The 133,614-nt window shown below is 36.7% G+C and overlaps 1 protein-coding gene across 2 annotated transcripts; it reads left to right on the top strand.

Annotated features, from left to right (window-relative positions):
* The first annotated feature begins 22,820 nt into the window (after positions 1–22,820).
* arhgef39 (Rho guanine nucleotide exchange factor (GEF) 39) lies at positions 22,821–123,421 on the top strand. 2 transcript variants are annotated; one of them, XM_067390970.1, is made up of 14 exons: positions 22,821–22,921; positions 29,876–29,912; positions 42,759–42,814; positions 81,439–81,631; positions 82,446–82,540; positions 90,447–90,567; positions 93,485–93,603; positions 108,071–108,141; positions 111,574–111,702; positions 114,799–115,028; positions 118,700–118,788; positions 121,978–122,101; positions 122,408–122,529; positions 122,761–123,421. In XM_067390970.1, the coding sequence occupies exons 4-14, from the start codon at positions 81,482–81,484 to the stop codon at positions 122,798–122,800; spliced, it is 1,290 nt and encodes a 429-aa protein (XP_067247071.1). In that variant the 5' UTR covers positions 22,821–22,921; positions 29,876–29,912; positions 42,759–42,814; positions 81,439–81,481; the 3' UTR covers positions 122,801–123,421. The 2 variants fall into 2 exon arrangements, with proteins under 2 accessions (XP_067247071.1, XP_067247070.1); XM_067390969.1 differs by lacking the exons at positions 22,821–22,921; positions 29,876–29,912; positions 42,759–42,814 and adding an exon at positions 76,854–76,925.
* Positions 123,422–133,614: the final 10,193 nt, after the last annotated feature.

Below are 133,614 nucleotides of genomic sequence, written 5' to 3'. Positions count from 1 at the left end.
TTGAATAAATGGTATCTCGTTTGTGTCCAATGGAATCTGAGAACAAATTTCAGTGGGGCAAGAGACATGGCCATGCACCTTGACTCTGAATTAACTGGCATTCGCTGGTTATACAGAACATACATGCTTAATACTATAACATCTAGTTCTCACTCAAACGGTTTAACCTTTATATTTTAAGCTTACACTGCCATTCACAGACACATGCACACATGCATGCAGACACACATAAAATTACATTGGATATCCCATCCAATCAGATTAGTTTCTATCAGTGGGAACATCCTGCTCAGCATCCTCTGGAAGACTGCAAGTTCGATCAGTCCTAGGGTCAAAAGTCAACAGGGTAAACCATCCTGTGTGGTTGCCTATGAATACAATGCATTTCGTTGGTTTGTGCCTCATCTACCAATAATTCGCTGCTCACAGATAAGGATAAAAGTGTTAATCTACTGTATAATCATAATCCCTCTAGGAGGCCTGCAGGGAAATATAAGCCCTAGTTACAATAAGAGAACCGCTGACACCCGAATTCTTTTATCATCTCATTTCAAAGTTGTGGAAACTTAACTTTACGTCAAACAAAGAGCGAGCATGAGTCAGATTCAAGCTTCATAATAGAAGCGCGTTGCTACCTATGAAAACAGACCTAGCTTTGATGGTTCACCAAGGCCCTTGTGCATTATCATTCATATTAAACTATAACCCAGTGGCACTTATTTTCCTGACACAATCTCGCTGGTCAATCAATAATGCATCTCAGAGTTGCATATGCTTCATCCTGCACATAATATTGCGGGCAATCTTACAGCGCAGTCGTTGGTGGAGATAGAATTACCGGGCGCTAATCAGATGCTAAAGAGCGAGCGGCGTCTGTTCGAGTGCATGGAAGATGGCTTAATATTAGAAGGAACATTAATGGAAGAGGAAAGGTAAGCAAATATCTGGCGAGATACCTGCTATCAAGCAGTTAAACAATTTCCGAAAGCCTGCATGTCAATAATGCGACTGCCCTCAGCAGTTAGGAAAGTTCTGCTTTATTGCCGATTTACATAGAAATTGCCTTATTTTAGACTCGATAGGCTTTTTTTTAATGCATTATCTGCGACTCTGTCTTATCTCTAAGATGGCGAGGTTCTGATTACAATTATACACAATCAGGGCTGGAGAGCGACTGTGAAGCGTACTGAACTTGTCATAGGGTTCAGTTCTATTAAGAGTTCTGCATCTATGATGGTTCTAATTAAAATGCAAGGTGATATTGGTGAAAAAATCAGAGCAGCAAAGTGCATTGAGTGCAAAAATAGTGATGTATAAAGAAAGCTCGACCACATTGCTGTAGAAACGATTATTGATAAGAATGATTTTTTTTTTTTTTTTAGTGTTAAAGTGTTTGCACACAGTCCATAAGAGTAATTATTATTTCAGGAGAACAAATATCACCCCTTGGGCTCCAATTATTTTCATGCATTGTCTCCCTTAGCTTCTGACTAGGTCTGGTTGTTTTGCCTTTGTTCTTTATTTATTTTTTATCCATCTTTTGTATTTTTGTTCTTCTTTTTCTTGGAGGGTTTGCGCTGTACAACTTTAACCCTTTGTGTTGTTGCCTTTTTGCGAATGTAATCGTTTTTCCAGCATGCTGTGAATTCCTATCCACTTATTAATGTTTGATAAGCTGTCTAATCTCATAAAAGAGTGACAAATACCCGAACATATTGAATCACCAAGGGTCGCAACCGTGGATCCCAAATGCACATGATGCCGAACAACATCTGAGCAGCTATCAGCATATTAAACAAGCAGAGTAGTCCTTGGTTTCACACTAGATATGATCCAGTGAATTCTATAGTCAGCTCCTTTTGATGCAGTTTATATTTTATATTTATGCTGTATCTAATATACTGACATACCAAGAAATGTTATATATATGTGTGTGTTATATATTTATATATATATATATATATATATATATATAATATATATATACACACAACAGTTCTTTCTGGTTCTCGAATCTGACTGCCTGAGAATCCACCATATTTTTATAAATACTACTGTTATGTCATGAAATGTAGTTTAAAGAGTTTTTTAGGTGAGAATGCAGTTGTTTAGACCTCAAATATATATAAACACAGCACCTATTTTACTATTTGTTTTGCCGCTTTTGCAAATGCGAGCTCTAGGCTGGCAGCGCCCCCCCCAGTGCTCATGAACCCGCAAAGAACAGCTTCATCTCGGCCAGTCCTTCAGGTATTTTGGCACTGGCTCTTATGTAGATAGTGGTTATAATATAATTGTCTTTTATGATGGCTATTGTTGTTCATTTAAAGTGTTGTTCAATAAATATTATTTTATTTAAAGAAAATGCTGTATTTGGTATTGAGAAATGGTCCGTTAATAGTATCAGTGAAAGTTACATTATTACGCAATTAGATTGCGGCAAAGACTGTCTTTGTATGTAAATGAACAATGTTTACTCATTCTCTGTGTTACCTGGGCCAAGATATTCACGTTTATTTGTCAGAAAAAAAACTTTTGTGAAAACTACAGATTATACTTCTGCATTTTTGTATCCCCACCCTCGGACAATCAGATCAACAGAGGGTTATTAACAAAACAGTTACTGTAAGGGTAGGTTTATCACTGAAAATTATATCATATCGTGTCTATTCTTTATACAGCATAAAGGTAAAAATGGAACTATGGCAACAGCTTTTTTACCTTTACTCGATGGCGTTTTGCTTCGGGTGAGCTTTAAGAAAAGCTCAAGGCCGTTGCCATTAAAGTTAGATCTCATTGTAAGTGTCAACTTTAAAGGCCCACTGAAGTGGCTTGGAACTCGCAGCATTATTCAATGTGTTGACGTAATTTCAACTGAAACAGGAAGACGGGGCGATATATCGAACAGCCCCGCCCTTTTATTAAAATATCCAATAGCGTTTTGTTTATATCACAGCTCGGCCAAAGCTGTTAAACTCAGTAAAACCTCTGTTTCCTTTTAATATTTAACAGTTTATCCTCCTAATCTCCTCTATATCACTTTAAAATATAGCATTCTGTGCAGAATTTAAATGGGTCTGGTACCTTTCGTGGTCCGAGCCGACTCGCAGACATGATCTGCTCTGTGCTCTCGTGTCCCTGGGCCAGAGCAGACTGTGCTCGCACTGCGACGGTTCATGTTATACTAACGTGAAAACGGACTTCATTTGCGTCAACGGAACATATATTCACACTGTCTGAATCGTTCCCTGTTTTCAATATAGTGCACTTATGTGCCATTCACCATGTAGAAACTAGTAAATGTGTGAACAAACGACCGATTTCAGCCGCAGCTTCAGTGTCTGTTGATAGTGTAGGAGGGGGCGGGACTTCAGATTCTAGAGAGCATTTGATTGGACAGAAGATTTGATGAGAAGCTGAAGTGCGATGTGATGTCATGAAAAGCCGCGATCCATTTTAGCGGAAGTGAGAGACTGTATGTTTTGAATGCTTGTATCTCCTAAATGCGAATTTTGTCATTGTTTTGGAACACACCAGCTTATTCATAACATGAAGGCTAACATATTCATGCTAAAAAAGTTAAATTTTGATTTCATGGGGACTTTAAGAGAAGCGCAGATCTTCCATCTTCATATTCCTTCGTGTTGTCACTCGTGGACCAACCTGTGGCAGATCCGCCATCGTACAGGCATTTGCTATGCAAAAATCATCATTGTCAAAGGCAACTTAAAGTTTACACCAACTAATTGGCAGCAACATAAAAGGGGAATTGAAAAATGACAGAAGACACCCTGCTTCCAACCCCCCTTTTGAAATTTGTCAAAATGTTTTCTCTTATAACGGGAAAACAAAGCATTCGCTCGTTAACGATGAAAGAGTTGCCTAAGTCCCCTGTTGATTGACGATCACTGAGATGTATGACACCTCTCAACTTGTCATGGAGGAGTTATTTGTACTCGGCTGCGATCCGTTCTGTGAGGAGAGACCAGATGTCCCGTCTTAATTAGGCCTGCAGTGATGTTTTTAATGACTTCTACCCCATTACGGGCAGAGCGAGCGCTAGTGAGAACGAGAGAGGAGTTTCAAATCTTCCTCCCTGTCACTCTCGTCTGAATGCGTGTGAGCTCCAGCAAATGTGCTGCTTTTTGTTGGATTGCGGTGTGTGATTTGAGAGATGCTAAACCCCTCTGAAGAGCCGGGGAGGAACTTTGGGGGTTTGGAGGGAGAGGAGTCAATGGAGAACAAATGCAACTTTTCCGCCTAATCTCCTCTCTGAATTGTTTTTGTATTGCATGCTTCATTTATATCTATGAGGGCGCACATTGTGTAATATATTTAATTAATGGTGTCTGTTATGGGAAACTAGGCCAGACTAGTTGATGGGAGATGTCTAGTGCACAAAGAATGATATAAAACACTCATACAGAACTTAGTTATGCACTCCCGAAAGGTTTATGCACTATTCTACTGTTTTATTGCACCTCAGATCTCTAATTCTGATTCCCCTCTAGACGACCACGAAGAAAAGGAATCATCTCGTACCCAGATTTGCCGTTCACACTTGGAGATTCATGACAGTCTGCCGGTACATGGAGTATTAGAGCTCTCACTTACAATGCACAGATCAAATAGGAATTTGGCCTATATTAAATTATATCCTTTCCTCTGATATGTCAGTGCGGTACATTTGGAGAACGGCGTAGAAGACTGTTCGGCGGGCTGACGGTGGCATTACCTGTGTGCGAATCACCTCAAGGTAGAATCAAAAGTAAGTTTCTGAATAAATGTAATTGCTTTGCCATAATGAGGGTATAAAATGTTATTAATATTTTAGAACAAGTCCTATTTTTCATTTCTGAAAACCACTACGGGGCTCCTTTTCAAAGGGTTTCAGTCAAAACCCAATGGGAGATTCAATTGACTTTAATCTTGCATTCGTTTGAAAATTTGAGCCCATTAGTTAACTTTGCCTTTTCTGCACAGTTTTCATTGCATTTCAATGAAGCCGCTTTCCTGTGGTGTTAAAATACTAATAGTTGCTTCAAATAGTAAATGAGGAAAGGATATAGAGAGCGAGAGAAAGTGGGGAAGAGAAGAGTTGATGGCCTAAAATATTTATATAAAACATCTGTGTTTTTATGGAGGTTGGAATAAAAAAAGATCCAATACACAGCTACAGGGTACAGGAATCAAATATTTATATGCTTTAGTGAATAATTTGGGGATTGAGATGCAACTATTAAGCATTCTGCACTGAGCGCAGTACTCTGACAACATATCAATTGTGGCCAGGTGCACCAGCTAATTGGTGAAATGCATTGTGGTCGCTGGCAAGGGGAAGTCAGGGGACCGGCCGTAATCAAATAAAGGGAAGGCCTGAATAATTCTTTTTGAAGTGCTATGGACCTCATGAGCACAACGCGACTCTAATTGCAGACGCTCGGCACGTACCCACCCGCTGAATTTGTGAAGACCCCCCTACACCTGCTCAACCCACCTGGGACCAACAATATGAAGTAACCATATTTTAAACCAGTTCATTTTGACTAGCTTCAACTAATTTTGATTCACTAGTGACCAGCCCTCCAAAGAACAATCTCAAAGAGTGCCAGTGCTTCATAGCATCTCCACCACGTCAACCATCTTCTCACCACCATTCCTTATAAATCACATAGGATGATTAAAAAGCATGGAAAATAAGCCTTATGAAATGCTAATGCATAAAAAGCACTTTTCAACATTTATTTGACATCCCTACCTTGAGGCTGACCACCAGCCCCCCTTAATGGTCAGCATTTTCAATCCTGGCTGCTCAGCTTTGAATAAATAAATTGTGTCATTATGCTTTTCATCGTCTGATAAACAGCTCTTTTTCGCACTCAGAATCTCCATTAAAGAAAAGTAGGTCAAGAGCAGAGGCTTTAAACGGCAAGCCAATACACTTCTCCTCTCCTTACTTCTCTCCTAAAAAAAACCTGCAGACTAGCAAGCCACTCCAGTGGTTTATCTCAGTCCTAACTCAGCACTTGCACCAGTTAAATACAAGTGCACATCAAAGGATGCATCCTGATCAGGTTATTTTAGGTAAAGTTGTGGTATTGTTGGTTGCAATGCAGCACATGCAATCCAGGGCATTAGGTAAGGCAGCTGCTATTTACACTAAGTGAAACTAGAATATTTTCTTAACGATAGATGCTATTTACACTAAGTGGCAATAGCAATATATTCTATTTACACTAAGTGACAATAGCAATATATTCTATTTACACTAAGTGACAATAGCAATATATTCTATTTACACTAAGTGACAATAGCAATATATTCTATTTACACTAAGTGACAATAGCAGTATATTCTATTTACACTAAGTGACAATAGCAGTATATTCTATTTACACTAAGTGGCAATAGCAATATATTCTATTTACACTAAGTGACAATAGCAATATATTCTATTTACACTAAGTGACAATAGCAGTATATTCTATTTACACTAAGTGACAATAGCAATATATTCTATTTACACTAAGTGACAATAGCAATATATTCTATTTACACTAAGTGACAATAGCAATATATTCTATTTACACTAAGTGACAATAGCAGTATATTCTATTTACACTAAGTGACAATAGCAATATATTCTATTTACACTAAGTGACAATAGCAATATATTCTATTTACACTAAGTGACAATAGCAGTATATTCTATTTACACTAAGTGACAATAGCAATATATTCTATTTACACTAAGTGACAATAGCAATATATTCTATTTACACTAAGTGACAATAGCAATATATTCTATTTACACTAAGTGACAATAGCAATATATTCTATTTACACTAAGTGACAATAGCAATATATTCTATTTACACTAAGTGACAATAGCAATATATTCTATTTACACTAAGTGACAATAGCAATATATTCTATTTACACTAAGTGACAATAGCAATATATTCTATTTACACTAAGTGACAATAGCAGTATATTCTATTTACACTAAGTGACAATAGCAATATATTCTATTTACACTAAGTGACAATAGCAGTATATTCTATTTACACTAAGTGACAATAGCAGTATATTCTATTTACACTTAGTGACAATAGCAGTATATTCTATTTACACTAAGTGACAATAGCAGTATATTCTATTTACACTAAGTGACAATAGCAGTATATTCTATTTACACTAAGTGACAATAGCAGTATATTCTATTTACACTAAGTGACAATAGCAGTATATTCTATTTACACTAAGTGACAATAGCAGTATATTCTATTTACACTAAGTGACAATAGCAATATATTCTATTTACACTAAGTGACAATAGCAGTATATTCTATTTACACTAAGTGACAATAGCAATATATTCTATTTACACTAAGTGACAATAGCAGTATATTCTATTTACACTAAGTGACAACAGCAATATATTCTATTTACACTAAGTGACAATAGCAGTATATTCTATTTACACTAAGTGACAACAGCAATATATTCTATTTACACTAAGTGACAATAGCAATATATTCTATTTACACTAAGTGACAACAGCAGTATATTCTATTTACACTAAGTGACAATAGCAATATATTCTATTTACACTAAGTGACAATAGCAGTATATTCTATTTACACTAAGTGACAATAGCAGTATATTCTATTTACACTAAGTGACAATAGCAGTGTATTCTATTTACACTAAGTCACAATGATATGCTATTTACACTAGGTTGAAATAGCGATAGACTGTATTTACACCATGTAAAAGTAGATAAGAGTATAATAGTAATTAGATGCTATCTGTAATTTATATTTGCACCTCAGTATTTTTGTACGTTAACAGGATGCAATAATATCATAGAGTTTAATGATTATGCTTATTAAACTTATTAAATGGATACTGCCTTATTGGGAGAATAAAATCCCTCCCTACACCTTCCTCTAATCCCACCCAATAAACAATTTTAATATTATTAAACACTTGTTCGCTGTTTATTTCCACTTTTAGAACATTATTTTCATTTTTACTGAAAATAAATGCAAGTTTGGCAAAAGGCGGATTCAAACCCATGACGGTAACGTTAAAAGCCTGGTCTGCAAGCCTTACTCACTTCTGCTGCACCATTGAAGACATTGAGTTTAATATGTCTTGAGTGGCCCAACCAGACATTGGTGGGCGGAGCTAGTGTAAATAGCATTTGTTAACAAGGGACGCTATTTGCACTTAGCGTAAATAGACACTCCATATTAGGAAATGCTGTAAATTTAAAGGACAGTTATTTTGTGTTTTGACCCCTTTGGCTGTATAGAAATGCATGTAGTCTAATTATAATTCACTTCAAAATTCTCTGGAATAGTTGAATTTGATTGGTTGACTGTGTAATTCTGCAGTCAGGTTTTTTTTTGTTTGTTTGTTTGTTTTTGTGCTGTCAGATTTCTAACATAGTATGTCACTCCATGCTCTGTCTTCTCATATAAAAAATAAATATTTTGATTAATATTTCTTATTAAATATTACATAACTGGCCATGTAAAAAGCTGGTTTCTAAATAAAAATAAATTATTTTGGGACCCACAAAAAAAAAAAAAAAAAAACATTTTTAAGGATGCACTGATATACAATACATATTTTTCTATAATTATTTTTATTTTTATTTTTTTTATAAATATATTAGTTAAATACTACAAACTAAAATCAAGTGAATTTCAAGGTTATAGTTAACTAAAAACCTTTTTGTGAGTTTACATAAACTAACTGAAATAAAATAAAAATGAAATATAAAAAAAGTATATATGTATATATATATATATATATACATTTTTTTATATTTCATTTTAAGGACAGTTATTTTGTGTTTTGACCCCTTTGGTTCTATAGAAATACATGTAGTCTAATTATAATTAACAAAATTATAATTAATTTATATATATATATATATATATATATATATATATATATATATATATATATATATATATATATATATATATATATATATATATATATATATATATATATATATATATATATATATATATATATATAATATATGAGAGAGAGAGAGAGAGAGAGAGAGAGACAGTATAGCAATACTAAAATAACTGGTGAATTTAGGCATCACCATATTATACTGTATAATATTTTGTTTAATTTTCATATAAGATTTGCTAAAGATTATATTTAATAATATTAGTGTTTTAACAGATAAACATTTTATGTGAGCATTAGATGATGGCTCAATTCTATATTACATACACAATTAAGCATCCAGTATCGTACAATACCGTTAAATTAGGATATTTATATATAAAAAGGGGTTTATTTTTCTGTAACGACCATCTGAAAGTACATTCATTACTTAACCCTAAAGACCTGCTAAGACCATATTGATAAAACAATGAACATCACTTTAAATAAGAAATATCATCATGATTTCATGTGTGTTTACACAACCTCGTGCAAATCAGGGGAAAGCCAGTGTTCTCTGTCTGTCAGCACAGGGTGTATAATGGGGCATCAAAGCAGCCAAATCAACAAACAAATGCCTGTTTGCAGGATTGAGAGGATGAGACTGATAGGACAGGATACCCATCCTGCCCTGGTGAGTGTCTCAGACAGTCTGAGCTTAGGCCTGCCTTTGCCCATCTGTCGTGAACCCTGGCCAGCACATGAGGGGGGTGCACACCAGGACAGCAGCCGTCCAATCACGTGCCTATGAAGCGCCTTGTGTTGATCCTAATACTTTTCAAATGATGCTTCTTGTCTAGGACCGCCCTACTTCACCCAAATTGGAAGAAAGTCCTTCATTTTGTGTAATGAAGCAGTATATTCCAGAACCCTGAACTGATTTGGCTGGTAAACAACCTGTTAACCTTGCTTTGCAGCAGCATATGGCCTGTTTCTACGCAACAAGATGTTATAATCATCTTACATTACGAGAGTCCGGCATTATACACAGTATTTTCATCTCTCGTGAGCATCCTTGGGAGAACGGCAACATGTAAGGAATCCAATATCTCAAAAGTGAGAATGATAGGACATAAATTTCCTCCGGAAACCACTTTCAATGGGCGTAAACATAGAGAAAAGTGCTTTTTCCTCAGATCTAGCTTTATATGTGTTTAAATAACATCCCAGTTTGTTGTTCTGGTAGTATAGTAGTATTCATTGGCGTTAAGGCAGGCCTCAGGGAGAGGAAGATGAGGGTATGTTAGACCAGAGTTACTGCGTGGGGTCCATATCAAAACCCGGCCATCGCACCACTATCCCTGCCTGCATCCAATTTCAGCATGAACGCTTCCTGTTAAACCCCCATCAAACAGACACACGGCAGCACAAAGGAAAACCTCATCTCCACGGGAAACTAATCCGCCGGTGTGCGCTGTAAGCCTGTCAGGGGTTTTTTTTTTTTTTTTTTTTTTTTTTTATTGAAAGAAGTCATCACTCATTTTTGCCAAAGATTAAAAGTATGGCTAAATTGAGAAAATCCGCTTAGGAATTTTTCTGAATATAAATTTGGACTGGGAAGTGAGGAGGCTTCTTGGAGAGGTGCGGGACAGAAAAGGTGTGTAAGGTGAGATAAATTAGAACATGTAGACAACATATTTGTTTCCCTCCATACTCTCTATATATTTCTATCTGTGTTGTGTCGTTCTAAATCTCCCTTTAAATGCAGAACAAATAAAGGGGGTTAGTTTGTGGCATTTCTGCAGCTACTCGAAATCGCCCTTCCTGATTGGCAATTCGAGCATAAGAGACACGCATCTGAAATGAGTTCTCCGTCCCTTTAATTGCATCGCCACCGGCAACAAGGTGTTTTGGTGGGAGGGAATGGCAATTGCTTGCTGGCAGAAAGAGGGGGTCAATACCACTTTCACATCTACTGTGCAACATTCCCTGGGAATTTTATTTACCTCAAGGTCGGCAGTAACTTTGAAATAATTATAGGCATAATAAAAATATATATTTTTAATAATATTTTATTGTTATTTCTACTTAAAAGTGCCAATTTGAGCTTATGGTCATTGCTAAGATAAAAAAAATTGCAGAACCAATGTTATTTTATAGGCCTATGCTATTATAGGGTTATTTTATATTTTGAATTAGCATTTATTTATTTTCAGTTTAAATTTTAGTAATTTTATTTCAATGAACTGTTTTAGTTAACGATTCCTTTCATTTCATTCTGGCTTATAGGTATACTTTTATCCCATATCACATATAATGTGGAGAAAAATGGGTTAATTTAATAGGTTAATTTCCATACAGAGTGTAAACACGGTTAAAGTCCCTTCAAGGCAAGTCAGTTTACTTGGCGGCCATCTTGGAATTTTTCCCCAGGCCACGATTTTCTATGTATACAACAGGCATTCAAATAAAGATTACTGTATATCTAATTAAGTGATGAAAGAAAGATGTCTCAACTATTTGAGTTATCATAATTTAGCATTTTTAGCTTGACTTTTTTCAGGCTCAGCTAGTGTAAAAACAACACAGAACATGTCTATCAAAAAGGCTCTTTGAACTGAAAGTAGGACTTTGTACTGCCGCCATTCATTCCAACGTCTCTGTCTGCTCTTCCTTGTACCCACATACTGTATTTCTTTACATTTTAATTGTTAATAAAGTACGTTTTATGAGTATGCGTGTACAGTGTATGAATGCAATCGTACACTGTAAAAAAAATCCCAGTAAAATTTACTGTAAAAAAACGGCAGCTGTGGTTGCCAGAACTTTACCGTAAAAAATACAGTAGCAATGTAAAAAAAATCTATTAAATTTACGGTAAAATAATGTATTTCATTAACTGATATAATGTTAATTTACCAACCTAATGAAGTACTAATATCTGTTTTGTACCTTTATAATACACTGACAGTCACCAAACATAGTGGTGATAAGAGTCACATGATGAATCATAGTTCATCACAAGCAGCTTTTCCACAAGCTGAGAAGGACAACACTATCATATAGAAGGTGCACACAGTGTCATTCACACACACACTAAACACCATTATGGTAACATGCATGAAATTTTAAAAATGCTATAAACATTAATTTAACAACATTAGATGTAACATAAAACCCTAATGTACATAACTGATTAAAAAAAAAAAGAAAAACTAAGAAGAAACAGAGTTATTTCAGCGAAAATATATCAAATGTGAAGTGTCACGCAGGGAATTGTGGGAATGAATTTTACAATGAATTGTTATTTTTCACTTCCAAAAACTGTGAATTTAACGGTATTTTACCGTAAAATTACATTATATGTACCATTAGATCTATTACAGTTATTCACCGTATATAGTATGGAAACTTTCTGTAAACCAATTAACAGTTTTTCACCGCAGCATTTTTACAGTCTTTTACTGTTAAAATCACGGTCATTTTTTACAGTGTACATACTACATCTGCCATACTGTCATTGTCATGTGACTTTCCACGTCACTTGCCTTGCAGTTTGCTGCCATTATTGAAAAGTCACTTAATATTCAGAAATATTATGAAATTGACTGCACTGACACTATTGGATAAGAACAAAACTTGAACTGACTTAAGCTGAATAATGAGAATATTTTATTCTGTAGAGTTGCTTATAGGCCCTGTTTACATCTGGTATTAAGATGCGTTTTTGTCGATCGAATCACAAGTGGACAACGCTAAATACTGGTGTAAACGGAGTCTAAAATGTTTTCAGCTTGTCCACTTTGGACCACTTCCAGAGGTAGTCGAAAACACATTCACCAAATTGCTTTCGTGGTGTAGACGCTCATGTGGCGACAAAAGTCCGCCTACTGACCTAACATTATGGGAAGCGTGCTAGCCAGACGGGATTTAAACTTTGTCAGCTGAAGACCCAAGTTTGGTTTGAAGACAAAAAATATACCAAGCACAATGTTCTCTCACCATTCCTGATTTCAAACACACACTCATAGCGTTCGGCATGGTCTTGCGGCTATCAGAGCAGAAACAAAAGCTTATGCTCTCCATATTTTTTTCCGTCATCTCTGTGCGTGTTCATATGTAAATTGTGCAAGCTTATTTTGTCCATTAGATCGAAAGATCTGAAAAAATCCCATACATTTACCCACCTATAGACCCTGAGAAATCAGGACAGAAGTGGTTGAAAGTGGACAAAAGAGACGAGGATGTGTCTCCCTCGTCTACTTGTGGTCTGATCGACCAAAAAGCATGTAAACGTAGATGAACTGAATTGAACTAATCTCATAACTGATGAACTTTGAACTGCCTTCAGCTGAATAATGACACAATTGTCTTCTGTAGAGCTGCTTTAAAGGACAAAAAATGTCTCATATTTGATGAAGTTTGTATCAATAATAATTAATTTCCTTTATATTACTTTGAAGCTGTATTGTATAAAGCACTATATAAATGGAGACTTATCTTGCCTTGAACATGAAACCTGTTGAAAGACATTTCATTTTTGCAATTCTGCTCGGTGCCACTAATGATGTCGAATTTCAAAAGTGCAGCACCAGCACTCCATGATCTTGTATATAAACTTAAGAGAGGCAGAAAAGGTAGAAGGATATTGTAAAGAGAGAAGGCGAGCTTTATGTGTGCAGAAAGAGGAGCTAATCAGCGCAGAGCGCTCAGCCTATCACTCTCTCCTCTGCCATTGTTACTGGCCTCACTGGCCTGTACTGAGCTTCTTAGTTGGTAATTATGTCAGCTCCAGCCTAAATGATTTATTATTTATTTTGCCAGACTGCAGCCTGAGAGACAGCTGCCCCTGGAGTGGTCATTAATGTGCTATCTGGCCGGGCAGGGCGCGGCTCCTATGATCCTGACCCAATCTCAGATCCTAATCCAAGGAGGAAGGAGGCTGCAGGCCAGGATTTGGCGGCCAAGCTATCTCACTCTCTATAATTGATAGGTTTTAGGTGATTATACGCTTCACGTGATTAAGATCTATAACGATGTATTGATCGGACTGCACTGGGATTCGACCAGGGGGTGTGAGGCATCCACGACTACCCGCTCCACCCTCCTTCCCCCCAACCGATGGTTTGACATTTTGATATCTGACATTAGATAAAAGTGCACGAGTGTGTATCTGTACGTGTGTGTCTTTTCCTCCCCGTACGGCGAACCTGCAGATGAAAGGGACGAATGTTGTTTGAGTTTATGAGTACATACATATTTACAGTGTGCGCGCGCGGAAACATGCACATCTATCAATCCGGGGATCAGAAGAGGAGCTGGATTGGATTTTGAAGGTTAGGCTGAGAAGCCTGTGGGTGGGTGATTATTAATTATGATAGCTGTAGACTCAGATTTTATCCTGCAGTCGGAGACCTGTGGGACATCAGCTGAGCCGGGTTGGCTGACACTGAGACAATCAGGAACAGGATGATGTGGCACTTGATGGGAACGCAGTGGGGGAAAAAAAAAACGCCACTTTCATCTACGACATCGGGAATGATTTGTAGCGCTAATACTGTATGTAACAGCATAGAAATAAAAGTGGTGTATTTTGGAGCAGAAACTCAGGATATTGGCTACAAAAAATGTATTTGAAACTGTTGCTTTCTAAGCTACAAGCTAATAAAGTAGTTAAACTATAGCTGAGCTACACTTTAAAACACAAGTTAGCTATGCAAATAAATACATTGCAGCTATTTAACTTTCTGAAATGGTGACAGCATATGTCAAAAAGTATAAACAGCAGCATTTAACTAAATATATCACTTTAAAAAAGCAATGCAAGGAGTTAAACGGTTTGAAGAATCGTTTAATCGATTGGCGAGTCATGTTAGTGAATCGTTTGTTTACATGAATAATTTGAATTCATGTGAACTAATTCACTAAAATGAATTGGGCCTACAAATATGAGATGATAAAGCATTTAGAAAAGTATGATTTATTTTATATGTACCGTTTTTTTAATGGCTAAACCATTTTTCATCGCTAAACTCAAAAAAGATTTTCAACACTTTTAAAGGTGCCGTAGAACGTCTTTTTAAAAGATGTAATATAAGTCTAAAGTGTCCCCTGAATGTGTCTGTGAAGTTTCAGCTCAAAATACCCTATAGATTTTTTTAATTAATTTTTTTAACTGCCTATTTTGGGGCATCATTAAATATGAGCCGATTTAGGCTGCGGCCCCTTTAAATGTTCACGCTCGCGCTTGCCTTAAACAGCATAAACAAAGTTCACACAGCTAATATAACCCTCAAAATTGTTCTTTACAAAGTGTTCGTCATGCAACATGTCTAATTGCGTAAGTATGGTATTTATTTGGATGTTTACATTTGATTCTGAATGAGTTTGATAGTGCTCTGTGGCTAAAGCTAACATTACACACTGTTGGAGAGATTTATACAGAATGAAGTTGTGTTTATGCATTATACAGACTGCAAGTGTTTAAAAAATGAAAATAACGACGGCTCTTGTCTCCGTGAATGCCTTAAGAAACGATGGTAACTTTAACCACATTTAACAGTACATTAGCAACATGCTAACAAAACATTTAGAAAGACAATTTACAAATATCACTAAAAATATCATGGATCATGTCAGTTATTATCGCTCCATCTGCCATTTTTCGCTATTGCTCTTGCTTGCTTACCTAGTCTGATGATTCGGCTGTGCACATCCAGACGTCCTGCCCTTGTCTAATGCTTGAACATGGGCTGGCATATGCAAATATTGGGGTCATACATATTAATGATCCTGACTGTTACGTAACAGTTGGTGTTATGTTGAGATTTGCCTGTTCGTCGGGGGTCTTTTAAACCAATGAGATTTATATAAGAAGGAGGAAACAACGGTGTTTGAGACTCACTGTATGTCATTTCCATGTACTGAACTCTTATTTAACTATGCCAAGATAAATTTAATTTTTAATTCTAGGGCACCTTTAAATGCTACCAATCAAAAATTATAGTTAATTTAGAAGCCTTGCTACTTTTGTTTTACTTATCTAGGCACTCCTCAAATTGACAATTTCTCAAAGTAATTAAGTAATTAAATGAAAAGATTTAGAATAGATCTAATTATGTGCCACTTTTAAATGTGTCTGAATGCATATAACCGAATGTGTCGTTGCCCAAAATTATAAATAAATTTTGTCAGGTCAGGATCTGAGATTAGGGTAACAGAATTAAATTTACCAATAAATACAAATAATAAATCTAGTTATAAAATGTTAAAAAATTATAAATGGCAACATTTAACTAAATATTGCACTTTAAAAATAAAATGTATTTGATCAGTGAATCATTTGTTTTCATTAATCATGTGAACAAACTGATTCACTAAAATGATTCAGACCTGCCATTATTAAAAAGTGCATACATGTGACCAAAAAACACCACAATGTACTGTTTTTTTTAATCGCTAAACTGTAAAAGCAGCGTGTTATTCAAGAAGAGATGGCATTTAACAAATATAGTTAATCTAGTAGCATTTCTACTTTTGTTTTAATTAGCTACTCCCTAAATTGTGAAATAACTTCTCAATGGTATGTAAAACATTTTTGTCAAATTAAAAGATTCAGGAAAAATCAAATGATGTACGTATAACAGTAAGTGTCTTGCCAATTACCCAAAGCTCAATCAATCTTTTGTTCAAGATGGAGCTTTTTAAACTGACTCTTTGGCTATCAACAAGCTTCCCTGCTGTCGATTTACCATGCGAGAATCCATCCCTCTTGGTAATAAACAGAGTGCAGAAGGGAAACAGAGCAAGAGTGGGGAAATTAAAGAAAAGCAGACAGAAGCATTTCTAGCTCATTCCTGCATTATGGCGCATTTCCATTTTTTTTCTTCAGTCTTAATCTCCATTGAATGACTGTCATCGCCCTCCGGCAGTAATTAGGAACGGACTCTGGACAACAACAGACAAGTCGGCCTAGCTTGTCTCAAGCAGCAAATTACCTTTAGCTTATGGTAAGCAATATTCCGTGCCAGGCAACTTTTACTGCTGATTAGCAATTAGCCCAAACTACCAGCAGCCGAAGAGCTAATGTTTAATTTGGTCTGCTAATGATAGACTCCCATCTAGTGTGCACAAGCTGGGAGAGCGAACTCAGAAGGAGGGGGCTGGGTGTAGAAACGTATGGATTTCTTCTTAATTCCTTTTCATTTACAACCTGACAGGCCTGCAGGAAGTAAGGAAATTTCTTAGCGATTAGTAATGGCTGCCCCCTCAAAGTGGCAAACGAATGTTAATGCTTCTCTTCAAGGCCTTTGCCCAGAAAATACAAACTCCCGAGGCCAAGTAATCATAGTGTTTTCTTTCACAAGCACAAAATTGCATTAACAAAAGGTGACAGCGAAGAAATTAAGTGCACTACGTGACAAGAAGAACATGGACAGCTCCCGCTAATTGCTAAAAGGTGCATAAAATCATACATATAACTGCTTAGATGAACTTTTCAGACCCTAATGAAATTGAAAGTGAGTCTGGAGTGAAACAGCTCAACCTGGACTACACAAAAACCAAACCTGAAACCTTTTGGGATGAATTGGAACTGCTAATGCTAGTCAGACCGCGTATCAAAAGTACACAAGTGAGAACTCTCATTGGTTGCTAAATACCTTGTTTTCCGTAAAGAGGCTCTGCATTTGTTTGCAAACATGAGCAAGTGGTGTCAGCGGGGGCTTCAAAGCGTCCCTTAAGACCCTGCTAATCATTCTCATGTAACCGAGCACACACTTGTGGGCTGGACCCGCCAAATCAGGTGGACTAGCTACAGCACTCACTCAAGGCAAGTTCAGCATAGATGCTTGTTAAGAATGTGCAATGGTTACCGTGGGAATTATCCCATCCCTCGAGGCTAGGGAGTTCTTGGCGCTAATGAACGGCAAGGATGAGGCTCGTTATCCTCCTCTGTCTGTCTGATATTCAGCCACAGTGTCTCATCTCGCACACGCGCCTCTCTCTAGTAAAGATGGAGGATAGATAGTGGATTTCGCTCTCACGTGGACCAGCGCTCCGAGATTTATCCCCTGCGGTATACGGTTAGACTGAGAGATGATATTTCTCAAAGAAGCTGAAGGTCATTATCGGCCACGTTCATGTTGCATGCAAATACTGTTGTCACTTTTCTGTGTGCCTAATTACTTTCTCTACACATATTGTTTGGTTGTTTTAATTTATATTCTATAACTGAATTCTTGCAGAGATGATGGCTTTTCATACAAAATTATTGTTTATAGACTTGGAATGCACAAGTCGTATGGACCACAGTGTAAAAAAATATTGTTGGTTTAACTTAAAAAAGTAAGTTACCAGGTTGCCTTAAAAATGAGTTCATTGAAATTAAAAAAAAATGTAGTTAATGCAATGAAGGAGATTGGTTTAATAAATAGAAACTCAAAATATTATGTTATCTGAACCACATTAATTACGTAAGTTGATTTGACAAAAGAAAAAAAGTTAAATATATAAAAAAAATATTACTATAAAATATAAAATATGTATAGTGCTGTCAAATGCTTAATCACAATTAATCACACCCAAAATAAAAGTTTGTTTACATAATACAGTATATGTGTGTATATATATATTATGTGTATATTTAATATTTATATATATATATATATATATATATATATATATATATATAAAATGTATGTATGTATATATATACCCAAAATAAAAGTTTGTTTACATAATACAGTATATATATATATATATATATATATATATATATATATATATATATATATATATATATATATATATATATATATATATATATATATATATATATATATATACACACACACACACACACACATACATATATATATTTATATATACATACATATATATATATATATTTATACATATATATATATATATATATATATATATATATATATATATATATATATATATATATATATATATATATATATATAATTCTAATAATAGTAATAATTCTGAAGACATATTTTCTTGATAATATCACCCTTAATATTTTTACATAATTTTACAGTATAAATGTATCTTTAAACACCAAATTTCTGCCTGCCTACATATTTTAGGAAGGGTCCTTAGGAAGTTTGAAAACTCCTGATGTGGAAAAGTACAATGACTCAAAATTTCTCAGTTTTTGTTTTATGAAAGAAATATGGAAAGACATACTGGTTTGCAATAACATGAGTAAATGATGCTATTTCATAGTTGATAACAAGGATAAATGACATCAAGTTATTCTGCAAATGCCAGTCCTAGATTTGAGAAGCAAGTATAAAATAAAGTAGAAACACAGGAAACACAATCCTTCCCTTAGGGAGTGATGTTGTAAACTTCAGGCGCTTCATGTAGAGTTTGAAAAGAAAACTGGTTGTCCACGTTGACCAGTGTTGCATGTTGTTTGTTTACTTTTTCTTATTTCTTTCTAATTCTTCTCTCTCCATTTATTTTTTCTTTTCATCAGACACAACCGAGAAACAGGCAAGGTGTGGTTCTACTGCTTGGCAAGTTCAAAAGCAAAGGGATGTTTTCCTTTTTCTATCCAAAGTCCACAAACCCAACTTTTTCAAATCTGTGTTTCTGATTTGTGCAAGCTCTTGGGAATGACAGCGGTGGAAAAGAAAAGGTGCCTGTGGAATCGAGTGGTGGGAGAGGTAAAGAGGGACAGAGAGAGACAGAGGAATGGAAAGGAGAAAAAGAAAGGGAAGGAGAGAAAGCACTAGAACATGGAACTCTCTCACTCATCCTCTCTCTTTCATACACACACACACACACACACACACAAAAACGCAAAAAAGACTGACAGGCTGGAGCTTCAAAGCTTTAGCTTCTCTCTATCCTTCTTCTGGTGTGGAATTTCAATGCAGTATTTCATTTTTCATTGGGGGGTTGGGGAGGGTGAGGAGGTTGGGGCAGGAGGAGTGTGTATTCTTTCAATGATCCACTTCTGTCCCTCTTATAGTGCTGCTGTGTTTTAGTAAACTAATATCAACACAAATCCAGCCACACTGTCATCTGCAGCTAGTGTCTGCCACGCTATAAAACTGTACCTTTACAAAAATGTGATAAAGAAACCGTTTTTTTTTTTCCATATCTGTTTGTCACAGAGAAAATAAAAACTTTAGGTGTCCTATAACTTTTCCATTGAGATTAGAAGTTGTTAGAAGATGCATGAGTGGCGACAGATGTTGTACAGTATGTAAAATGTATCATGTTGCAGTTCCTTTGAGTTAATGGGCACCAAAGACATTTATTTATTTATTTATTTTTTTTATTTTTTTACAATCATTTGGCACTTGGTGAGAGTTTATTTTGAACCCTACATCACTTCATAGGGCTATTTTTAATAAACTATAAAAGTTTAAAAAATTTAACATTAGTGCATTAGGTATCATTAACTAACAATAAACAATACTTTTACAGCATTTATTAATTAAAAAGTAAAATTTAAAAAAATAAGCATTAATTTTATTTAATACATGCTATAAACATTTATTTAAAACATATATTTATAACTAATTTTCATCAACTAATTTTAACACATTGGACCCTATACAATAATAATGAATTTGATGTATAAACGTGTATAATGCATTAATGGTATTAATAATGTACATCTTTTCATAAATAATTGTAACCAAAGTTGAAATGCATTATAATATTTGCAGATTCCTTGTTAAAATTGGTTATCATGTTTTAATGCATTATACTTTCTTAATGTGTGTTCAATTAATAAATAAGTATTATAATGTATCATAACCATTTAGAATTATTAATGAGACCATAGAGTACATTATAAGGTGCATTAAAAGGCATAATTAAAAATACTTTTAAAATGCATTATATATAAAAGCTTTAAGTAAGTAAAGCGATACGAAACAATTTTCACCCAGAGCTTGCTGGTAAATTTCAGAACTAATTACAAAGAAATGGCAAGTAACACATTGATTTAAACATGAAATTTTAAAGTCAAAATATTTTCTTGTAAAACACACTGCAAAAACAACTTCAAAAAATATTTTTTACAGTGTAGCCGAAAAAACAAAAACACTTTTTTTTAATCCTCCAGTTTGTGCCATGCAGGCTGAAATCCCAGACTCTTAAACTCAACTTTTTTATTTTTTTATTTTATTTTTTACAAAATGTATCCATCTCCATCACCCGGTTGGTGGCTGGCCATAGACACCTTTGAGCCACCATTATTTTATCTTAGCGTACTTAAAGGTCTGTAGGATCCACAAGCCTTTGAGGGTAAGTGGTGCCTCTAGTGGCACATCAAGGAGGTGAGAGCAGGCGGAGAGGTCAATGCTCAGGGGTACCTCGGCTATCTCAACCTCGTCCTGGGGTGCTGCCCATAAGGGACGTGTCAGCGTGTTGCGCCTCTGATAAGGAAAGGTCAATCTGCTACCATCATCCCGTGGCCCGAGGCCCGCTGAAAATACCAGAAGAGAAGTCAAAGAGCCGCAATACATCTTATAATATCAAGTTTTCCTTTCTTTAGGCCCCAACATCGAAACCTCCGACCGTTTTCTCATAAATTCCTTCAGCAACATGCATCATTTTAAGATTCCCCTCCTTGAAGCGCACAATCACACACAGGCTTCTTCTTTTCCTGCCCCCACCCCCCCGAACCATCTCACTCTGTTATTTCTGATTAGCTGTAAACGAGCAAATATTTTCCCAGTGTTCGCCAGGTTAGATCCCCATTTAATTAAACTGGCTCATTATGTCGCTCTCTGATTAGTGGAGGGGAATCAATTATTCAATTCACAAACATGGGCCGCAGGAGCTGGAGGTGCACAAAGAGCTGCTCATTTAATTCCAAGGACACTAATTAGCTACAAAGCAAAGCTGCAACTTTCTGTCTCTCTTTCCCCCACCCTCCTTCCTCAATTACCACAAACGTAGGACACTGGGTGTGAGGAGCGGGGAGGAGGGCTGAAGCAGACGAGAAGAGGAGAGCATGATGGGAAACGTAGGTGGGACGGGTCAAAACGTTCCTTATTTGGCAAGATTCCTGTCTTGTTAGCGGGGTCGAGATGTTGCGGACGGCGGTGTTATTTGCTGATATGTAGATCGGAGAGAGAGCTAAGCATCCAGGAAACGACCCCGGGGATTTCCAGCAGCTTCAAACTCAAAGGCCTGCCACTTTTGTTCTCCGCAATCAAACGGCGGGCAATTATCCGAATTATTGACAGCAGATTTCTCATTTCAACTGCAAATTAAGGCTATCAATAAAGCTTTCTGATGCAAAAGTGACTAATTAACCAACGGAGTGGAGCTCTGAAGCTGCGTTGTAAAAGGAAAAAAAACTCCAGTCGGTAGCACGTAGTGGAAACACAGGGGAACTAATTAGTTTAATTATCAAAACAGCTAATTAAAATTACACAGTTGCCTAATTAGTTCTGTGCTTCTTGCTGTCTCTCTCTCCCTGTCTCTCTTATTTCCTCTTTGCCCTCTCACTCTTTAATTGACAGGTTGAAGTTAAATATAAAACAGGAGGAGAGAGAGAGGAAAAAGAAGAAGGGAAATCATGTATGGTGGGGTACGGAGAGTTTAACACATTATCTCGGCTGGTGCCGTTTGCGCAAGTGGCAGCTATCTGGAGCAGGAAAACATCCAAGCAATTCTAAATTTTCTCCTACTAAATTCTCTTTGATGTGAATAAATGTATCCTCTTCTTGTTATCCTGACCAAAAACAACATGAGATAAAACTTGCCATTCTGTAAAAGACAAATTTAAAGTCAACAAAATTTTGTTTTTGTCATAGCTTTCATCTATATGCTAATCTACTCCTAAACGTTGACTAAATTCATTTTTACATCCATATTTATTTTTTTCTCTTTCAGGAAAATCGAGCAGTGATGACTCATCCTGCACTACAGAGATTTTTGTCCAATCAGATGCTCTCTTGAAAGAAAATGCCCCGCCCCCTCATACCACGTGACAGCAACTAGTAAGTAGTAAATCAGGGCAGTGATTAAAAAAACAGGGATGATCCATTCAAAATGTCAACATGACTTAAAACTGACAAGTTGTCGTTTTATTTGCTTTTTTGTTGATGATATAAAGATACTGGTTCTTCAAAACATAATAGCTTACTCCACCTCTGAAACAACGTTCCTTATGGATAAACACCTAATTTTTTTTTTTAATTCTTTCACTTGTTATTTTTAATATCCTTTCACTTTTACACATTACAAAAGTAAAATGGATTGTACTTGGAACTTCTAATAGAATAGAAGAATAGAAGTCTATTTTGAGAAGGAAAGTGGAGCAAAAATACTGTTAATAGGAGAATGGAAGCAAAAGTGTCCATTTTCTTTCTGTTTGCATTTGTGTGGATGTGTGAACAACAATATGATGACTGATACATGACTGTTGTATCATGTTGAAAGGTTATACATTTTTAGGTAAAACCGGGGCTTGAGTGTTTGTAAACCACTGGAAAACCACTAGCTACCAGTGGTTTTCAAAATTCAATAGCCACACAGTATTTTCACTGGCCACAATTTTGACATTGATACCATTAGGGAAAAACTGCCATATATTTTTAATATTATCTCATAATTTGGCAACAGGTATATTAGGTTGCTGTCTCTTTAAGACCTGACACATGGATCCATTATACCAGTGGTTCTCAAACATTTTTCCCAGTGGGCCGCACAATGGTCCAAGTGCAAGTCTCACGGGCCGCATATAATTGACATATGACGTAACCAATGCAAACCAATCAGACTTAATGTTATGGTATTAGCAGATAATACTATTATACCTAGATGTTGCACACAATAAATAACAAATAAAAACTAACTTACTGACATTAGCTTTACAATAATAATCAGTAATGCTCAATGAACACACAAAATGTATATACAATCACTTTAAGTTATTTAACTCTGTATGACTGTATGACTCTCTTCAACAGCATCGCAATAGTCACCAAACAATCAAATAAACGCCTTAATAAGCAAATATTACTCAACTCTTTTTACAAACAACACTGAGCGCACTGTAGGCTAATTACAATCTCTGACGATAGCATTCTGTCACGTTCCAATCCCTCGTGCAGCAGCGGATCCGCGAGCACGCGCAGAGTTGGGCTCATTCCAGCCGCGGGTGCGCTGATACGGTTATTTTACTGATTTAAAATACATCAAACAAACACAGTTCAGTCTTTTGAAATTGTAGGTTTTGCTTGTCAAGTTAATACTTTACTACAGAGCAAACAGGAAGGCTGCCCATCTCGCTCATTAACAGCAAACTGATTCTTCCATTCTTCTTACCTTTACTGCTGATGCTGAACAACTCTTCTTGTTTGCATGTGTTCCTTCATTTTATCTTCCACATTTAGTTTTTCTCCTTTAATAACAAACTTGACCATTTTGAGGCTTAAATTTACAAAATGAATGGCTACTGTATAAATTCTTCCTAAGCGCGCACCTGTGTTTGTTTCGTTAACTGAGTGATTGCGTCATTACATTGCCTGATAAATGCTCACCAAAATTATTTTATATGACAAATAAAGCATTATATCTCATTTATATTTATTTAATTCACTTTAATTTAAATTTTAAAACAAAAATAAATGGTATGCTATAATTTATTTATTTATTGTTTATTATTATTATTATTATTATTATTGTGGTCTATGGAAGCCCGTTTCCACCACTAAAAAAAAAAAAGCCACTAAAAAAAAAACGCCACTAAAAAAAAAAGATTAATTGCGACTTATCTCAGAATTCTGACTTTTTAACTCGCAATTGCGTGTTTATATCTCACAATTGTGAGTTATAAAGTCAGAATTCTGAGATATAAAGTCGCAATTGTGGAGTTTTTTTTTTTTTTTTGTGGCGGAAACGGGCTTCCATAGTGGTCGGCATATCGAGGGCCGCATTTACATTCGTGACGGGCCGCAGGTTGAGAACCACTGCTCCACACAGTGTTGCGTTGCGCGACACACGCCCAATTACGTCAAAAGTATACACTCACTGGATGTCATGGCAACTGAATCACGGAGGAAAACTTTAAATATCTCGCCTTCGCTTTAATTTCGGACCATCTCCAAAAAGACATAAAACACTAAATAAATGATTTTGACATGCGTTTATCAAAGTAGGAAATCCAGACTTTTAATCCCTTACACACAATTACTGCTGTTGAAATATGAAATGGAGGCGGGTCCGGATTGAATTCCCTCCGGGTCCGGATCCGGACCGGAGTCCGGACTTTGAGAAGTGCTGCATTATACTGTTGTTTTCTTTCTCAACTGTTTACATTCACTTAAAACATCACTGACTGTGTTTACGTGTGTTTACTTGCCAAAACCGGCATTTTGACATTACTTTGTGTGTATTTGACTGTTTAAGTGCAATAAGCAGCGAAAAAGATTTCAATTTAGTACTAAGAGGCAGATTTATGTACGCGCAATTTAGGTGTGAGCACAAAATCTGTGGGAATTAGTAAAATTATGCATGATAATCGCAATCCCACGCCAACATTCAAGCCCTGTAACACCAACAATATTCAACCGGAGCGAATGAAACGAGTGAGCGAGGGGAGGCGGGTTTGTGTGTCAACTTTCTGTCAGAGAGAGATGAGGGAGTGAGAAAGGGCAGCTAGTATCATGTATATTCTAGGTAAAATGAGTATTGGAATCATTTCAGATATTTCAGTAAAATTCATTCCGCCATAGTGGCTTGTATGAATGACTGCGTTTCATGCCACTGCCGAAATCCAGCAGGTTGACGGGTAATAATGTCAAGCCCTGCTACTAACTGCAAGTTACTTTGCAACTACATGTAAATGAACTCTCGTTAGTAGACTGTCTGTTTAATGTCTGCTTACACTTTATTTTCATGCTCCCCGACAGACATTCTACTGACTATATCTTTGCAACCACATGCAACTTATTCTACTTACCCGAACCCTAACTCCTACAGTCTGCTACAGTCTACTAAAACTCTAATGAGAGTTAGTTGACAATGACCATTGAAATAAAGTGTAATCTGTTTGGGTATAAAAGCATGTTGAGGAGCTTGTATCACCTTAAAAAGCACCAGTGGAAGGCCCCTTTCATTGTATGGGGTGTCTCTGTATATCAGATCGGCCTCTGAACATGTAAATGGGCCAGAGGCCCGTCTCACCACCTGGATCCTTTTGGCCATGCTGGTATTTTTAGCAACGCTAATCAGGCAGCTTATTATTTCTCGAGTTCACAGAAACTTTGAACTCCAGACTCCCTCTGCCTAAAAGATTCATGAAGGCCATGGCATCGGGGGACCTGCTTAAGTTTGCAGTGGGGTCAGAGATCGGCGTTATCCCTTCGGCAAGTGCAGAAAAACAAATTGCATATGTTAAGGGCATGCCTGGTACATAGTGTATTGTTCAATTCACGGTTTCTTTTCCCTGTGTTTAACTTTTACCTTAAGCTAGTTTTTAGGCTATACAGGCTTTACAGAGCTAACAAAACAGTTCTGTAAATAAGGGTAATAGACGACCCCCAAAATTGACTGCACTGGGATATTTGGTTGACCTTAAAAACAATAAAAAATCTTAAGTCAACCGGCAGTTATACAAACATATTGAGTTACTCTATATAACACATAGAACAGACACATGGTTTACCTACAGGTTTTATGACAATTTGCCAGAGTTATTTTAAAATTATTTATATACTATAGAATTTAATAATATTTTGAATTAGCTATTTTTATATTTTCAGTTTTCATTGTAATTTTAGTTTAAGTTTTAGTAATTTTGTTATGTGATTTTGTCATTTTTATTAGTTTTTGTTTTTTATATTTCATTTTAGCTCTAATGTATTTTTTATTTCAGTTTTATAGTTTTAGTAACTTTAGTACTTTTTTTTTCCATCAAATTTTTATATTGTAATTTATTTCAGCTTTATTTCAGTTAACAAAATGAATTGTAATAGTTTTATTTAACAATAACCACACAGATATTGTAAGAAGATGCGTGAAAACCTGGTGAAAACCAATGACATTTGATCATGTCATTGGTGTCCAAACTGATGAGTAAAGACGACATATTTGATGTTTGCCACCTGATGTCACCTGTTGGAGTTTGGGTTCCTTGCCGCTGTCGCCTTTGGCTTGCTTAGTTGGGGACACTTGACATTTGCTATTCAACAGTGTTTTGATCTGCCTGCATTGACACCATTGTATGCAAACTGAACTGAGCTGGATGATGACATCCCTGTTTACTCCAGTGCTGATATAGATAAATTAATAACTATTGACTCTTACATTGGAATGAATCAATACTGAATTTACTTAAGATGGATACTGACACCATTTTCTTTAAGAGCTGCTGTGCAGCCAAAATTATATACCAGTTATCACTGTAAAGCTGCTTTGACACAATTCTGCATTGTACGGTGACCGGGAGGGGACATGTTCGGTTCACTTAGTTTTGTCGCGGCCACGACATATAAACTCGTGGGAACGTGATAATATGTCGTGGCCACAAGATATTAATTCGTGGGAACGTGATAATAAGTCGTTCCCTCACCATATGATCTCGTGGCCACGACTTTACATCACGTGGCCACGACATAAGGATGTCGCGATGTAAAGTCGTGGCCTCGAGATCATATGGTGAGGGAACGAAATATTTTTCTCATGGCCACGATTTCATTATGTTGAGGGAACGACATCTATTTCTCATGGCCACGAGTTACATGTGTAAACAATCTGCGCTACCATAGCAACCTGGAACTATCAGAAATGGATAAGATTATTATAATATTTATTTTTAATTAAGAAAAAGTGCGGAATTAAGAAGTGATTATTAACATGTTGCCTATTGTGTTGTGTGCGATGTCTACAGCAGCATTCGAATGAAGTTTATCAATAAATATTAGAATATGCCGTGTATATTTTTATCACATCCAATAGTCTTTTAAATCCATTCACTGATTGTTAATTTTTTATTTCATATTTTTACATTATTTATTATTATTATTAGGCTATCATTATTGGTTAAATGTTTTTTATTCCTTGTTATGTAGCCCTATTTGCCTTATTTCCCCCTTCATTTCAGATCATGCCAATAAAATGTGGCTTTATGACTGTATTGTAGCCATGAATATAGGATAAATGAGCGTCTGTTATCATTTGTAGACCCTCGTGCCCGTGACAGCATTTGAATGAAGTTTGAATAATTTATTATTATTAATTGGTTGTTAAAAGAATATTTAAGCTTAAAAAAAAAAAAAAAAAAAAAAAAAAATCACTGGATATAGCCTAGACAAAAACTTAATTTGATCATCATTTTATTCATTTTATTTAGGTTTAATAGGCATATTAATAATAATAATGATAATAATAATATTATCAGATTAAAAGGCTGTGAGATGGGATGGATAAAATATGTTGTTCTCTCACCATATGATCTCGAGGCCACAACATCGTTACCTCGACAAAATGATCTCGTGGCCACGACTTATCACGTTCCCACGAATTAATATCTTGTGGCCACGACATATTATCACGTTCCCACGAGTTTATATGTTGTGGCCACGACAAAACTAAGTGAACCGAATATGTCCCCTCCCGGTCACCGTAGCATTGTAAAAAGCGCTATATAAATAAAGGTGACTGATGTCTAAAGCTGCAACAGAGGGTTTTCAGTGAATAATGACTTAAATTTTGATCTGTTCCTTACATAACCTTAGCGTATGGTTTCAGAAGACACAGAAACTCGAAACTTGTAGTTTTGTACATTGGTAATTTCATATAGATAGCCTACAATTTAATAGCATATAGTTTTATAATATGAATGGGATGTTCGTCAACTGATTGCACTCCATCGGAGTTTCCAGTGTTGACTGCTCCGTAAAATAGCCTAGTACTGAAAGCACTGTAATTTTGCTGTATTGTATAGGCCTACTGGAAAGTACAATACACAAATGTTATTTTGAGTTATGCCTGTTTCTGAACAAATAAAGTAATAATTGATGTCATAAATACACAAGCCTGATTTTTGTTTTAATTGTCAGAATATGACGAATAAAAAAGTCACAAACATGATGCTTAGCTTACATTCATAATTTAATGAATACATAATTCAGTTATAAATGAACATAGCCGACAGTTTATTATGTATGTAATTTTATTTCAAATGTCAGTGTTATGTCATGATTTGTCATAGGCTATTACACCAGTTTGTAAGGCAATTTTGAATGTGTTTCCTTAATATGTATAGACACGAACATTTTTATCGAGGGCTAAAAGGGCCAAAAACACGTGAATTTTAACACGTCAACAACACGTAAAATATGTGTTTTTCACGCGTATTTAACGTGGATTTCACGCGTTAATACGTGTTGGATATGTAAAACGCACTGATTTTTCACATGCAAACAACACATATTTTATGTGTTGTTGACGTGAAAATGCATATATTTTTGGCCCTTTTGGCCTTCCATACATTTTGGCCGAGTTAAGTTGGCAATTTTGAATTTAACGTGTAGACACACACAATTTGGTCGGTGTTAAAGCTGTAATTTGGCATGTGTTGCTCTACATGCAATTTCTGACCATGTTTCTTAAGGCATTATACCCTCTTTACCCTCATATTGATACTTTCTTTAGTTTATGGTACCGGCCCCATAAAGCGAAATGTTATAATGGAGTTATAAACACTATACTGTAAACATGGACTATTTTATTTCCCCTCACCCCAAAAACATATCCTATAAAATCCTATAAAGTTTATTCAGAATAGAACAAGAATGAAGAAGTACCTAAACACACCAAAATGAATTCATTTAAAGTGAAACTGAAAGTAGCCGGCCTTGGGCTCACGCCTACCTCTCTCATTATGAACTGCTTTGGAAAAGAGCTTGCTGAAAATATACCTAAATATTTTCATTTGTGTTCCACAGATTGAATAACACCGAGCAGATTCGAAATGCCATGCAGGTGAGTAAATAATGACAGATTTTTAATTTCTATGCAAACTATTTCTTTAATAATTATGCTAACTTCCATTTTGTTGTCATTTGTAAGAAACTTTGAAGTGAATTCTTCAGTGCACTTGTAAACCAGGGGACTTTATTAGACGGTGAGTGAATATGAAAGGTCTTCCAAAGTGAAGGCTTTTGTGTATAAAATGCAATCTCGGCCGGGCCTGCCGGCAGGGGGGTGCATGTAGATTGCAGGGTGAATTGCCTGCAAAGCTGCTGTCCGATTTGAATTGTCAATGCATCGTCGTTCCATTTGACTCATACAGAGAGCACTTTGGCTCAGATAGTGCAAAGACAGATTCCATCAGGTCCTTATCTGTTACAACCTGCATTGCTTGCAATTGGATTCAATAGTGGCCAATAATAGTGTTATTTTTTTAAACATTAGGATACCTGTTTCTTTTTCTTTCTTTCTTTCTTTTTTTGCACTGGTCAGCAGCAGGGTGTATAGGGATGAGAAAAAGGATATAAAAGGGAACCTTATTCTACCTTGTTTTTCCCACCTCCTGCTGTCCTATGCCATGAATAGTGCATTATTCCGATCATTTTTCTGACTTTCAGGAGGAAAAAGTAATTTTATCTGGTAAAGGATATATTTTTTCTTTCAGTCGGCCCATCCCAAGAGTGGTGTGCATTGTGCCGGGCTGAAGAAATCTCATCACTGTATTGATACATCACAAAAGCCAAGCGCAATAATCTTCTATGAGAGATCCTCTGAGACCAATTTAGACCCCACAGACTTTGACCATAACATTTAAATCAGCAAAACGGACTAATTTAGTATTGGCAATGATAGTTCTGAATACAATTATAGCACCCTCAACATGGCAGAATTCATTAAAATAGCCATATAACTGATATCAGTGTTGGTCCAATTTTTCCATAATTTCCTCACTCTAAAATAATTGGACCTAGATCTCGTTTTAAGGCCATGGGAGAACTTTGATGGGACTCATTTGCAATGAGGGTGTCTTTTTCAAACAAGACATTAATTAAGTGAGAGTATCTGCTCTGCAATACCCTGCCTTATATATTTTTTGACAGCTTTAAGGAATGAAAGGAACGGTTCACTCAAAAAAAAATGTAATTATTTATTCACCTTCATGTCGTTCTGAACCAACCTGTATAACTTTCTTTCTTCCGTGGTACAAAAAAAAGTGCATATTTTGAAGACTTATGCAGCTCTTCTATTATACACCATAAGATAGCTTGGTTTGAAAAACAGGCTGATATTGAAGTCATTATTCCCTGCTAATCTTCCTCTCCAGTGAGCTGTTAACTCAAGATTCGCTCTGGCTTGGAATTTATTCTCATTATATTATGACTTCAATCTCATAATTCTATGAAGTTATTCTTGTAATTTGACTTTTTGTCTAAAATTGTTATGACCTTATTCTCATAATTGTTTTTGTTTTTTTTTCTTTCTTAAAATATTATTAATTTCATCTCATGGCACTACAACTTTATTCTCGTAATGTTGACTCATGACTCAAAATATTACTACTTCAATGTCATATTGCTACTTTTCTCAAAATATATTATTTTTTTCTATTAAGTATTACTATTTTAATGTCATTATGCTTAACTTTATTTTATTTTAACATAATTTCTTTACTTTAACATGCTTCTTTCATTGAATGTTTAAGGGATATTTCACCGAAAAATGAAAATTCTGTCATTAATTACTCACCCTCATGTCATTCCAAACCTGTAAGACTTTTGTTCATCTTCAGAACACAAACAAAGATCTTTTTGAGAGCTTTCTGTCCCTCCATAGACAGCTACGCAACTGGCACTTTGACGCTTTAAAAAGTTCATAAAGAGATCGTAAAACGAATCCATATGAATTTAGCGGTTTAGTCGAAATTTTCTGAAGAGACACGATCGCTTTATATGACGAACAGAATTAATTTAGGCTTTTATTTGCATATAAACAGAAGCTCAAACGTCATTTGCGTAGCTGTCTGTGGAAGGACAGAAATCTCTCAGATTTCATCAAAAAGATCTTCATTTGTGTTCTTGAAGATGAATGAAAGTTTTACGGGTTTGGAACGACATGAGGGTGAGTAATTATTGACTGAATTTTCATTTTTGGATGAACTACCCTTTAATATTTGACTTTATTCTCGTCAGTCTTATTGAAAGTTTTTACTTTATTCGCAAAATTTCAATTTAATATTCAAAATATGTCTACTTTAATATGGCAATTCTTGTCATTTTGATTTTCATTCGTTACTACTTTAATGTTAATGTTTGGCTTTAGTCTAAAAGTCATATTTCAGGATTACAGCTTTGTTCTCAAAAGTTAGAATTTAAAAGAAATAGTCCAAATGATCTTTCATTGTAAAAAAAAGAGCCGCATGATGATTATTCAGAAATGTTCAACTGATAAAAATTCCATGGGTTTGGAAAAATAAATAACCGAGCTGTCATCATTCAGTGACTTATTCCTTCAAAATTGGACATTAAAAATCTATTTTTCGAGATTTCCCATGCGTATTCCCATGCGTAAATGTAATATGAAGTTCTCCAAACATATCATTATGAGCCGTAGTGGTACTATTCCCAGTTTCTTAGCGTGCTAAGGAACGATAAAAGCAAGTCTCAATTTGCCTTCATGTTAAAAGTTCAAGTCAAATATTCATCCTTTGCCTGAATCACATTCCGATTTTTTTGTCCTCTAGAGTCGAGCGTGTTGGTATCAAGTCAAACAATGTGTGCATCTGTTCAAAGAGTCAGAATAAGATGGGTGAAACTCTTTAAGAAAAGCCTTTTTTGATTGCTTCAGATGCAGACGTTCGTCTCTTGGAACAGAACAGAGCTGTCGCAAACTCCATCTTATTTACATTTTCTTTTTTTCCCACCCCACACACATACGCCGCACCGTTCCAGAAACGCAAAAGGGAAGGAGCCCAAAAAAAGAGTGTCTTTCAATGCCAAGGTGCCAGGGCCTTCTTTTAAGCCGTAAATGTTCTGACGCAGGAGAAGAGAAGGCGATAATGAGAGCTGAGCTCCTTTCCAAGACGTCCGTATTGTTTTAATTGTTCGAGCCACATAACGGAAGAGAAGCAAAGTCTCTGAGCTGCAGCGCCAACATTTAAAAAAAGAACAAACCTGGCTTTTTCCAATGTGTTGGAGCAATTATGTACAAACCCTGTAATTATGCATATCTTTTTGAAACATGTAAAGCTGTATGGAAATGAGTCTGGGCCGATTTAACTCCACACCACGCACCCCCCACCGGCAGCACATTGTTTGATATTTCAGACAGTTTTGGAGAAGTAATGGGGACTTTAAGTCAAGGTTTTGCGCGAGCGTGAGCGTGTGTGAACGTGGGTGTGAGCGCGCTGAGCTAAAAGGGGAAGCTTTAGGCCGTTTATTGCGGGAAACGGTGAGAAACTGCTACAAAAACACACCCCGCGTGAAACTCCTTCCCTTCCTCCTGCCTCGTTGTCGCTTCCCCTCCCCCTTCACACGTGAGGTCCCACCCTTAATTAAGTCTGCTGGGGTTTAAAAGTGTTGAATCTTGTTTAAAGACCATCTCAGCACATTTAGAGGACCGCGCATGGTAATCAGGCCATCCGCTGGCATTTGAGTGGAAATCGTATTTTCAGACAGACCCCCCCACACACACACGCGCACACACGCACACTTGTTTTCCCAGCGATTTCTGAAAAGATGCGGCGTGTCTGGAGATGAGAAAGCCGGGCCGATTGTTCCCGGCTGTAAGTGAGAATATCTCTGCTCAGCACCTCTGTTTCGTGCAATTACCACTCGTTAATCCTTTCAGAAAGAAATTCAATTACTTTTATCAAGGTTATTTCATACATGATAGACAGCGCTGATGCGAGTGTGCAATGAAAGCGAGCGTTTTGTGTTTCTGGCCAAATAATTGAGCTACGCTTGCTCTTCCAGGAGAATGGTCTTCCCAGAACCACGACAAAGCGACTTGTAACAGCTCTATGGGCGACCAATAATGGGGACATTATTCCGGTTCACCAGGAGCTAAGCACCTGTTACCGCTCTTCAACACAGAACCAACACTGACATTTAAAATTTTCATTTTCAACATTGATAACAGCTTATTGGCAGGAGTCGGCGCCGGTAAACCGACGAAGGCTCTTTAAATGCGCGCAAAGTGGCGAGATTAAAATCAAATAGGTGTTTAGGTTTTCTTCCTCCCCCGTTTCTTCATTCCCTTCTTTTTCTGCTTGACTTATCTGCATTCGTTCCCCTAGACCCTCTTTCAGGAAGAGCAGTGGAATCTGGGTAGCTTCCCCCCTCCCTTCCGCACCAATTACCCCTGGATGGATTTTTTTTGGAGTGAAGCCGGATAATTGTGTAATTATCTGGGTGAAATAGGAAGTCTAATGTGTTAAAGTGGGATTTTTTAAGCCATGGTGTGGAAGGAGTATGGCAGGACCAACCTGCTAGAGAGGTGGACGCTCAACCAAATTGATAAGTGAAGAGATAAGTCCCATTCGGCTATAGTAGTATAGTAGGACCACCAATTCCATTTTGGAGAATGCAGGGAGACCCAGAAATTGATATCCCACCTCCCCCAACGTAAACATCCGATCTTTATTATTATTGTTATGTACATATCAGACATATATGTTTATATAAAATATAAATAAAATAATACCAGTGCCAGATAAGAGTTCCACTGACTTTAATGAAGTGCTAGATCAATGATAATTGGACGACAGGCCCTAAGCACATCATTTTAGGTCTTCACCGAGCATCAATTATGAAAGCATCATGACCACTTTTTGAATTGGAAAAAAGCATGAATTTATCAGACATTGGGATTTCAATCAGTGTATTTTTGTCCCAATATGATGATTGGATAAGGTTTTAAATTGCTAAATGGGTGAAACAAACAGCTAGTAATTAAGATGATGATGCACATGATGCACATGATTCATAAAGTAATATCCTTGCATCAGTTGTGCATAAAACTGTGAAACCTGACTCGATTTTACTTTATAAATGGTGATCAGCTTAAATATCCAAATTGGAGCAATAACATTCAGATTATTCTCTCGGCTCCACTGCTTACAAAGCCAAGATTTAATCAATAAATAAAATGAACTAACTACTGGAATTCCAAGGTGGCCTGTTCCCATTTAACAAGCACAATATTACATTGACCCTAAACCGCTTTTCTTCACACGTGATTTCACACTGGCAGATCTGAGATCTTGGCTCCAAGACAAAGCTGCTGGTAAACAGCAACTTGCGAAAATGAGGGTTTGGAGGGAAGAGAAACAACACAATGAAAATTCAGGGGAAAGCAACATGAGATATGTTGTCTCCTTCAGCGGTTGTTAGGAAATAAATTGCTTTTGAAAGTAGAAATGTTTACCTCAATTGAGAGACGTTTTATGCCCTTGACAGGAAATTATTTCACAGCTTCTCTTGCGGTTGCTCTTTCCAATGGTCATGTTTTCTTAACCTTACAAAATAACTTGGCCTCTACATTCACCTCGAGTATAAACACTTATTCTGTGTTTTGAGGCCTCTCTCAACGGGTACCTTAACTAATTTCTTTCTTCTATGGAGAAACTGCCAAGACAGAATGGATGGAAAGATGCGTGCTGCTATTCTGACTACTCCCCATATTTGCCCTTTGTGTTGAGTATGTAGCAAGTGGCAGAAAGTAAATCGAATGTAGAATTGCACTGACAGTCAAAAATGGGATGTTTTTGCTCTTTAAATTTGTATTAAAAGTATGCACCTTGCTCACATAATATTGCAGTTGTTGTTAGCAAAACAAATCATATGAACTGTACAATTGAAAGTAAAATTTGTTTATGGCTGTTAATGTTAGTGTAGTGTAGGCTCCGTTGGCCCATTGTTAGCTTCCCGACCAATTTAGAACTTATCACTTCAATTTAATTGAGTATGTGGCAGAACTTTGGGAACAGACAGAGCATATAAGATGAAATCTGAAGGTACATCACAATGGCACATTGCTTCCATTCTGTATTAGTCTGCAGCTCTAATGATCAATTTTTGGAAAACGTTTTCATCTGAATACCATTTGAAGAGTTTCGGACCACAAACTTGAACAAACAGACTGTGACAATGATGACAATCATTACAGACACTAGCATTAACAGACACAGGTATATATATATATATATATATATATATATATATATATATATATATATATATATATATATATATATATATATATATATATATATATATATATATATAGACACTTGCTCATTGAATCTCCAAATTAATATAGAAGCAACAAAATTTCTATTTTAAATATTAGTAAATAGCATCTTTGTACTATAAATTAAGGCCAATGTCATCAGTGCCAATACTGCTACTAATGGGCCCTATTTTAACGCATAGTCTGAAGCACTTAGGCCGTGTCTGAATCCACTTTTGCCAGTTTAACGATGGAAAAAAAATGGTCGACGTGCCAGGTGCATGGTCCAAAAGGGTTGTACATAGTCTCATGAGTGTTTAACGTCCAATAAACCAATCAGAGTGTCATCTCCCATTCCCTTTAAAAGCCAGGTGCACTTGGCGGATTGCTATTTACATGGTGGAATATAGACACCCTCAACCTGATGAGTCAGTTTAAATACATGTGTGTATTGCCACGATTGTTCAAATAATTAGCCAATTGACTTTAGACCAGGTTTTTGTTGGTCATGGGTGCAGTCGTTTTCAGTTGTCTCAAAATAGCAACATGCCAACAATGTGCCTGAACACACCTCGTTTTCAGACCAGCACGGCCGTGGGGGAACAGATGGGCACGAGTGCATTTGCTATTTAAACAACGTGTGCACTGGAAGTACAGTTTTTTGTTGTTGTTGTTGTTTTTTTACCCATGTAACCTTCTATTTTGACATGAACCTTCTATTTGATTATGGCACCATCATTTTACATGAAATTTCATAGTACTCTATTCCAATTTTTATAACAAAAACTACTATACTAACTAATATAAAGTTTTTAACTTTTAACAGTTTTAACATTTTTAAAGACAAGTAAACAGTAAAATAAGGACAAATTACAAGCAACAGCACAATTAAATATAATAGAACAAAGATACAAATTAAATTATCAATGCTTTAAAATTTTTAGGTAGGTCTAACAGTAGTCTTTAGGTAAGAAATAAAACAGAAATTGAATAAAGTAATCAAATGTAAAATAACTGCATGGTCTTCACTGTATAAGTTAAAAGTAGATTAATCCTTATTATAGCTATACAAAACCTGACTTTTGTTATTTACGTCTTTTCTTTTGTTGCTTGATTAACATTAAAAGGTTAGTTCACCAAAAAATGAAAATTCTGTCATTAATTACTCACCTTCATGTCATTACAAACCCGTAAGACTTTCTTTCATCTTTGGAACGCAATTGAAGATCTTTTTGATGAAATCTGAGAGCGTTCTGTAATAACAGAATTTTCATTTTGGGTGAACTAAACCTTTCATGACACAGACTGCAGCAGGTTTATTAAGCTGCTGTCTCTTTAAGACCTGACACACATCCGATTTTCTCCCAACTCTTTGTTAATTTCAATCTTTTTAACTTCATTTAAAACATTTAACTTTTTAACTTGTTTGGATACTGTCCAAAAACAGGCATTTTGACACAATTTTGTAAGTTTTTGTCCGTTCAAGCCGTTTTGCGACACAAAAGAGAGCTCAATGCATTACTAGCTCAATGCATGTGTTTTCACAGGGTGTCACTTCAAAGACAGAGCACTACTACCAAACTGAGCTCTCTTTTGTTTCTTATCACACTTGAATGGTTTAAAAGCACTTGAATGAATGATTGGTTGATCATAGGATAAGCTTATATGTGGACAATCTTCAGTCAGCTATCGTCTCTCACTTCGCGAAACTGGTGAACAGAACCCAGATAGTGTGATTATATACTTTAACACGATGGCCCTGTGTGCAGCTGACCCTCTCTCAGTCCTCACTGTAGCTTGAAATGTGCCGTAAACCACTTTAAACAGATATTAATCGCATCTCATATACAAATCAGTGAATTATTCGCTTAACTGATTTGTTTAAAAACACATTCATTCAGTAAACGTGATGTGACTGTCTTCATGATTAGTTCAGGAAAAGTGACTGCCTTTATGAATGAGTCAAGGAATCATTCGATCAGCTGAGTTTTACAGCATTTATAACTCGGCAACTGGCAATATTTTGTCTAAAATACAAGTTACTCAACATTAACTTGTTTATTGAACGGCACATTTGTGATTGGCACATAGTGGAACAGATCATCCATGTAGACTGCATCACTTGTATTTTATTTTGATATGACACTTGTATTCTGTTCTGGGGATACTGCTGTAAAGTTTCTTATATTGTACATTTAAATGGTGAACATTTGTTGACAGAATCTGACTTGTTATAAAAGGCACAGGCATAATGCCTTTCTGTCAAATGTTTATAGTTCAAAATTAATGAATGAGTCACACCTGGGAATCGAGATTTCATCAAATCTCACTTAAAGAGGCAACATCTATTAGCACCTCACACTGTAGCAGGCAGCATTTTAAACAAACAATGTGCTCCATCAAACAAGTTAATGCTTTTACGGTTCATACATTCAATTTTACAGCGTATATCAGCGCAACCTCTTTTGAGAGCAATGGCACCACAGTTTATCGAGCACCTCTCAACCACAAACACAGGTAAACAAAAACACAATGGCACTCCAACCAAAGGGCCCTGTGTACATCTGACCCTCTCTCGGTCCTCACTGTAGCATGTTCTGTTTAAAATGAGCCGTAAAAGCGACAAATGATGCTAAATTAGGCGCAAATGGATCTGGATTGTACTAAAAAGTTGTGAACCTTTCACACTATAGTGCTGCTGTCATTACAGCAACAGGGGGACAAAGTTAGCAAAGTTTGACATTTTAATTTAATTAAAAAATTAATTTAACATTTCCCTCAATTTTAGACAGAGAACATACTTTTAAAATGAAAAATATTAAAAAATGGTGCGAAATAAAAGCATTTTCATGAGTGTTCTCAAACCTTTGGACCTCTTAGTATTTTACTTTGAACTTAAAGGGGTCATGAACTGCATTTTTATTGTTTTATAATGTTTCTTCCATGGAGTGCGCTTATAATATTAGTATGCTTTTTACATCAAAAATGGTCATAATTTAGAAATAAAAGGGATTTTTCCTACAATGATTTGAACACTCTGTTTTAAGGGGCGTGTCTGCTGTGAGACTTCAGTGTAAATGTTGTTGAGTGCATGAAAGCAGTGATCACACGAATGCTTTTATCATAACTAACAGTGCAAATTCAATGTAACTAAGAGATTTGTTGAATAAAACAGGAGTTTTGGCGTGACTCCAGAACTCAGTCGCTGATAAACTCGCTCTGTTTGATTGACAGCTCTAGCGATTGTAAAGGGAGCGTTTTTTTTTTTTAATCATCATTATTTTTTGTCCTACTAATAGAAACAACGTGAAGTTGTCCGTTTAGTCACTGGTTTGATTTACTGACACATAGACAAAGAACATCTGACTGTACATGAAACATTACATATCAGATTAGGCATTAGAATTAACACAGTTACTTACATGTTGTTGCATTACTGTCGAGTCTGTATTGTAAAAGAGTTTGCAAAGCCTGTGCCGAAATGCGATCGATTTACCAAAGAATCCACATTGAAATGTACCAAATACGAATAAATAAAGCTCAACTGAGACATTCAGATTGTTGAAAATAAATAACCATATTCCTTGCATTAGGATCCTTTGAAAGCCGCCCTTTCTCCTATCCGTCATAGATAGACACATTCCAGGACAAGTCGTTCAATGGCCCTGGTTTCAATAAGAGCTTTCATTGGAAGTTTTCAGTTCTAAAACTTACAGGATATTCTAGTACGATGACCTTTTATATATCAAAAGTTTGAGGAAAAGTTGATTTCTCAATTCATGACCCCTTTAAGTTTAGTATGCTAAATGCATTTGAAACAAAATTCCCAACTTTAAAACTTGGAATCTAGATTAATGCCACTGCAAGGAAAATGCAGCATCCTCTTGACAACATCACCAATAATCCTGATTGAATAGTGATGATGACTGTCATAAAGGCTACGGTTGTCTGATCAAGTTACTGCGTTCCAACTAACGACGACAACTGCAGGGAAAAAAGAATTGACGATAGCTAATTAGCAAATCCATAATGTTTCCCTCCTTTTAAGCATCTCCCTCGAGGGTGTTTTGAATCATTATGCAAATGATGTTGTCAAATGTCAATTAGTGCAGGAAGAAACTCTCATGATTTATTATTTTCAAGAGTACTTTTGCAGAGGGAAACTTCTCCCACTAGTCATCAAAGGAAATGAAAGATGAGATATATGTGTGGGAAGAGCGCAGCGAGTGTCTCTCACCCACTGCGGAGAACGAAAACCTTCATTTGTAGGCAAAGGACAAGGGAACGCTTAAGTGGTCCACTCGGGGACCACACCAAACAGACCTTTGACATGCACCATTGTTTCAACTGGCAAGGGTTTAAACACAAGGACTCTACACTTTCGGCTTTTTTAATTCGCTGCAGATGTTGTAATTAATGTCACAGACAAAAGATATTTTTTGATGCGCCATAATTACGAACAAGGACGTAAACACACCAGGAGAGCTTCTGTTTGACAGTTGAAGGATCCTCTTAGTTTTTTGTGTTTTGTTCCCCGACGTGTTTCATTGGCATGACAAGAGTTTCGCTTCCAAAACTATTCATGGTCCCTGGTGAAGGGCATTTCTTAGCAGCAGTGCAATTACCCAATAAATCAACCAATAAAAGACGATGTCAGTTGTCAATTAGGTTTTATAATTGAATAATTATTGGATAAAGAGTCAAGGTAGGGTTATTAAGGTAGTGGTTCGCCAAATGTCAAAAAGCAATTGAAATGAATTACACAACTCTAAAACGACTCCCACGATTAGCTAACAATAAAGCCTTGCTCCGTTTACTTTGTTTAGCAAAGCCTTCCTCTTCTTTCTCTTTGGTTTTTCCCTCTGAACTCTTGCTCTCTCTCTGCTCCGTCTCATCGCTCAAAGGCTCTGGCTTCTGCAAAGTGGAGTTTAGAGGTTTCATTGCAATGACTGCATGCCTTAATTAACGGAGGGTGCACGCCTGTGCCCAATAAACAGAGTTGCAGGCTACATTATTATTGAGGAATACTGTAAGTTTATTTTGTAATGCACCTGCAACCATTTTTTGTGCTATACTTCGCAATATTGTGACAATACCTGGGCTTGACCTACTGTGAAATGTATGCTATAGATCCAGCTAATTGAGGACTGCTTGGAGATTATCTGAAAAAAAGTACCGGGCTTCTTTTTCAAAACCCAATTAGAGATCACATCAGGGTTGTTAGGTGAATTATTTATTCATTATCCAGAGGTGCATTTAATGGGCCAAACTCATTTAGACGCTCATTATCAATCTTGGCAACAGATCATATTATCTGGACGTTTTGATCTTTCTGAAGCACAGCCGTGTACAGAATGAAGGTGGAGCTCTATGAAAAAACACCAACAACGTGCCAGATCCTGCCTTTGATTAAACATTGAGGATTGGCCTCTTGCAGAGAACAGAGTCATACTGCTCAGCAGACTTTCTCTGGACTCCCATGAGTCCACTGTCCACCTCAGCTGGGGGCATAGCCACATGTGGGAAGTGCCCATCCAACAGAAAATCAGTAAAGTTTTTGAGTGTCTAGCATAATGCGTTATCAATGTTGAATACAGTTGCTCTGTTTGATATTTTGTGGAAATTGTGATATATATTTTTTTTAATTCCTTGATGAACAGAAGTTTTGTGACATTATGAATGCATTTATTGTCACTTTTGATCAGTTTAACACACATATGTTGAATATAAGTATTAATTTATTTAAAAAAAAATGTTACTGACTCCAAACTATAAGTAAGTGTGTGTATGTGTTTGAGTATGTGTGTTTGTGATGGTTTAAAAGTCTACATTAACAGTTAAAATGACATTATAGACAACTAATCATACTCCAACTTCAGATTTGTACCGAGAAAGAAAATACACCACTTTAAAATTGGGGTTAGGAAGGGATTTTGACTGGCAGCATATGCTAAACATCAAGGTTGGAATTAATAAGAACATGCTGATTCATCTTTGTCATAGATCTGTTAAGTCTAGAGGGATGGGGTCCATGCGTAAATCGTGTCCCATTTTGATAAGAAGTACAAGAACAGAATGAATATATAAATGAGAGGTTTGGTTGCCAGACATGCATCTTCATGGGTAATTTAGCTGTATTTTTGTGTTATTTGCTTGATATGCATAAGGCATTACAATGTCACTTTTAGGAACTTACCCACATGCATGTATTAAAAGTTTTACATGAAACATAAAATGCTCAAAGTAGAATCTCAAAGTCGGATATTTCTAACTGGTGTCTCTGAGAGAGTTAGCACTACTTTTAGTGATATCCGGACTAGATTGGCTACTTGTATGTAGCCAAAATTAGTTTATTCCTCTATATCAGTAAATAAGCATAATTATATGACAGTAAACAATTTTATTTAAAAAAAAAAAACTATGGGAATTTGAAAATTGAATTTTCATGGAATTAATCATGTTACAGGTGAAGAGTAAAGTCTACAAAAAGTGAATGGTCTTTATTGTAATTGGTTGTCTTGTGGAGTTTTTGCTTGTGGTAGTTGGTTCACAACCCATTATACTTTCATAATTTGATGCATTTCCAAGTGAAACTGGACAATTAACACAAGGCTTGATTTTATCCACCAGGAATCAATTGGATCACGAAAAGTCACAGCTGAAGAGTCATCAGCTGTCATTAAAAGGTAAACATTTTGATTTTGAAGTTCAAAACCAGACAAAACACACAAAGGTGACTTGTGCACTATATTCCACTTCATCTGAAGCCATTTAATAGCTTTGTGTAATAAATACACTAAATAACTCATCTGCTACAGCTCTCAAATTGTGACTTATGATGAAATGTGGTAATTTATAGACCAATTCACATCTTGCAGACAAACGCAGAAAAGCACCCTACAGTCACTTCTCAGACCTTCCACGACCCGTCAAGTGCTGAATAAACATATTCAATATTGGCAAAAACCAGCTTTGACAGATGCAGAGACGGGTAACACACTGAACCAACAAAACCCGACGAAGTATCTGTTGCTGTCTGTCGGTACAGTGTGAACTGGCCTTGTATCTTGTAACTTTAATTGTCAAACAGGTGAAAGCCTGTCCACGAGATAAAGAGAATACCAACTCTAACCTAACCAATTATCCCAAACTAGATCTTTATTACTGTATGTCTTTCATTTCATTGAAATACTTTTCAAGACAGCTTTTAATGAGAGCTTCCTTTCCATCCGGTATGTGCAGTTAGTGAGCTCTATCAAGTGGTATAAATCTTTAATTTTCGAGATCAGCATTAATGGCCGAAACAGCCTAAGATCTCGGCTCGGCTTCTGCCTTTCATCCTCTCCGCTGGTGGAATTCCAGAGGGGGCTGCGCTCAATCGTTTGCTCCCCTAAGTACACAAAATTAGCTGCTTATCTGTTGATCTCCGTACATGATCCCTATGAAATCCTTTCTGTGTGTCCAAGGCTACAGCCTTCACAAGAGCCTATAGGAACCTCCTTGGTCTCTGTTTCCCTTGTGCTCGTCCTCTCTCTCGCTCTCTCGCTCTATTTCGCTTTCCTGGCCCACAGAGGGGAAACTAAGCCTAATTAAATTGCTCTCAAAGACAATGAGGACCAGGCTTCTACCTCTTATGCCTCCCCTGTCACTTCCAGGGGCTTCAGGCAGACCTTAAGCCCCGGTCTTTTACCAAGCTGCTTGGAGGGATTTCACAAAAATTGAATTGTCATTCACATCCGTTTGCCTTCACGTAATACAGGCCGATGCCAGTAAATGGGTCTACGGAATATGTTAGAGAAAGTTTGATGCTCCCGAGTAGATTATGGCTGAGTTAAGTTGTTTGCTACATCTTTGAGGTCCGGTTCAATACAGTTCCAGATCTTTCAGAGCCCCATCCCTGCATCTGCTTTTCCACAAACGGGCTCCTTAATCTCGCCATATTTGGCATCGTTAATGAGCGCCGGCTGTGGAATTAAGCTTTCCTCTGCCCGTTAATGCTGTCTGCGAGAGCCCGAGAGTGACTGTAGCCCTCGTTAGTGCTGCTTGCTCGCTATTGATCGTGCCGGGCCACTAGGGGCTCCCTACCTGCAGTTGACTTTGTACTTCTCCAGGAGTTGTAAGGGGCTGCCGAACAACAGGGACCACGCACATCTCAAACAAGGTCTATGAAAAGCCTATCAATTAGGCTTTGAAGGTCAAGCAAACTCTCTCTGTGCCTCCTTCTGCAGTTCTGTCTTTTTCTTTCTCGCTCTCTCTCGCTCTCCCCTGGCTGGACTTGCTCATCTTGAGCTGGCACTATCTCCAATGCTCTCTCACTTGCATCGCTCTCTCCAAAATACATCTGAAGACTCCATTCAATTAAATATCTCTCGGCTCCAGCTGCTCCCTAAGTGAAAGGTCAAGCAAGTCCAGGAGGCTAAAAGAGAAAGGCTTGGCTTCTTCAGAAAGCTCCCCTCCCTCATTCCCTCCACTTCCCAACAAAGCCTCCCCCAAGCCTAGGCTCTCTCTTAATGATCCCCACTGGTCAATCCCTAACTAGCGATGACAGTTTCCCCCAGAAGCACCACTGCGGATGGGAGCCGATCGATCAGTTGGAGCGAAAAAAATACACATAATGATAACCCGCAGACATAATGTCAAGCCCTTGTGCCGTCCCAATTGGTTGACATTCAGGTGGATAGAGGGGAGGGCCAAGTGCCGAGACATCAAAAGAGAGGTACAGCAGTGCGCTCCTCCACGCCAAGTGAGGTCTGTTAACCCCTCTCTCGCATGACCTCTAATTACCGGAGACGTGGCCTGAGGGAGTGTAAATGGGATGGCCATCAACTTGGAGTGACCTGCATGCCGTCACCTTCAAAACAAACACCAGTAATTGCACCTCATTACTAGAACAGTAATCTGGCTATACAGGTTTAGTAATAGGATGGACTCTTGTCCTTTTGTGAAATGTTAACCATTTAATGGTTAGCAAACTTTTCAGGCCAAGTAACACCTTTGACTAAATGAGATGATACTAGTACCACCAAGTCAAAACAGTCTTCCCCAGGGGTTAAACTGGTGTGCTTGTCAGTCCAATCCATCCATACATGCTCCAGACCAGTGTTTGATCAGTAGAATTCTTTTGTGAAAAGTGCTATATATATATTGTAAGTACATTTGACGTGAACAAATCTATTCAGGTTCATATCTACATTTTTTTCTAGAAAGTTTCAAACATATTCACCACCAAGTTTTGTTCCTCCTATTTACAAAATTAATTTATTTTCTTTCTTTTTTTCCCCAGAAAATCTTATTGAACACAGGTTTACAGACTTTGACTAAGTAATATTCCACATTATTTTTTATCTTCATGTTGTTAAAACATTGTCTTAGTCTAATGATAATGAGCATCTAAAATACATCATGTGACCAAACATCATGACATTTGAGGTTTGTTTTGCCATATTTGATTTGGCTTTATGTCCTTTTTTTAGTTGGGGTCCCACTGACTTTCATACAGTAATATGAACCAAAACAGAAATAATCAGTGTTGGGATAAGTTACTTTTAAAAGTAATGCATTACAATACTACTTTACTCCCTAAATAGTATCTAATTGCATTACTTAGTTACGTTTTAAAAAAAGTAATGTTACATTACTTTTGTTACTTTTTCTCATCTTTTGTGTTACTTTTTCTCAGCAGCAAAGACATTGCTTAATAAACTGAGATTAAATACATGAAGTATATTTGATTAATTTTACATTTTCAATTATTGCAGGTTTGTGTAATATTCTGAGTTTACATTCAGGTGTGTTTGATTACATTTGGAGCTCAGTTCTGCAGGACACTGGCCACTTGCCTTTCAGGTGACTTTTTTGAGTCATTAGAATTCCACAAAGCTATACTAAAATTATATAAAAAATTCAATCAGAAATTACAAATAACACATGGAAAAACAAAACTGCATACTTTTATTTTGTACAGCAAATTTTGTGTCATGTCACATATCGCTGCTGTACCACTCTTTGAAAATCACTGATCTTGAAAAAGGTAGAGTGACATTTCTTTGATTGCCTTAAAAAACAAGGTATTAAATCACAGTTCTTAATCCAAAGCTGAATTAATGACGTTAATAGCATGAGTGAATGTCTTCATGTTCACCTCAGAGGGAAAGACTGCTTTTTCACATTCAAACTTTGAAAACAAATGGCTCCGGTGGGACCAGGCACCCGTACGGGTTCGTCTTACCGTGTGATGCTTTGGCAATCTATTTCCCCCTTTAATTGCGAGCAGACAAGTGGAACCATACATCTGCTCTATGCTGCTCGACCCAATACATAAGCGCCATTGATCAGTCTGGCTTAAAAAGTGGTGCCACTTTCCAATCCCTCACTGAAAGCAGGGGAGGCACTATCAGAGGAGTTGATATGATACACCAACTCCTGCCTGCCACCCCCTCTCCGTTTCAGATTAAATTCAGGGTGTCTCATTTTGGATGGGCGGCGGACAGACGGCCTGACTCCAGCACTAGATGAGAAAGTGTTGGGCTGGGCTGCCCCCCCTGCCCCGAAGTCTCATCAATAGCCACTGGAATGGCAGCCAAGCCTCTGTAACACAGGACGCCTGTCGCTTGTATGCTGATTAGAACAGAGCAGAGGGATAGAAAGTGGCAAGGAGACTCTTGATCAGTACCTGTCTCTGTCTCTCTTATTCTGTCTGTCTCTCTCTAGCTCTCTAAACACTAGGACAGACTGGTGGGTGATCGTATTTCCCATCCTATCGATACTATCTTACCTCGATCCCTGCCTCCCCCATTGGTTTCATAACCTTGTGGTACATGGCGTCCCCTTAATTAGCACCATTGTCTCTGGACAAATGAAAATGACTATTTTTTAATGCCATTGATTTAAAGGTGCCCGAGAATGCTTTTTCACAAGATGTAATATAAGTCTAAGGTGTCTCCTGAATGTGTCTGTGAAGTTTCAGCTCAAAATACCCCATAGATTTTTTTTATTTAATTTTTTTAACTCCCTATTTTGGGGCATCATTAATTATACACTGATTTTGGCAGCGCGCCGCCCCTTTAATTCGCCTGCTCCCTGCCACACAAGCTCTCGACTATATTACAGTGAATTTACAAAGTTCACACAGCTAATATAACCCTCAAATGGATCTTTACAAGATGTTCGTCATGCATGCTGTATGCATGCTTCGAATTATGTGAGTAAAGTATTTATATTGATGTTTACGTTTGATTCTGTATGAGTTTGAGGCTATGCTCTGTGGCTAACAGCTAATGCTACACTGTTGGAGAGATTTATAAAGAATGAAGTTGTGTTTATGCATTATACAGACTGCAAGTGTTTAAAAATGAAAATAGCGACGGCTCTTGTCTCCGTGAATACAGTAAGAAACGATGGTAACTGTAACCACATTTAACAGTACATTACACATGTACACATGCTAGCGAAACATTTAGAAAGACAATTTACAAATATCACTAAAAATATCATGTTATCATGGATCATGTCAGTTATTATTGCTCCATCTGCCATTTTTCGCTGTTGTTCTTGCTTGCTTACCTTGTCTGTGCACAGATCCAGATGTTAATACTGCTTTTCCTTGTCTAATGCCTTGAACATGGGCTGGCATATTATAACATTTGAGGTTCATTATGCCATAACTGATTTATCTTTATGTCCTTTGTTGTGTTGGGGAAAGTTACTTTTAAAACTTCTGCATTACAATATTGTGTTACTCACTAAGAAAGTAACTAATTGCATTACTTATGTAGTTACTTTTTATGAAAAGTAATGCATTCTGTTACTTTGCCTTACTTTTTCTTATCTATTTTTGGCAAATTTACTGTACTGCCTGTACAGTAGAAGGCGCAAAAGTAGTGCCTTACTTTACTAGTTACTTGGAAAAAGTAATCTGATTACGTAACTCATGTTACTTGTAATGCGTTATCCCTAACACTGGAAATCATTCAGATTTACAGTGATATGAGGGTGATTAAATGATGCCACAATTTTAATTTCCAAGTGAAACTCTTTAATTGCACCTTTTAAAATGTTTTGCCTCAAACCTGAAGTTGTAGGACCTCAGAAATTGCTACAAATATTAGTTCTGCTCACAAGAGGACCAGTTCTGACTCTCTTCCAATGATGTGACAGATTTGTTGTCAGTTGCATTTACCACCTTAGGCAAGCGTCAGCCAACATATTAAAGTTAAAAATACTGAAGTAGAGGGGCTCGTCTATTTTCCTAAATTCATCTTGTGCAGAAAAATAAATGGAGGATGACAAGTTAAGGCCGTCGGATATTGAGTACGTAATGATCGCGATATTCAGCTTGTATCAGTTACAGTAAACTGGAAAAGTGCTGTGTAAGTTATGACAAAAATCGGATTCCTCAATCAATCTTCTTTGTCCCTCATCGATCCGAGGGTCATACTTCCCCTTGTGTCAAAAACAAAACAAATGTTGCAGTGCTCTATGATTTCTCATTAAGTCCATGTCTCCAATGGTCTCCAATGGTCTGCAGACACTCCCACAAATCAATAGCTCTGGGTCTCTATGAATTGCTATTGTGATGATGAGGAATTGATCTTTCCTCTTATGGGAATGTTTTATGTGACAGAGAGACTGGTCACATATTCAAATATCGCAAGCAGCACATGATTTCAGTAAACACCAAATCTATTACAGGATTTAAATTTCGCATGTCATATGGAGAAAAAGAAATGGTATACTATTGTACAAGTGTATCAGTTTACTAACCAAAGCAATCGAAACTCATTGCTTGCTCAGGTTTTTTGCATGGTTTTCATGTTCTTGCATAATGTTATGATGAGGAATTTCAGTCCAATCCAACTTGGGAAAGTTTAGACCAGCTAGTGTATTACAAACCTGTGACAAACTTCCACCAACCATCAAACTTAAGAAACCAAAGTGGCATATTTCCAGGATTTCTACAGGTGCCGCACTCGCAGTCAGCCATTTCCTTTGGCTCGACATTCTTCGCTTGATTTCTGAAATAGTCCCCGCTTGCTCCCTTTGATTGAACTCAATGGGATTACAACAGAGTTAATCGCTTCTGGGTTTGTCCACTTATTACCATGTGAACTCCCCCTCGGCGTCCCATTGTTTTCCGCCCTTCCATAAAGATTACCTTGAGCGCAGTTTGGAATTGCTCTATTGTCTCCGTCAGAGTGTGGGAGCTTAATGAAAGCGGAGTGGCAGACTTCACAATGGAGACGGCTGCCGTGGCAAGAGGTGGCCGTGTGCTCATTAATGAAAGCGCCGCGACTGCCTTTAAAAATAGAATTGCTGGTTGGCCTCAGATTGAGCTATTAGGGACTTTTGATTGTATGTAAACCCTCCCCCCCCATCCTCAAACATACCCTCAAACACTTACCAGCAGGAAACGGAGAAAACGGCACCACAGGCCACCTGCAAGGTAACCCAAATGAGGGAGCTAGACTTTTTATTTGTATCTATTTTACAGTAGATGAGTAGCTAATTGCTTCTATTATACTGTGAAATCATGGTTTAACTTTATAAATAGTCGTACAGTTGCTACTTGTCTGTACAAAAGACATTTTTCAAGTTAACTTAATATGGTTTTTGTTTAATGCATATTGTAATTGTTTTACGAAAATGATTTGAGATATTTCTGCATGTTTATGACAAAAATCATCTAGACTACTAATGTTTATTCATAGAACATTTGTATTTCAAGTTCAACTTAATAGTGCATTTTTGTTTAATGGATATTGTAATTTTATATAGGCCTATTTATTTATTTTTGATATATTTTATTTTATTCAAAAAACACAAAGATAATCAAAACCAGGAACAAGAATAGCTTCATAAAAACATACAAAGACAATGACCGACAAAAGACTACTGAAACACATGGGTATAAATCCATAGGGAAACAAGGGGCTAACGAGGAACAGGTGTGAACAATGGAATCTAATGAGGAAATATACAAGGCAGCTACAGAAACAAGGCAAACAGGAACTAAACACAGGAAGTGAACCACTGGAAAAAGAGGAACAGGAAATACAACACTTCACAATAAAAGTCCATTTAACACAACAAGGGAACATATAATAGTTTTATACTAGGGCTGTCAATTGATTAAACATTTTAATCTAATTAATTACATACTCTGTGATTAATTAACCTAAATTAATCACATACATAATTTTCGTTGTGAAAGTATTAAATATTTCAATTCAAATGAATCAATGCAGGGTTTTTCCTGGGTCAAAAATGGTCTTCGGTGGTGACAGACATGGTCATCCACACAAACAGTAAAAAGTGCCCTACGTAATCTGCGAGCCTGATACTAACAATAAAGTACCCGTCACTCTCACTGTAATTCTTTCTTGCATGAAAAGTGATTTTATAGCTTTGTAAGAGAAGATGCTTTTTTGCTAAACCTGAAAAATATTAAAAAGTAGCATTTAGAAGTTATATTAACTAATAATATAATTTTCTACCATATACAATTGAATGCACCTAGCTAACAACAACTTGCTTTGTTCTGGTTTCACCTCACTCCAGTCTAAACTAACTGATTTTATAGGTAGGCCTAATTTATTACACATTGTCATTTAAATATCCTGAAAATATTGTGGATTATTAAGGCTAATTTTACTAACCACTCTTGCTAAAATGGGGTAAGCACACTTATGTTCTCATTTCAGAGTTGTTGGAGTAAATGATTCATTATAGACCGTGTGGACAGATCAGTTGTTGTCATGATTCATTAAAATGAATCTGTTCAAATGAGTCATTAGGTTGCGAATTGGCCATTAGCGGACGTTGACGTGTTGCGTGCGAATCGCGACTGTTATTAGGATATCGCAAAAGATTTGTCAACACAGAAAACACTTCACCACTGAATAGGATTTTCTTTTTGTTTACTGAAAGCGTGGTTTATGTCAGCTGCACGTGCAGGGCGCCTGTCAGAGGAGATGAGGTGACGTTCTTTTGAGCACTATTCACACCCAGCGGTTATTCAGGAAAAACATTCTCCGAATGCGCCTCGTGAAACATGGATTCGGTCTTACGAACTTTTAGCATTGTGTCAGTTGATTTAGATTATTATGTGTGAGGTAGAGAGAGCAAAGACGGTGGTTACTTTGAAGGGAGGAGCTCTCTGCTCGTTCTGTCCATTGTGTTGTAAATTGAAACCTTTGACACATAACATGAGTAGATTGATATAGAATGCAGTAAAATACAACTTTTATGATTAGTTATTGTGTACTATTTGTTTGTTGTTGTTGCTTTAATTAAGCAGTCCTACTGTACTTTGAAATTAAACAAAAATCGTTGGACACCGTGTTGAAGACCATTGAAATAAATACTTGCTCAAGGTGGGGTTACACCAGTGATACATATAGGATCTCTTCAATCTTCAGTGAACCAGCTGGGACTGGCTCACTATAGCTGCTTTTCCACCGAAATTACCCGGAACAATTTTTCATGTGAATTTTTTTCCCCCCAGACCTGTTGCTGTCTGCATTTCCATCATTGTCTAAAGTACTGTGAATATTAAGTCCATTGACGTAGGACTGTGCACGACTTTCCAGTTCTCGCTGGCTTTCGTCCTCTGCCTATAAGCTTAATAAATCCTGAACACATTGTTGGTCAATGGGACATATTTTTTAAACTATATTGCTGATTTAAATAGCAAACAATTCTAACTGCACACAACGCAAAAGACTTTTTAAAAAAAAGGTGGTTGAAATAAAATGCTGCGTGGAGCCAACCACTTAGCATGTTCTGCACCCAAGTCCCACACCCAAAACTTCCTGAACTTTGAAAAAAAGTACTACCTTGCAAGCAGGGACTTTCTGAAGGGGAAATTTTTACCTGGAACTACCCTGGTTCCTGCAGTCAAAACACCCTGAGTACCACCCCAAAGTCCTTAGTTCCTTTGGAAAGTTCAGTGGTGAAAACACAGCTTATGAGGTATGTGTCCTCCAAAAATGAAAGGTCAGTCAGTTTAAGTATGGCATAATGAGACATTCCAACATGCAACTTCTGAAAAGGGGTTCATTAACTAGAGCGATTTTAATGCAGTACCTTGAGTATGCTCATCTAGTGAAAAGGTCTTTGTTTATTGAAGATGTTTTATTTTCACCATCATAATGAAAGCATACTTATGAAGAGAAGACTTTTAAAATAAGAATATTTTAAATTCCTTTAAAGCTAATTTAAATAACGTTATGGTGGATTTGCCTTCTGGACATTGAGATCATGGAGACACTGAAGCTTAGTGGCATACAGCATATCTGAAGCAGCATATGTTCCAAAATTACTATTTACCTGACAAAAACAGGTGAATTTAAATCTTTTTATGTATTTTTAATAATATATAATGTTATTAATTTAAGTAAATTATAAGTACTATATATGAAGACTTCAGATGCAAAAGCGCCATCTTGAAGTTTTCTTCTAAAATGATAATTTTTATCAGGCTCTTATGTTTATGTTCAGTTATTTCACTTTAGCATAAATGAAAAGGATCTGTTAACTGCTAATAAAGTGAAAATACTAAAATTAAAACATAGCAGCCTGATAAAAACACTCATTTTAGAAGAAAATTTCAGATGGCACTTAGAGGCTTTTGCATGTGAAGTCTTCATATATATATATATATATATATATATATATATATATATATATATATATATAAGCAAAACTTGACTTTGGCTAATGCTATTTTTGAACCCTGGACATACAGCATATGCAAGAGTTTACACAGATATTAATGCACAGAAGTAGCATATACGTACTTACCCAGTAACCATGTTTCCTGTGAAACAATGTTTCTTCAGAAGTTGATTGTTGATACTGGTGCATGTACAACCAAGAGTAAAAACAGGCAGAACCCCAACTCTGCCTATGCTTAGATCTATAAATGATAGCCATTGTGTCATAAACAGTCTGTGCAGGAACTACTGAGAAGGTCAGGCTGTTGTTTTGAGTAATTAACCATCCAACAGTCTTTCAACAGGAACTGTCATCTGGGCTTTACGTTCAGTTCGCTTGAGGTGGAGGAAACCAGCCCGCTCTCCCAACAAACCTCTCCTATACGTTCAGTGCTAAGAAAAGGTCAGGTTTACTTCTTACCGAAACCTTTAGTGGTCTTTTTGCTTTGCCACCAGGAAGGGTGTTTGGTGAGGGACTGTCAAAACTGTTAGGGTCTTTGCCGAGAGAAAGGTGTGCAACCTTTAGTGTCCCTCGACTGAGGAGCGTTGCCTACCTCACCCAAACATCACCTTAAAGGCCATATATTCTGTTTACTCCCCTGTATCCTTTAGTTCTTTCTCCCAGGGTTTAAAGAGCAGCTCTCTGACTTGAATATCTATCACCTCATTGAACTGGAAATTGTGTCGGCAACAAAGCTAGATGCCAAAGGATAGTTTGAGGGGATATTAAATCAAAAACTTAATGAGTGATTATGCAAGTCCAAACTTTGGTCACAAATTAGACTCTTTATGGGTCAATTTTGAAACACAAGTTTTCATGACAGCTTGATTTCTTTTGGAAATGTCCTGTAACAAAGGACAAATATAATTATAAGTGTTTTGCATGATTTTATCGATCTTCAGATATTTGGAATATCCACAAGGTATTAATTACCGCTCCACTCCATCAGCTGGTGCCGTATCGCCAAAACTCACTCAAGTGGGACACGTTTAAAGCGATAGCCTCTTCGCCATAAAACATGAATGAATATCCGGGGTGGCCTCAGCTTCGAACAATACCCCGAGCCAATGCCTTCGGCGAAACGTTTCTACGGTTCATTTCTGTACAACAACCCTCCAGCCAAGAGCCGTTCTCTTTTCAAGTGTGCAACACAAAGTGGAAATGTTGAATACAGAAAGGAAGGAGGACTGCACAACCACAGATATGTGAATCAAAGATATGTTGGCATCAGGGGAAGGGAATACACTCACCTTAATCAAGACAAGTAACCATATTTTATTTATCAGCTATTTATTATTGAGTATATATCATCCATTAAAAATTTACAGAGTATTGCCTACTTCTTTCTTCGCCCTAAGTTAGGTCTCAGTGCACAATACCTACAGGGTATTCTCGTATTCTTTTTTTTCTTTTCGCAAGTATCACTGCTAACATTAACTCAAAACTTTTCTAAACTACCTCAAGAGTTTATGTTCCATAATTCTAACATAAATCCTTGAAGATTAAAAACAGGCCGCCAAGCACTAGTGGCAGTTCAGGGTCACTTGGTGTCCTATGCGAGATCAAATATGACCAAAGAGAAATTTCATATTTTTAAAGTCTTCTAGTACTGTTTTCATCGTTAAGAGTGCAAAGGGACTTGGGTTCAAATCGCCTATAATAATAATAATAATAATAATAATAATAAAAAACTATATAAATAGCCAAATTCTGTTTTGATTATTTTTATTTTATTTTACTTTTTTAATCCAGTTGGCTGAAAAAAATCTAAGGGGGCCCATGCCAATTCTTTCAAATTAAATGTGATTTTCAGTACAATTAGCTAGTAAATTGGCAAATGAAAGCTTGACAGATGGTCAAGGTCTACTCAATACAGCCTCATGCCATTAATTTCAAATAAGGTATGTACACATTGAAGACAAATCACCCAAATTAACATTATGATTTAAGTTTGTGTGTTCTAGGTCAAGTCAATCTGCTGTTTTAAGTGTCTGACACTGACAGCATGCAAAGTCGAGAAAGACCCCCTTGAAAACCAGAGCAAATGAACAAACAGCCCAGTTGGCCAGCCGAGCTGCCTGAGAGACATTTTAATTAAAACTGTGACAGTGTATCATAAAAAGCAGGAATCTAATCATGATGGAATAAGTATAATGTAATTATCACTCAGGTTATAAATAGCTTTAATTTCATGCTTTGCAAAAAAAAAAAAAAAGTTGAAATGGCACCCATGTGTTTACAGAGCTTTGCGCCACCTTCAGTTAGTGCCAAGAGACAGAAGCCAGATCCAGTTTCTCCTCTACAGTCTCATGTCTGTCCATTCATCCATCAAACCCTTCTCACTCGCTTTCTCACGCCCATCTTCAATGGAACAGCACTTCTAGGGTGCCTAAGGCCTTTGCAGATGTTTCCCTGATGGAGTAAATTTGTGTACTTGTGATTTTATTCGTTATTTTAATCTCATTTAATTTGAACATGCTTTCTTACACAATCTACAAAAAAATATGGAGTAAATGTCCTGCTGTTTTTCGGGCTAACTCAGGGGTTCTCTGAGAAATCTAATCTTGTTCTGGTATTAATGTATGAGATTGTTAAGTATATTTTTCACAACCCTTCTCATACTTTATTTGAACTTTCTTTTGAATAACTAAAGTTAAATTTGCTCTGTCTGGTTTTTTACCTTTCTGTGTAAAATTACAGTTGGTGGAAGTTAGTAGCTGGCTTCTCATCCTACATATAAAGGGAATAATGTTCGCTAGGAAAGTCCCATCACAGACTACCCAGAACAACCACTTGTAGTAGCAGCTTCAGGTATGATCCTCATCTTAATGCCTGATGGATGGATGGATGGATGGATGGATGGATGGATGGATGGATGGATGGATGGATGGATGGATGGATGGATGGATGGATGGATGGATGGATGGATGGATGGATGGATGGATGGATGGATGGATGGATGGATGGATGGATGGTCGGTCCTACTACCTGGTCTATGTGGCATTAAGTCACCCAATACCATAAGAAACTGACGTCCTATGTTAATAATTGTAACTCAAATGTTGTTTTGAAAACGTGTCCTACCCAAACTCTATCACCTTCCTTTAAACATACACCAAGGCAGATGGTTGAAGCCTCACACCTACATATTAGTCACATCGGGTGAGAATGTTTGTCTGAGAAGCTCAAACGAATGCCTAAGCAAACCAAACAAGAATGTCTGCAATTTGGCTGATTTACAACAATCGCATGCCACCCAGACAAAACAAAGGAATAGCAGACTAACAGAGGAGTGTGAGAGGAAAGAGAACACAGGGCTTTAATGACTGGCCTGCTGAAGAAGGAGAACAGGAGGAGGAAGAATTCCTGATGAGGAGACACTAGTGGCACAGGTGCACGAGGTGAGAATAGGAATAGTAGTGCGTCTAATGATCAGGAGGGATCCTTGAAGTGGTCCTTGGGGAACAGTACTACACATGGAAGAAGATTCATATAATGAAAGAAGCTGTGGTATAAGAATGAGGGGGAGATACAGCAACGATGGTATGGTTAGATCTTTGTGAGGGGTTACCTGAAAGACAAGGTTTTGAAAGACGCACATAAGTGACGCCTTAATTGGTATGCAAATATATTTCAGGCTGGTTTCCCTTTGAAAAAATAAACCATATAGTGGAAAATTGTAAAGGCAAAAAGGCCTGAGTTTGTTCAAATTCAGCTTTAAACTTTCAGTTGATCATAGGAGAAAAGCTAAAGTTGGCATGAAAGCAAAATTCACCTTTGTTACTTTATTTCACCATGCTATATTTCAATGCAGAAAAACTGCCTCTTGGGTTGCCTTCATGTGCTATCGGAAATTTCTTTCTTCTCATTTCCGAAGTCGTAATTACAAATTTGTCACATTCAAGTGCTTTGTTGTTGGAAAGAATATGAATAATGGAGATTCATTCTTGCCTATTTCTTGGGGAAATCTTATTAAAGCCAATATGTATAGAAGATTTTTAGTCAATAGCCAACAGATTTCAAAAAATGTATCCAGTTTGTTAGCAACCATATAAACATGGCCTGCACTATGTGAATACAACATCTACAGTTTGCTGGTGATTCTGGAATTTTGGTTAAATAAATGCTATTTTAGCTCTGTAAAATACATACAATATGCATCAAATGGTTATTTGCATAAGTAAATACATGAATGTAAGTGCTGAAGAAAGCAATATAGATGTTGTAGGAAGATCAGTAAAACTTAAAGGTGCCCTAGAATTAAAAATTGAATTTATCTTGGCATAGTTAAATAACAAGAGTTCAGTACATGGAACTGACATACAGTGAGTCTCAAACTCCATTGTTTCCTCCTTCTTATATAAATCTCATTTGTTTAAAAGACCTCCGAAGAACAGGCGAATCTCAACATAACACCGACTGTTACGTAACAGTCGGTGTGTCTGCCCCCAATATTTGCATATGCCAGCTCATGTTCAATGCATTACACAAGGGAAGCCAGTATTAACGTCTGGATCTGTGCAGAGCTGAATCATCAGACTAGGTAAGCAAGCAAGGACCACAGCGAAAAATGGCAGATGGAGCGATAATAACTGACATGATCCATGATAACATGATATTTTTTTTAGTGATATTTGTAAACTGTCTTTCTAAATGTTTCATTAGCATGTTGCTAATGTACTGTTAAATGTGGTTAAAGTTACCATCAGTTATTACTGTATTCACGGAGACGAGAGCTGTCGTTATTTTCATTTTTAAACACTTGCAGTCTGTATAATTCATAAACACAACTTCATTCTTTATAAATCTCTCCAACAGTGTGTAATGTTAGCATTAGCCACGGAGCATAGCCTCAAATTCATTCAGAATCAAATGTAAACATCCAAATAAATACAATACTCAATAATCAGACGCATGCATGCAGTATGCATGACCAACACTTTGTAAAGATCCATTTTGAGGGATATATTAGCTGTGTAAACTTTATTTATGCACTGTTTAAGGCAAGCACGAGCTCCATGGGTGGGGAGCGTGAGCATTTAAAGGGGCCGCAGGATGAATCGGCGCATTTCTAATTATGCCCCAAAATAGGCAGTTAAAAAAATTAATTAAAAAAAATCAATGGGGTATTTTGAGCTGAAACTTCACAGACACTTTCAGGGGACACCTTAGACTTATATTACATCTTGTAAAAAAAACGTTCGATGGCACCTTTAACAGTATCTAGTAGCTTACTTCTTTTCTTTGAGTTTATGGCCAACCTAACCATAACCTATGCCATATATCTATAGCAAGTTTTCCAGTTGTAAATATGACTTGAGGGGCCATTCACACCCAATATCCATCTAGGAAACTTGTATTTACAATAATTCCTATATTGCACATGAAGACAACATTCACTAACCACCCACAAACCAGTTTAACATTAAAATGAGGTGAAGTAGTGCAGCAGTCTAATTAATTGTTATTCTTCTTGGCACAAACACATTTCTTTTCTAATTAAATGGGTTATAAATTCCACCTTATTAAGCATCTAAGTTTATTTAATTGTGCACAAAATGACCAGTGTTATTTTGTGCATGATTAAATAAAGTGCAAATCATTTCAAGAACAAATGACTTTGTAATATTTTGTAGAAATCTAATAACTTGATGGCTTCCTTATTTTGGTGGATAAAATCTAATTCCTCCCTACAGTTTTTTCCCTGGTTGAATATTAGTTAAAGTAAAATGGTTGTGAGCGCCATTTCACTTTTACCATACTGCATGTCCGCAGATTCTGTGTTGAATTACATTTGCACTACTATAAAGAAAGTATTGCCAAATGACCCATAAACCCAAATTAATGTCCAGGGAAAGTAAAAGGGTCATAATATTGAGCTCCTTCCCCCATTCTTTCCTTTTAGTGGACTAAATGGAAGAAAGTCTTCATTATAAGCGTCAAACATGTGTTAACCTTAAAGCATAAATGACCTCAGCCTATCAATAGAAGAACTTGTCACATGTTGGGTCATGCTCCATGTAGTCATAAAATAGGAGGTTGAAATGGCCATTAGAAAGCCGCTTTATTGATGAAGTCTTGCTACTGCTAAATATTGTGTTACTTAGCGAAAAGGACTGAAGTTTGCGTACAGCACCGTCAACCTCTAAAGACTTATTTACTTGTGTTTTGTGTTCTGTCGACTCCTCGTTTATTTGGTATTGATGCCGTCGTGTTAATTTCCCCTGCAGTGACATTCTGATAGGAGCAGAACAGATGGAAATACAGGATTGTCCTAGCAAAATTCATCATGAAAAATGCATCCGACACCTGTGTAATTTGCCTAATCATCTTTTCCTAATAAGCTCCCTCCATTAATTATGCACGACTTCCACAATGCAATCAAGATAAAAGTAAATCTGATGACTTAATACCCTTCAAAATAATTGGTTCAGCCAATCCCCCTCCCCCAATCCCCCTTCACCATACTCCCCCCTTTCCCATCATGCCCCATCTCTGGGACAGCTTCTCTTTTGATTCTCTTTCTTACCTCTCCTGGACATTAATTGGGATTAGGGATCGTAAAACACATAGTCTTGAGTGTGCAGCGTGTCAGGGTATGCTTGACAGGAGTTAGGCCAGCAAGATGGCTGAGGGCAGGAAGTTCACCCGCTGTGGACTGAGGGATTCAAAAACGGTTTTCTCCACTTCCTTTAACCCACCCCCCCACCTCCTGAGTCCTCCACGTCTGCTCCGGCTTGCTGTCTCGTTGCAGTTAACAGATGCAGGTGCAGATGAACGTGCATCAGGAGGCAGCTGCGAGGGCCTGTCGGTGGGGCTTTGGAAACCTAATGAGAGTCAACCTTTGCGAACTTGCTGTCTTGCCGTGCGTCCCACCTGTCACTTTGTTACAGCCGGCGTGTGCCTTGAATTTAGCGGGCTAAATGAGCGGGAAAAGGAGGCTGCCATTGCCTCATGCTGAGGCTTAAATTTATAGGGTGTTGGGGGCTGATCCTAAGCAGAAAAGCTGGTAACAGTACAAATAAACAATATAGTCTGATTAAAGCTGCAGTCCGTAACGTTTTTTTGTGATCCAAAATCAGTTTTTGAGCAAGTACAAAACAAGCCAGTGTTCAAAATTATCTCCTTACCTTAGCCCGATTCACAACGGTAAGCTTGTAATAATGTTTTCTGTACTGGTAGGTTTCTGCGGGATATTTGAGCATGCCGCCATTCGTCTTTGCGTCATTACGTCATGTCTGCTTACATAAAGAACGAGTCCCAGCTAGTAGGATGCTGCAGGTGGCTTATAGCCATTTATAGCCTTTTATAGCATCACAGAAGCTGGAATAATTAATTTTTCATTTTGATGGCGGATTGTATGGTATGACAAATGGACAATTATAGAGATTAGACTGTACAGAAATTGAAATCGACAGATAACGCTAATACACACTAAATACATGTAGTCATGCAATGCTGATGTTGTTAATGTTAAAAATTTGAGAACAAAGTAAGTAAATAAGAAAATTGTGTGCACGATTTAGTAAATCGAGGGAACGAATTAGTAAATCGTGCACACATGCATTTAAACACTCAGAACATGCATGTATTTAAACATGCATTTAAACACTCGAGAAGGAATAAAATACCAAAGTCTAGCGATGCGTTTTTCAAAAGCTAAACTTATTTTAATTTGAGCACATTTTGCTTTCCATTGATGCATGGATTGTTAGGATAGGGCAGTACTTGTCTGAGATACAACTTTTTTTAAATCTGGAATCTGCAAAAAAAAAAAAATAATAATATCGAGAAATCCCCTTTAAAGTTGTCCAAATGAAGTCCTTAGCAATGCGTACTACTTACAAAAATAATTTTTTTATATATTTACGGTAGGAAAGTTACAAAATATATTCATGGAACATGACCTTTACTTAATATCTTAATGAATTTTGGCATAAAAGAAAAATCGATAATTTTGACCCATACAATGTATTGTTGGCTATTGTTACAAATATACCAGTGCAACTTATGATTGGTTTTGTGGTCCAGGGTCACACATATATTTTTTAATACACACTAAATACATGTAGTCATGCAATGCTGATGTTGTTAATGTTAAAAATTTGAGAACAAAGTAAGTAAATAAGAAAATTGTGTGCACGATTTAGTAAATCGAGGGAACGAATTAGTAAATCGTGCACACATGCATTTAAACACTCAGAACATGCATGTATTTAAACATGCATTTAAACACTCGAGAAGGAATAAAATACCAAAGTCTAGCGATGCGTTTTTCAAAAGCTAAACTTATTTTAATTTGAGCACATTTTGTAGGATGCCTTATGCGCAAAAAACAGTAAAATATGCAAAATGCGAACACAGCAGTCAAACATATCCATTTATCACGTTTACATAAAAAAACATAACTTTTTGCGCCATTTTAGAAAAACTGTTAGCGTTAGCATCTAGCGGCCATGTTAAGCAGATCAAAACTTTGCAAATTGGCAAATTTTGTTTCTAAAAAAATGTTTATATTGGTTGTGTTCACACTTAGCAGGTTTGGTTCAATTAAAACAAACTCTGGTGTGATTGCTCTGTTAGCGCAGTTCATTTGAACAAGTGTGAACGCTGCCATCTGACCATTGGTTTGCACCAAACAAGCGGACTGAGATGTGCTGGACTAAATGCACTTGTTATATGATATTTTTAACTCGTAAAGAGCTTATAAAATATGTAAAGAAGGCAAAACAGCACCAGGAATTACTCTGTCAAACACTCAAATGAAGATTTGCTGCAAGGAGACTGCGCTTCCGACACCTGGACCAAACTGTGATGGTCATCGTAGCTCCTATGACAAGAAAAAAAAGGTATGCTTCAGCAATATGTCCTTTCTAGGGTCGCATTTGACATCACATCCTGTTCTTGGTTCATTTAGATGTCTTTGGTCTGTGTCAAATCTCACCAAATCACCCACCTTTTCAGGGATCTCAGTTCACTTGTTTGGTGCGCACCTGGGTTCAGATAGCATTCACACTTATTCAAATAAACTGCACTAACAGATCAATCGCACCAGAATTTGTTTAATCAAACCAAACTGGCATGTATGAAAACACCCTTAGTTCTGTCATAATTTCGTTTTGTATCTTTAGGTTTGGTCTTAAAAATGGCAGTGTGAACGCAAAGTGATCCAGGACTAAATTTTCCAAAAGAACCAAGAGAACCAAACTAAAGGTGTGAACACACCCATTATTCTGTCCGTTTGGGTAGCAGTAAGACCAAATGATAAAGAAGAGCTTTGTTAAATTTATTGCGAAAACAATGCAGACAATATATGCAAATAAGCTTTGCTATTAGCTGCCACAAGTGAATTCTCCCCAGAGCCCTTTAAAATCCCTTTCCAGTTGTGTCATTATAGACAAATATGCATTTTGTGTGAATCCTCACCTCTGATCTCATGAGTTTCTAGCCTATGAGATCCCTGTCTTGAAGCACATCTCAGACCTTTGGCTGGCAGCAAGCCTGTTCTTTCCTGCACTATTGCTAATCCATGGCATAATTAAATCCCTGCTACTTTTAAGATATCTGAACAAAGCCCACATTTTCTGATTCCCCAGCGTTCCACCTTTGATCAGCTGCCTTACTCCTGGCGAGAGGCTGTAGTTAATGGGAGTTAATGTTTCTCTCGGCCGCTCTACCCACGGAGTGCTGCGTTAAGCCCACATCAATGATGATTACAAGTGCGTTTGTGGAGGTGTGCTTTAGAGCAGTAGTGCTCTTTGCGTTGAACTGGCTATAGCTAGCAGTATGGTGTAACTTTTTATTTCCTCAGATTTGCTTTGAAATGGACAGCACGGCCTGTGTTGTTTACAGTGCTGTGCAGTTGCTAAACTAAACTTTAAAGTGATATTAACTTAACTACATTTTTCATTTGCGTGATTGCAGCTCACAATGTTGTAGCTTCTCCCATAACAAGCACTTTTTTCAACAAGTAGCAGTGTACAATGCTGTTTTTAATTTTATGTTGTTGCACACTTAGCTTTGCTGCTAAGCTAGCAGTGAAGCAAGCTGTTCCTATCTTTTTGTTTACTGTAGATGTATTTATATATAGATGTAGCTAACTACTGCAAGATTAGTTAGACTGTAGTTTAAATTATAAGAAGATTACAGCTTGACAAGCTAAAGTTTCAAATTAGCTTCCGCAACACTGGCTGCTTTCTTGCAATTATCCTCAGACCAAGCGAGGTGATGTTATTTTTCTGTGGAAATCGATGTATTTAAACAATAAAGACGTGTGTGCAGAGCAACTAAATGTTAACATTGGTATGTGAGGCGTTGATTAAATGAATAAAAAGGACAAAAAATAGACTTGATCAATACTGAAAACAGAGCTGTTGACGAGATGCAAAACTATACTGCACCACAATTCCCTTCCGCAGATTTGGTCCGTTCGACTTGAGATAAGTGGCCTTAAGAGGCTTTCAAATTAACGTCTACATTTCGAGATATTAGCGAGTGAGATGCCACCCTCCACCTGCAACACCTCCATCCCACAATGCCTTGTTTTCCAGCCCAAACACTCACACTGTAACACCTGCACAGAGACATTGATGCACCGATGCACTGAGTAGCTGTTTATAGGAGCTTTTACATCATTAATTTGGAGACTGCTGAAGTGTTAATCAATGCCGCTGCCATAGTAACAGAACAAACAGCGAGTCCTGAATCCCCCGCTAATTGTGCTTTATTGTTTCAGACAGAGCAGGCAGAGCAAAGGGGGCTTCAGTTTGACGTCTGCTCATAAAGACAATGTTCTCATTTTAGCCTGATGTCTCTCCATCAAACTTAGTCGGGGCGTTGTTTCCATTAACCACTAGCAACACCTCACCACCGGAGAATGTTTTAATCAATTATGGTCTGACTCACTCACAGCTTATAGAGAGACACCAAGCGCATTTATGCCTTCCTCTTTAAACTCTCACCGTGAGTGCTTGTCCTGGCTTGGATGCTAGATTTTGCATGCATTAGGATAGCATACAGTATCTATAATGAGGTTAATCATGACCAATTATGTTTTCAGATTAAGTGCGGTGAAGTTTCACGCATAGAATATTCTGACAGCTTTGTTTGTGTCTCCACTTATGGCCATTATGTGAGTCGGTTATAAAAAATTGTTAAAAACACGTCTTGGTTGAACAGGAAAGATCAATAGGAAGTTTTAATGGATTTTATGTGGGTAATGATAGAGAAGGTTAAGAGGCTAGGGCATGGGTTAATGGTACTATCAGGACATAGACCAAGTTAAGTGCAAAGGAAAGGTCTACCACCAGAGGTTAATTAACCTTTTTAAACCCCAAGGTGTCGGAACACACATACATATTGAATAGAAGCTGCCACAAAAAGTCTGTAGGTCACGGCAAATACATTTTGCAAGTTACAATTAAAACATCATCAGACCACTCCACATCTCGATTTAGGAGCCATTTATGAGGCGAAAACTCAGAAGGCAATTTATTACAGTCAAAAGCTATCTGAACAGAGGGCAGTGGGGTTACCAGATATATAATTTCAGGCAATGGCACATGGTGTAAAGAGACAGGAAGGCCAATGATGCAAGCCCAAAGGCATCCGCTCTTCATTTTTACCTTTTCATTTGCACAAAGTTTAGTTAATGAAAGATTAATGGTCAGCAATTTATTCAGTTCTTTAAAATAAGTACTGTGTATTATGCACTATTAACAGCCATTGATGATCAAATTTGCTGTTGTGATTTGGGGGATGAAAAAAAACCTTATGTATTGTCTTTATAAGAGTCAATATGACAAAACATTTCAAATTAGATTTTATTTTTATACTATACATTATTCATTTGAATTAGTTTAATCATTTTGTTTTGCCTTTTTTATATTAGTTTTTCACATTTAAACGTCTATTTTTTTGTTTATTTAGTTTTAGTTATTTTAGTACTTAATTATTTTGAGTTAATTTGGAACTTAAATGTTATAAACATGATAAATGTTACCTTGGTGACTAGCTGAAATATTTTATTTTATTTTAATTTAAATAATGATTTGTTTTTCTATAGATTTAGTTAATGATAATAACCCTGCCCCGTTTACTTTTTAAATGCCTTTTTTTTACTCTTAATGAGAAAAAGATTCATTGATGCATGTTATTCCAAATAGAAATTTGTGTCTTTATAATTAATTTTAAATGTTAATATTAAATCTAACTCTATTCTGGTTTGTAACACCCCCTTTGGATGATCAATTTCTGTGGATAAATTAAAGTTTTGACCTGCATTTTGTTTTTTGATGAATATTTATTTATTTTCCTCTTGACTATTTAAATATATAACCCAGTGCCACAAAACCAGTCATATGGGTAAATTTTGACATTGAGACATTTTTTACCTTTACATATCATCTAAAAGCTGAATAAATAAGCTTTCCATTGATGCATGGATTGTTAGGATAGGGCAGTACTTGTCTGAGATACAACTTTTTTAAAATCTGGAATCTGCAAAAAAAAAAAAAATAATAATATCGAGAAATCCCCTTTAAAGTTGTCCAAATGAAGTCCTTAGCAATGCGTACTACTTACAAAAATATTTTTTTTATATATTTACGGTAGGAAATTTACAAAATATATTCATGGAACATGACCTTTACTTAATATCTTAATGAATTTTGGCATAAAAGAAAAATCGATAATTTTGACCCATACAATGTATTGTTGGCTATTGTTACAAATATACCAGTGCAACTTATGATTGGTTTTGTGGTCCAGGGTCACACATAGATTTTTTTAGTTCGGAAATATGGCACATAGCGGTAATTTATATACAAGCAGATGGAAAATTAACTTCTCAAGTTATCAATCCTTTGAGCCTCCGCACAAGCATTTAAATGTTATTTGAGAACTCTCTGGTAAATATTTGTTTGATCTAAGAAATACAGTTTTTTTTCTGAAAAGCTTTGAATTACTTGGATTGCCTCAGTAGCTTTTTAATGATGTGAAGGCTCAAGATGGTTACCGAAAGTTATTGCTAGTGAGTTTCACTTACACTTCAGCATTAGTAACAAGAGGTAAAACATCCCCCGTGACCGCGAAGCACAAACCATGATAGACGTAAGACTGATTTGTGGTAAATAGCATACGGAGAACCCTGCTGATGACTTCCACTGTGAGTGATCAAAAACTTTCTGCAATCCACCATACATATCCTGCCATTCCCTTAGTGACTGGTATCCCTGCCAGCGCCTCGATTTTGGAGTTTGGAGTTCCCCAAGGCCGGCTCTCCCAAAGGGACCACAAGAAGGAGGCAAGTTTTGTGCATTTCTTCCTTACTTTGCATCTAACACGGATGGTAGGTTGAAAGTGGGCGCGAAGAATCATGAAACTCATGAAGCTGATATTTCCCTATCCTCTCCCGCAGTATTCCCTTTTCCATCCTTTCCCAAGAGCCTGTCAATCCACACCCAAAACAAAGACAACAAAGGAATCCCCACTGGAACCAGGCCATCCTCAGAAGCATAGCGCCGAGAAGATACTCTCCACACCCATGATGTAATGAACGAGCAAGTTTTTCCCCCTCCCAAAAAACTCTTTGCTGCTTTCCTACCTCGCTCTTTTTTGGATATGCCTCCTTTTTTACTTCATGGTGAAAGTTTTTTCTGCATATTCAGTGTGAGCCCGGAGTTTGAGACTCGCACCCACTCTCCTGCGATGAGCGCTATTCCCAAGGTGCGCCCTTTCCAAGTAATTGCCCTGTTTTTCCGAATGCGCCGGATCTGGTGCCACACTGATGCTGTGCTTTAATTTGTGGGTAAATAGGCTTTCTGCTGAGTTTAAAAGCACGGCACCCGTTGGGGGAATTCGCTGTGGGGGATTCTGGAAGGTGAATCATTAGACGAAGGAGGCACCTTGTTTCTGGCCGTGCATCGAGGAAGTTAAGCAAGTGGATAATGCAGCAAACAAGAGCACTGGCGATAACTGAGCTGACCTCACACATCACGCGCTCATCGCGGTTCGCCTACTGAGTGCTACTGCCAATCAACCAAAACATCCTGAGCTGCTGGATTCTGGTAAACAGCTGAGCTGCTACAGGCAAAACTCACCACGAATTAAGACGGCAGAGTCGAGCAGCATTAAACGTGATGCGTATTTGAAGTCAGAACTAACTTTGTTATTCAAGAGCAAAACATGCTGCTTCATTCAGATTTTGGGGGAGTTTAGGGGATACAGGCGCATGCACACAAATTAAATATGCAAAAAGTACATATCCTACATAAAACAAACAATTTAAGTGTGTTCGTAAGTGTTTTAACTCAAGAAAATTATTTTTTTTTAATGTAAAAATAAGTAAATTTCAAGGAGATTCATAGTGTGACTTACTATAGTTCATTAAAAAAAAAAAAAAAAAAAAATTATATATATATATATATATATATATATATATATATATATATATATATATATATATATATATATATATATATATATATATATATATATTTATTTATTTATTTATTTATTTATTTAAGATATGACATCCAAAGTATGTAAGGTAGTACAACTAGATCTCTATTACTGAATATTTTGCTACATATAAAGGTATTTTAAAGATTTTGAAGTGTCAAAAGGTCATTCGGTTTAACCGTCCAAAGGCCAATACAGCCATTTTATTTGTGATTAAAATGTCATTAATAAATATATTAATTTTATTTATTTTTTCTGACATGATTTTATAACATCATATATCAACATAGTGCAAAATAGTATTAAAATTATGTGTAGAAGTCATTGCTTTGTTATGAGAAAGAATGTCCGGAAAAATTAATTGCATTGATGTCATTTGGAGTAACCAATTTAAAGAGACCATTTTGGATCAAGTCATGCGGTCAATATCATGTGACAGGATGTGACATCATTCAGACACCTGCAAAGGATCACACGGTCGTGAATACGCAACATCCGAAAACATCAGGTCATTTGGTACAACCGCAATAAAACATTGTATTTAAATATAAAATGTTTGGTTGTCCTTTTGTTAGCTAAATATAAGCCTGTTAGCATTGTTTGAAAATATCGGCATTCGGTATAACCAAAAGTGTCATTCGATAAAAGCAAAATTTTGGTTAAACCAAATGACTTTTTTGGTGAAAAATTTTGTCCATCTTGTAAAAAATGACAAAAGTAGTGTTAATTGATTATAAAAACTACATAATATCATTGTAATCAACACTTAATAAAACTTCAAAATTAATTATATCTCCATTGTGTTTTACACTTTTTAAAACCTTATTCGTCAATGACCCATATAAATATATATATATATATATATATATATATATATATATATATATATATATATATATATATATATATATATATATATATAATATGGGTCATATATATATATATATATATATATATATATATATATATATATATAAATATATATAATATATATACATGTGTGTGTGTATGTGTGTGTGTGTGTGTTGTGCAGAACCGTTAATTAAATGTCAAAAGTGTGATTGTAAATAGTCCATGAAAAGGAGTTGTTACCAGGACTGCTTACACTTTCACTTATGTGCATTAAAGGGGGGGAGTTAATTAAAATTGTTGTCCAGTTAACTCCATTTAAATATGAGTTAAAGAGAATAGTGTGACATTTGAGACATTTGTTTTTCAGAAGTTTGTCTTGAGAAGTAGCTAATAGGTTGTTTTTGACATTTCCAAGAGTGTATTTGCATTGTCAAGTCACACTTGAAGTTGGATGAATCCTAATAATTAAAACAGACATATTAGGAACAGAAGAGTTCTAATAATATGTTCAAATGAAACAGGCAACATGAGCTCACCAGACCCTCTTTGCAGTTAATCACTTTGAAATAAAAGACAAAACATCTCTAGAGAATAAACCAATTATAACGAGATAAAAGGCAGCTAAAAATAAGGTTGCAATGAAAAGAATGTGATGCCTCTTGTTTGTTCACTATGACTTGCACTGCTGGAGCAGCTTTGACTCAAATGGGATCCCAGAGGTCTGGGTACTGGTTAAACACATGCAGTGACAACCCAAGCATAACTCGAAACATTCTCTCTGTCCCACAGGTAAAACGCGGCGTGGACATTTAGTGTCATACGAGTTTAACTTTGGATGCGTCTCCAGTGAAAGCGTGACAGCCGGCCCTCCGTGCACAAACTTTTACGCTCTAATTTCCATTCCCAAAAGTGGACGCCTGAGAACAAATGTATTGGTGATGGACGTTCACAAATGACAAACACAACACCGAGCCGTTCCCTCGCGCACGTGTACAAAACGCACGCGAAAATTCAATAGGTGAGCCTCTCGACGTAATGCTTGATGGTTGAATGACAGCTTTCAAGAGAGTTAGTGTCCCCCATCGTCAATTAGGAGCAAACCTCATTGACACGCATAAAACCCTGGCATCCTGTGCTTGCGGTAATTGCAGGCATGACAGTTTATCATTATCCATGAAAACCACTGGGTTTTGCAAGCACTACACTTTTTTTTTCAATGGTCCTCCTCGACTGGAGAGTCACTCCACTTTTTTTGTGTCTATTTGTTTCCATGTGATTATTTTTTTCCCAGGGCCAAACAGTCATTTTACTTTAATGAGCTCACCATTTTCAAACATGCCGAAACAGCGACAAGTATGAAGAGTCGGGTTGCGGGGGCCGATTGAGAACTTTAATCAAGGCAACCAATAGGCAGTTACAACAAATTGCTTTTGAAAATCCTCTGCACTCTTTCAATTTGTTTGCCTCGTTCACCCCCTTCATTTCTCTGTTGATGTGTTTTCGGCTTTGTCCATGACTTCATTTTCTTTTCAGCGCTTAATCTATCATTTACTTTCTAAGCCAGTGTGTATATATGCACATTTTTAAGGTATGGTTTTAAGGTGAAATAAAACCAGGGAAGGTATAGAGTTGATTCAGATGATTGTGAAGTGACATGGCTTATTTACGTATTTCCTTTTTTGAGTGGGACTTATTAAAGGGGTCCTTGATTATGATTGCACTTTTTTAACTTTAGTTAGTGTGTAATTTTGCTGTTTGAGCATAAACAACATCTGCAAAGTAACAACAATCAAAGTTCAATTCAAAGGGAGATATTTTCTTTTGCAGAAATCACTTTTTAAGGACTATAACAAACTACAATGAGCTTCTTCCTGGGTTGGTGAAATCACAAACCCCAAAATTTACATAAACTCCACCCCTGGGAACACGCAACAATGGGGGTCATGTTGGGCTGCTTTAGAGGAGAGGAAGAGCTGTTGTAGTAGTGTGTTGATGCCACCATTTTATGCTGGACAGAGTCAATTCAAGAGTCAAAAAGCTGGATTTGCACAAAAGATTAACATGACGGCACATAATTGACGAGTTGAATCAATTCCACAGCAACTACATAAATGTATCCACTAACCATTCAGAAACATCCAGTTGCATTTTTAAAACTTCTTCCTGAGTCTCTCCATCAGTGTCCGACTCCGGTTTGAACAATGTAAGGCTGAACAACGTTACTGTCAATTGTCATTTTAGCTGCGTGAGATTCTCCAGTTTTGTTGTTGTTGAGCAACCGAAGTGCGAGCTGTTAAAGCTCTGCCCTCTCCTGGAAAGGGGGCCAGGATCAGCAGATCATTTGCATTTGAAGGGACACACACAAAAATGGCGTCTTTTTGCTCACACCTAAATAGGGGCTATTATAAATTATCTGTGGGGCTCATTCCAAAAAAATAGGTATTGGGGCATGGCACTCTCATTCTAGAGTGCATCTGATTGGACGACAATTTGTAATGCAATATGAGTCATCCATATTTTGGTCAGTTTTTTTCTTTTTGAGTCTGTAAATTAAAAAAAAAAAAGATAAAAGTGAATTTTGTCAACTTTTAGGACTTTGTTAGCATAAAGACAATGCTCATCAATAAAATTACTGACTAAAAAGTTATTACATTTTTTTGTAAAATACTGACCAAAATATGACTAGAAAAAAAATATTACACGCGTTATTAGCCATAGCAAAGCAAAAAAAAAGTTATTTTAGTCATATTTATATACTATTATAGTAATTAGTAATTTAGTATAATTTTAGAAATTTTAAGCGCTTTTGTCATTTTTATGAGTGTATATTATATATATATATGTGTGTGTGTTTATCTTTATTTTGGTTTCTATTTGCCAAGGAAACAAGTTTTTTGTTTTTTAAGGTTCATCTTTTATTTTATTCCAGCTTTATTTATTTCTTTTTTAAATAGTTTTAATTAACGATAACAACACTGGGTTGTTTTTTTTTATTAAATTCTGATGTTTAAATTAATATTTAATATGTTTGAAAATTCTGTTTATTTTTGCACATTCTTGCCAAATAAAATATTAAACTGACTTAGACAAAAACAATGACTAAAACGAAGACTAATATCGCATTTAGCTGATTTAGTTAAAGGTGCTCTAAGCGATCCTGGGTGGAGTAACTTCCTGTTGACGTTCGAAGTGTTGTCAAACAAAACAGAGGCTAGCTAGACCCTCCCTCCTCCTCCTCCCCCTCCCCTCCATGCTTCCTGAAACAGTCATGAACGCGCATTTAAAATCATTCTTGTCGGTTATTGGCTGGAGCATGTTTATTATGATTCGTGGTCCAGGCTGCACCAGGTAGTTTTTGTTGCCGTTTTCAGAGCTTGTGGCGACTACAGAGACTGCGTTTTTTTACAGTGTGTTCAGGGGACAGGCAGCTAGCAGATAGTGAGGAGATGTTTGCTGTATGTGACAAAAAATGTTTTGGCCTAAAAACGCATGACATCGCTTAGAGCACCTTTAATAGATCTGGATCAAAAGCGATTCCAAAACTGATTTCATGGGGTCTGTAATATCACTAGTGAAACAGCCTGAGAGACGTTTGAAATAGTTTCTGCCCTCTAATGCCTTCAGTGCATCACAAATCTCTGTAATTAAGACTAACGAGAACAATCATGTACTTCAGCAGCAAACAGTGTTCATGAAGCCACTTAATGTCTGACTGCACAGCCGGCTTCATTTGTTACAAATGAAAAGTCCCTTTCCTTGCTCTTATCACAACTGTTAAATAAGGATATTGACCTGTAAATACCTCAAAAGGCTTCGGCATCACGAGGCCCCGAACACTATTTGTTGTGATGGGTCCGTGTTTGTTTTTGTCTAAGTGATTCGATATGTTCTGCAGTTGCAGCATAGTTTCTTATGACATCTCTAAGCTTAGGGTTACCTCTCTCTTTTGCTTCTGAATAATTCATGAACAGAAATCCAATACTATTGAGTTGGAGTGAGGGGGACTCAAAAAAAAAGTTGAATTACAAAACATCGCATTCTTTCATCTCATGAAGTTTTGCGAGGAGCAAGGGTCAATTAAGAGTCCTCTGGCTACGGTGAGTATGAATAATGCACCACAGGGCTGAAAAACCTTGGGAGACTTGCTTTACTTGTGTAGATTATTGACGCTCCTACCGCTTTTTTTCCCCTCCTTTCTCCTCAGGTGAAAAAGGACCCTTTGTCTGTGGTGTCTCTGACTGTTCATGCCTCAATAGCCTGGAGGCAAAATGGGCCTAATTTGCACAGGTCTGTTTTGGGGCCAATTATTATAATACCAAATGTTCTGGAAACACAATAAAATTGAAAACAATAAAGAGCAGAGCCGCCAATATTGTTCTACATTTTACATTTTAATGAATCTCTCATTAAAGATGTATTTTATCAGTTTGGCGATTCACAGTGCTTCACCCTTTTCAGTCTTGTTGTTAGATTTAATATACGTATAATACACCTAGGTGATCTGATACAAAACTATGTGAAAATGTACGCCAGATTAATATGTTTCAGTTAATAGTTTTTAGCTGTAACTGAAGAGTTATTGCTCCTGACATTGATGTCTCAGGTATGTTCAGTTCACAGAGAAAACATAACTCAAGGGCACGGTCTCATCTGGCACTCGAGAAACAGCCCTTATGTTATAGTGAACATTGCACACTTGTAAGCGTTGTTGTATTACTGAGCATATGTTGAGTTGTATAGGCTCATATATATATGTACTGTACACTGTGTCCTACATGGCTTTAATGCAATAGTTCACCCAAAAATGTTGTTCCAAACCTACATGACTTTCTTTCTTCTGTGAAACACAAAAGATGATAAATAATAATAATAATAATAATAATAATAAAGCCTCAGTGTTTGTCCTTACAATGAAAGTCATTGACTCTCATTGTATAGTGAGTCAAACTGGTTTGGAACAACATGAAGGTGAGTAAAGGCCTATTCACACCAAGAATGATAACTACAAAGATAGCTATAAAATTACATTCACACCAGTGTATAATTATGTTCTGTTTATTATGTCACCTGACACTTTAAATGCTTACGCTCTTAAAGCAGAATGGATTCTGTTTGGCTGTCAATGTTTTTATAGCTCATCAGCTGGAAAAAAAATCTTTCTGAAAGTAATTCCAACAGTATTGTTTTTCTGTGCCATTATTGTTATAATTGTGGTTTGGATTCTTTTATATTTACAACATTTTTTGAACTGTCTTTATCATTATCGTCCTTGGTGTAAACAGGCCTTAAAGGGATAGTTCACCCCAAAAATTAACTCACCCTTAATCCATCCTAGGTGTATATGAATATCTTCTTTCAGATGAGCACAATCAGAGATATAATTAATAATATCCTGGCTCTTCCAAGCATCATAATGGTTGTGAACATATTTTGAAGCCGACAAATATGCATCCATCAATCATAAAAAATAAGCCATACGGTTCCAGGGGGTTAAAAAAGACCTTCTGAAACGAAGTGATGGGTTTTTGTAAGAAAAAATATCCATATTTAAAACTTTATAAAGTAAAATAACTAGATTCCAGCAGACGGCCGTACGCATCGATTTGCAGCAGAAGAGTGACCTCTGACCCCACGCATTACACAATGACGAACACAGAAGCGCAGAGGATAGAGCAAAACAAAACACCAGTCATGAATTAGAAGTCTAAAACGAGAAATGTTGGAGGATTTCGATATAAGAGAAGAGGAGTTTGTTTAGTCCTATTTGTTTAAACCACGTCATACGTCACGTCAGGGGTTACTCATTTCGCAGTATGCGTGCGTAAGCTAGATATTTTACTTCATAAAGTTTTAAATATGTATATTTTTCTTAGAAAAACCAATTGCTTTGCTTCAGAAGGCCTTTATTAACCCCCTGGAGCTGTATGGATTATATTTATGATCGATGGATGCGTTTATTCTGGGCTTCAAAACCGGCCCCCCATTCACTACCGTTATAAAGATTGGTAGAGTCAGAATATTTTTAAATATATCTCCGATTGTGTTTGTCTGAAAGAAGATATACACCTACGCACACCTATGATGGCTTGAGGGTGAGTAAGTTTTAAGTTAAATCATGACAGATTATTCATTTTCCTTTTAACCCTCTGAAGCATGCAAAATTAATCTTTTTACTTTAAAACAATGATATATCAGGAATAATAAAAACATAAAACCATCTTGAGATTAAAGTTGTTAAATTTCGAGAAAAAACTCGTTAAATTTCGAGAAAAAAGTCGAGATAAAATGTTGAGAATAAACTCGTTAAATTACGAGAAAAAACTCATTAAATTTTGAGAAAAAAGTTGAGATAAAATGTTAAGTATAAAGTCATTAAATTACAAGAAAAAAGTTGTTAAATTACGAGAACAAATTTGTTAAATTATGAGATGAATGTCGTTAAATTTCGGGAGAAAGTCGAGATAAAATGTTGAGAATAAACTCATTAAATTATGAGAAAAAAGTCATTAAATTATGAGAACAAATTCATTAAATTATGAGAAAAATTTCGTTAAATTTCGAGAAAAAAGTCGAGATAAAATGTTGAGAATAAACTCATTAAATTACGAGAAAAACTTGTTAAATTTCAAGAAAAAAGTCTAGATAAAATGTTGAGAATAAACTCGTTAAATTACGAGAAAAACTCATTCAATTTTGAGAAAAAAGTCAAGATAAAATGTTAAGAATAAAGTCATTAAATTACGAGAAAAAAGTCGTTAAATTACGAGATCTAATTCGTTAAATTATGAGAAAAATGTTGTTAAATTTCGAGAAAAAAGTTGAGAATAAAGTCTTTAAATGATGAGAAAAAAGTCGTTAAATTATGAGAACATATTCGTTAAATTATGAGAACAAATTCATTAAATTATGAGAAAAATGTCATTAAATTTCGAGAAAAAAGTTGAGATAAAATGTTGAGAATAAACTCATTAAATTATGAGAATAAAGTCATTTAATTATGAGAAAAAAGTCGTTAAATTATGAGAACAAATTTGTAATTTAATGAATTTGTTCTCGTAATTTAACGACTTTTTTCTCGTAATTTAATGAGTTTATTCTCAACATTTTATCTCGAATTTTTTCTTGAAATTTAACGAGTTTTTTCTCGTAATTTAACGAGTTTTTTCTCGAAATTTAACAACTTTAATCTCAAGATGGTTTTATTTTTTATTATTGCTTGGCCCTAATCCTCTTCCGTAAATACTTAATGTGGTTCAGATAACATAATATTTTGAGATTCTGTTGATTAAACCAATCGCCTTCATTGTATTAACTCAAAATTTTTATTTCAGTGAACTCAAAATTTTAAGGCAACCAGGTAACTTTTAAAAGTTAAACCAACAATTCTTTTTTACAGTGTGGGAATCTTGTCATATATAAAATATATACAGGACAGACATATAGAATTATGGGAAAGGGTCAAAAGTGGCTTTGATGGTTTGGATGTAACACCACATCCTTTTTGTGCCTTTTCTATTACACAACAACTCTAAATCGTCTAATTTTAATACCCAAATTATGCATTACCCACCATTTCAATACCTTATTTGTTCTTAATGCATGAGGACTATAAAATCAAGCCTGTTGGTCATATATTTTACACCAGGTTGCTACACAATCTGTCATGCTGGTCAGAGGCTGGATACCTTCAGATAGCCACACATGTGCAGGCAACACTAGATGTCAGTGTTCTCGCTGATGTCGGGCTGCAAGCTTTTTGTTTGTGGGAAGAGGAAGGAGAAGCACATACAGTAGTTTGAGAAGTTGATGCTTGCACTTTACAACTTGCGGGTCCTAATGGATTTCCTTATATTAGAGGGACTGTCTGTGAGGAGTTAGGGGCTATTACTGTGCCAAGCCTGATCACGGGGCATCACTTTCATCTTACCAACACTCTTGTATAATTAGCAGAAATTTGCTGAGATGTGTTTTCTCCTCCCTTCATTTCCTAAGATGAATCATCAGGAGTATAGACAAAACTCCCTTTCTTAACTCCTAGGATGCAAAAGTTAAATGTAAAATTAATGTTTAGTCTTATTTAGAAGATAAATTTAGTATTTTTTCAGCTTTGAAGCAGTTGGATTCACCTAACATGCCTCAGACATTTCTGAAGGCGCATACGTTTGAGGTTTGGCAGAGTCTGTTTATAGCATCATAATTACATAAGTACGCTGCTCCTTGTTCTTAATGATCATACACAAACGTAACAAACTTGTTATCAATAATCTATCCACTGACAAGAGTTTTAAACATGTCCGTGGCCAATCAATAATGATAAGATGATTTTTCAGAGTCATTCTATAAAATTAGGTGCCTTTTTCCTTTTGAAAAGGTAAGTAAATTGATGCAAACTGACAGACAAAGAATGACAAACACAAATTGTTTTGATGCTGGCACAGGGTTACCTGTAGGCCATATAGGAGAAATAATATATAGGCTAGCCTATATTCACTTGCAAATACAGAAACAATCTTTTTAATATATAATTAATAATTAATATAGCCTATATTATTTTTTGTTAGGTTTGTCAATAATAAATGTAATTTTTTACACTTATTCTTATGACACATGGACCACAGTAGCGCTGTATGTACTAAATGTATTGTTGACGTCACGGGGGACGGCTCGGTTTCGATGTTTGGAAGCACCAATCAGAGCGCAGAAAAACCCGGAACTTCTGAGAGCGTAAGAAAGAGCGCCTGTATTCAATTTGAAAAGGAAAAACAACATCAGGTATGGAATGTTTATGTTTATATTATCTATATCGTTTTATAAACGTTACAGGTTTTCTTTAAATGGTGACTTTATCATGAAGTCATATATAAAACAGTATAGTTTCAACCTCAAAGACACATGAAACAGAAGTGCATTTCTACAGTTCAGCTATGCTAACAAGTGTTTATTTTTTTAAGTAGTTCATGTATTTCATACTTGATATGCAATATTGTGTCTAGACTATTGTGTCTGCGTTTAGTCTCGAGCGCTGACTAAAAGAAAGCAGACTGGCTTTGTAAATAATGCGTTCAAAGTGGTGACCTTGTAGGTTTGTGTATAATAGGAAAATCTGTTTTGAAATAAAGTCCAAAACCTGTTTGGTCCTCTGTGATTTGAGAGTTTTGTTTTAAGAAACATAGTTGTTAAAGAAACGCTAGACTCACTACATGACTACTAGGAATTTCATTGTTAATCAACTAGAAGCGAGTAAACCTACTTATTTATTTAACCTTCAGGTTCTGTTTAGGAACTCTGAAACCCTAAATCTAAGTATGTTTAAAGTATGTTTGTTTTTATATACTTAAGTATGCAACACTTTAAAAATATGGTTCCATTAGTTAACATTAGTTAATGCATTAAAACATTAACAATGAGCAGTACGTTATGTGTTCATTAATCTTAGTTAATGCTAGTAAAAAAAAGTACAACTGTTCATTGCTAGTTCATGTTAGCTCAGGTCAATTAACTAATATTAACAGAGACAGCATTTAATTTTAATAATGTATTAGTACATGTTTAAATTAACATTAACTAAGATAAATTCTTTAGAAGTAGGCTATTTTTCATCATTTTAACTAATGTTAACAAATGAAACCTTGTTGTAAAGTGTTACCCTTAATTCTAAAATTTGACATTGTAATCTCGGAGACCCCAGATATAAAATATGAATAAATGTAGACTGTAGAAGTATGTTCTTGTGGCAAAAATGCAAAGAAAATACAATAAAAATAAATCCAGCTAGTTAAAAAGGTCTATTTGGACTTGTTTTAGATTTATTTATTTTGGCGTAGTGATTAGACAGGAAGCAAAGTGGGAAAGAGAGAGGGGGACGGGACCAGGAAAGGACCACAAGCCGGGACTTGAACTCGGATCGCCCGAAGCGCGTTGGCGCTCTGCCCATGAGGCCATCGGCGCTGACTTGGACTTGTTTTATTATATTTTTCAACAACAGTGCCTTTTTGTTGGTGTCAAACTTAAAGTGATAGTTCACCCAAAAATGAAAATTCTGTCATTTATTACTCACCCTCATGCCGTTCCACACCCGTAAGACCTTTGTTAATCTTCGGAACACAAATTAAGATATTTTTGTTGAAATCCGATGGCTCCGTGAGGCCTCCATAGCCAGAAATGACATTTCTTCTCTCAAGATCCATAAAGGTACTAAAAACATATTTAAATCGGTTCATGTGAGTACAGTGGTTCAATATTAATATTATAAAGCGACGAGAATATTTTTGGTGCGCCAAAAAACAAAACAAAATAACGACTTTTATAGTGATGGCCGATTTAAAACACTGCTTCAGGAAGCTTCGGAGCGTTATGAATCAGCGTATCAAATCATCTGTTCGGAGCGCCAAAGTCACGTGATTTCAGCAGTTTGACATGCAATCCGAATCATGATTCGATACACTGATTCATTTATGCTCCGAAGCTTCCTGAAGCAGTGTTTTGAAATCGGCCATCACTAAATAAGTCGTTATTTTGTTTTTTTGCCGCACCAAAAATATTCTAGTTGCTTTATAATATTAATATTGAACCAGTGTACTCACATGAACTGATTTAAATATGTTTTTAGTACCTTTATGGATCTTGAGAGAGGAAATGTCATTTCTGGCTATGGAGGCCTCACAGAGCCATCGGATATCAACAAAAATATCTTAATTTGTGTTCCGAAGATTAATGAAGGTCTTACGGGTGTGGAACGGCATGAGGGTGAGTAATAAATGACAGAATTTTCATTTTGGGTGAACTAAAACTTTAACCCAAATACAAATAATATTACTATATTCAGGGATCCCACAGTGATGAAAAATATAGGAATATAATTTTTCTTTCTGGACCTGCTGTAATCATCATGGAAATGAGTTAAATCTTAAGAAGTCATGCAAAAGTCATGAAAATTTCTATAGGGAATCTAAATGTTTATATTTTTTCGCAGCTCTGAAATATTTAATCAGCTAGTTGTAGCTGTTTGCAGAGTAAAACTTGCTGCAAGCCACCATGATAACATCCGTTTGCTTGCTGAGGATCTTAATGAAGACATTTGCACATGAATAATTATAATAAATCATTATTAATAATAAAAGAAATCTAATGGTATTCAAAAGAGAGAAAAATCATATTAAGTAAATAAAAAGTTGTTTTTAGTTATAGTTGTAGTATTTTGATTTATTTATTTATTTTGTATTTACAGTACTTAGAAAAGTTACCCTATTCTCCAGAACTGAATGTCTGATAGAGTGGATTAAACGTCTCTCACTAATCTATGACCATCAGAGCAATAGAATTGAGTGGGAATTTTTGGATGCGCTCCAGCTCCACCCCTCATCCATGTGGCTCTGCTGGGAGGCAGATCTGTGGACTTGCCTGTGCTGATGATGTTGCACTACTTCATTTGCAGGTGCCACCCAACACCTTTATATTTAGATACAAGCGTGTTAAGAAAACAAGAGTTTGTCTGTGTAATAAGCATAGAATCTTTTTCCTGAACAAAAAAGAAAGCAGTCTTGTTTAATATAAGCGCTGAGTTATGCAAACAAACCCTGCTGGTTGCTCCATATTTAGTCTTTTTAACTAGGTACTCCTGACCCCAGTCCTCCTCAGCTGGCTTTTAATTGGCTTCACTGGGCCTAAAATGCTGCAATATTTCTCGAAATTGACTGCTTATTTGAGTGTCGAGAGTGATGCAATTTACAGTAAGTTGCTGGTAAAAATGGACCATGGCTTCAGATGCAGCACTTAGCAGAGGCTGCATGGGGCACGCGTAACTTCAGGGGATGCATTTCACGTTTGCTGTGTTTTTATGGAGGTTTTGTACAAACAAGGGGACCGGGACCATAAAGGCAGATGGGATGGGGTTTTTTTTCGGTGATTTTGCTCCTCATATGCACTCCGGCTTATGTGCCCTCTCAGTCTTTTCGTGTTGATCGGACTGCCTTGTTTACAGTGTGTTATAGAAGGGGCTGACGCCAGCCTCCCTCGGGAGGGAACAAGGGTTAATTGCTGTTAAAGTGTTGGTCTCGTTCCTCTTTCTGGCCCTGATACTCCATTAGAGCTGACACTAATGAGGCAGTGCAGAGAGGACACCCCGGAGTCGAGGGACAACACCACCGGCTGGGGGAGGGAGCCATGATGGAGAGACTTTACTTAGCTGAGAGAGAGAGAGCACATACTAAGTCATAGATCAAGAGTGTGTTGTTCAGTGTTGTTGAGGATGTGTGTAGGCTTGGCTTTCCTTAATTGGTGGCTTACCCTCTGCATATGTTGTTTGTTTGTCATTAAGAATTCACAGGGGACTGAATCACTGGTCACCCCTGATGCTTGGTCTGTGCAGCCAATGGCATTTGCTTGGTTATTTTGCCATATTGATTGTAATTTACAAATTTCAAAATATAGATTTTCAGGGCCCTAATCATATAAATAATGAAAATAGCTTTGTAATAATATAAAAGTACTTTATAGATAATTGATCATTGATTTAATGAACACAACAAAATATATAAAGCTGCAATAATTTATTAAAAATGTATTTAAAATAAAAAATGATATATTTTAATTAATCGTTTTATCAATAAGTGATGTATAGAATTTAATTAACTTATTTTATTTGAGCAAATTATTTATTAATATATATATATATACATATAGAAATATATATATATATATAAAGAACTTTTTGTGAATTTATTTTTTATCTAAATATTAATTATCATCTGTGAATTTTTAATTAATAATACAAATATCACAGTATGTGATATTTGTATAATATTAATATAATTAAATAATTAACAACTTGATTAAAAAGAAATATATATATATATATATATATATATATATATATATATATATATATATATATATATAATTAGTAATTTGTTACAAATTATAAATTGCAGTTTAAAAATATTAAATTATTTAACAAATTAATTCAGTCTCACATCTTTCATTGAGTATGTATATATATTACGATACATTGAGTATGAAATTAATTATTTGCAGTAAAAGACAAAGTAGAACTGAAGATGATTACTAAGTTATGTTTTGCATGCTATAATTTTGTCAAATAACAGACTATTTTTCCAGTCATATATTTTTTTCATTGAAGTTTTCTTAAAAAAAGTGTTCATTTTGTTTATGTGAACCCAGTATCATGTATTGTCACACCATACATACATATATATATAACAGCCAGTTATTTATACATTTCATCTGCTGTCATTACATTTTTTAATAGTGATTTTCTGCTTTGTAGGTAGTAAGACTGATCTGGAGTCAGCACCCTCAACTGGTCGGTCATGAGTTTTGCTCCGAGTCCTTTCACCCCCATGGGCAGCCGTAGCATTCAGGAGCAGCGGGATCGCTGGGAGAGGAAGAGGAGCCGCACAGCCCGTGAGCTAGTCCAGAGCGAACAAAGATACTGTGAACAGCTGGATCTAGTCGTCACGGTTAGTCTCTCTACAGGCCCAACACGATTACACACACACTCATGGCCTGAATTGGTCGATCTTTTATCAAACAATACGCTGATGGAGAAACACTTGTCAGGGTTGGATTCGGTCATCCTGGAGAGCAGAAACAGAATAATGCGTTTATTGCAATGTGTTGAATATCCTAATTAATAGAAATCTGAAATTCTAATCATCTTTGAGATCTTTATTCACAGTTTAAAAAGCACAAGGTTTTCTATTTATTGAGTGGTCCTTGACACCATCGCAGGGCTATTCTTTTGAAATTCATGGTTTATAACCTGTTCAAGGCTTTTATTTTGTGACTAATTGGTTTTACCTTTAAGATCCCTGAGATCTCAAAGCCTTTTCTATGTGTATTATGTAGATTATATTGTGTGTAACCACAAATATACACTTGTGTCTCACTCATTCAGGTTATGTATAACATAATAATTACCACTCGAACTTGAAAAGCTAACATAGTGAACTGGCACGTCCGTCTCATTGTTGTCTTATGCCGCATTCTAATTAAACGGTCGACCATCGAAACTTATTTTGACAAACCGCACATTCTCCTTCACGTCGTCTCCCGCCCCTAGTGAAGTTGTGTTAAGATATGCAGCTCATATTAAGCCGTTGGAGGTAATTGAGATGTCAGTGCTGCAAAATGCTTGGCTCTCCACAGATTTGTTCTCGTTTTGTCTCAAGGGTATGCGACGAGAGGTGACACTCTTGGTAAGATGAAGAGTCATGTACGAGTGGCGTCTGAAAATTTAATTTTCTCTCCCTCCTGTCTCTTTCTTTTCTCCAGTACTTTGTGGAGATCTTGAAGGCCAAAGGAACCCTCAGGCAGGACATTAGAGAAAGCATCTTCAGTTCAATTAAATCCATTCATTTAATAAACCAGTAAGTATCCTTTAAATAATTAAGCAAATATTCGCGCTCAGGGGAGAGAGACGGCTGAGGGTGGCTGGCTTTGATACCGTTTAAAAAGGACGAGAGGGTAGGGGAGTATTAATTGGGGTCTAACAGGAGAATCAAGTTTGAGAACTTGGAGATTGCCTGGTGTGCCTTATCTTATGTTATTCTCTTTAATTGGATTGCGAATCGATGAGGATGCTGGATTTGGGCTTACAGCTACACTTTCACCAGTGTATTTCATGTTATCCCGCCAAGGTTGCCATCACTGGTGATGGTTGCCTGTTCGTAATGGCCGCTGTTTGTGTCTTCCAAACCTTATGTGTTGATAAAAATAAGCTTATGCAGTCGCTGATGTTTTAATGAAAGCGTCCATTATCATGCCTTCATTACTGACTCTCACAGTCTTTCCACATGACACATTTTCCACATCAACACCAGTAATAGACATCAGGCTGCTCGATACAAGATTTAAAGTCAACATGAAACACCATTCGCAACCAATTTAATTTTGCAATCTGGTCTTTTGCAGTTCTGAGTGAATCTGGATATTCAGCAGACCTGATTTTATCCGCTAAGAACTTGAGAAGTGGTTGGGTTTGAGGGGAAAAGGGTTGTCACAATACCAACATTTCAATAGTTTTAATGTACGTTCTGTGCTTCTACACTTAACAAATGCTTTTATTCAAAGCAGTACAAGGCATTTATGTCAGCATTTTAGGATCAAACTCATAACCTGAGCCATTTTGACTTTTTTCGATATGAAAAAACTTCAGAATTAAGTCAAAATAACATTAAAAAAATTCATTACTGACAGTGTTGGGGGTAATGTATTACAATTAACACGGGTTATGTATATAAATATCTGAGTTACTTTTTCAAATAAGTAACTCAAGTTACTTTGTTTTCCCATTTATTGACTGACCGCTCTCCTACTCCCAAGTTGAGAGAAATCAGGAGTGCAGAGGCGATGTGTTTAAGGTGTTTATTGTGAGAACTGCTGAGAGAGAACGGCACGCTTGGCATTGCTCGAGGATCTAGCGACAGTTTGTCTTTAAACAGTGACATGTCTGACGAGAGTGACGTATGCCTGTTAGGAAAGTGTGCATGGAAACAACTTATATGGACATGATTTGGGCGTGTTTTATACAAATGACTAACCTTGTGCACGCGGCCACTCCTTTATAATACTCCAAATTCACTAAAATAAGAACGAAGTTAAGAACAATTTTTGTGGATTAATATTCACAGCATAGACAGTGGCAGGTCTGTTGGACTGCTTTTAGATCTAATATTTTGTTTTATTGCATGCACAAATGCGGAGGCGCACTGTATTTCACTTCACCATATAACTAGTTTCTGTAACCTTACCCAAAAATACCACTTTATTTTCACTTTGTGTTGTTTTCTATATTTCTGATGACTTTGGTGCCTCATACCAACTTTATTATATTATGAAAAGCTAGTTTGGGACTAATAGCCTTACCTTAGAACCTTATACTGTTTAATCATCTGTGTTAGTGATATTCTTACAATTTATGTGTATGTTAAGTAAAGTGGGATGGTACTTGTGTCAAGCATTTTTGAGAAATAAATTTGCTATAGGTTCAAATTTCTAAAAAATTGGGTCCCACTGCCAAACCCGTTGAGAACCTCTGATTTAAATGATACTAAAATAACATTGCCATGAGTGTTTGCAGAGCACAAATACGCAAATACTATACTATACTAACTTCGAAGTACCAGTACTTTTGACAAGGGCAGAGGTCAGGAAAATTATCGATATGTGTGACGTCATCTAAAAATAAGACATTTCCGAGTTGTAGATGTATAGTCTGCATGCAGTAATAGCAGTTTTGTCAATTTTAAGAAAGTAAATAGTCAACTTTAAATTCATGATGACTTTAATAACATCTTTATATTTCACCAGTGGTAAAGTGGTCATGGTAAGATGTGAAGCCCAGCTGTGACTCTTCCGCGTACAGACGATTAGACGCTCTGCTTGAGGGGCCTTTATGACAGCTTGAGCAAATGAAAAGCCAGAGCTGCTGGAAACACGGTGCAGAAGATGAAATAATACATCAGAAAAACTGGCCTGAAGAGCAGTCGGCATTGATCTTCCCATGCGGGCTGGGCAGACTAACAACAAATTAACTCGCAGGTGTCAAGAAGCCTGTTCTTGTTAATTTTATCTGAGGCTATCTATGGCACAGAGCTCTCGTGAAGCGTTTTGTGTTTTGATGTACCACATCTAAAAGCAACAAGCAAAAGCAGAAGCCCTCTCCTAATGTCCAATAGCCTGCGAGCGAACAAGCTTCCAGTCTTTTATTAACACCTTTAAGCCTGCATTAGAGAGATCATCGCCCCTTAGTGCAGGTGAACAGTGTTTGATATATTTAACAACCTGATCAATCTCAGAGAATTTGCCTGACAAGCGCAGAGAGACGTTTCCTAACAAGAGAAACACAGTGAAGGATATTTCATTAGTCTCGAATTGGCCGAAGTTCTCGTAGGAGTTACTGCCGCATGGTTTTGTTGTGTACATATTTCGAATTACCAAACGACTGGAAGGGGAGCTACTGACTGCCTTTGAGGGCTTCATCCAGGCCCTGTTGATCGAGAATCATAAAATTGTCTGAATAATGAATCACCGTGGGTCCCCGAGGCTCCCATCAATGCCTGATTGACGGGCCTCTCTACAAACAGTGGCTGAATGAAGATGGAGGGCTGAATTTCAGAGCCCGATGTATTGGATAAATCGGTGCTTGGTTACCATATATCATCATTAGAATCGGTTATTGAAGTGCCGGGTGAAGCGTAATGGCAGTCTCTCAATTTAGATCTGTGAACAGACAGCAGTGGCTGACTGATTAAAACGAATAAAGTGCTCGCGTACTCCAAAACCACATCGTTATCAGGAAGCTTCTTCAGATGCATGTTGATATCTGCGCTGGCTGCTGAAGGTTATTTGATTCCTTAGCTGAAATCATCACTTTTTTTTATTATCTTGGACTAGTTGTAACAGTGAAAATCAGAGAACCAGGACAGAAGGTGAGCTGTAGATTGTTTTTGCCATGCACAATATGCGCTTTATAGTATATGCATTTTATAAACCATTGTAGATTTTATTCTTAAAGAAATAGTTGAGCCAAATATGACAATTCTGTCATTGTTTACTCATCGTCATGTCTTTAAAAACTCATTTGACCTTCTTTTAGTCTGTGGAATGAAAAAGGAGATTTTCCATAGAGTGAAAGTGAATGGTGACGGCTACCATTTTCATAGCAACATTTGTTTTTGTAAATACCAACTTTTTGACCTTTTCCTCATACAAACCTGTTGTACCACAATCCACTTTCATTGTATGGAAAAGAGCAGCCTGGACATTTTTCAAAACTTCTCTTTTTGCATTGAAAAGAAGGAAGTCTTACAGGTTTACAATGACATGAGGGTGATTAAATATTTATTTATTTATTTATTTTTTACATTTTATGCATTTAGCAGAATAAAATTTTTCATTTCTGATGTATTATTTCAAAATAAATAGTTGTATTTTTAGGGGTTCAAGCACATAGTGCTGAAACCCTATTGTAATTGTTAAATTGTTAAAAAATCAACATCAACATAAAAGTGATCGGGCAGACCAAACCGTCGTAGTCGTAGTGACTTGAAACTTTGAGGGCTGGTAGTACTTACACCGCCTACAGTGTCACCAAGACTCACCCTGATTGGCTTGACTGGGGCGCTATGGTGGTGAAAAGTACAAAATCACTCATATCTCCCTTTTCACTTTTGCGAATTAGTCCTAGGTGTTTGGCCCAATTGGAACCAAACCAGTGCAGCAAGATTCTCCATAGTCTGATTGTCAATAATTATCAAAAAAATGTTAAAACATTTTGATTGACGGTCCCTAAGGGCCTGTTCAAAATAGGTGGAGCAATTTTTACTAAAATGGCTATAACTCTGGAATGAAATATTTTCATAAAACTCAGCACACCTCTGTAAGAGCTCATTCTGTGGTCGCGTGAAAAAAGACGTGGCAACTGGCCATTTGGTGGCGCTATAACGTGAAAAAACATGAAAATAGCTATAATTACTTCACTGTTGATGTGCAGTGTCTTTGTCCAAGCTACCATGATTGTCTATAGACCTTATGTAGCACCGCCCCTTTTTTGCGCTCGTTGTCTTTTGACTTCCGGTTTGTATTTCCACAGCAATATTACATTTATAAATGAACTGCTTGTTTTAAAACCTTCCCGATATACTGACATTTGTTAAGACATCTGCTTTAAACATAACAATGCTCATGATAACTTTCATTAACTCTACAACAAGTAAATCCACTTAACCAACTAATTATTCTTGGACAGCGATGCCATAGAAATGTACAGAGCTACAGCAAAACGGAAGTTCAAAGACAATTTTATAAAGATGGCGGCGCGCTTGTTTCTCTGGTAAATAAGGTCTATAAGGACATTGAAAAAACATGGCCACCATTGGCCAATGAAGTTTGAGCAGCTATTAGACAAGGTTAACGGAGGCCAATTGAAATGAAACTTGCTGGGCCTGTTTGACTCACGGCCCTAGAGGCCTGTGAGCAAACGCCTTTACGTTTTTCATGTGCATAAAGGATTGTGATTTGCACGTTTTTTTGCACACACCCACGATATTTATACCACATGGTAGAAGTCGTCATTCTGAGCAACTTTGCCTCTTGGACCACCTCTGTTCATCGAATCGTTTGTTAAATATCGGAGATTATTTCAAAAACAAACTTTGACGAACTAGTCCTAGGTTTTTGGCTCAACCTCAACTGTTAAGTTTAAAAACTATGTGTTTGCTATAGTAAATTGCCTGTATTGGCTGTAAATGGTCTTTTCCATCTATGATCGAGATGGTTACAGGCTTGCTAATTAAAACGTAACACCCTTTTATGCATGTGTTTAAAGGCCTTAAAAGCGCTTAAACCCCGATATTTGCTGCTTGCAGCTATAATTCTTTTCTTTTGATTTTAGACATATTTGATGTAATTATATAACCTGAGGACAATGCAACCCAATCTTTCCCAGTTTTCAATACAAACTTATAAAAATAGGCGTTGTTAAGACAATGACATCTTAAGAAATATAAAAAAATGTCTGTCAGCTATATTTAAGTTTAAAAGAATAGGAGGAAGCTGGTTTGAAGTTCATTATTTGTATATCATATGATACTCTTGGGTCGGTAAAGACTTAAATACATTCTGGATTCATTAAACGCTTCTGAACAAGCAAGCAAGCAAACAAACAAACCTTGAATATATTGTCATGCCGCTGCCATTCATCAGAATTATGCCTGTTTATCTGATGAGAGGAATAAGGCAATAGTGGGAACAACCCAATTATCCCAGAATGCACCGTAACAGTGATCGCCAACTTAAAAGGGCTGTCACTTAAGTAGCATTGAATCAAAAACGTATTTGAGAGATAAATATTCTGAACGAGTGCGTCTTGGGGGTTTCTTAATGACAGTAAATGTGGTGTGGAAATAGATCAAATAGTATCCGATATGAAGGAAGAGGGTCCTTGTCACTATCGAGGGAAGGAGGGGGTCTCCCGACAAACTGAACGATGCTTTTGGGTCCTGTACAAATTTGGGATTTTACGACTGTTTGCGTTGCTGCTAACTATTCTTTGATGATAATTAGTATTCCTCGGTTTTTTCTTCCCGCAAATGAAGCCACATAGGCCTCCATTGTTTGGTTGAGTCTGTGCCCGGCCCAGATGTCGCAACCGCTAAGCATTAATGTAGATTAACATGATGCAGGAGGAATGCTAATGTTATCTTTGTCATCTTCCTGACGGCTAGAGAATTTAATTGCCCTAAAAAAGAGCATAAAAAATGGAAGTCATAATTTCATATTTATCATAATAGCCTCTGGCTGTGAGGAGGAAAAAGGAAACACTATTTTTCCCGCCCTTTGCCCTCGTTAGAACTCTCTCGGCTGCTCTGGCATCTCCTGATTATGAACAGAGGCTACCTTGGCTTGCAACTTCATTAAAATCTATTTAAATCAACTTCAACTGCAAAATGCTCCTTCTTCCAGCATGTAAAAAATGTAAAGTCTCAGGGAACATCATTAGGGAGAGTGTGTGCGTGTATCCGTACCTGTATTTCTGTTTGGTCTAAGCGGTATGTATGAGCGATATCTACCTCGCCTAGTTTGGATAATAAGCTCTCTCACAAGTGTCAACACCCTCACCCTTGAATTATACCCATGTCACCCTAATGTGCCTGACAGCCAGAGCACCAACTCTTCCATTCCTCTTGAACGCCTTGTTTTGTTCCTGGTTTTGCAATCGGTGCGTTCCCGGTACAAAGCACCGCACGCTTGCCCTTGGGCGCTAGCCCCAGCACCCTTGTCTCAAATAAGTATGTCACCCACAGGGAGGGGCCCTCGGATGACACCACACAAATCTGACTAAAAACACTTCCTTTCGCAAATACGTCTACCTCTGAACTAACCCCCCTCATTATTTGTGACAAGAAGTGCCTTGATTTCCAAAACAGTATCAGGGTTATCATTGCGTTTGGAGTGCGATGGCAAGACTGCAGGGTAGGGTAATGTTGTTGTTTATTTTTTGACTTAACAGGACTTAATTGTTTTTTTTTTGTGATTATAACATACAATTAAACCATGGCAGCAAGTTATTGCATAGAAAAAAACATCTTCAGTTTAAAATAATTATTTTATGTTTTACTCTAATAGGTAACAGTATGTATTCTAGCCCCATTAATCCTTGCAGTGCGGCATTCTAAACAATATTATGAAAAGAAAGCAGCCAGAATCTTTTAAAGGTGCCCTCGATTGAAAAATTGAATTTACCTCGGCATAGTCAAATAACTAAAAAATAGAGTTCAGTACATGGAAATGACATACAGTGAGTCTCAAACTCCATTGTTTCTTCCTCCTTATATAAATCTCATTTGTTTAAAAGACCTCCGAAGAACAGGTGAATCTCAACATAACACTGAATGTTACGTAACGTTACGTAATGTTACGTCGTTATTTTCATTTTTAAACACTTGCAGTCTGTATAATTCATAAACACAACTTCATTCTTTATGAATCTCTCCAACAGTGTAGCATTAGCCGTTAGCCACGGAGCACAGCCTCAAACTCATTCAGAATCAAATGTAAACAATATAGCTGTTTGAACTTTGTTTATGCACTGTTCAAGGCAAGCGCGAGCTCCGTGGGCGTGGAGCATGAGAATTAAAGGGCCAGTAGCCCTGAATCGGCTCATTTATAATGATGCCCCTGAACTACATGTTTCCAGAAATTGGATATAGGACTTGTTTGTTAATGTGATACAATTTTTCCATTCTGTTAAAGTATGCTTTTATATGTTTTTGTCGATTTAATTTATTTTAAAATGTAATACTATTATTCAATGGATGCATAAAACAGAGACAGTAAATACATTTATAGTGTTCAACTAAATGATGTTTTTTTTTTCTTTTCTTTTTTTTTTTTTTTTTTTCTGTTAATCAAAGAATCCAGTTTTCAACATTGATAATAATAAAAAATGTTTCTTGAGCACCCAATCAGCATATTAGAATGATTTCTGAAGATTGATGTGAAGACTGGAGTAATGATGCTGAAAATTCAGCTTTGCCGTCACAGGAGCAACTTAAATTTTTAGAAAACTTTTCTTTGAAATTGTAATAATATTTCAATATTACTGTTTTTACTGTATATGTGATCAAATAAATGTGGTCCTGTGAGCATAAGAGATTTTATATAAATATATTAATTTACAGAACATTTGAGGTATGAAATATTAAATTAAGTCTTATTAAATTACGCCATCTGAGGCAAATCATATTTTCGCTTCTTTTTTGGTTTAAACAGGACCCTGCTCGCTCATCTAGAACTGGGGAGGTTTGGCATTGGGTTTGAGGAGTTCTGCACTCACCTGCAGTTGTATAATACTTACGTTGACAACATCCAGACAGCTAAAAAAGTCCTCATGGTAAGTTGAAATTCAATGTTTTTATGTTAGACCTGACCCCCATTTGGCATTGACTGTACTTACAAGTGTGACTCGTTGTGTTGTATGGCCTTGAGTAGTGCCTTTGTGAACATAGCCATAGATTAGTTATGCACTGAATATTAAGTTTCACTGATTATGTCATTTTCCTCTTCTTTTGATTCTGCTTTGCTCTTTGAAGGTAGTCTAATCATTTTTCCACATGCTATGAAAATTACTAAATCGAAAGGTCGTTGGTATTGGCTTTTCCTGAATGAATGTGTTCTTTTACCTGGATAGAGGTCATCTCCTTACACTAAAAGCTGGTGGCTATGTCTATCAATATGAAATCATGAATATGTATTCAGTATAGATCTATGTTAATGCATAGGATTGACAGAATGTCATGCTCCACTTCTAATTAGTCCAAACCTATTAAGTCTTGTACAGCTGCTCATCTTTGGCACCTTTTCTCGCTGTGCCATATTGTTCGGCTCAACCTTGTGGGGGGAAAAAAAAAGAAGAGAAGACACAATGTCGGGTCAGTAACTCAAAGATCACCATTCAAAATGATTGACGTTTGGAACGGTGAAAAAAAATGGAGTCACCTACCTGATTAAGGCTTTAGGATGACACTCTGTGCAAACAGATCTCTCCCAGGCAAAGCCCAGCGGTACCATTAGGTCCAACACTACCATCTCATTACGCCTGACTTAAGTGGGCAGCCTCCATCAGTCGGCCGGAAAAAAGTGCGATGGGGAATCTCTCTCTTTGCTAATTAGCTCCTCCCTCGGCAAGGCACCTGTACCCAAGTGTATGGATGACTGATTCCTTGTTAGACCAAATCAGTTAGCGGTTAAAGAATCATCGGCACGCCAGGCTAGTGCTAACTTCTGTATTCTGTGTGCTTGTGGTGAACCGAGGGGCATTTTTTTCTTACTATGCCAGTAATTGCGTCTGATACCGAATGTATGTTCGCAGAAAGGTCGTTTCGAGTGATGTTAGCCCTGCAGCAAAGCTCCTCCAAGCCACGTCTAGCCACACGCTGCTTTTATTTAGCTGGGGGAAGCTTGGAGCCTCACAGATATTAATGTCTTAATTAAGAGGAGGAATACGTCTGCGGCCAATTGACCGATTCCCATTGATTGCAGACTGAGCTGTTTAAGTTAGCATCGATTACTCTGCCAGGCCTACATGGCTGTAATTGCTGGAACATGGGCCTGAGTGTTCATTGTGTCACATGACTGAAACATGGCTTGTCCTTTTATGATCCACTGTTCTTGAAACTGGCAGTCTAGACCAGGGTTTCTCAAAGTTTCTCAAACAAGGAGCCTTTAATCCCCTTTTTAGTTATTATTTGTATATATAAATTTTATATATATATATATATATATATATATATATATATATGTATATATGTGTGTGTGTATACATGCAAAGTTTTATGTTAGATGCGATCATGATTAATCGATTTGGCAGCATTAATATATAATAATGAGATCTTTTTAAGATTATTTATATTAGGGATACATGATATACTATGTGAGTTAGAGACTGATAGTAAGCATTTACTAATTTACTGGTGTCAGTCGATATTGGATATTTGCCTTATTTACACTAATGTTCAAAGGTTTAGGGTCGGTAAAGGCCCGTTCACACCAAGAACAATAACTATAAAGATAACTAAATGCATTCTAACTGTCACTTTTGATCTACTGAATGTGTCCTTGCTAAATAAGTGTATTAATTATAAAAAAAAAAAAAATCTGACTGACCCCAAAATTTTTACCTTTGTCATGATTTAACTCTCACTTAAAGGGTTGGTTAACCCAAAAATGAAATGTCTCTCATTAAGTACTCACCTTCATGTCGTTCCAAACCCGTAAGACCTTCCTTAATCTTCGGAACACCAATTAAGATATTTCTGATAAGAGGTTATTTTAATCTCCCCTAGAAAGCAGTGAAATTACCACATTCAAGGTTCAGAAAAGTAGTAAAGACATCGTTAAAGCAGTCTACTGGTTCAACCTTAATGTTATGAAGCGATGAGAATACTTTTTGTGCGCAAAAACGGAAAAAATATGACTTTGTCCGAACGCCGGCTCAGTAAAGGCCGATGCAACATTTGTAATTATGTTGTCATGCCTAAATTCACGTTATATTTAAAACAATTTATTTTAATTTGCAGTGTTTCGTTTATAAAAATTTTATTTCTATTCACACTTTAATATTAAAATTATACTTGCTTGTTGTTTTGATGACTTATTATTTTAAAATGTGGAAAGCTCTCTCACAATTTAAAATGACAGGATTTGTACTAAGATTTTTTTGGCTGGCCTGAATAAAGAATTCCTCTCACAGCATGTCCAACATGCAGTGATTTAATGTTAGTGTGTTTCTCAGAGGGAGACCCCAGCTGCTTCGGCCATAAATGCTAGCCGAGCAGGTGTTGTTCACGGTGTGTGCCATTTGAAGATGATGGATTGTTTTATGTACTTGATATGTTTATTTATTTACTAAGCACACACACATAGCACCGACCCATGCTTTTCTCAGAGGGAAGTGCGATTTTACATAAAGAAGTGATGTTTTGCTATGCTAATTCAAAGTCTGTCTGTCATTAGCCTGACATGGTATGTGTGAATGTATATTTAACAGTGAAACCAGGGTTGCTTCTATTCAGAAGACAGCTTGTGATAAGAGAGAACAGAGATGTCTTGTTGCGCATGAGTGAGATTCAGTCACAAGCGTGACTGAATACACAATTCAATAAACATCAACCACATGCATAATCTACAGGGGTGAAAATGTTGGTGGGAGGTAAACAGTGTTATCGCTAGCATTATCAAATGTGCCCTGCCATTGTATCAAGTTGTTTTCATGGAAGCAGATCTTGATTCATGGTTCATTTTCTTCTCAGGTTCAGGTGAAGAAAAGCAAAGCCTTCAGACGGTTTAAAAAGCTCCAGGAGTCAAGGCCTGAGTTCAATCAGCAGAAACTTGAGGACTTGCTTCTGCTTCCTCTTCAGCGCATTCAGCAGTAAGTTGTCAGGTTCACATGTGACAGTATTGAAATTTTAACGGTTAACAGTGTTTATATCTGTATATATTAGTGTTTTGGTGTGTTTTTTTTTTCCTGCTATCTTATTGTGTATTTAATAGTGCATGCCCATTTACACCATATTTACATTCAGATCACTTTTGCTGTCATCTAATGCTCACTTAAACTTAATATTTGTGTAAAAACACAAACATTAATTTTTCATATCCTGATGGCAATCACTATATTAAATGGTATAACTGTATTTTTATAAATATATATCATCTGTGGAAGGCATAGGACCATAAAATGTTCATCCAATTATTATATTCGGTCCAAATTAAAATTAAATCTGTTCTACCTACCTGTCAACATACTTTTTTACATACTTTCGCGCAGACATCATACGTCATCAGTGCGTTTTTATGCTTTTATGCTAGAGTTTATACAGACAGACCTCAGTCACTGAGTGCCGCAAACAAACAGCAGCCAACTTTTACAGTTCCTACCGAATCAAAACAACGAGCTTATGCTCTGTTCATGCCAAAACTACAAAGATGGCAACCCGTGACTTTCTAACCGGAGCTGTTCAGTCAGACTCGGAATTATGCATATCCATATCAACAGTATCAACACTGAAATGAATCTGCAGCAGTCAGGTACAAGTTGTTTACGTTCATTATTATTGTAATGTTATGTGCTTTGAGACATGAGGTGGTTTAATGCCGTCTCTTGTGACGCTTTGCCGAAAGCAGCTGTGTGTGTGTGCGCCTTCATGTGTTTTGGAGGAGGCGTGGCTTTGGACGGCAATTTGCAGGGAGGGTGAGATCGTATGCTTTCAATGCTAGCAGGCTAACGTTAGCATTTCCCAGATCACCTACTGCACCTTTAAAATATTCATTTTGATAATATTGTAGGGATGTCCAGATCCGATCACATGATCGGAAATCGGGCCCGATCATGTGGTTTCAGACTCGATCGGAATCGGACATTACCTCCCGATCAGGACTCGGATATATATGTATTAGGGGTGCAACGGTTCTCGGTAAAAAATCGAACCATACGGTTCTCCACTTACGGACCGCACTTGCACTGCGGTCCATCTCGAATGACGATCGACGCATCTATTGGTTAATATGGTTTGTTTAAAATAGCAACGTGGAAAACAGACAGAGTTCAGATAATGTATGTTTCAGTCGATGGATGCACAAAACGTTACAACAACGATAATCAGAAAGCGTGAACAAAACAGTCGCTCTTTGTAAACTGTTAACTGCGAGTGCCGTCTGCTCTAATGTCCAGTCATTTACGCCGTCATCACCCGGGTGTTGATAGCGTGCGAGCGCAGGTGAGACCTGAACAGCACACGTTGCTGTCTGTATTTAAACTAACTCGTTTAAGCCTTGCTGATTTAAACCTTCAAGAACAAGACGCGAAAGAGAACTCGCGCGCGCTGTGAGAAGATTTGTGTGCGCTCCTCCGAAGCGCGCACACGCTTATTCCAGTCAGCGCGCAAATACTGAGTTCTCTTTCAAGTCTTGCGCTTCGGCGGCCACATTCATACAAAAATTATGTCAACATGCCCGTCCTAGCGAGTATCCTAGCAAACGTATATTAGTCGAGAAAGACAGCGCATGTGGAACAGTATATGTACTGGATCGTGCATGTCTTAAAGGGAAATCAACTATTCCTGCTGCCTGTATTTAATGTTAAATCAAACAACAAAAAACAAAGAAATCACTCACTGCTCTTGACTGAATAGTTTTTGTAACTTCAATAATGATTAATCTTTATTTATTTTATACAGTAAAGATAATATGCAGTGATATTTTATATTTGATTACTATTTGAAAACTGAATACCTGAAAAACCTGAAAAGCACTGTTCCTGGATCAGTTTTTTCGCTCTTCTTTATTCTTTTTTATGTAGGCTATTAAGTATCGGATCGGGACTCGGTATCGGCAGATACTCAAAATCAAATGACTCGGACTCAGACTCGAGGGCAAAAAAACGTGATCGGGACATCCCTATAATATTGTGATGCTTAAATTTACTAGCCTGACTACGTCAGACTTCCTACTTCCGCTCAATTTCATTTGGCTTCTGTACTCAGTCTGATACAGCGTCAGAGCTTTCTGTTTGCCACCGGTCTGGAAACAGCCGGGCCAATCAACGAACAGAGGGCAGGCTGAGAGCCGTGACGTAGATGCTAAGCGCCGAGTTTTACATTGTAGGTTAGAGAAATCGAAAACCGAAACGACCGCGGAAATGGGAAACGAGACACGGGATGCAATTCACTCTGTTATGGAGAACATTCAACTCTTTTTCAAACTGAAGCCAGAACAAGAAGAGTGTTTGATAAACATTTGTTTTATCATGTGTTTACAACAGGTTTACAGTGGAAGTTCAATCATAGATTTGAGTTCGATGCATGATGTCTGTGCTTCGATGCGGCTGTACAGGCACATAACATACGTCATAACTAAACGTATCTGATTGGCTTACGGGTAACCAATGATTTTAAACTTCAGACAAGCGCCCCCTAGCGAGAGAGAAAACACTTCTCTATTATGCCATTCCAGACTCTGTCTACGAAGCAAAGTGAAGTAGCAGAGTCTGGTATTACCAGGCTATAAATTTACTTGTTGCATTTAAAATTATGGTTTTTAGTTGTAAGTGTTCTATTTTTCTTTTTTTTTCTTTTTTTTTTTAAACGAAAGAATATAGAATTTTAAAATCGGCTCATTGCCGATCAGTTATTGGCCGATAATAGTGATTGTTTTTAATTATCGGCCAATAGGGTGTGACGAGACAGGTATCTCACGAGACGAGACGAGACTCTAAATTGAGTTCACGAGACGAGACAAGATGGCGAAATACATGATTAGAAAAAATATTCTGCAGGTGTATTTGAAATGTTTTAACTAATTATCTTGTAATGAATGTCATTTCAGTTCTGCTTTCTGAGTATGAATTATCATCTGCAGTAAAAGACAACAACACTCAAGCACTGTAAAAGGTTTTGCTACAAACTCAACTGACTGACTTCTCTTCTGTATGATTTCAGTCTCTTTAGACCTTACTGTACATGATTTATGAGCTTCTACAACTTTTGACCTCCTAACTGAACTCCTTTCCACAAACTGATCATAGAAATAAAAACAGTATGAATAAAAATGGTAACACTTTACAATAAGGTCTCATTTATTAACATTAATGTATTAACCAACATCAACTAACAATGAGCAATATATTTGCTACAGTATTTATTAATCTTTGTTTATGTTAGTTAATAAAAATAGTCAATCATTGTTAGTTCATGATAGTTCACAGTGCATTAACTAATGTTAACAAATGAAACCTTACTGTTTGTGTTTAATAAGATTAAGAAAAAAAGTTATTCATTTTTATGGTAACACTGAATATTGAGTGCGATTATGGTTGCACTTATTATGAAAAGTGCAAATAAGACCAAATGTTTCTTTGATACAGAGCTAAGAGATGGTTACAACTACACTGCCCAGCCTAAAATAGCTTTCATATTGAGAGATATCTGTATTCATCAGAGAGTCGCTTTCAAAATGCGGGGTATTTAAATCGTGTTTGAATGCGCGCTCGCGTTTACTTTCACTTTCACGATCGCGCGTAACTCTGTGAATATGGAGCGGCGGCGACCGTTATCCAACTTAATTAAATGTTTTTTATTTTAATACAAAGCAAAACGACACTGGAGGAGTAATGTAATGTAGCAGTGGCATATTCTTTCCTAATCATCCTAACACTCTGTCATGGTAACATCACGAGACTACTTTTGCCTTGACGAGAAATCTCGTCACAGTTTAGTCTTGCGAGATCTCGTGAAACGAGATCTCGTCACACCCCTATCGGCCAATAATTAAGTTATATAAGCATTAATTAAAGGGTTAGTTCACCCAAAAATGAAAATTCTATCATTAATTACTCACCCTCATGTCGTTTCACACCCGTAAGACCTTCATTAATCTTCAGAACACAAATGAAGATATTTTTGATGAAATCTGAGAGGTATATGACTCGTTCATAGGCAGCAATACAATCAACACTTTCAAGGTCCAGAAAGGTACTAAAGACATCGTTAAAACAGTCGACATGACTGCAGTGGTTCAACCTTAATTTTATGAAGCGATGAGAATACTTTCTGTGCGCAAAAACAAAACAAATTTTTATTCGACAATCTCTTCTCTTCCCTGTCATTATCCTTACGCAGGTGCCGCAGTAAGCACAGTGAAGGCTTCCGTGTTTACGTCCGAATGCCGGCTCAGTATTGCAATGCATGTGTGTGATGCTGACGCAGGAGCTAAATTCATTTGTTGCACTTAAAATTATGGATTTTAATTCATTTATTTTATCTTTTTTAGAATTGATTATCGGTCATAAGATGAAAAGAATTATCAGATTATCATTATGGGCCAGGATTTTTATATAGGTGCATCCCTAGCTGAAAATAAAAATCAAGTTTTTGTTCTGTAGATGTTATGACTTAGTTTAAAGTAGGCTGATTTCCCAAGAAAGTGAAACCAGTGTTTCTGTGGCCCTCTCAAAAGCCTGACATGGAGTTTTGGGGTAGGACTACGTGTTTGTGTTTGTGCAAAACTTAATTTATTTATGCTTATTACAGCATATATATTTACCCATTTGGTGATGGTAGCCGTGCAGATATAGCACACCTAAAGATGTTTTGAGTTCGATTTTTGATTTAATGAACTCCTCAACCACTTATTGCAATTGACGTGCAAAGTTTTCTTTTAATCTCATTAAATGTCAAAGTAGCTCAGCCATTGAATTTTCAAGTAAACGAGATGGATTGGTCAGTGGATGTTTTTTTGTGTATTTAAAGTTTAAACCATCTGCTTTGGTGAAGAGATTATGGGATCGACAGCATCAACACATTGAAATGCAGTCAGTTCTTGATGGGAATGTAAAGCGTTTTGGTTATGCATCAGTATTTTCTGACACAGGCCAGTCTACTTCACAGTCTTCTGCTCAGCTGTCAAATCACTCTACAACTTCACATTTTGTTGATCGTGCTATGTGGGTTTTCTTTAAAGAAGGATTTTGGGAATCATTTGATGGCGCGATAACAGAAAGCTGTCACCACCGGGTTATGGTTTTCATGCTTGAATTCTCCATCCGTATTTCGTCGCTTTGGAGGAGTCCGTGCACGGCGCATACCAAACCTCTCAATGACAGACGTAATTATTGTTTGATGTCGTGCTCACACCTGCCTTCAGACTGTCCAAGAACTGTCAAAATCCCTTTTGTTAAGCCGCCGAATTTGTTGGCTGTAATTTCATGCGGTCGTGGTCTCAGCCGTTAATTAGTGTAACAGGGTGCGAAATGAACTAGAACATGCTTAAGAACCAGCAGAAATTACATGGCATTCCTTTATCAAGCTGCTCGAGTCCATCTTAATTAGGCTTTTATGTCACTCCTACTTATTAAATGTAGTTTCCAACATGAAAGAAGACAAACACAATGTCATTTTTGCAATGACGATAATTATTATGTCTTTATATTTATTCTTTATAAGAACATTCCTCTGCTTTCGCCCACCTGTCGTGGGTTTCATTCAGTGGTTTCATCAAATACAAAATGGCAGAATTCTGTTCTGATCCATTTTAGGTGATTTGATCGGAAGACAGACTCCTGGTTTTAGCATGAATCTCTTTAGTTTTGACTTTTTATCAAGGGAAGTTTTTCTTATTTCTTGACTACATGTCACTTAATATCAGTGTCAGTGTGTGGTTTTGTTGCATGTTAATAATGTGAAGCAATTCAAATAATAAATTACTATTAATTTTGAGCACCAAATCAGCATATTGGAATTGTTTCTGAAAGATCAGGTGACCCTGAAGACTGGAGAAATGACTTTATCTTAGCCATCAGAAATAAATTCCTTTTTTATTTTTTTATTTTGCATTGTGTAATGTAAAAAAATAAATAAATAAATAAGGAGTGCAGATCTTTCTCTTCTTTTGAGAATAAATATATAAAATAGAAAAGTTATTCCAAATTCTAATAATATTTTAAAATATTACTGTTTTAATGTTTATTTGATCAAATAAATGCAGCCTTGGTTGAGCGTAAGAGACCTCTTTCAAAAACATTAAAAAGTCGTATCGACCCCAAGCTTTTGAATGGACTCTGAATTTTTTGGAATTCAAAACACTTGTTTTAGCGCAGTAGATGATTGACAGGAAAGCAGGCCGTCCTCCAGGATGCATTAATGTTTTTACTACCAATGTGACATTGTCACATGCATTTTTGGCTTGTGATTTGTATGATTGGATCACATAATTCTGTGTTGACCACTTGTTGTCAGATCTCCCAAAATCGATGTACGTGTGAACAGGGTCACAAGATGCCAATCTTTAGAAAGGATGCAAAGTATTTTCTATCTGTTTTTGACGTGCAGCAAACCGCAGCGCTCGGTACTAAATATCACGCCTGAGCTTTGTGCCGCACCCTGAATTTTCTCCACCCGGTTATCACAGAGATATCCTCTAATTTCCCTCGGAACTGCCGAGCCTGACATCTCAATCAGCATGTTCAAAGACGCCCTTGATCTGATCTCATCCTCTCAGGCCCTGATCACTGTGTTTCCCATTGTCCCCCCATCGATTCTACCTCTCCGCTCTTGGAAAGCGAGGACGCACGGGGGGCGCATAATTGTATGATGATCTTAAGTGGCACGGCAGAAGAGCTCCATTCTTGGAGAGTGCAGATAATCAGGAGTACCGCCTCTAACGGGGACTCAGGAGGAAATTGTTGTCACTTATTCGGCTGGAGGATGATGGATGGCGAGGCTGGCTGTGTGTGGATCATGGTGGCTACTTAAGACATGGAGCAGGACTGTTGGGAGGGAGGATAAAATCATTCCTATTATTAAACGCCATTCACTGCAGCTGCTGAGGAGAGATTCATGTTGTGTCCCTGCTGCTCTCTCTGTCCCTCCTCTCAACTCTTCTTCCCCTCTCTGTGGTCTTCCTCACTACAGATTGACGTTTTGGTCAATTTGTCATGTGTTAGACAAATGAAGTTATAGTTAATGAGTACTGATATTCAAATTCTGGCTATATCAATAAACAGATAATAATTTCTATGTTGTGGGCATCTTTTATTTTAAATGGTACAAGTGATTTTATTTTAATTTACAGTATAAAAAAATTTGTATTTCTCTTCCTATCTGTCTATCCATCTGTTTAGCTGTCCATTCATCTGTTCATCCATCTGTCCATCCATCTTTATTTATATAGTGCTTTATACAATACAGATTGTTTCAAAGCAGCTTTACAGCGATAACAGGAAAATGATGCATTTTGGTTGTGGTTTAGCTGAAGTCAGTTCAGTGTTGATTCAGTTCCGTTGTAAAGATCATCAATGATTAAAGTAGTTCATTTCATCTTTAAAGCAGATCTGCAAAAAAAAAGTCATCGTCCAGCTAAGTTCAGTTCTCTTATAACAGCGCCAGTACAATACAAGTCAGATCAATGATATTGTCGAATATTAAGTGATCCCCAACTAAGCAAGCCAGAGGCGACAGTTTGTCTGTCCATCGTTTTATCTATCTATCTGTCTGTTTGTCTTTTTAGCGTTTTGTCTATCAGTCTGTCTTTTTATCGTTCTGTCTATCGATCTGTCTGTCGCTTTGTCTTATTAGGGTTCTGTCTATCTGTCTGTCTGTCCTTTTTAGCGTTGTGTATATCGGTCTATCTGTCTTTTTAGCGTTTTTTCTATCAGCCTGTCTGTCCATCGTTCTATCTATCGGTCTGTCTGTCTTTTTAGCGTTCTGTATATCTGTCTGTCTGTCCATCCTATCCATCAGTCTTTCTGTCTGTCTTTTTAGCATTCTGTCTGTCTGTCTCTGTCCATCGTTCTATCGGTCTTTGTCTTTTTAGCGTTCTGTCTATCTGTCTGTCTTTCTCTCTGTCTGTCCATCATTTTATCTGTTAGACTGACAGACAGAACAATGGACAGACAGACCGTCTATTTAGCATGCTATCTATCGGCCTGTCTATCTATCGATTTAGCTTTCTGTTTATTGATCTTTCTGTCTGTCCACCATTCTATCTATCGTTCTGTTTGTCTGTCCATCATTGTTCTATATATTATTCTGTCGTTCTATCCATCGTATTAGATGATATTGACTGTGTTTAGCATTAGTTCTATGTAGTTTAAACCCTATAGTAATATGGGCGTGTTTTTTATAACACACTTGTACAGCTTTATAATGGATTTGAACGTCCTCAACATCGATGTAGCGAAGTGCAATATAAGAGGTTAAGCCTTCATTTTGTGGTGGAATTCGTCGCTTTGAGCAGGTCAGAAGGTCATGGCCGCGTCTCTTTTACATGCAGAGAGCCTCAAAAAGCGGAGGAGGACTTGTGTTAATGGAGCTGAGCCATTATGTAGCCGATAGTGTCAGGGCTGTTATATAGGCCGGTGCTTACACAGCAGATGGGTTCAATTCAGACGGTGCTTCAAACACAAAATAACGAGGAGTTCAGGAGGTTTTCTCGCCGTTTGTGTTTGTTTGCAAAGGTGTTGATTGAACTCATTTAAAAGCAGCTTTATAGTGCTGTCCTCCTAATCATGGTTTCTTTGCTGCTGATATGTCGCTTTTACATGGAAGTTGAGAGGCCACATCCTCCATATCTATGGTTTAGTCTTAAGACAAGACCTCGGGCAAACTCACCTCCTCTCTTCTTTTGATCTGTTCAAATGAGTAATGCTAAAGCTCACTTGTTTCGATTCAGCCTGAGACTTGAAGGACTAGGACGAGCACTACAGGATTCTTCAGCCTTTTAAAAGCACTTTTTATTTAATATATTTACTCTAAGAACTGGTATTGATCCCCTAAATATAACATTACCCTCATCTCGTCGTCCTTGATATGTTGACCTCAGGTAGTGATTGCCTACAAAAATGCTCTACTCTCAAGCAGAGAAGACTTATTGAAATTCTTGGAGCCTATCAGACAATCTACTTTATGTCTTGCCTTTTGTTAATTAGGTTCAGGCACTTGGGAACAGTCAAAGTGCGGCGAAAAACTTGTAAAACTCTTCTCAAAGTGCCTGTCAGCTGTGGCGTTATATACGTCTAGACTTGTTATTTTGTTCATTAGGATTGTTGTTTGTATGCTTAGCAAGTTTTCGAGAGTGCATAGCAGTTCAGAGGGAAATTTTTAAATATCCAATTAGCCAATTGGAGTCCAATTAGCAGTTTAAATATACTGAAAATTATTATTACATTTGCTTCGCATCTAATTAAGTTGACTTCTTTGGAGATTATATCTCAGTATTATGATTGATAGAGGTCTTTAAAGGGATAGTTCATGAAGAAATGAAAATCCTATCATTATTTGTTCACCCTCATGTTGTTCCCTACCTGTATGAAGATATGTTCAAATCAAATATTGTTCTGGACCCCATTGAGTTTCTTTAGATTGTCATATTTAAAATAGAAGAAAGTAAGCTATACAGGTTTCACATGAGGTTGAATAAATTGACAATTTTCATTTTTGCATGAACTGTACTTTTAACTCCATGCAATCAAAAACACGTTATTTGCGTTCCATCTCAAAAAAAGGAGCATATTATGTATATGTTCCCAGTATACTGTGAAAAAAATATGCATTTTGTTATCATTTGTGTTATAATTTAATTGCTGAAGTTGGCGACATCTTGGGTTCTTTAGAGCTGATGTGTTCATACGTCTGCAGCTATTAAAGAGCAATAATTATGCAACAGCCACCGCCGTGTTCAATAACCCGTGCAGGAGCCTGACAGTGGCTGTTGTCTCTTAATTAGGAATATGAATCCTTAATGCACGTATTTAAAGACAAATAATTAGACAGATATTTCCTCCCTCTCTTCTCCCGCACTGACATATGCGCGTAACGACGAGCTGACCCGACATATCTGCTGCTGCGGCAGGGGGGCTGGAGGAAGGGAACGAAAACACGATTCTTGTTTCATCTGCATATTACAAAGGAATTAGCGAGGCAAGGCGTCCGCGCCGGTAACTAGGCCAGCGATGCTTTCTAGCGCGCCTCTTCATTAGAATATCTGAACTGTTATAAATACGGTTCAGATTACGTTATTGTCTCGTTATCTTCTCTTTGCTTTGCGCGCTAATGACTGGGACAGGGCAGCTAAACGAGCGAGTTCCGTTTACATTATTTGGAATGTGCTTTAATAATGCTCATTAGGCTGTTCCCTTTTTTGTTACTCTGCCGCTTTAATTAGATTTCTTGCCCCCCCACGCCCCTAATAAGGGCATTCGTGGCTGATAATGCCTGTAATGTATTTGTTACTACAAGATGAGACAAGAAGAAAAAGAAGTGAGATTATTTCTCTTTTTAAGTGCCTTTTAATAGAAGGAAGCTTAATTGGGGCTTGTTTGGTTTCCTCTTCCCTTTCATTGCTAATGAGTAATACGCTACTGCTCTAGTTTTCCCAGTGTTCAGAAAGCCTGTTTAGTTAGGTTTCGTTTAGGCTGTTTGTAGGCTAACTAAATATGGAGGATTTTTTTTTTTTTTTTTTTTTTTTTTAACTGATATTCCATTTCCTTTTTCCATTCCATTTTTATTTTTTATTTATTTATTTTTTATAAGTTTTACGGATACTAACATTTTATTTATTTTTTTTATTTACTTAAGTTTTATGGGTACTAACATTTTGCTTTTTTGTTTTTTTATTTCCTGAAGTTTTGCGGATACTGACATTTTTACTTTTTGGTTTGGTTTGGTTTATTTCCTGACGGTTTGCGGATACTAACATTTTATTTTGTTTTGCTTTTATTTTATTTTTGACTAAGGTGTCATCAGTACTAGTTTTTTCAAAACCCAAGTATTAAACCTTTTTTTTTTTTTTTTCATCTTTTTAACATGTAAAGTCGAGAGATGCATACTGCAGCAGCATGGATTCAAAACTGCTGTTATGTGTGCATATGAACAACCCCCTGTGCTGTGGTTCAACCTGTAATCTCGCCATACAAGAATTTTTTTCACTCGTGTAATAGCTGTGAGCATTTCACTGCCCTGGCACCCATATGTCTGCTTTAACCGCTGCGTTTGGGTCTTGACATGATAGAAGGAGCAGGGAGAACGGAGAGCGAGACACTCACAGACAGAAATCAATGGCAGCTGTCAATGAAGTCCAAGGTCGTTGTACCCCCCTGAACGAATAGATTAAGGAGCACCCATTTGGCAGAAGTTCTTTTAGATGGTAACAGAGCATTTGACATCTTAGCAGTGATGGACTGTGCATTATCACTTTCTGATTTTTTATTTTTTTTTTTAATGCAACTTTTAACCAGAAACCCAAGTAATAATGGTACATTATCAGACAATATTATTAACTTTTTTTTTTTTTGTGGACAGATTGTAGCTTTTAATATAATTGATAATTTATTGATTCATTAATTTTTGTCGACAAAGTAGTATAGCATTTTAATATCAGCCATGTCTCTGTTATTGGCCATAATTTAAAAAATAATTATACATTTATTATAGTAATAATAATCCTGTTTGGCTTGTTGGTATCAACCAGAATATAATTATTGGATGATAATATTATATTGCATCCCTATTTGTTTTATTAATGATTTAATTTGTATTTTAACATAAACGATACCTACAAATTCAAACATGCATTCTTTGAGTTTATCAGGCATTCCTTGCAAAAGATTTTGTTAAATATTAGTCCTTTAAATCTTTAATATATTTCATAAGAACAGGGATCTAAAATGTAATCAAATGAGGACATTTAATGCTTGCATACAGGTAATTATCATATATAATAGTTGAATAAATGAGCATGCACATGCTGGGATTTTTCAGCTTCAACTTTTAATATGAGAAGCTTTGCAGGATATCCCACAAGCCCTGCTGTGAATAAATGCACATCCTGTACTCAAACTGACTGTTTTGCCTGAAACTGTTCAAATCACCTCTCAACTCTTGAGAGGAAGGGAGGGCCGAAAAGGAGGAGCCAGAAGACCCCCATATCAGACGTTTCTTCCTCTCTCTTTAGCCTTGTACTCTCAGCCCTCTTAAAATCTCTCGTCAGAAGTGGAGTTTAAAGGATGTGCTCTTCTACCCCCCTCTGTGGTTGTCACGGGTGATGGGTGACATGGGCGTCTTGGCGGCTGCCACCACTGTTTACATAATTTCAACATGGCCGCAGGGAAAAAGAGACTACGGCTGCTACGATCTTCACTTCACACTCCTCCAATTAGAAAGGCCCCTGCTTCGCCGCTTAGCGTGGCTCTCGGGGAACGGGAATATTCGAGCTTAACTTTTCAGCCCGCGGGGATCAGCAGGCTGAGTCACCAAAGAAAGATGCCACGGTGGAGTTGAGAGGACGTTTAAGACAGACTAAAGATGCCCCAGTTTATCTGACAACATCTAAAATGGTGGACGTGAAGTGGAATTTGGTGCCAGAAATGTCGAGAATGTTTTGTGAGCACTGAAATGTATTTTTGAAGTTAAAATCAGTCTTGTTGTGAACAGTTTTTTGGTTGAAGTAATATTGTATTAAAATTGAAAGTCTTGGCATTTTTTTAATGACATCATCACTTAGGTCACATGGGCCATTGGATAATCCAATAACCCATTTTTCATGATACAATCAATTCCCTAGAGAGAATAAGGAAGAGAGAATATAGTTCTTTAGTATAGTACTTTTCTTTTCTTTTTTATTTATTTATTTTTTTATCCATGTTATGCATATATTATATTATATTATATTATATTATATTATATTATATTAATTATATTATATTATATTATATTATATTATATTATATTATATTATATTATATTATATTATATTATATTATATTAATTATATTATATTAATGCATATATTTATATATTATAATATAATATTATATATATCAATATAATCATCCAGATGTATATATTAGATATTTAATTATGCATGCTCGTTTTTTACTATTTTTACATTTAGATTAGATTACTCAATTATCTAATGCTCACCTAAAATGAATCTTTAAAAACACTGATAATTTAATAACATGAATGATTAATAACCTGTTAAATGCAATCTTAGAAAGTATCAGAAATAATATCCAATAATCATTGTACATAACAATGTGATGCCCAAATGTAATTAATTTAAAGCTATTTTTATATATTATGATATAATAAAATGTACTAATATTATTATTAATAATAATAATTTATAATAAAATATATAATAGTAATAATAATTTCTTGTGTTTTATTTGTATTTATTTATTTATTTATTTATTTTAATATATAGTATTTTAATATCAGTCCATAACATGAAAAAAAAAAAAAAATCATTGGCTTATGTGTATTAGCCAGAATTTAATTTAGTTTTCATTTAATTTTAATATCACATTACAGATGTAAAATGGGTCATGAACAGTTTTACATTGACTTTTATAGTCTCTATTTTCATTTTTGGCTATATTTTTATTTGAATACAGTTGATCAAGCTTCTAGCATTAAATAAGAAGCCATTCTCATTACAGTTAATGACTGCGTATGATATTAAGTTTCATGGTATTTGCCTTAATGCATATTTGATTGCTACATTAATTGCCCGCATACACCTGTGTAATGCTAATGCTCTCCCTCCAAAACTTTTCAAGTTCCACTGCAATCAAAGTACAGAAAACTGTAGAGAATCGTATTCCCAATTGTGACGATACCACAGAGTCAAACTTTTTCTGAGAGCCTTCTCATTTGAAAGAGGCCTTTGATGTCTCTAGTCGCTGGAGTTCTTCTTAAGTGAACTGTAATCTCTAGCATTAAGACTCACTCTATCTTTATCTCCATCCCTGAAACAGCCAAATGAATTACTACCAAATTTTCTCCCTTCTCAATTTGTCCCTCACCTTGCGATAGGGGTCATTTCCTTAATGGGGCCCTTGATTTTTCCCAAACCATGTATAGCCTTTTTGTGTCATCAGCGGACGATCGCACAATAATCAATATTTAATTTTTTTTCCCTCTGAACAGAGGTGAATGTGAAGTTTGACCCCGTGCACTTGTTTGTGTGAACTGGACGGATGGAAATGCATTCTCATTTTTCTGCTTTTCAGTCTCTATTTTTGCACCCTCCTTATCCTTTCCTCACCCTCTTGTGCCGCTAAAATAGCACAAAATCAGTTCCGCCGCATTGTCTGAGGAAGCAGAAATACGGCATATTAGTGTAATTTTGTTGACTGAATGGCTCTTTATTCCTTCTCAAAAAGAAAAGCTTTTTTCCTAAATGCGTCTTAATGTGAGTAACGCCGTCTTACGATGACAGCGCTTGTCCGACCTCCTTACCCTGACACACCGAGATCGGTTTTCTCTTGTGCTTTAAGGGTGTATTTATAGAAACGTTGCAATAAGCCTGTGCCGTGTTTTGTTTATTTGTTGCTTTTTTAGGTACAAGCATTTCTTGAGGGACTTGACAGAGAACACCGGTCCAGACAACCCGGAGTTTCAGCAGCTTTCAAGTAAGAGGCACTGCCGTCTCGCAATTCGACAAACACTCTCTTATCCTGTTAGCGCTCTGTGACAAAAATGTTGATGGGTTTAGCCTGTCTAGATTTTTTTTTTTTTTTTTTTATCTGTTTATTGTCAGGATCTGTATCAAGCTGCGGAATCACATTCACCCAAAGTCACACTTGTTATGCTTGTCAAATTTGCTTTCCACTCTAGTTTGTCACTTACAGAGCAACCTAAAAAGAGATCACTCAACATGTTTGTGATGATGAGGTGCTTTGCGGAGATAAGCATTGCGGAGGATACCATGGCCTGTTGAAGAAGGTGCAAATGCTGAAATCGTTTCATACGGTGCCAAAACAAACCTGCGTCTTAAAGGGAAAAAAGTTTTTAAGCTGGCAGCCGAAAAGACAGCCTCCCTTGTCTTTGTTAGGGTGATAAAGAACAACTCTGGGCCCCTGTTGTAGCGCTCACGTGTTGTTATTGTCACTGGGTGGCTTTGCTCACAGAGGATGAAAGTACAGCAAAGCTTAACGTGAGTCTAAATTCTCAATGTGGATTTTGACATAATTAATAGGGACCAGATCAGAGGATATCAACCATGCAAAATATAAATAAATAAAATCTCTGGCATCAACAGAAGCCCCGATAATGACTCATTTCTATCGTCAAATAAACAGCAAATCCGACTTAAGAGCCAGTGTACACAAGGAATTATTTATGTGTATCAATTAAAATCTCATTGGTTGCTTGCTGCTTTTGCTTACAAATTAAAACAGCCCCTGATTCTAAGATGAAGGTACATATCCAGATTTGCCCCTCCATTGCCTCTTCCTCTTCTCATTAGAGCTGCTTTTTAAGCTCACTAGCTCTTTTTTTTTTTTTTTTGGAGAGGAATAGAAAAAAAGTTTCCTCAATCAGCCTCAGCCTGGGCATATTGTAAAGGGAATTATTTAAAAACAACCCCAGACAAATTATATTGTATCTGATTAAGCAAACTAGCAGTGAAACTCACAAGAGGCTTTGTTGTTGTTTTCTTTTTGCGTGTTGATTATTTTTTTTTCTCCTCTTTTTATTTCTCTCATCATACATGCTCACAAATTGCTGCGAAGCTCCACTGTTTTAATTATTATAATTGTGGCGTTCGTCAATCGTGTGCGTTTTGGCTGCTAACTTCGGCATTTCCCTACAGCCAAGTATTCTGAACTCCTTTGCGGAGCCTGTCAAAGGTTAATTAATAAAAGTTAACACTCTAGAACTCCTCGGACCGAGTTCTGTTTAAACATACTGAATGTCTAAAATGAAAAGACAGAGAGAAAGTATTCGTGGAATGTGGAATGAGAAAGTATTAATAATGCATTAGCCGTAGCTCTGTTGAAACACAATTACAGAGAGGGTTTTCTTAAAAGGGATGGACTGAGAGACGTACAGAGAGGGGCCGAGTCATCTCTAAACAGTCACTTTGTTTGGTTTTGCTTGTAATCGTTCTAAAGATAAGCGACTCAATTAGACTGTGATTATTTTACTATGAGGCAAACGCCCTGAGCGCTGTTCATTGTCTGAATTGTTAGAGTCAATAAGACCAAAGCTGGGTTTAAAATTAGTATCCATCTGCTTGTTTGTTTCTTTTTTCTTCTTAATGAGTTGATGATGTCTACATTAGTTAATGAATTCCAGGAAAATGTTTTCAGTAGCAAACTAAAAAAAAGTACGATTTTAAACTCTGAAAACGAGTTCACGCTACATTATTTAGATCACGTTTTGATGCTTTTATGATGCACAGCTTGCTTCCAATAAACCACAGAAATCTTTTTTATACTGAATCCATGTTTATCAGACAGACAAGAATACAAAAGTTTCAGATGAAATATGTAGGCCTTGTGCTTTTTATGGCCAGCATAAGATCCTATGGCAAGGTCTTCACCTAATCAGTGGTGTTTGGATGTGTTAATGCACCCTCATCTTTCTCCAGGGGTTGATGGTGAAATCAAACATTGTGTGGAGGCCAAAAACAAACTTGTTATTATCATATGCAACAATGCAATCTGCATAATGCATGAATGCCTATGGATTTGCACTTATTCGTGTCATGCTGTTATATTACTCCTAATAAGTTCAAAATTGCATAAATAGGTCACGCTCGTGCTCATGTTACTGTATTGATCTACGTGTACTTTAATTATTTTGTGGAGCTCATTTTTAAATTACACAGAAGATGTTATGTTAATAAATGATTTAACACTCTAAAATGAAGTATTACAAAAATGTTGCATATAATGTTATCGTTTACAGTAAATCATAGATTTGTGTTATGTTGATGCCATTAGGATAAACATAAAATGGTGCATTTGAACATGTGGAATCCGCATCTGTAAACGTACACTAGAAATGATACCAAATAGACACAAGCTTGTCGTTTTTTGGTGTTTTAAGTTACAGGGTTAATTCACCCCAAAATGAAAAATTCTGTTATTAATTACTCACCCTCATGTCGCTCCAAATTTGTAAGACTTTCTTTCATCTTCGAACACAAATGAAGATCTTTTTGATGAAATCTGACAGCATTCTGTATTTTCATTGCACTTTAATCTTTGATGCTTCAAAAAGTTCATAAAGAGATTGGAAAACTAATCCATATGAATCGAGTGATTTAGTCCAAATTTTCTGAAAAGATTCCATCGCTTTTTATGATGAACAGATTTAATTTAGGCTTTTACTCACATATAAACATTGACAAACCTGTTCCGGAAGCTCAAACATGCTGTGTAACCAATGAGGTTCATTTTCGATATAGGGGTATATTATAGGATTTAGTTTTTGTTTTTGTTTTTTTACTTTCATTATTACGTAAAGTAGTTTTATCGAACCATAATCCATGCTGCATACTCCGGTACAGTAGGTGGCGGTATGCACCTGATGAGTCATGGTTGCAATCTGCCTTAAAAACTAAAATGAGACGAAGAGGTTCATTCTCATGTGTTACGCATCATTGTTGAGCTGCGAAACACAAATAATTTTCATTTTGGGGTGAACTAACCCTTTAAAAGGCCCTGGCTAGCCTGAGAGCTGCCAATAATTTAGCACCACACAAGTAAATTAGGAGAGTAATGTATTGTGAAATGTAAGTTTTTTTTTTAATTGATACAAAAAAAAAAACACAAAAAAAAAACTGCAAGCCCTTCTTTCATGTTGCTTTTTGAGAATATAAGAATTATCTCATAATTGAGGCATCTAATCTGGGATTAGTCATGTAAAGTGTTCACCAACATGACAGAAAACTTGTCTTTAAATGTATGCAGTGTGACAAGTTTCAGTCTTGTAGTGTGTGCTTGGCAATGTTGGCATAAATTTTAGTGTTGTTTAGTTTGCTGTACTGTTGGAGTTTGGAGTTATGGCCATTCAGTCCCTTCCTCTGTTTCATGCTGCATGCCCTCTCGCTGCAGAGGCAGTAAAGGTCATCTCAGAGGTCGCCCAGCGGATCCAGGACAACGCTCGCAGCCACGAGAACCACCTGCAGCTGCGCAGAGTCCAGAAACAGCTGAAGGGCCGAAAAACCAAAATCCTGACTCCAGGTTAGTGTCTGTGATCTTCCATTCTTTTTATCTCCCAGAGCACCGTGGAGAGCCAGAGAGTTAAGCGGATGAAGGAGGTCAGGTGGAAGAGTGTGGAAAAGTAGTCTTGTTTAAAAGAGACCCAGCTGTTTGCCCATAATCAATAGAGGCGATAGCGGGCGGTTTTGTTTTCGCCAGGCACAATCGTAGTCTCCGACGAGAGAATTAACTGAATTTATCGACAAGTTCTTGCCGCTAATTGGTAATGGAGGGGAAGTGTGCCTTAAGTCAGTTCTTTCCATCTTTCTTCTCTTGTGCTACTTGTGGAGTGGAGGTCCTTTCTTCCTTCTTATTTATCCCAAGGGAGAATGCCCACGTGTGAAACAAAAGAGAAGGAGATGGAGAAGGAAGAGAGAGAGAGAGAGAGAAAAAGACAGAGAGGGCCTTGTCGTGAATGCCTTGGCCTGCCAATCTCCCCCAGGACCAATTAGCGCCTCTCCTCATCTTGTGGGCCGGTAGATAAAAAGGAAGCTGGGAGAAAGGGAGTGAGAGAGAGAGAGAGAGAGTGTGTGTGCACAAAGGTGGTTGGGAGGCTGGCGATGAATACCCAACGAGCACTGGGCTCATTTCACACAGCGCCGGATGTAGGAAGAGTGTAAAAAACCCTCTCATCCTGTTTTTCCAGGACTCTAGAATTCTACCGAGGTCCTTTCTCTTGTCCAATAAGGCTTCTTTTCTTCCACTCGCACTTTTTCTGACTTCAGAAGGCCGAACCGAACCAGGCTATCCCAGCTTATCTCACCCAGCTCCTCCATTTCCTCAGATGTTCCCTAACGAAAGTGATGCTTGACAGATGAGAGGCTTCGGAGCCCCTGAACAATATTAAGTGGCCAGCTTGGAGATAAGGGCAGTGTAATTCTCAGACGCAAAGCTTGAATCAATGGGACATTGATACAGCAGACAGTCTGTCTGTTTCCTTGGAGTCCTCAGCAGGACGTTGCCGCCACCACAGCTTTCCATGGGCCAAGCCAAAACTCAGGCCTACAGAGAAAGACGAAGAGCGAAAGATGAGACCATTCCATGACCTTTGGATGCAACTACATTTTTTTTTTTTTCCTTCTAGGTCCATTAAGTGTGAATAAACTCCAAGCAAGTATGTAGACTCAAATGCTGGGCCAACGGATTATAAACAACTAGCAAAAAAAAAATATTTTTTTCAAATCTGATTCAAACCTTCACATTTGGAGGTGTTTTGAAATATGATTCCAGTCAGATTTTTTCAGATGCATCTCAGTCCCTCTGGCTGCTCAAATCGGATTTCAAATAGTCTGTTTCAACGGTCAAAAGCGGTGACTGAAATACCAGAAGCATTCATACATACCTATACCAGTCTCCTTGAGAAAAACTCCACAACAGAGGAGTTTTGCACTGCGACTCAATAGGACACTTATTTGGAGAGCGAGATGATTGAGACATCCATTTTTCATGTATCCCTCTTAAAAGCCTTGTCACATACGTGTGTACGCCTATGTCATTACCAAAGCAACCCATTCAGATAGGTTGGTTATGTCTGGACACACACATCTTATTTGATCACTTGCAATTAATAGCGCAGACAGTCTGACTGAAAAGAAATCCGATTTGCCTGCAGTCTGAACAAAACCTCTGACATCAGTGCCAGATATTTTAATCCAGATGTGTTATTGTTCAGGTAACTTGTTGCTCCCCCATGACAGTTGTTGAATTAAAAGAGAAAACTAATTGTGCCATTCACACCATTTTGGAATGACTGTAATTATGAGATTCCGACTTAGAAAGAGGGTCCACATGGAACATAGAACTCGCAATTACAATATTCTGATTTTACATCTCTTAATTACGGTAATTCCAGCATGACATAAATGAAACATCACCATAGAAGACCGTTTACCCCTGCTTGCAGCAATGAAACCAGCAATGTGTGATTGTGGAGCTTGCGTTGGTAGAAGTGTCTGCATTCATGTACCTACAGAGAGTATGTTTCGGGCCTTAAAGTCACAATTCTTCATACAGTTGAGTATCCTGAATCCGAACAAAACTTTAAAGAGGGCTCCTGGACTTTGAATATACCTGAATCCCCTTTTTACCTGACATGAAAGCGCAACATATCCAACAAAGCCTTCTCAAAATTAACAATGATCTGACTTGCCATTCCATCACTTTCAAATCCAGACATGCTTTCATGTGTCTCTGGGTCTTTGGCTTGGTCACATCAGGAGGACCCCGGATGCTTTGTAGTGCAACCTTTAGCACCCTGCAAACCACTAGGTCCTTTGTAGCTGGGCAGAGGTGCTCTTTGACAGGGAAAGTTGAAAGCGTTCAACATGAAGAGGGGGATCTCCAAGTTCCTGCTCTTTGAACTGAGCCGATGAAGCCTTCCTTGGATATGTCAGTCCAAACCAGTGATGGGAATGTGAGGATGAGGCAAACAGACGTTAAACAGAAGCAGAGTCCTTTACCGTTTTACCCCCGGACAACTTGATGTTTTTGGCACTGGCTGTCTTGTAAATGCATTTGTACACTTGTTAGCATTGCGTATGTGCAACTGAACACATCAGGCATGACTATCCTGTGTAATCCAGATAGAGCTTGACCATGTAAATGCATGTATCCAATTTAAAGAAGCCAAAGAAACCATTAAATCCAATCTGCACGTCGCCCGGGAGTATCACAGGATGTGTCCTGGTTGTTGCCTCATATTAAACCTGTGGCATTTTTAAAAAGAGGTTTGACCCCTACTTGACCCCTCTGCTAATCATAGAGTGCTTGTCTGTCGCTCAGAGCATCCATTTTGTGCGCCGCGCTTTTGCTATCGCCGGTGCTGCAATCACAAGGTTCACTGGGGCAATTAAGGAATCAGTAGCAGGAATGAAATTTCATCTTATCTATCCAAATGTCAGCATCTAATTTAGTTTCCATCATGCAACTGCCAATCACTGAGAAGGGAGATTGGTTGTCTCTTTTCTGTCTCAAGTCATGTAAACCTCATGCTTTTTTATTCTCTGCTTGAAATTGACTTTTTAGGTAGACAATAGGTAAGTCTTTCATCCATTTCTCTGTTATCTCTTCTCGCTGTAGGGAGGTGGTACATTCGGGAAGGCTGGCTTAAGACAGTGCCCCCTAAAGGCACGGAGGCAAAGCCCAAGATGTTTTACCTGTTCTCTGACATCCTGCTTCAGGCCAAACCATGCAGTCCCATACATCCTACCCATGGGGATAAGTTTGCTTGTCAGCAAGTCTACCCATTGAAGGAGTGCACAGTGGACAAAGTCTTCGGCCACACCAAGAGCCAGGGAGGCCTTATCAGTGTAAGTTGAAACAGTTTGTTAGAGATGTAGTTTACTATGATGACAATTCAGTTGGAATTAGTGAAGAATTCTATTATGATCTGAATCTTGGTCATGATTAAGTTCACATATTTTTGTATGATTCATTATTATTTTTAAATAATATTATTTAATAATAATATTATTTTAAATCAGCCAACTATTGGCTCACTCATGGTTGTCTCTCCTTATTAAGGGATAGGATAACATATTTTAGCATAGAAAAAAAGAACACACTTCACCTTTAGAAGACAAATTTAATATTTCTTCTCTTGCTTCATTGAACATGTCCACACCAGATGTAAACTGGGGATTTGGGTGAACTGAAAATGAATGAATGCACATTGCATTGGGTATTGTTGCAGTGATTATAATTGATTTTTAGATTCTGTAATCGATGCATTAAATTTTGATTGGCAGATCAATGCATTGTTACAACCCCAACCCCTTTTTTTCTTTGGGGAAAATGGTAATCTGAAGACTTTACACACTTAAAATTCCATTGCAATTCCTCATAGGCACTCTTCAGATCCATCAAATATATTTCAACCGTATGTCCCTCACCACACTTATTGTCCTCAGAACGACTTGATCTGCAAGTTAGCAAAAATTATCAATTTATCATTCTTCTTCTTGCACTAATTACTCGTTCCTCATAAGGCTTCAAGTTTTAATGTCTCCACATGGCTTGATCTCTTTCCAGGTCTCTGTGCTGCCGCTGTGTGACAAATTATGTCTAAGCGATCTCCGCAATCTCATGAAACATTCAGATGAATGTATCACACACCACACAGGCATTTATTCAACGCGGTTTAGTTTAAGTGCCTAAACCCATCAACATGCAGTGTTGGATGTTCCTTAAGGTTGTTCTGTTGTCTTATAATACATCTACTTATTAACTACACACAAATGCAGATATATAATATAATACTTTGCTGGTTGTTGGGCAATTTGGCCTCTTGACATTTAGCAATATTTTGTACGAATTAAGCGGGGCGATGACACTAGTGAACCCAGATCTAGTCACGGGTTTGTTTTTTTGCACGTGGAATAGACCTAAAAAGGATTTTCTGAACTGTGGGAAGGCGCTTGCATCACTCCATCAGATTAGATCACAGATCCATCTCTTCCGTTCGGCCGCTGAATGCATCTTCCCGAAACCCTGTCAGTGCTCCACGCTCCTCTCCTCTCCTGCGGCTGGGCCTAGGCCGAGGCTGCATATTATCTAATGGCTAGAAATGGCATTTCATTAGCCTGTTATCCCACAGAGGCCTCAAATGCATACTCAATAGCATTAGGTGTAATTTCTCATAAGGACACATTATTGATCCCAGTTCCACCCGCCTCCCACCTGGACCGAAGGGGAAAGAGGCTGTCAGCACTCTCTGGCCCCTCCCCAGCCAGGCCGTGAAGAATTAAAGCAAAATTAAATTTGACAGCTGGAAATGCCATGGCAATCTATATGCAAAGTTTGAAAGTAGTAGTAGTAGAGGAAAATGTGCTATGAAAATTTTGGCTCCCTCTCCCCTATCCATTTGTCTAGATGAGAGAGTGTTTGTATACGGATAATTTCTTCCCTCCTTTTCTCTTTCTCTCGCATTTCCCATCCTTGTGTCCCCCTCCCTTTTCGTCTCTCCATCTTCCTCTCACGGCTCCCCGTCTTTCTTCCTCCACCTCCTTGAATATTATTCTGCATCCATGACCGATTCCCTTTGATGTATAAATAATCAAGTGAAATTATGTGCGTCGAAGAGGCTCCGTGCTCCGCCGTTCGTATTATACAAAGTAATTTCTACCTAAGAGGGTCAGATTTCCTGACAAATCCCTAATTACCGCATCGCAATAGAAGTGGAATCTATTTGTGCATAAATCAGGCCACCCGTCCCCCCATGCGGCGGACCCCTAATATCGCGCTCCGCTTTGCCTCGCTCACTGAACTCGGTAATTAGATAATACTTTTGATGATGGTACATTTGAAATCTTAATCTATTTAATACCTAATGAGAAACAAGCGTGCCAGCCCCCCCCCCCCACCTCCTTAAAATACAACCGGAACGTCATTACTTTTTTACCAGGTGTCCATTAAAGACCTGGCTCCGCTCATCATTATGATTCCGTCCCCAGTCGTAATAAAGATTAGGCCTGATTATTGATATGCTGTCGGTAACTGCTGCCGTTTCCTCCACTTCGCCGGCCTCAGGTAAATGTGAAAGGTCATTTAATATTTTCAAGGCCCCAATTATAATCCACTCTAATGGCTCCCTGTTGTAATTATTCTGAGGATAAAGCCTCTGCCTTTGTTTGGGGTTGGATGGTTCCCGTTGTCTTGTTTGACATGTGTAATCTAGCAGTAAAGTCTCCTCAGTGTGGATGAGTGATGGTAATTGCTGTTGACTCAAGGATGAGCCATCTGACGGGAGGCGGAGAACGTGGGCCGAGCTCGAAAAACTTGTCCTCGAAGTGCAGATCATTGCCAAATTAGCAGCTGAGAGCATCAACTGGCACATCTGTGCATCTTTGGGCTTGAGTGGAGAACGTGTCGCTTCCTCTGCATCTCGTTTTCGTGCGTGATGACCTATTTTGCATCAGATTGATACCAAATTATCTACTTAAATGTTATTGACAATGCTTTTTAATGTTCTGTGAGGTGGATTAAATGGTCTCACTCTCAGTGCTGTTCGTTTTGACACACTCAGGGTCTCAAAATTCATCTTAAGGACAATTAATGCCCAATTGTTGCTGTTGCTCCTCTACTTCTGTAGGCTATATGCATGAACTGTGAAGTCAGTACTGTGAATCATAAGGTCACAAATGGTTGAGTTTTTGAGACTGTGGTCAATGTAAACACTGGTGGCAACGTCAACAAGCTAGTTCATGGACGCCCTCTAGTGATCCATTGGAATTATGTGCACAACATATATTGGTTTCATATGATTTTGGAAAAACGTTTACACTATTTTTGAGAAAAGTTTCAATTGAATGAGTAAAGTAAAAGTAAAAGAAAGTAAAAAGTAATAACTTATTTTCTGTACGAGTGGCACATTTGAATAATTATTTTAAAAAAAAAGTTGCTAAATAAATGTTAAAAAAAAAAGTGTAAAAAAGTATTTATAGTTTTGGGGGAATCACACAACATTTTCAAGCTTTTTTTCTGCATGTTGATTGACTTGATTTGTGGCGGACAAAAGTTTTTAAAATACTAAGCAGTTTTGTTAAAATATATTGTTTCTAAGAAATAACAATAACAGATTATGATTATAATTTTTTTTTAACAAATTTAACTTTTAAAGAAATTAATTCTTTCAGTAATGCTTTCTTTATCATAATATCAGAACTTTTCTATCACCTGACATTGTTCCCCCAAAAGATAGCAAAATTAGTTTTAATTCATTTTAAAAGAGGTGTCTTTATAAAAGAGACGTCATTGAATGAATCAAGTGCAGTTTAAATGTATTTCTGAATAAGTCACTGATATGAGCATCATACCTTGACCGTATGAGACAAATGTTTGATCAGTAGACATCTTAAATTGATACCACCAAAATCACTGCATATTTTTCTTTTCTGTGTCCAGCACCAGTTGCTCTCATGCATAAACTCTCAATCTATTCCTTTAAATCTGAATGCTTCCTCTTTTTTTTTCTTTCCTCTAGTTGACCTTTGCCAGGGCCAAACTGCTCCTAATGTCCGATGATCAGGGGGAAATTAATGATTGGTACCGCAGTATCTGCATGGCTATTGGGTGAGTATGTCTGTCCACACAAGGATACACAAAATTCACCCCCTAAAAAACTAAACTTTCTAGATTACAACTGACCACTGTATCACTCCTCCCAGGTTTTAAAGTTAAAGCATCAACACAGCTCATAAACATCAGTACGCTGTACTCGGTGTTAGCATAACATCAGTGCCCTTTACTCACAGGACCTGAGGGCAGGGCGAGAGTTGACATGTGGCGAGCTCCTCATAGGGGACAGTCCCAACTCTCAAAGCTGGGCTAATTAGTTTAGCACTCTGTCTGAGTGATTGGGAGGGACAAACTGTCACCTCGTGCCATCTTCATAGTGGGGAGCTCCTCACGTGTGACCTTCTTCCCAGCCTACAGGCCCAGGGGAGCACAATTAGAGACCGAACTGGACAGGTTGTGGTGGCTGAGGTCAGAGGTGATTGGTATAAAAAAAGAAAGATGGTCCAGTCACTGTCCTAGTTGTACAACCAATGTGGATCCTGTAATTTTTTTTTTTTTTTTTTAAAGTAATATCAGCCGGCTTCAATATTCTGATACTTTAAAATTCTCTAATTAATATGTTAATTAAAACATTTTTTAAAATATTAAAACATTTTAAAATTGTAATAACTTTATTAACATGCATATCATATATTTTGTCCTCATTTTATTTTTTTATTCTTTTAAAGTTTTCTTTTTGAGAATTGTTTTCTTTTAATGAGAATTTTTGTCTTCATTATCAAGACCAGTATATTTTTGCACCTTAACATTTTTGACTTTATTTGCCTTCAAAAATTATCAAAATTATTTTTTTTTAAAATTCAGAAATTAAGTCATTATCATAGAAGAGGTGTATTTAAGTCATTGCATTTCTGAATAAATATATAATTAATATGAGTTTAATACATCGACCTTCATGCCTAAGTTGCGTTTTTGTTTTCATAACCATTTTTCATATTCTGTCTGACCCGTATAATTAAACAGGCCATTTTTTGATTCTTTGCTGCACTTATTTAAGACTTCCTCACAGATCCAATATACTTTTAACTGCCCATACTTCAACAGATTTAATAAAACTGGTTAACAAACCTGAAATATGACATGAAAACGGATTATCAATATAAACTTGAGTTGCTGGATATGGAGAGCAGTAGGTGCTACACAAGGCCTGGAATTGGTAGTCATTATTGCAATTATTAGTCATTTTTTATGGTTTATTTTTTTCAATAAATGCTCTTTTTGAGTTTTGAAAGTAAAAATAGTGTTTGTTCGGATGTATCGTTGAGTATGTTCAATTGAGTTTTATTGTATTTCCAAAGACCAAGTAAAACGTATCATTATTTGACCCCTTTAGATTGTGGGATCCATTACTCTTACCTCTTTTTTTAATTACATTCACATTTGACACAAGCCATGTCACCGATCCGTGTCACATGACTTACAATTGACTTTATGATTCTGTATTCATTCCCCTCCACGATTATCTGTAATGCAAATGTAATCGTTTCCTTTCACGAAATGCTATCAGATTGCCGTTATTGATACGCCATTATGTTATTGCTATTGCTTGTGGTTGGGAAATACAATCTTTGAGCTTATTTTCTGTTGTTGCATACCAGTAATCTTAATGCCACTGATTATTGACTCGGAGAAAGACCACAAACGTATCGAGGCCCTTAAAACGATCCGAAACTTGAGCACATCATTCCCTCCAATTTCCTTTGAAGTATGCACAGAAATCAACATATCACTAATTCAGTGTGCAAATAAGTCTGGAAAAGTGTAATACATCTTCCATCTTAATTGTAATAGTAAACGAATATTGTTATTACAAATGAACATGGTTTACCCACACATAAGCAGATACCCACCACTACTACTTATTGGCCAAGGGACTCAATCAGTTGACCAATCGATGGTTTCGATGACATGAGGTGAAGGCGGCTGGAGCCTTATGACAAAACTGAGCGTCTCTCATCGAGGCAGATCCGCTTGACTTTATGGTCAGATAGACGTCTCCTATACAAACCAAATACTTTCCTTTCATGTCACCAGAAAAAAAAAGCACACACAAATATCCTGTGCTATAGACATAGTGTCTCCTGTGTTGATCAAAAACAATTGATCAGTATGTTTTAGACATTGTTTTAACATTAGTGTTTTAAAATTTTAAGTTATGTTCTCCTGCTTCAGTTACTTTTTCTCCATTTCACAAACTTTTATGTCACTTTCGTAACTCTAAAATGCATATGTGGGTGTAAATCATCTTAAAAATGCAATTTAAAGTAGTTAGGTACTATTATTGATTCGTGAAAGATTATGTAAAGTGGGTCCACAAGTCTGAGACCACTGGTTAAAATGACTTTAAGTATTTATTTTTTAATAATAATGCATATAATATGGTCGATGTATGTTTTTAAGAACATTTTTGAATGTTATTAAAACATTAGTGAAAATGCATGTTTATTATTTATTTATTTATTGTTGCATTTAACCATACATATATTAGAAAATGAACAAGGTGTTTTTTTACTTCTTAAAAACATTTTATAAATTCTCAATCCCTTTTTAGTTTCTCTTTCCTTGTTTCACACATTTTTATGGTACTTTCTTAACCATAAAATGTCATAAAATAACCAATATGTCTGAGTTATCATTAAAAATATTTTGACAAACAAGTAGAGCTATAAAGAATATGCATCTATTATTTTATCCCAGAATTTTAGACCCACACATGCATTTTAACTGGGGAAATTTTAGCTAACTAAAAATTATTTATATATATATATATATATAAAATTTAAAGTATAATTAAAATTATAATTTAATTATTTTATTTTTTTGATGAACTGTACCTTTAATGCAGAAAATTGCACATGGTAATATCAGAAATAGCTAAGTATGCAAAAATCACGTGTCAAATACAGCTATGTTCATGTACTATTTGGATTTCATCGCAAAACCACAGTTGTGAGCAGACAAGTTGTACAAACGTACTACACGTCTCCAGTATAACGAGAGCCGGAGCCTGAAGAGGTGGAGTTTGTCATCTGTATTAAAATGTCAAGATTAGCATCAGATATGACATGAAAGTGAAGCTAATGATGTAGTTTCATACTCCAAGTTCCTGATTCCTGTTTAAATGACTGATCTTAATGTCTTCCCTGGTTCAGTTGATGACAGATGGTCTTGTTTTCGTCTCAGGCAGCTGAAGTCAAAGAATACAGTGGTGCACAGGAGAGACGAGCTCCGTAGGAAGCCAATCAGATCCGATCCAGACTGTCAGAACACTCCAGAACTACAAACACGTGGAATAAAAAGGACCATGGTCGGTTGTTGCTTTGCGGTTAATTGAAATTAATGTTAGAATTAACTTGTAATTTGATTATAGAAAGGGTGTCCTAAAGTCTGAGACCATTATATTGTATTGTATTATATTATATTATATTATATTATATTATATTATATTATATTATATTATATTATATTATATTATATTATAATATAATGTAATATAATATATTTATTAAGTTTTTATTTAAATTATTATCATATTATTTATAATTAATTTCTATTATACTGTATATGTTTCCACATTACATGTACCTAAACTTTTGTGCTTTCTCTCATCCAGATGTTGGATGAAGAGGTTCGGGGGCACAGAGAGGGTCACGGCAGCAGTTCCATCCCTTCAACAGGGGAGAGCGGTCACAGCGCCACCAAGAGGCTGAAGTCTAATGAAGCTCCTGCTGCAATGTAATTTTTACTGCATCATTTCACATTACCAGACTTCACATTTTAAATCACATTGTCCCATCTCTATCATCTTAAATGGTCCATTATTTACCCAACATTTGTAACACAGAGCTTCCATGTCAATTCTCTTTCATAGTCTGAAGAAAAGGTCTTTTTTAGTTGTGTGTATATAAAACATGTACTTGAAATGGAAATTTCAATAGCATAATAACACTCACATTGTTAATGCAGACCACAGGAGTCTTCTGGATCGAGCTGTGTCATACTGTGAGGAGGTTCACGTTCTGAAAGAGCTGAAAGATCTGCCCACAGACGGAAGGACCAGAGGTGATTTAGGGTGAATGTAATGCAATGTACATCAACTACATTCTGCTGCATTTTTTTCCATATGCCAAAGAATATGGTGCAATGCAGGGTTATTGCTTTTAAGCATGATTACTGTTCACTTTTTAAAGATTTTTATACTGAGATGTCTTACTAAGTGTAATTCAATGCAGAAATACTCACTGATAATGGACAAAATCTAACAAAAAAGACACAAAAACATCATGTATAGTAACAGAATATTTATCCAGTCACTGACTCTGACTATATATCATTATAGTGCAAAACAAATTCATTTTATGCTATTAACATTTATTATCAAATTTGAATATGAAACCATTTGGTGCAATAAGACTTTTGATTTGCATGATATTTTAATCTGTTGTACACTGGAACAAAAGGAGAAAACTGCTTTATTATATATTGAATATTGCTTTAATCATGATGATACTCTGCTATCCTCAATGCAAATATTTACATAGTTTTTTTTTTGTTTTTTTTTGTATGTGTTAATCAAACTTTTACTGTCAGATACATTTATGAGTTTATTTGTTACTGAACTCTGTTACACTGGTCAATATTATATTTTGCATGTGAATTAATAAAAGCTCAGTGATTTGCTCTAAATATTGACAAGTTCTTTTAAACTAACAACTTGAATGTTAACTGATCATGTGGTCAACACTGCCCTCTACTGGAATATTGCTGATCGCTCAAGTCCCACATGCATTTAATCCGATACTTGACTTGAATTTGTTAATAGGAGTTCAGTCAATTGTAGAGGTTTGTTATCTATATATTTTGGTATATATTAGGTCTGTATTGGTTAAGTAATTTTAATATATTTTGTTAGTAATTATTACCTTGTTTCTCATAGTCATGAAAACAGAAATGTAAGGGAGTTTGACTGATTTCCAGGTTATGGTAAAGTAATAGAAATTTCTGTAGTGGAGTGATTTATAAATTTTTCTAATTCTAATATATGAAATATAAAAGTTCAGTTGGCCACATGGTGGCAGCGCACTGCCTTTTTTGTAATTTTATAAAGTAGGCCACAAAATGCAGGTGTAGTTGAGTAGAGTTGACCCTCTTTAGACTTGTATGATATTACTAAGAAATTCATGCATTGTTGTTTTCTCCTTCATTTTGGCGTTTATCGTCACTGCACACTAAACAGGTTGTCCATTTACGGTTTCAAAACAGGCCTTTGGATCATTCAGTAGAGGCTGATGCAACAACATCTAATTTCTGAAACTGCCAGGCATTTACCCGGTTGCATACTTGGCACAATTTTTGCAATTTGCTCCTCATCTTTTCACGTTTCCTCGATGCTGATGCCAGATTCTTTGCTGATTGTTCTCTCTCCTGCCTTATATTCTGTTGGCAGGTGGTTTAGGATTCAGAAATACCATTCATGGTCACCGTGTTTTTGATGGATTGTAACAGAATGCAATGGCTTACAAAAGACTGAGACCACAATGAAATTCTGTGATTCATCATTTAAACGTCTGAAAATAACCATAAAAGAAAAAAAAAAAAAAAAATTCAAAATAATGTTTTAGGATTAGACAAATAAAATTGCTTTTAAATATTAAATATTTAGTATAAAAATTTATAAATAAAAATATAATAATAAAATAAAAATTAAAAACTTTCCAGGTCACTAATCAAATAAGCAAATTTGTGAAATACTTGTTGAAAGTAAAAAAAAAAAAATGCTGATGTTAAATTTGTTAAGGTGTTTTAAATTTGAGGATGGAGTTGATTGATTGACCGACAGAGAGAGAGAGAGAGAGAGAGAGAGAGAGAGAGAGAGAGAGAGAGAGAGATAGATAGATAGATAGATAGATAGATAGATAGATAGATAGATAGATAGATAGATAGATAGATAGATAGATAGATTTACTTTTTGATTGATTGAATGATAAAGCCATTGATTGATTGATTGATTTGATTGATAAAGCCAAGATATTGATAGAACCATAGATAGATAGAACCATAGATAGATAGATAGATAGATAGATAGATAGATAGATAGATAGATAGATAGATAGATAGATAGATAGATAGAAGCATAGATAGATATCTTTACTGGTACTGATCAGTTATGCTTCTGTTTTTTTTCCTGCATGACTAAGTACATTTTCTTGTAAATAATAAAACGTTACCCTGCACCTTTGGAATGGATGGATGGATAAATGAATGAATGGATGGATGAATGGATGGATAAATGGATGGATAGAAGTTGTAGATGATGCTGGACTGTTCTTCATCCACATGCCAAATCTACAAGTAAAAGACATGTCCAGAGAAAGCATCAATACTCTTTGAAAAAGAACAGAAGCAGTAGGAAAAAATCAAATTAATAACATTTATGTATAATTTATAAATTATACATTTATTTATAACATTCTCTGGCTTACATTTTGACTACTGGGCCATAAATCAGGCCTTATCAGAGTCTCTGGCATGCTTCCCCTGGAGGGCTGCCCTGTTTAATTGCTCCGTAACTGGAGTTGAAACAGGACGGGGTGGATAGTGGTGAGGCCAACGAGTACTCGCTGACCTTAGTGCTTTCGTAGCTTGGTGACACAATTTGAGATCTGTCCCTTCAACTCTGTGTCTGTTCATATTAAAGGTGCCATCGAAAGTTTTTTACAAGATGTAATATGAGTCTAAGGTGTCCCCTGAATGTGTCTGTGAAGTTGCAGCTCAAAATACCCCATAGATTTTTTTTAATTAATTTTTTTAACTGCCTATTTTGAGGCATAATTAGAAATGCGCCGATTCATGCTGCGGCCCCTTTAAATTGTGCGCTCTCCGCCCCCTCCCGAGCTCTCGACTCTATCACTTTAAATAAGAGATCAGTACATGGAAATGACATACAGTGAGTCTCAAACTCCATTGTTTCCTTCTTCTTATATAAATCTCATTTGTTTAAAAGACCTCAGAAGAACAGGCGAATCTCAACATAACGCCAACTGTTACGCAACAGTCAGGATCATTAATATCTACGCCCCCAATATTTGCATATGCCAGCCCATGTTCAAGGCATTAGACAAGGGCAGCCAGTATTAACGTCTGGATCTGTGCACAGCTGAATCATCAGACTAGGTAAGCAAGCAAGAACAATAGCGAACAATGTTAGATGGAGCAATAATAACTGACATGATCCATGGTATCATGATATTTTTAGTGATATTTGTAAATTGTCTTTCTAAATGTTTCGTTAGCATGTTGCTAATGAACTGTTAAATGTGGTTAAAGTTACCATTGTTTCTTACTGTATTCATGGAGACAAGAGCTGTCGTTATTTTCATTTTTAAACACTTGCAGTCTGTATAATTCATAAAAACAACTTCATTCTTTATAAATCTCTCCAACAGTGAGGGTTATATTAGCTGTGTGAATTGGACCTGTAAGAAACCACCCTGGCAAAGGCTTAGCAATCAGCCAAGATGACCTAGCAACAGTTTAAAATCCACTTTGCTCAACTGCTGCACCATGTCAACAAGTTAATATGAATTGTTTGGATTGGAATTCAGGTCAGACTGTAAGTCATTTTGTAGGAGTCTTTTGTCTGATATTATTGTAAACCAGGTGACATGGTCTTCATTGTTTCTTCGAAAGTCAAGAACAAGATCTGCCTGTGTTTCTCTGTAATAAAGGTCTTCTTGTAGCTTGTGATGTTTCTCTGGCTCATATACCTGTGCTTAAGGAGGAGATTTAAGCATGAATGTTTAATACTCAAGCACTCAGGGCTTCCTTGCTGTGTCCAAGAAATGTAGGAAGCAAAATGTGTTTGGAAGAGTTTCAGTGGCTGAATAAGTGAATTAAGCTGAAAAATATACTGTGGCTCTGCACAGAAATAACACATCACAATTCTCCAAGACATCTACAAATCTTATGCTTTGTATGTACAGTCACAAATTAGTACTGTATTTACATGCACTTCACTTGAAATCTCAGCCTTTAATCTTGGCATTGGTGAATCGTTTGTCCTGTTTATGCCATTTGTACAGTGCATGACCACACGTTGGATGTTATTTGGTTGGAACTTCAGCATCTTACCTTAAATCAACATCAACTGAAAGACTGGCTGAATGATTTGCAGTTTCATTCTGGTGTACATTATTGTCAAACACAGTCATCTGTCTCTTGTTTCTGTTTTGGAAATGGTGCATTAACCGACTAATACACAAGGCCCTGGCAGAACAACGAGCGCTGTTGACCCTGACAATCCCTCTGCTTTTGGAGCATTTCATGCGCGAGGACTGATGCATTAAACACTAGCGTGCTTTCCATTCTTTTCCTGTGAAATGCGTCTGAGGATCTCAGTGGTGATTTTTAGACTATTTAGTATAGTCTTAGAGAGAGGTTTGGCTTTTCAGACCAATCTTACATTACAGTTTGAGTGCATGTGAAGAAACTAGGGGCAGACTGTCTGGCGCTATTTACTTGTTTCATGCAAGACTTGAAACTGTTTCTTATTTCTTCTTTTACATGTTCAAAACCTTTGAGTTCTCAGTCTTTTTGTTCTCATAGTTATTAATTCATTACACATCAAAAGTTTCTTATTTTGTTTGACATTGCTTTGCTATGCTTTGATTTTGCATTGATTTTGATTTTGTTTTGCTATGGTTCGATTTGTTTTGCTTTTGTTTTGTTTTGTCATTTTGTTTTGCTTTGCTTTGGTTTGCTATGGCTTTATTTTGTTTAGTTTTGCTTTATTTTTATTTTCTATGCTTTGATTTTTTTCTTCTTTGTTTTGCTTTGTTTTTGTGATTTTGTTTTGCTTTGCTTTGCTTTGTTTTGCTTTGCTTTGCTTTGCTATGGCTTTAATTTTGTTTAGTTTTGCTTTATTTTATTTTCTATGCTTTGATTTTTTTCTTCTTTGTTTTGCTTTGTTTTTGTGATTTTGCTTTGCTTTGCTTTGCTTTGTTTTGCTTTGCTTTGCTTTGCTATGGCTTTAATTTTGTTTAGTTTTGCTTTATTTTTATTTTCTATGCTTTGATTTTTTTCTTCTTTGTTTTGCTTTGTTTTTGTGATTTTGCTTTGCTTTGCTTTGCTTTGTTTTGCTTTGCTTTGCTTTGCTATGGCTTTAATTTTGTTTAGTTTTGCTTTATTTTTATTTTCTATGCTTTGATTTTTTTTCTTCTTTGTTTTGCTTTGTTTTTGTGATTTTGTTTTGCTTTGCTTTGCTTTGCTTTGCTTTGTTTTGCTTTGTTTTGTCCATTTTAGATCAGTGCACATAAGGAAACTCCACTGTTTAAGGTCAGCAATGACTTGTTGCAAGTTCTCGATAATGGTTCACACGCAGTGCTTGTCTTGTTGGATTTAAGCAATGCTTTTGATACAATCGATCATAGTTTCTTGTTATATTGGTTGGAAACAGTGGTGGGTATTCAGGCTGTCGCCTTGCAGGGGTTGGCCTCTTACCTCAAAGACAGAACCTTCTCAGTGAGCATCGGGAAGTTTTCTTCTTCGTTGGTCACGGTGTGCCCCAAGGGTCCATTTTAGGCACCCTTCTTTTTTCGCTTTATATGCTGCCATTGGGTGGTATTTTTAAGAAATATAAGATTTCCTACCACTGCTATGTTTACGATACACAACTTACGATCTACCAGCTAAAACTGAGAGTTCTTATCCCTTGGATATGCTTTGCGACTGTTTTGAGGAGATCAAATGTTGGATGGCTAATAATTTTTTCAATTAAATGGAAGCAAAAGTGAAATTTTGATTTTAGGCCCATCCAGGTCTTCATCTCTTTTTTTTTTTATTTAGATTCTATTTCCACCAGTATTCCAACCTCATGTAAGGAATCTTGGGGTTATGTATGATTCGTCACTAAATTTTGAGAAACAAATCAGTACAGTGGTAAAGGGCAGTTTCATCTGAGATTGACTGCAAAATTAAAACAACTTCTGTCTCCGAAAGATTTAGAGACCATAATCCACGTTCTCACAACATCACACCTGGACTGCTGCAATTCCCTGTACTTTGGCCTGCCTCAAACTGAGATCTCTCGCCTGCGAATTGTCCAAAATGCTGCAGAATTCTTAACGGCACAAAAAAGAGGGATCACATTTCTCCCATTTTTTTTTAGTGACCTTACATTGGCTTCTTGTAAAATTTAGAATTGATTTTAAAATTGCTGTTTTCGTGTTCAAGGCTTTATCTGGTGTTGCACCAAAATACATTAGTGACCTTCTGATAACTTACTCTCACCAAAGAACACTTAGGTCTGGTAATCTGCTTCTCTTGACTGTCCCTCATTTTTGTTGTAAAACTAAGGGTGGCCGAGCCTTCTCTGACCATTGTTTTACTGTATAGCACTTTGGTGCAACTCTGTTGCTTTTTAATTTTCTATTCATCTCTATTAATAACCAAGTCCTAAGCAAAGCAGCCATCGATCCAATCAGATCTGGTAGCCAAAAGCAATGCCATTCATCTTAGACTCAGTGCACACCCCTCTTACTGGCCCTCTTTGTAAATATCCGAGGATTCAATGTTGTAGTTACAAAACCAAAACTGCTCATCTGTTGTCATGGCAGCAGCAAATATATATATAAATATAAATATTTAATTTCTACGTATTTATTACTTAAGTAACTGCTTATATACAGCCTGACTTTTCACAAACAATCAAACTTGTGTCATTAACCACCTGGCAATTGCGCACAACTAACATTTTCTTCAGAATACATCTAAATATTGTTTAATATAATTATTGAATGCACACTGTTTTGCTGTATTTGATTTATTTATTTTTTTTTACATATGCAAATGCTTTCCCATAAGTGCATATTCACTGTTTGTCTATAGCCATATCTAAATATTAAGGTTATAGCTGCAACTCTCAGCTTGCCTTGAACACAGTGTCTAGCCCTCTTACAGATGATCACAGCGGCTGACCTTTACAGCAAGCCTGTGATGACGTATGCCAGTATTTCATGAACACTATGATACAGATATCCCACAATGCATCACTGGAGCATCAAAGAGTAAAGAAGTAGGTCAAGAGTAGGTTATAGATCATAGCAAGTGTGAGTATATTGAGGTCATATCTTCAAAGTTATATTTAAAGGTTTTATTGTGTTTATTTGTTTACCCAACAGCAATAGCAAAAATATGATATTTACTCTGATTATAGTGTTCAGCCCAGGCCTATTTGAAATGGCAAAAGTCAGTTGCATAATTGTGACTTCAAAAAGAATCAAATCCTAAATGTTGAAAATGTTGTATATGTAGGCCTTGACCCATTTGATATGTAATAGTAACATTTACATTTCCAAGAAGACTTTGTAGTTTAATATGGCCTACATTTTATGTCAATGCACAGCTAAATGTATACAAAAACCTTTATATCAATATCTGGAGCTCTTTTGCTCTAAATTCCAGAGTTACACAATAATCTATGTAAAACTGCCAAAGAATAATTCTTTTGCTTTTTTATTTCAATTGTAGATGGTGGTTCTACACAATTTTCAATTTTAAACAGTGAAATAGTTGGTGTAAAAATATATACATGTTCGTGAATATGCCACTGTATAAAATATACCATTATTTGTTTAAAAATCAGCCTTGAATTATTAAAAGCAGCATTTTCTCAAATGATAACTGTAGCATGGTAAATGATGTTTTTTGGACCATAATTTGTTAAATTGGCAAGAAGCGAAAGGAAGAAAAATATGGTCATTGCAATTTTGAGTAAACTTCAATGACTTTTTGTCATTTTAAGGCTCTGAGAAAGGACAATGTGTGCAGCGAAACTTATTTTCCAAAGTATCTTTTCCTCTTTAAAATGGACTTCATACAGTATATGCCACATATCATCTGTGAGGGAGACAGGGAGGATTGCTCTCAGCCGAAGTCTGTAGGGAGTTCTGTTTGGAGACCGGTTTGATGAATGGCTCTCAAAAATAGGTTATGATGGCAAAATATCTTGCTTTTTCGATACTGCAGTTAAACATGGTTTTATACATTAAACTCTGGATGGTCTTATTTGGGCTACTGCATTGCTACTGATGCTTTAGGCAGCAAATTATTTGAAATGGAGCCAATAAGGAGCAAAAATTGTCTAGATTGGCAATAAAAATCCATTAAAATATTGCAAGACCCGTCCCACACATGTTTTGTTGTGTAGTCAGTGTCTCAAAAACATCAATTGAGTCATGTGGTTTGTGAAGCAGAGTTGGACGATTATGTCAGCGCATGTATTTTTGTCTTGAGTGTGGTAATTTTGTGGTAATGACCGTCTAGTGCTTTGCATTATTGGTGTTTTTTTTTTTTCTTTTTTTTTTTTCTTTTACAAAACATAGTGTAGGAAGACTAGTATTAAGTAAACTGTTGTGCAACCAAATGCCTCTATTATTGGACTGAAAAGAATCAATGCTCCTTCACCTGACTGTATTCAATTAGCTTCATAAGAATTACTAGGATGCTAACTCACTATTCAATTCCTCTTCATAATCGCATCAAAGTCTTCAAGCAAGACAAAGTATTTGCCTTTTCCCTTTCATACAAAACTGTCAAAGGGTCACTTCCTAACTTTTTTTGACAAGTGTTCTGTGTGAGAACGGTTATATAATGTTGAAACCAACATCTCACTTTCAGTTCTAACCCCTCATGCTATTTTTACAAATGTTTGTAATGGCATACGGCCTGTTTTTCCTCAAGATTAAGCAAGCAAGATTAACATTCACGTTTGTTTGTGTGGGCCGGCTGAGTATATTGTTTAGGTCTGAGTTGGATTTTGTGGCTTCTGTTCAAATACAGGCTTCATTTAGTGAGTTTGCAACTGTGGTTTGAGTTGTTATTTGGGCGTAACAAAAAATAGCAATAAGCAACAGTACATTTTGTCGATTTTTGGCCCTCTTTTATCTTTATTAAATATCAATGCAATGATTTAAATAATATAAAATACAATCCTAAAAAATATTGACTCTCCGTTTGCTTTAATCTGTGTGCCTACTATTTTCTCTTTTTAGAGCAGTAACCTTTTTGATTTTTTTATGCAGAGAAAAAAAAATAGAGCCGTGACATTTGGGCCAAATGGATTTTTGTGTATTTCAGCACTGCTCTGTATGAAAAGCAGGTTCACATGGTCTTTGAATTCAATCTTACAGGTCATTGTGTGCTAGTCTGTTAACACAATGGCTATGGAATTGGTATCCACTCCATAAAATGGCTTTCACTGACAGAATGTTAAACGAAAATAATGTTAAAGTGGGCAAAACTGGTACAATATTATATCTTGGATTGGATATATTTTAAATAAGTGCTTTAAAGAGATTGATCTGGCCAATTAATAATAATTGCAGTCACATATCAGAATAGTATCCATTAGGGGTATAATACATGTATTCATCCCAAACCATCACGGTTCGGTGCATACGCTCAGACGACAAATACAGTCAGTCACAGGTGATCCACACTCCAATCCAGAAGGGGGCGTGTGCTGTAATGCAATGCTGTTTGCTAACCGCCACAACATGAAAAAGCATAGAAGAAGAACAGACGATCTATGCATAGATATGTTTACGTGTAATCTCTTAACCAGTGTTTCAGCTGCGGAAGGACATCAATAAAACAGCTTGAGAATAATATCTCGCACAGCATTACATTTACCTCAAGCAAGTCATTCAGTGTCCATGCCCATTCACCCCCAATTTCTTCAGAATATGTAACTACTGCAGTTATAATCATCATGTAATACATAACATAGGCACTGTAATGTATATTGACACCATTCTTTATTTTAAGTTTGCATGCAGAGCTTAAAGGTGCCATCGAATGTTTTTTTTTTACAAGATGTAATATAAGTCTAAGGTGTCCCATGAATGTGTTTGTGAAGTTTCAGCTCAAAATACCCCATAGATTTTTTTAAATTAATTTTTTTAACTGCCTATTTTGAGGCATAATTAGAAATGCGCCGATTCAGGCTGCGGCCCCTTTAATTGCTCGCGCTCTCCGCCCCCTCCTGAGCTTATGACTCTATCATTGCACAAATAAAGTTCACACAGCTAATATAACCCTCAAAATGGATCTTTACAAAGTGTTTGTCATGCAGCATGTCTAATCGCATAAGTATGATATTTATTTTGATGTTTACATTTGATTCTGAATGAGTTTGATAGTGCTCTGTGGTTAGCGGCTAATGCTACACTGTTGGAGAGATTTATAAAGAATGAAGAATGAAGGCTCTTGTCTCCGTGAATACAGTAAGAAACGATGGTAACTTTAACCACATTTAACAGTACATTAGCAACATGCTAACGAAACATTTAGAAAGACAATTTACAAATATCACTAAAAATATCATGTTATCATGAATCATGTCAGTTATTATCGCTCCATCTGCCATTTTTCGCTATTGTTCTTGCTTGCTTACCTAGTCTGATGATTCAGCTGTGCACAGATCCAGACATTAATACTGGCTGCCCTTGTGTAATGCCGCGATCATGGGTTGGCATATGCAAATATTGGGGGTGTACATATTAATGATCCCGACTGTTACATAACAGTTGGTATTATGTTGAGATTTGCCTGTTCTTCGGAGGTCTTTTAAACAAATGAGATTTATATAAGAAGGAGGAAACAATGATGTTTGAGACTTACTGTATGTCATTTCCATGTACTGAACTCTTGTTATTTAACTATGCCGAGGTAAATTAAATTTTCAATTCGATGGCACCTTTAATTTTGAACTTTAGCTTGTTCCATTACATCAGTGTTTTCAGTATTTTCTGACCCTTGCTG

Source organism: Chanodichthys erythropterus, chromosome 8, assembly GCF_024489055.1.
Source record: "Chanodichthys erythropterus isolate Z2021 chromosome 8, ASM2448905v1, whole genome shotgun sequence".
In the NCBI taxonomy this organism is placed as follows: Eukaryota; Metazoa; Chordata; class Actinopteri; order Cypriniformes; family Xenocyprididae; genus Chanodichthys; species Chanodichthys erythropterus.
Note: the sequence above shows the minus strand (reverse complement) of the source record. Positions and strands in the feature narration are given on the sequence as shown.

Bases quoted from the DNA above. Each gene is read 5' to 3' on its own strand.
- arhgef39 (XM_067390970.1), top strand. From the start codon at position 81,482: ATGAGTTTTGCTCCGAGTCCTTTCACCCCCATGGGCAGCCGTAGCATT. The intron at 115,029-118,699 runs GTAAGTTGAAAC...TCTTTCCTCTAG, and splicing joins GCCAGGGAGGCCTTATCAGT to TTGACCTTTGCCAGGGCCAA. The intron at 122,530-122,760 runs GTAATTTTTACT...TTGTTAATGCAG, and splicing joins AATGAAGCTCCTGCTGCAAT to ACCACAGGAGTCTTCTGGAT.